The sequence below is a fragment of the Bos indicus x Bos taurus genome, chromosome 2 (genome assembly GCF_003369695.1).
Source record: "Bos indicus x Bos taurus breed Angus x Brahman F1 hybrid chromosome 2, Bos_hybrid_MaternalHap_v2.0, whole genome shotgun sequence".
NCBI lineage: Eukaryota > Metazoa > Chordata > Mammalia > Artiodactyla > Bovidae > Bos > Bos indicus x Bos taurus.
Genome location: NC_040077.1, coordinates 42,978,239 through 43,122,417, shown reverse-complemented (window position 1 = coordinate 43,122,417; position 144,179 = coordinate 42,978,239).

Sequence of the window (144,179 nt, the reverse complement as noted above, 5' to 3'; positions counted from 1 at the left end):
GTGAAGCACTTTTAACAGCATTGTCTTTTGAAATAGCTCAGCTGGAATTCCATCACCTTTACTAGCTTTGTTGGAGTGTGGGCTCTAGAATGTGGACTTCAGTAGTTACAGCTTGCATGCTTAGCTTCCCTGGGACATGTGGGATCTCAGTTTCTGGACCAGAGATCATACCAAAGTCCCCTGCAATGGCAGGAGGATTCTTAACTACTGGGCCCCCAGGAAAGTCCCTGCAATAGGGTTTTTGTAAGTATCATTTTAAAATTGGATTTAAGGAGTTCCTATTTATTCTTGGTTTGCCAAGAGTTTTTTTAAAACCAAAATGGGTGTTGAATTTTATAAAAATATTTTTTTGCATGTATTTATATAATGTTTCTCCTTTACTTAGTTAAGGTGGTGAATATACTGATTAAATTTAGTTTGTTAAACCAACTTTGTATTTCTTGAATAAATCTTAACTGGTTATGATTTTTTTATGTCACTGGATTTGACTTACTAATAAATGTTTTTTAAACTTTATTTTGTATTTAAGTATAGCTGATTAACAAACAATGTTGTGATAATTGCAGGTAAACAGCAAAAGGAGTTAACCATACATGGACTTACTAATATTTTGTCTAGGATTTTTATGTCTATGTTCATGAAAGAAATTGACATAAACATTTCCTTCTTGAATTGCATTTGTCAGGTTTTGGTATAAATATGCTGGCTTTAAAAAATGAGTTGAGAAGTGTTTCCTGTTTTTCTATTCACTGGTAGGTTTCATATAAGATTGATTTTATATCTTAGCATGTGGAGGAATTCACTGGTAAAACTCTCTGGATCTGGAGATTGTTGGGTTTTGATTACAGATACTATTTATTTTCTAGTATGCGTGTACATGCTAAGTTGCTTCAGTCACGTCCGATTCTTGGTGACCCTGTGGAGTATGGCCTGTCAGTTTCCTCTGTTCATGGGATCCTCCAGGCAAGACTACTGGAGTGGGTTACCATTTTCTACTCCAGGGGATCTACCTGACCCAGGGATTGAACCAAATCTGTTATGTCTCCTGCATTGGAAGGTGGGTTCTTTATCGCTAGTGCCACCTGAGAAGTCCTACTTTTCTAGGATAGTAGTATTCTATTTTTCAATTTCTTCTTATGTTATTTTTTATCTTGTACTTATCTAAGAATTTATTTTATATGCATTTTTAAAATTTATCAGCAAACAGTTATTTTGATAACTTCTAATTTTTCTTTTAATGTTCAGAGTGCCTGTGGTAATGTCTCCTTTTGTATCCTAAATATTGGTCATCTGTACCTTACCTCTCTTTTCTTGGTTTCTCTTGATAGGAGTTCATAATTTTATTTTATTTTAATAATCAAATATTGTCTTTGTTGATTTTCTATACTGTGTATATGTTCTACATCATTTATTTTTACTGTTTATAATTTTTTTCCTTCTACTTTCATTTGAATTTAATTTGTTGTTATTTTTCTGATTCCCCAAGATAGATATTTTCAGCATTCTAGTTTTGATTTACATTTCTCTAATAATTAGTGATGTTGAGCATCTTTTCATATGCCTGTTGGCCATCTGTATGTCTTCTTTGGAGAAATGTCTATTTAAGTCTTCTGCACATTTTTTGATTGTTGTTGTTGCTTTTGATATTAAGCTGTATGAGCTGGTTGTATATTTTGGAAACTAATCCCTTGTCAGAAGTGTCTTTCCTCCCATGATCTCTTTTTGTTTTGTTTATGATTTACACCTTTATCTTTAAAGGTCATTTTTTTTCTGGACATATAATTTTATATTGAATTAAAAAACCTTTCAGCAGTTATCCTATTATTTTCTGGCTTCCATCATTTCTGTTCAAACTTAGCTGTTAATTTGGTAGCTCCTTTAAAGCTAATGTGTTTTGTTCTTTTGGCTCATTTTTAAGACCTTTCCCTTTATCGTGAGTTTTGTTCAGGAATTTTGGTAAAAATGTTTTGTGTGTGTGTGTGTGTAGTTTCTTAGAGCTTTATGAATGTGCAGATTGATATTTTTTACAAATCTTAATACTGTCTCACACATATTCCTTCAAATGTTACTTCAGTTTGATTCTTTTACCCTTCCATCTTGGGTCTCCAATAATATGACTGTTAAATTTTTCTTCATGTCTTTGATATTTTTTTGCATTGTTTTTCTTCCTGTTTTTGAACATGTATATTTTATAATAACCTATTTTTTGATCATGAATTTCTCTACTTCAATTAAATTTGCTGAAACAATAATTGCATTTTAATGTCAATTATTTTACTTTTCAGTTCTGTAATTTATATTTGGTTGTTTTTGTAGATTTTTATTTCTCAAGTGAAGTTCTTTATCTTATCTGTTTTTTAAAAGTCATTTATATGAACTTTAAAATTTGTGTAGATGCCAGAATGGCTGCTATCCAAAAGTCTACAAGCAATAAATGCTGGAGAGGGTGTGGAGAAAAGGGAACCCTCTTACATTGTTTGTGGGAATGCAAACTAGTACAGCCACTATGGAGAACAGTGTGGAGATTCCTTCAAAAACTGGAAATAGAACTGCCTTATGACCCAGCAATCCCACTGCTGGGCATACACACTGAGGAAACCAGAAGGGAAAGAGACACGTGTACCCCAATGTTCATCACAGCACTGTTTATAATAGCCAGGACATGGAAGCAACCTAGATGTCCATCAGCAGATGAATGGATAAGAAAGCAGTGGTACATATACACAATGGAGTATTACTCAGCCATTAAAAAGAATACATTTGAATCAGTTCTAATGAGGTGGATGAAACTGGGGCCTAGTATACAGAGTGAAGTAAGCCAGAAAGAACAACACCAATACAGTATACTAACGCATATATGTGGAATTTAGAAAGATGGTAACAATAACCATGTATGCGGGACAGCAAAAGAGACACAGATGTATAGAACAGTCTTTTGGACTCTGTGGGAGAGGGAGAGGGTGGAATGATTTGGGAGAATGGCATGGAAACATACATAATATCATATATGAAATGAATTGCCAGTCCAGGTTCAATGCATGATACAGGATGCTTGGGGCTGGTGCATTGGGGTGACCCAGAGGGATGGTATGGGGAGGGAGGTGGGAGGGGGGTTCAGGATGGGGAACATGTGTATACCCATGGCGGATTCATGTTGATGTATGGCAAAACCAATATAATATTGTAAAGTAATTAGACTCCAATTAAAATAAATAAATTTATATTAAAAAATAATATCCCATTGAAGGAAAAAAATAAAATTTGTGTAGAATATCTGGGTCTCCTTTGTGGATCTGTTTCTTTTTGTATTTTTATTTTATATTGGAATGTAGTTGATTTACAATGTTGCGTTAGTTTCAAGTGTACAGCAAGATGATTCAGTTTTACATGCACATACATCTATTCTTTTTCAGATTCTTTTCTGTGAGTCTCTTTTTATTGTTTGCTTGTCACCTGGCCCTGTTTCTTAGTATGTCTAATAATATTTTAATGGAATGATGGCATTGTATCTATACCTACATCTGTATCTATAAAGTGGAGGGGCTTTGGATGTATCTACAAAGGAAGGGGCTCTCTTCCTCCAGAGGTGATTTGCCCTACATTCCATCATGTAGTAGAATAGGGGCAGAAGCCCTTAATCTAATCAGAGATTAAAATGATCCTAGGCTACATTTTTGACCCTTTTAAGCCTAGATCTCATGTTTGCCCATCTCAGAAGATAGAATTCACAAATTCCTAAGTGAAAGCCTAGGGTATTTAATGCAAGGCTGTTCTACTTGGGAGATCCTGAACTCTAATTTTTATTTCACCTGTACTGTGAGACTGTGGAAAGCTCCACTGAGGTTTCCTGTAGACTTTTGCTCAGCTTATTACCTACTTTTCCCTGTGTAATTTAAGAATTAGGAAATGATATGAGGGGAAAACTTATGTGAGTTTGGACTTATGCTTCACTTCTGCTGATGATCTCAGCTTCTCTGGCTGCCTTAGCAGGCCCAAAGTGCATTTTTTATCTAGTTAGTTCTGTGAGAAAAGCTGCATTGTCTTCTTTGGTTTAGAATTTTCATTCTGCAAAAAAATTTTTTTTTTTTTAATGTCTCTGCTTTTTATTTATTTTTTTTTTGAAAATTTTTAAAATTTTATTTTATTTTTAAACTTTACATAATTGTATTAGTTTTGCCAAATATCAAAATGAATCCGCAACAGGTATACATGTGTTCCCCATCCTGAACCCTCCTCCCTCCTCCCTCCCCATACCATCCCTCTGGGTCATCCCAGTGCACTAGCCCCAAGCATCCAGTATCGTGCATCAAACCTGGACTGGCAACTCGTTTCTTACATGATATTTTACATGTTTCAATGTCATTCTCCCAAATCTTCCCACCCTCTCCCTCTCCCACAGAGTCCATAAGACTGTTCTATACATCAGTGTCTTTTTTGCTGTCTCGTACACAGGGTTATTGTTACCATCTTTCTAAATTCCATATATATGCGTTAGTATACTGTATTTCTGTTTTTCCTTCTGGCTTACTTCACTCTGTATAATAGGCTCCAGTTTCATCCACCTCATTAGAACTGATTCAAATGAATTATTTTTAATGGCTGAGTAATACTCCATTGTGTATATGTACCACTGCTTTCTTATCCATTCATCTGCTGATGGACATCTAGGTTGCTTCCATGTCCTGGCTATTATAAACAGTGCTGCGATGAACATTGGGGTACACGTGTCTCTTTCCCTTTTGGTTTCCTCAGTGTGTATGCCCAGCAGTGGGATTGCTGGGTCATAAGGCAGTTCTATTTCCAGTTTTTGAAGGAATCTCCACACTGTTCTCCATAGTGGCTGTACTAGTTTGCATTCCCACCAACAGTGTAAGAGGGTTCCCTTTTCTCCACACCCTCTCCAGCATTTATTGCTTATAGACTTTTGGCTAGCAGCCATTCTGACTGGCATGAAATGGTACCTCATAGTGGTTTTGATTTGCATTTCTCTGATAATGAGTGATGTTGAGCATCTTTTCATGTGTTTGTTAGCCATCTGTATGTCTTCTTTGGAGAAATGTCTATTTAGTTCTTTGGCCCATTTTTTGATTGGGTCGTTTATTTTTCTGGAATTGAGGTGTAGGAGTTGCTTGTATATTTTTGAGATTAGTTGTTTGTCAGTTGCTTCATTTGCTATTATTTTCTCCCATTCTGAAGGCTGTCTTTTCACCTTGCTTATAGTTTCCTTTGTTGTGCAGAAACTTTTAAGTTTAATTAGGTCCCATTTGTTTATTTTTGCTTTTATTTCCAATATTCTGGGAGGTGGGTCATAGAGGATCCTGCTGTGATTTATGTCAGAGAGTGTTTTGCTTATGTTCTCCTCTAGGAGTTTTATAGTTTCTGGTCTTACGTTTAGATCTTTAATCCATTTTGAGTTTATTTTTGTGTATGATGTTAGAAAGTGTTCTAGTTTCATTCTTTTACAAGTGGTTGACCAGATTTCCCAGTACCACTTGTTAAAGAGATTGTCTTTAATCCATTGTATATTCTTGCCTCCTTTGTCAAAGATAAGGTGTCCAATATTCTGGGAGGTGGGTCATAGAGGATCCTGCTGTGATGTATGTCAGAGAGTGTTTTGCCTATGTTCTCCTCTAGCTTCTGTCTTCAGCCTCTTCTCTCTTCCTTAAGACTCAGGGTTCACCTCAAAGAATTTCTCTTCTTTTTGAGATTTTGACCCTCTGTTCTGGATGTCCCAAAGATTCTCCAATGCCAACAGATATATTTCAAAACTATTTTAGTTAGATTGTCTAGTTACTTTTAGAGGGTGTATTGGACTAAGAAAGCTATTCTGTTTTTGTTTCACATAGGGTGTCTACATTCATCTTTGATATATTGATATTTTTGAAAAGAAGTTTTTTAAAAAGATACTAAGTATATGAAGGTCTAATTAATCTATTTTTTAAAGAAAATTTATTAATTACAGTTTTTTAAAAAATGACTCAGTTCTTTTTTATAATTTATGCACTCTAATAAATACTTGGTATCTCTACCTACCAAGATGGACAAATAGAAGTTGTTTGTGGCAGGGGACCTTTATTCAGGCAGTTGAGATTTCATATTGAATATTGTTCTCTATCCATAAGTCAGATACTCAAGAGTAACACCTTCCACATTGGCAAGTGATTTGCATGAAACAGACTGCAACATTAATGATAACTGACAGCTCCAAGGACAGGAAGGAGGATGAAAGGACTTGTGCCCTTGCAGAGAGTACATCCATTTGGCAGTTACTTCAAGAATGTATTGTCTTAGCTTAAAGTGGAAGATAGGTTTGCCACCAATTAAAGGGTTTTGTATTTTGTAATTTACCATGATTTTTCTTTTTGTCATCTCAAGGAACTAACAAATAAATAGCTTAAAGATGATCCTGTCTGTCTGAAGCATAGGTAACAGATGAGCTGTTCTTTCAAGATCTCTCTCAATTCAGTTTCTGTGTTATTATTAAAAAGAAAGTTAATATGATCTTATGGAGAATTAGACAATAGTATAACAAACACCCTATTCCAACAACACAAGAGAAGACTCTATACATGGGCATCACCAGATGGTCAACACCGAAATCAGATTGATTATATTCTTTGCAGCCAAAGATGGAGAAGCTCTATACAGTCAGCAAAAACAAGACCATGAGCTGACTGTGGCTCAGACCATGAACTCCTTATTGCCAAATTCAGACTTAAATTGAAGAAAGTAGGGAAAACCACTAGACCATTCAGGTATGACCTAAATCAAATCCCTTATGATTATACAGTGGAGTGAGAAATAGATTTTTTAAAAATTTTATTTTATTTTTAAACTTTACAAATAGATTTAAGGGCCTAGATCTGATAGATAGACTGCCTGATGAACTATGGAATGAGGTTCATGACATTGTATAGGAGACAGGGATCAAGACCATTCCCATAGAAAAAAAAATGCAAAAAAGCAAAATGGCTGTCTGGGGAGGCCTTACAAATAGCTGTGAAAAGAAGAGAAACGAAAAGCAAAGGAGAAAAGGAAAGATATAAACATCTGAATGCAGAGTTCCAAAGAATAGCAAGAAGAGATAAGAAAGCCTTCCTCAGCGATCAGTGCAAAGAAATAGAGGAAAACAACAGAATGGGAAAGACTAGAGATCTTCAAGAAAATCAGAGATACCAAAGGAACATTGCATGCAAAGATAGGCTTGATAAAGGACAAATGGTATGGACCTAACAGAAGCAGAAGATATTAAGAAGAGATGGCAAGAACTACAAACAAAGCTAGTGGAGGTGATGGAATTCCAGTTGAGCTATTCCAAATCCTGAAAGATGATGCTGTGAAAGTGCTGCTCTCAATATGCCAGCAAATTTGGAAAACTCAGCAGTGGCCACAGGACTGGAAAAGGTCAGTTTTCATTCCAATCCCAAAGAAAGGCAATGCCAAAGAATGCTCAAACTACCACACAGTTGCACTCATCTCACACTCTAGTAAAGTAATGCTCAAAATTCTCCAAGCCAGGCTTCAGCAATATGTGAACCGTGAACTGCCTGATGTTCAAGCTGGTTTTAGAAAAGGCAGAGGAACCAGAGATCAAATTGCCAACATCTGCTGATCATAGAAAAAGCAAGAGAGTTCCAGAAAAACATCTATTTCTGTTTTATTGACTATGCCAAAGCCTTTGACTGTGTGGATCACAATAAACTGCAGAAAATTCTGAAAGAGATGGGAATACCAGACCACCTGATCTGCCTCTTGAGAAATTTGTATGCAGGTCAGGAAGCAACAGTTAGAACTGGACATGGAACAACAGACTGGTTCCAAATAGGAAAAGGAGTTCGTCAAGGCTGTTTATTGTCACCCTGTTTATTTAACTTATATGCAGAGTACGTCATGAGAAACGCTGGACTGGAAGAAACACAAACTGGAATCAAGATTGCCAGGAGAAAAATCAATAACCTCAGATATGCAGATGACACCACCCTTATGGCAGAAAGTGAAGAGGAACTCAAAAGCCTCTTGATGAAAGTGAAAGTGGAGAGTGAAAAAGTTGGCTTAAAGCTCAACATTCAGAAAACGAAGATCATGGCATCCGGTCCCATCACTTCATGGGAAATAGATGGGGAAACAGTGGAAACAGTGTCAGACTTTATTTTTTGGGGCTCCAAAATCACTGCAGATGGTGACTGCAGCCATGAAATTAAAAGACGCTCACTCCTTGGAAGCAGAGTTATGACCAACCTAGATAGCATGTTCAAAAGCAGAGACATTACTTTGCCAACAAAGGTCCATCTAGTCAAGGCTATGGTTTTTCCAGTGGTCATGTATGGATGTGAGAGTTGGACTGTGAAGAAAGCTGAGTGCCGAAGAATTGATGCTTTTGAACTGTGGTGGTGGAGAAGACTCTTGAGGGTCCCTTGGACTGCAAGGAGATCCAACTAGTCCATTCTGAAGGAGATCAGCCCTAGGATTTCTTTGGAAGGAATGATGCTAAAGCTGAAACTCCAGTACTTTGGCCACCTCATGCGAAGAGTTGTCTCATTGAAAAAGACTCTGATGCTGGGAGGCAATGGGGGCAGGAGGAGAAGGGGATGACAGAGGATGAGATGGCTGGATGGAATCACTGACTCGATGGACGTGCGTGTGAGTGAACTCCGGGAGTTGGTGATGGACAGGGAGGCCTGGCGTGCTGCAATTCATGGGGTCGCAAAGAGTCGGACACAACCGAGCGACTGATCTGATCTGATAGAAGATGAATATAATGAAATGCTTTTCTTGAAAATTTCCATTTCCATTTCTCTGCTCATGTCCTTTCCTGAATGTATTCTGTTTTTCTCTTTACTTTGGGAGCTGACTTGCATTTCACCACGTTTAGGAAGTCATCCTTGGTTTCCACATCTGGTCTTACTACGTCTTTAGTAATACTTGTCATGCATCAAGTACTGAATAAGTACTCTAGTGGAATTATCACATTTAATAATCATCATGAAGAGAGAGGTCACCATTTTAGAAATATGGAGAATAAGTTTCAGAGAAATTAGGACATTTGCTCAGTCATATCCTTAGTGAATAATGTTGCATTTTTTAACATTTATGTTTCCAATTTTCACTATTTTTGGCTCTAAATCCAATATTTTTTATTGCTCACTGTAAATTTTTTATACAGTCTTTATAGTTGATTACTTTACATTTACTTCATTTAGTGAAAATGAAAAGTGAAAGTGAAAGTGGCTCAGTAGTGTCTGACTCTTTGCGACCCCATGGAGTATACAGTCCGTGGAATTCTCTAGGCCAGAATGCTGGAGTGGGTAGCCATTTCCTTCTCTTGGGGATCTTCCCAACCCAGGGATCGAACCCAGGTCTCCTGCATTGCAGGTGGATTCTTTACCAGCTGAGCCACAAGGGAAGCCCAAGAAGATGTTATAGAGGCAAGTGCTTGCTAGTGTCCCCTGGATTAACTATTTGGAACATAAAGAACTGTCATTGTGCTGGAAAGATCACTGTTCTGGTTCATATACTGACAGTGAGTAGAGAGACCAAGTATGTTGTAAGAGAGGAAACACTGGAGATATGTAATTTTAAGACATGATTCAACCTTAGGTATTTGAAAGGAAATTAAAATTGAGCAAGCCCTTGAAAACATGAGAAATACTTCTGGAGAACTGTGTGGTCTCTTAAGTTCATGAATTCCATCTATTCTTTAGAATCTCTGTTTTCTCCCTTTTATCATTAAGCAGTAATAATTTTCCATTTGGAGTCAATGAAAATAATGTTATAACATTACTTCTTAAGAATTATCATTTATGTAGTGGTGAGGATGGAAAAAATAAATTTAGATATAGATGTTGAAAGGTTTGCTAGACTCCTTCACTAAAAAGCGACATATTATTATACTCTAACCAAGTGTCTGATTCAAATTTGTGTTTTACCTGATTAAAAAATTATCACAGTCTTATATCTTGAGAGTTACTTTCAAAATAGTGGAAAATGCAATGTCATTTCCTGAGAGGAAAGTGAATTTGCCTGTATGCAATAATAGTATTTTTGTGAAGGATATTAATTTATTGGTCTAAGGCCCCTTTGTTTTTGAAGAAAAAGATATATATATAAGATTAAAAAAAGTTATGTTTTGAATGCTGAATTAATACCCATAAAGAATTAAACTTAGGAAACATTTTATTCATTGTTAAACATTTCATATTACACATTTTTTTCAGAGAAAAAATTATTAAAGCATGATGTGTTTATCAATTACATTAGTCTTCCTCCTTTTTTACTTCTTTGGAAATGTTTATTCTTTTACTCTGTCTCAATTTATTAAGATTTCACTGAATTTTGGTGCAATCTATATGCCTTTAGCACATATACCCTTTATTCCATCCCAGTCATTGTTATTTTTAAATGTCAGTTGCTTGGAATACAACCAGTTCAATCATTCTTGTTAGAATTAATCTCTTCCATAACCATCCATGAAGTTCAATCTAGCCAATTGTAGATTCTGACTGGTTTTTGGGGTCTAGGGCAGAATCAGAACGATATGGCATTGTACGATCATTCAATTCTTCTCTCCATAACAAACATTGATAATGAATGATGACACTCTAACCTGCTGGGCCTGGATAAGATTTCATAGTCCTCTCAATATGCTGCTCTAGGCTATTAATACCCATCTGATAGATTTTGGCAAATCAGATGACGTCTCCATGCCAATCTGGGTCTTTTATTTTAGTCAAGGGAATGGTTTACTATATTAGATGAAATTAAAAAATATCACTAGCACCAAAATTTACTACAGCTAGTACATTTTTTAGGCATGATAAAAACTTTAAAGTCTTCACATTCTGAGGAAAAGCTGACTTGATAATCAGTAAACATCAGTCCTGGTATTAAACCTGTCTCACTGATTAATAAGAGTTTGCTTCTATGAATTCACCGTGGAAAGTCAGTCAATTGGTAATAGTCTTATGGTTTGAAAGTCAGCCCATTAGCAGTGGACTTGCTCCCCTGAACTTGAGTCAAAGGCTGACGTCAACCCACTCTTGTTTCTGTAACCAAACACAAGCATGTTTCTTTATCCAACTCAAGTGACCTTTTCAGTTCAGTTCAGTCGCTCAGTTGTGTCCGACTCTTTGCGACCCCATGAACTGCAGCATGCCAGGCCTCCCTGTCCATTACCAACACCTGGAGCTTACCCAAACTCATGTCCATTGAGTCGATGATGCCATCTAACCATCTCATCATCTGCGGTCCCCTTTTCCTCCTGCATTCAATCTTTCCCAACATTAGGGTCTTTTCAAGTGAGTCAGTTCTTTGCATCAGGTGGCCAAAATATTGGTGCTTCAGCTTCAACATCAGTCCTTCCAAAGAACACCCAGGACCAATCTCCTTTAGGATAGACTGGTTGGATCTCCTTGCAGTCCAAGGGACTCTCAAGAGTCTTCTCCAACACCAGAGTTCAAAGGCATCAATTCTTCTGCGCTCAGCTTTCTTTATAGGCCAACTCTCACATCCATACATGACCACTGGAAAAACCATAGCCTTGACTAGATGGACCTTTGTTGGCAAAGTAAGGTCTCTGCTTTTTAATATGCTATCTAGGTTGGTCATAACTTTCCTTCCAAGGAGTAAGCGTCTTTTAATTTCATGGCTGCAATCACCATCTGCAGTGATTTTGGAGCCCCCCAAAATAAAGTCTGATACTGTTTCCACTGTTTCTCCATCTATTTGCCATGAAGTGATGGGACCAGATGCCATGATCTTCGTTTTCTGAATGTTGAGCTTTAAGCCAAATTTTTCACTCTCCTCTTTCACTTTCATCAAGAGGCTCTTCAGTTTTTCTTCACTTTCTGCCATAAGGGTGGTGTCATCTGCATATCTGAAGTTATTGATATTTCTCCCGGCAATCTTGATTCCAGCTTGTGCCATATTCCATATTCTAGCATGTGAATAGTTGGGGGCTTACGGGGACAAAACTCTGAGAAATCCCTAGGAGTAAGCTAAGAGTTGATGAGTAATAGCAAGTAAGTCTATTTGGAGTTCCCCAAGATGAAACTGCTGGAGAAAGCAATGGCACCCCACTCCAGTACTCTTGCCTGGAAAATCCCATGGACGGGGGAGCCTGGTAGGCTGCAGTCCATGGGGTCGCAAAGAGTCGGACATGACTGAGCAACTTCACTTTCACTTTTTACTTTCATGCATTGGAGAAGGAAATGGCAACCCACTTCAGTGTTCTTGCTTGGAGAATCCCAGGGACAGGGGAGCCTGGTGGGCTGCCGCCTATAGGGTTGCACAAGAGTTGGACACGACTGAAGCAACTTAGCAGCAGCAGCAGCAAGATGAAACTGCACCGTGCCATTTCTGCCTCTTTTCTAGACATCTCAATCAGTCTAGAAACAGAGAAAATAGAATGGAAAAGCATGTATGTGTGGGAAAATAATTTGGAGATAAACTTGCCAGTAGGTCCAAAGGTGAGGCTTTTATGATTGTGATGGAGTTGGCAGAGAAGTGACTCAACAGAAGTCCAGGACTGAGTGGGGATTATATTGTCAGTGGAGAGATCAAGGATGGACTGGAAGAAGTATAAAAGACTTTGTTATTAAGTATCTTCTATAAGAATGAAGTGCAGATGCATTTCGAGATGGGAGGATATGGACAGAATGCTGTGATAAGAATTTCAGATATGTTGCATTCAAATCAAAGAGTTCCAAGCCTCAGTGGTATATCGCTCAGTCGCTTCAGTTATGTCTGACTCTTTGTGATCCCATGGACTGTAGCCCGCCAGGCTCCTCTGTCCATGGGATTCTCCAGGCAAGAATACTGGAGTGGGTTGCCATTCCATTCTCCAGCAATGGCATATTATGTGCTGATAATTTTGCCCAATGCTGTGGGAGCTACAAAAAATAGCAAGTTGTAACTTTTGCTCTCATGGAACTGACAGCTTATTAGGACCATAGCTTTATGACAAGGTTGTTCAAACATGTTTGTGGCTGGTTTGGGAAGAAGGCCATTAAGGCCATTGAAAAATACAGGCTGTGAGATCCATGTGCCAGATGGTCATCAATGTAAATGCTAAAGGCTGAGGATAAAGGCAAGGAATGGATCTGAAGAGACATAAAAGTACTGTACATCCCCAAGGTGTGTGGTCAGTGATGACTGCTTCTTTCTTTTGATTTCTTCCTTTTGGACTACTTAGTAAGGGAAAGAAAAGCTGATAACTCCATTGGAACCCTTAGCAGATGATATACATTTACAGAGGCATCAGACATACATTTATGAGAGGAGGTAGGTCTGACTAATTATAAAACCATTACATTATTACTTGAGATATTAAATGCTCATAAATTTTCTGAAAACACAAATACACACCTGAAAATTTGCAACCTTCTTTTTAGGAAATGTATGCATGTATTAATGTATACATCTGGGAAAGTTGTTAGCGGCTGCATGTTTCTTTTTGATCATTTTTCAGTCAAGCCATCAGCACTAAATGTCTGAAGACTAATGCAGTTTTAGTTCATGATTATTTGGTATTTACATCAATTCTTTAAAAAAATATAATTTCATAAGATTAGATGACAACATTAAAGATAAATCAATAGAATCAAACTTAGAGACCTAATCACAGACTGAATTTGGCAAAAAGTTGCAGTATTCAAGGTTTCTTGTTGTACTTAATCCTTTGTACCCAGCATCACTCGTCATCTATCCAGTGTCCTCATTTCTGTACTTTATGTCACAAACTTGTTTGAAGCACTTTTTTTGAAGCCTTCTTTCAATGTGTGATAGCTGGGTTTAATATGGTTATTAGAGAGGAGCTTATTAGTGGTAAGAGAGCAGAGATGAAAGTGAGCGTTCTCTGACGGCCTGTCTGTTCTGAACTCGGTTTGCTGGGAGGTAGCAGATATCAAAGGAAACACTGGCTGCTGCTGGCAAGTCTGAGGGGTCTGAGGGGTTTTCAGAGCACAGGCTGATGGACATGGGGTGAATAATTGCCAGTGGGTTTAACCCTGGCTTGTCGCCAACCCAGCGCCTGGGAAGCTCACAATAGGAAATGACAGGTGCTTTAAAGCGTGAGGCCAGTGTGTGACATGGTTTTGGACAGAAGCCACAGAGTGTTGGTTACCTTGGGTGTTGCTGTGTCTTTTATTTTACCCTAACACCTGTTTTTCTTCACAAAGTAACCAACTTCATGGAGCTCCAGTCCTTGATGAAAAAAAAATTTTAGGGGGCGTATTTACATCTTTCCTTTGGACTTGCATGAATCACATGTGGTGGCATCTGTTGGCTGCATTTGTGATGGGGCCAGGTGGGAGACAGTACACCCGCAGTTTTCTCATTTAATTATAAGGGAAAGAGCAGATCATCCTTGTGTCACATGCCTTGGTATCATGGCATTCCTAGCATCTGGCCCTACATGTGGTGCAGTTAGACGCATATGGATATGTGACAGGAGGAAGATGCCCAAGGCAGATAGAAATTGAAAACAAGATTGCAGTCAGGGCCAAACAAGCAGTGTGTCAGTTTTGGAAACACTGAAATATTGAACAGAGCCTTAACTTGGGCAGCAGATTAGCTGCCAATGATCTTTTCTGATGCTGGTGGTTAATGTAGCATTTTTTAAAAAAGAATAAAACATATTGAGCAAGTGCCCGGAAAGGAGGGCAAAAATTGGCCGAAAAAGGAGGTGGCATTGTTCATATATCTGTTTAATTGTATTTGGAAGCACATTTTGCTTGCTGTGGGAATACTGATACCATCATTTAAAGCTTAGATTGCCCATGCCAAATACTAGGGATGCAAAGCAATCTTTTCCTTTCATTTAGGTACCTATACAAGAAATGGTAACTATACCTAGAAGACATATAAAACCTTATGAAGAAAAATAACTTGTCATTTACAAACAGTTGTTTGTAAATGTTGTTTCTCATATATGAACAATATAGATTGCATGTTCTTGGCAAAGTACCCAATACTGTCTCAAGGGGAACATCAAACTACTCTCATAGGGGGTTGAGAAGGAAAGGATTTGAAAAAGAGAGTAGTTTTCCTTCTTTAACTGGTACTCTTCAAATACTACCTGGGAAGGAGGGGGTTTGAAAAAGAGAGTAGTTTTCCTTCTTTAACTGGTACTCTTCAAAAATTACCTGGGCCAGAAAGCAGGCACATTCCCTTTGATTTCTATTCCTGTAAAGTGTTGAAAACATGAAAGTCATTCCCCAGCAAATTAGCCTGATCCCTAATTTTCATCTGTGTCTTTCAACCAAAGAACTGTCAATAAAAACACAAATGATTTTGTATGTTCACCTTAGAATAATCTGTGGCAACAGCTCTGTTTCCTATTTTGTCCCTTTGGCATCTCTTTTTTCGTGTACCATCTAGGTAATATCAGATGTTTAGCAAGGAAGCATCATTAAGATGATTTTCTGCCTTCTTGAGAAATAGGTGGGATATGGCATATTGGCTTTTCAAGCCACAAAGGGGTAGAAGAGTAATTACTTCTTAGGATTAGGTTTTTCAGCAAACAGCAGATTTTTCATTAAATACTGACATAACACAATATAATCTATGCTCTCTGAAGTTTTTGTGAGTTTCCAGAATTAAGCTTGTGAAGCATGAAAGTGTATCTGTTCTCTTGTACCACAGTGAGGTTTTTTTTTTTTTTTTAAATTCCTGATACTTATTTTATCTTTATTCAAAGAGAAACTAAAGATGCACAGTGAATTCTTTTAGCTGTAAATGACAAATCAGACATAAAATTAACAATTAAAAAATCCCAGATGCAATAATATTTATTCCTTAAGATTTTTTTTCTCTCACACAAAATAGGTTGTTATACCGTCTAATAGACTATGTACTGTGCTCAGTTGCTTGGTCAGACTTTGTGATCCCATGAACTTTAGCCTCCCAGGCTCCTTTGTCCATGGGATTTCTATAGTTATATAATATATGGTCTAATGTACCCATTTTGGCAATCTTTTAAGTTTTACAAAAATGAGGAGGAAAGGAAAAGAGGGGATGAAAATTCACATTTGTTTGATACTATGTTAATTAAGCCTCATTCTGGTAGTTGCCACTACCAGAATTCATCATATGTATGTATGTATACATGATATATACACACAATTTGTTAATAAGGACATTAAAGAGGAGAATCTGGCTTCAGTCATGCTCTATACTATAGAAGTCTAGCTGAAATTATCAGAAATCTGAGTCTTTTACTCTCTTTTTGACTCTGCTTTCTTCTGGATCAGCTTTATTCTAAATGGGAGCTTTCAATACGGTGGTGAAGATGGTCACTGGCCTCTCTAGATAGACATAATCTTTACAGCTAGCATCTCTTTCCTTGTAGCTCTAGCCAGTCTTGCTTAATGGTCTTGATTGGCCTGACTTGGATCACGTGGCCATTCTTGATCATATTACTGTGGCTAGACTTGACTTACATGCTCATGCCTACAGCTATCAGGACCAAGGACAGCAGTGATGCTGCCCCCAAAGAAATTCTGATTCTAGTCAGAAGAAAAGCAGTGTCCACTACAAATTTCTATTACGTACCAGGCACCTTGTAACTACCTTTTAGAAACTATAAATGGAGCATAAAGCAAATTCCTTTTTTTTTTTTTTCAGTTTTACATATAGGTTGAATTATGGAGCTAATGTTTTCAAACTATAATGATTTTAGCAAATCTATACAGGGTTAATGATTTATCTTACTATTTATTTAGAAGTCTAATATCTCCCAAAAGATTAAAACTCCCAACAATTATATGAGGAAATACAGAAGGCACAAGCTATTTATGGTGCTTTTCCTGAGCTTTCCCTTAAAATAGTGTTTTGATATGCTGTTTCAAATAGACATTTGCCTGACCATCTATGAAATCAAGAACTCATAGATAGCAAATAGAAATAGCAGAAACTAGTTATCTGCCAACTATAAATAGATATTAACTCATAGAATTTAGCTGTGTAAGTGTATTCAAAATTGTGATTGGACATTATGGCAGATTTCAATCTGTGGGTTCCCTCTAAGAAACCTCTTCTATTCATCGTCAAAGCTCAAATGTATACGACTATAAATTAAAGCGTATTTGTTATTTTCCCTTCTATGCGTCATTTGTGCTTCTAATGTTGCACTTATCCAGAGCTGTAATTTGCATATGTGCTCAGTTGCTCGGTTGTGTCTGACTCTTTGCAACCCTGTGGACTATAGCCTGCCAGGCTCCTCTGTCCATGCAATTTTCCAGGGAAGAATATTGGAATGGGTTGCCATTTCCGTCTCCAGGAGATCATCCTGACTCAGGGATTGAACCCACTTATCCTGCATTGGTAGATGGATTCTTTACCACTCAGCCACCTGGGAAGACTTGGTATAATTTAGTGACTTAAATTCTTTGGGGGACAAAGTAAGAGTATATATAAAATGTTATAACATTATTATTATTTGCTTATGGATTTGTCTCAACCATTGGATTTCAGGAGAACGTATATTGGTATTTTCTCATCTTTTCTTCCCCCTGATTCTGAACAGTTGGCACATGGCAGGGAATCAACAAATGCTGGTTGAATCACTATGAAAGCCCTTTGGGAATTTGCTACTGAAAGAAACTGGAGAAATCTTTCAGTGAGTCTTTGAATAATTATTTTCTAAGTTATCTGTTTCACAAACTTGGATACTAAATAACTGGGTTCCTTTACAGATTTATAACACAAACACCCCCAGCTAAAAACCTGGTAGGGCTACCTTATTAATTGTCTGTGTGCAACGTTGGATGGATTCTAAAAAATATTCAGAAGTTACCTGTGTATGTATGAAAATGCTCATATATGATATGTATATATGAAGAAAACCTAAAATTTAGAAAATATCTTTAAAAGTGACCAAGATCAGATATTGTAATAAAAAAATTGTGTGTGCAAACTGCTTGGATGGAGGTTCCCCTCTTCTCTTTACTTATTGAAACCAAAAGAAAAAAAGAAGAATTCTTTTACTCTTTGGTGGAAAATATAGTTTCAGAAAGCAATAGCCAGGCTGCAAAGCATAATAAGCTTTTCATAAAACAGAAATAATTTGGTATAATTTAAAACAAGGATCAGATGTGTTCCATCTGGCAGGGTAAGAAACTGATATGCTTATTTCTGTAAAGAAGATTTTGGATGTCTTTAAAATAAAACCTTACCACTCAATAGAGGTGTTCTAAATAATAGTAGCTAACTTTTTAATTTCCCAACTGAGATGTATAAATACTTTCCTATGCATAAAAGATTACATAATTAACCATGCATCTTGAATAAGACATGGATATTTGGAAATACAACTCCATTCCCACTTTATGTAGTAATTCTGTAATTTCTAAAACTAAAATTTACTGTGTTTTATAGCTCATTAGAAGTTGAAATTTTGAAATGATTCTATTTCAACTTTCAATGAGCTATAAAAAAGAGTAGATTTTAATATTAAAATCATAGAATTAATATATAAAGTGAGAGTGGAGCCTTATTTCCAAATATACATACCTAATTCAAGTGGTAGTTTTAATTCTCCAAGAAGTATATGCATTCTAATAATGCATATGGAAAACCTCAAAGATATATCACAGATACCTCAGACCCAGGCTTGCAAGGCCAAATCTGCATAGCATAATGTACAATAAAAATGCCACTTTATATATTGTCCATAATAAGGAGCTGGCAAAAGTGGATGATAATATTAAGTTGTGAATAGTGTGATAGTTAAAAAAAATTCAGGAATAATATATATTTAGTTGTTGCTGCTGCTGCTGTTGCTAAGTCGCTTCAGTTGTGTCCGACTCTGTGTGACCCCATAGACAGCAGCCCATTAGGCTCCTCTGTCCCTGGGATTCTCCAGGCAAGAATACTGGAGTGGGTTGCCATTTCCTTCTCCAATGCATGAAAGTAAAAAGTGAAAGTGAAGTCGCTCAGTCGTGTCTGACTCTTAGCGACCCCATGGACTGCAGCCTACCAGGCTCCTCCGTCCATGGATTTTCCAGGCAAGAGTACTCGAGTGGGGTGCCATTGCCTTCTCCGATTTAGTTGTTACCAATCCTAAATTTTTTTTTTTAATTAAAACACAGATTCCCCAGATTTTGCCAATTCATCACTCTGCTTTGGCCTGTCTTTGAGTTTCCTGGAGGTTTATTGCAGCTTTAGCTTGGACAATAAAAGGAGGAAGGTTATTTCTTTGTGTTAATGGCTTTTAAAAAAATGTGTCTATCTTTTCCTTTTGTTTAATCTTGATTCCAACAAGTAAGAGGCCTATACCTTGCCTTCTACCTGATGATAGATTATTCTGTTTGTTTCATTTACGTATGTGGAATGCAGCTTCATCTTCATACCAAAATGTGTGGTTAGCTCAGATGGTGTGCCTTCTGTGAAGGAGGGAGCCTGACTCTTTAGCAGCCCTATGTCCTCAGATTTTCTATGTGCCAAAAGGGTTTGTGATTTTTTTTTTTAGGATTTGTGTTTTGACAGGTGTTAAGCTCCTTAACTTTGATCAGTATTCCTTTAAAAATGTTGTTGTTATAGTTTCTTTATAATAAAGAAGGAGAAACAAATTGCCATGCTTTATGATCCAGAGCTGATAAAAGGTCTTTGAAATAAAAGGCATTTCCTCTTGATTTGTCATTCTCCTAGGAAAGCTTGAAGAAAGGTACCAATTATTTCTGACTGGTGGCAAGGGAATTATGAGCAATTCTCTATTAACATGTTTTTGGTCATTTGCCAGCTTATCTGTATGGTCTGCCAAGGCTCAGCACTAATTAGCAACACTAAAGGAAGAGAAAAAAAGAATCACCTAAGTTCAGTCAAACTAACACGACACAGAAAATAGTTGAGAAAAAACTTACTTTTCTAAAAACAGATTCTTGAAAGAAAATCCTACAGATTGGAGTAGTTTGCAGAATTATGAAAGTATTTGGGTTGTTTTGCTTCCTTTTTAGGTATTCTGGCCTCTTTGATTATGCTGTAGATTGAATGGTGGGATGAATTGGAAAGGAAATGCACTTAAAGATGTTTGTTTTAGTGTTTGTTAGATACTTCACACGTTCAGCTTTTTATCATCTTATCACATAATAGTTTTTTGCCTCTTTCTCATATTTTTTTCTTTCATTAATTTTGGCCCTAGCTTCTTTAGCAGCTGGCCAAATCCCTTGTCTGAGGCCTAGCTTTGTTTCAAGTTTTGACAGAGACACCTTGACATGAGAATTCTCTCATACTCTCCATGATTATCCCTAAAGACACTTTGCAGTGTATGTGTATGTGTGTGTGTGTGTGTGTGTATGTGTGTGTGTGTGTAGAAAGAAGAAGGGAGGGAAGGAGGGAGAGAGAAAGAAAAAAAGAGAAGCATTGTTTATCCTCAAATAGTGTCTAAATAGCTGAATAAGATTTTATCAACATACAATCTCTTTGCATTCAGCACTTGGCTAAGATGTATCATGATGAAAGGGAATTTTTGTCACTATCATTACAAGTAGTGAATTTCTAGGCGATTATAATGGGTCTGTCTCCTCAATCTGAGTTATCTCATTATGGATCCAATGCTAAGAGCCTCTTCTTAGTTGGAATTTGTTCTTTATCAAAGCAAGCTGTGATGCTCTGTTTAATTGTTTCAGTTCTTGTTCAGAACAGTGATTCATTTTCAGTGCTGTGGTGTAGTGTCTGATATTTATAAAGACTAATTTAAAGATATAACAAATGATACAGATTAGTGATACAGATTAAACATTCTGCTTTCACATCTGTTGGAGGGATAAAATAAGGGTATGTAAATCAACTTAGAAACAAGTACAAACAAGTATACTTTGGTATTCACAGTTTTGGAGTTTGGCTCACAGGTGGCCAGCCTGGCTCACTAGATAAGACAGGACATAGGGATCTAGGGCCTCAATCTCAATAAATAGTGAAAACATCATTTACCCAGAAGTGTTCTTTATAAGGCCATATGCACTGGAGACGTGCAAGGGACAGTAAGGTATTGGTCAAGGATCGTGCACGGAGTTTCTGCATTTCCTGTCAGAGGCGTGGCTAACACAGGTCTCTGGGTCTAGGTAAAGCAAATATCTGATGGTAAAAGGAGAGTTTATAGATATCTAGAAGGTTTCTAATCATAGCCTCTATGTCCTGTCTACATTTTTTTTGGTGTGTTCTCTATCTGAATCCCCATATTTTGTTCAACATGTACTTGTGAACTCTGTAGAATAGCTTGTTAATGAATTTGATTTGAGGGATAGTTCCAAATAGGAAAAGGAGTTCGTCAAGGCTGTATATTGTCACCCTGTTTATTTAACTTACATGCAGAGTACATCATGAGAAACGCTGGACTGGAAGAAACACAAGCTGGAATCAAGATTGCCAGGAGAAATATCAATAACCTCAGATATGCAGATGACACCACCCTTATGGCAGAAAGTGAAGAGGAACTCAAAAGCCTCTTGATGAATATGAAAGTGGAGAGTGAAAAAGTTGGCTTAAAGCTCAACATTCAGAAAAGGAAGATCATGGCATCCGGTCCCACCACTTCATGGGAAATTGATGGGAAAACAGTGGAAACAGTGTCAGACTTTATTTTTCTGGGCTCCAAAATCACTGCAGATGGTGATTGCAGCCATGAAATTAAAAGACACTTACTCCTTGGAAGGAAAGTTATGACCAACCTAGATAGCATATTCAAAAGCAGAGACATTACTTTGCCAACAAAGGTCTGTCTAGTCAAGGCTATGGTTTACCCTGTGGTCATGTATGGATGTGAGAGTTGGATTATAAAGAAGGCTGAGCGCGGAAGAATTGATGCTTTTGAACTGTGATGTTGGAGAAGACTCTTGAGAGTCCCGTGGACTGCAAGGAGATCCAACCAGTCCATTCTGAAGGAGATCAGCCCTGGGATTTCTTTGGAAGGAATGATGCTAAAGTTGAAACTCCAATACTTTGGCCACCTCATGCGAAGAGTTGACTCATTGGAAAAGACTCTGATGCTGGGAGGGATTGGGGGCAGGAGGAGAAGGGGACGAAGGGGATGAGATGGCTGGATAGCATCACTGACTCGATGGACGTGTGTCTGAGTGAACTCCGGGAGTTGGTGATGGACAGGGAGGCCTGGCGTGCTGCGATTCATGGGGTCGCAAAGAGTCGGACACGACTGAGTGACTGATCTGATCTGATGAGAGTTGTGTTGCAAGACTTTTTACTGTGCTTCTTGTAACAACGTTGAGGACATTGTTTTTTATCCACGATCTCTAGGAGTACTTGGGGTTCTTCTGAGGATCTGCTATAATATCTTTATATGTTTACTGTGAATCGTGTACCAAGTTGTACTTTCCTCTTTGAACTGACTCCTGTAAATCTGAATTTGTGGCCAATCTACAAAAAGATGGAACCTTATGGGTTGTGTTTTATCTTTTTTCCTTATTTATATTTATTCTTTGTCCTAAAATGCCCTCTATTTATTTTAGTTTAATAATGTTAATTTGAATGATTTTTGAAAAAGGGTGTTTATAAAAAAAAGTCAAATTTTAGAGGATATTTTACTCTATAGTATTCATTGGTAACTTCCCCATTTCCTAAAGTTCTATTTGTTAAGAAAATAACACAGAGAAGCTCTAGTTACAGGCTCAACTATGTGAGTAGATGAGAAGCAGGAGAAAAATTTGGCCAGGGGTGTGTGTGTGTGTGTGTGTGTGTATGTGTTAGTTGCTCAGTCATGTCTGACTCTTTGTGACCCTAAGAACTGTGGCCTGCCAGGCTGCTCTGTCCATGAAATTCTCCAGGCAAGAGTACTGGAGTGGGTTGCCATTGAAATGTCTAATTTCTCTTTGCGCTCTTGTAAATGTCCCAGGAAAGACAGCTGCATTCATTCCTATGGAAAGATAAAGGTTCTGAGGGTGGGAGAAGGGAAGAAAGAGAGAATACTGGAGGGGGAGGAAGAGTGATAATTAAAAAGGAGAACCAGAAAGCCGTGTGTGAGGAGGAGAGAGGACTGAGACTGCTGGTATGCTTGGTACTACCACAGATGTCCAGAACCGCTCTGATGGCTGCATTAGGCATGACTGAAGAGTAGTCAATGGGTAATGGATTAATATGCCCCAAATGCCTCTATTTTCTTCACTATTCACATAAGTGCTGAAATCAAATTGAAATAAGCCAATAAGAAAACTTTATTAAACCCCAATTTGTTGCTTAATGATATTGTTTTCTTTATTCAAAGTTTTAAAACATTCAAATGTTTCAGAAAATTCAAATCTTAATTTCCAGAGGAAGACGTATTTTTGATTTTCAGAATAATTTGTGATTATAGCCTTCCAAGCTGTATTGGTAATTCCACTGTTATCACCCCATGTAATAGTTGCCAGAGCTGGAGTAGGGGAGGTGTATGAGGCATGCCTTTCTTCATGCTGATTATAATACACAATAATTTTTTCATTTTTGACTTCCATAATCACTATGAGGTATTGTTGTCTTTCATGCTTATGCCCAAGTGGGACATGTATGAGGGGTATCAAAGTTAACTTCCATACATTCTTAAATTGTTTCTACAAGAACATACGTATGAAAATAACAAAATTTGTGAAGATGAGCTACTACTCATGTTGATATATAACATTAAGATAAATTTGCAGCCAGATTTACAAAAGTAATAAACATCTGAGCTTGGGAGGGAATTATAATTTTAAGTTTTTAAGCCAACATTTAATTTAATTCTAATAGGATGCCCTTCTTGCATCATAGTTGTTTAAAACAACTCCTCCACCACAGTTCTGCCTTTGTATAACCACTGCAAACAGTTTGTCAAATTCTCCTTGGCCTGAGCTATCTGAAGCTGTGCATATCGGAACTTACCATGAAACTAGTGACTTCATGCCCAAACCTATGGCCTGAAATTGTTTTCCAGTGCTCTGATTTCTGCTCAAGAAGTATTTCTCCTTGTTCAAGCCCTCAAACTTCTCTCATGTGCACCAGCAAGAAAATTCCTGCCATATCTAGCAGAATTTAAGCTGAGTTAACGATTTCAAGAAAACACAACCAACCACTGTGTTCTTACTTAGTGGCAGTAGCAGGAGCAGAGTAGGGACATGGGCTCTGAGCCTAGTGGCTATGTTCAAATACCAACTTTGCCTCTTATAAGCTATTTTATTTTATTATTTTTTTAATTTATTATTTTAATTGGAGGCTAATTACTTTACAATATGGTAGTGGGTTTTGCCAATATTGACATGAATCAGCCATGGGTGTACATGTGTTCCTCATCCTGTCCCTTCCTCCCACCTCCCTCCCCATCCCATCCCTCAGGGTCATCCCAGTACACCAGCCCTAAGCACTCTGTCTCATGCATCAAACCTGGACTGGCGATATGTTTTATATATGATAATCTACATGTTTCAATGCTATTCTCTCAAATCATCCCACCCTAGCCATCTCCCACAGAGTCCAAAAGACTGTTCCATACATTTGTGTCTCTTTTGCTGTCTCACATACAGGGTCATCATTACCATCTTTCTAAATTCCATATATATGCGTTGCTGCTGCTGCTAAGTTGCTTCAGTCGTGTCTGACTTTGTGCGACCCCATAGATGGCAGCCCACCAGGCTGCCCCATCCCTGGGATTCTCCAGGCAAGAATACTGGAGTGGGTTGCCATTTCCCTTGCCAATGCATGAAAGTGAAAAGTGAAAATGAAGTCACTTAGTTGTGTCCAACTCTTTGCGACCCCATGGACTGCAGCCTACCAGGCTCCTTCGTCCATGGGATTTTCCAGGCAAGAGTACTGGCGTGGGGTGCCATTGCCTTCTCCATATATGCATTAGTATACTGTATTGCTGATTTTCTTTTTGACTTACTTCACTCTGTATAATAGGCTCCAGTTTCATCCACCTCATTAGAACTGATTCAAATGTATTCTTTTTAATGGCTGAGTAATATTCCATTGTGTATATGTACCACAGCTTTCTTATCATTTCATCTGCCGATGGACATCTAGGTTGCTTCCATGTCCTGGCTATTATAAACAGTGCTGTGATGAACATTGGGGTACACATGTCTCTTTCAATTCTGGTTTCCTTAGTGTGTATGCCCAGCAGTGGGATTGCTGGGTCATATGGAAGTTCTATTTCCAGTTTTTTAAGGAATCTCAACACTGTTCTCCATAATGGCTGTACTAGTTTGCATTTCCACCAACAGTATAAGAGGGTTCCCTTTTCTCCACACCCTCTCCAGCATTTATTGCTTATAGACTTTTGGATCGCAGCCATTCTAAGAGGGGTACCTCATTGTGGTTTTGATTTGCATTTCTGTGATAATGAGTGAAGTTTAGCATTTTTTCATGTGTTTGTTAGCCATTTGTATATCTTCTTTGGAGAAATGTCTGTTTAGTTCTTTGGCCCATTTTTTGACTGGCTCACCTATTTTTCTGGGATTATGCTGCATGAACTCTGTATATTTTTGAGATTAGTTGTTTGTCAGTTGCTTCATTTGCTATTATTTTCTCCCATTCTGAAGGCCGTCTTTTCACTTTGCTTATAGTTTCCTTGGTTGTGTAGAAGCTTTTAAGTTTAATTAGGTCCCATTTGCTTATTTTTGCTTTTATTTCCAATATTCTGGGAGGTGGGTCATAGAGGATCCTGTTGTGATTTATGTCAGAGAGTGTTTTTCCTATGTTTTTCTCTAGGAGTTTTATAGTTTCTGGTTTTACGTTTAGATCTTTAATCCATTTTGAGTTTATTTTTGTGTATGGTGTTAAAAAGTGTTCTAGTTTCTCTCTTTCACAAGTGGTTGACAAGTTTTCCCAGCTGCTGCTGCTAAGTTGCTTCATTGAGTCTGACTCTGTGCGACCCCATAGATGGCAGCCCACCAGGCTCCCCCATCCCTGGGATTCTCTAGGCACGAATACTGGAGTGGGTTGCCATTTCCTTCTCCAATGCATGCAAGTGAAAAGTCAAAGTGAAGTCGCTCAGTCACGTCTGACTCTTAGTGACCTCATGGACTACAGCCTACCAGGTCCTTCGTCCATGGGATTTTCCAGGCAAGAGTACTGGAGTGTACTCTCCAAATACTGTAGAGTACAAGTTTTCCCAGCACCACTTGTTAAAGAGCTTGTCTTTTCTCCATTGCATATTCTTGCCTGCTTTGTCAAAGATAAGGTGTCCATAGGTGCGTGGATTTATCTCTGGGCTTTCTATTTTGTTCCATTGATCTATGTTTCTGTTTTTGTGCCAGTACCATACTGTCTTGATGACTGTTGCTTTGTAGTATAGCCTAAAGTCAGGCAGGTTGATTCCTCCAGTTCCATTCGTCTTTCTCAAGATGGCTTTGGCTATTCGAGGTTTTTTGTATTTCCATACAAATTGTGAAATTGTTGTTCTAGTTCTCTGAAGAATACCATTAGTAGCTTGATAGGGATTGCATTGAATCAGTAGATTGCTTTGGGTAGTATATTCATTTTCACTATATTGTTTCTTCCCATCCATGAACATGGTATATTTCTCCATCTATTTGTGTCATTTTTTATTTCTTTCATCAGTGTTTTATAGTTTTCTATATATAGGTCTTTTGTTTCTTTAGGTAGATTTATTTCTAAGTATTTTATTCTTTTCGTTGCAAAGGTGAGTGGATATGTTTCCTTAATTTGTCTTTCTGTTTTCTCGTTGTTAGTGTATAGGAATGCAAGGGATTTCTGTGTGTTAATTTTATATCCTGCATCTTTGCTATATTCATTGATTAGCTCTAGTAATTTTCTGGGGGAGTCTTTAGGGTTTTCTATATAGAGGATCATGTCATCTGCAAACAGTGAGAGTTTTACGTCTTCGTTTCCAATCTGGATTCCTTTTATTTCTTTTTCTTCTCTGATTGCTGTGGCTAAAACTTCCAAAACTATGTTGAATAGTAGTGGCGATTGTGGGCATCCTTGTCTTGTTCCTGATTTTAGGGGAAATGCTTTCAATTTTTCACCATTGTAGATAATGTTTGCTGGGGGTTTATCATATATGGCTTTTATTATGTTGAGGTATGTTCCTTCTATGCCTGCTTTCTGGAGGATTTTTATCATCAATGGATGTTGAATTTTGTCAAAGGCTTTCTTTACATCTATTCAGATAATCATATGGTTTTTATCTTTCAATTTGTTAATGTGGTGTATCACATTGATTGATTTGTGAATATTGAAGAATCCTTGCATCCCTGGGATAAAGCCCACTTGGTCATGGTGTATGATCTTTTTAATCTGTTGTTGGATTCTGTTTGCTAGGCTTTTGTTTAGGATTTTTGCATCTATGTTCATCAGTGATATTGGCCTGTAGTTTTCTTTTTTTGTGGTATCTTTGTCAGGTTTTGGTATTAGGGTGATGGTGGCCTCATAGAATGAGTTTGGAAGTCTACCTTCCTCTGAAATTTTCTGGAAGAGTTTGAGTATGATAGGTGTTAGCTCTTCTTTAAGTTTTTGGTAGAATTCAGCTGTGAAGCTGTCTGGTCCTGGGATTTTTTTTGTGTGTGTGTGTGGAAGATTTCTCATTATAGTTTCGATTTCTGTGCTTGTGATGGGTCTGCTAAGATTTTCTATTTCTTCCTGGTTCAGTTTTGGAAAGTTATAGTTTTCTAAGAATTTGTCCATTTCTTTCAAGTTGTCCATTTTATTCACATATAGTTGCTGATAGTAGTCTCTTATGATCCTTTGTATTTCTGTGTTGTCTGTTGTGATTTCTCCATTTTCATTTCTAATTTTGTTGATTTGATTCTTCTCCTTTTTTTTCTTGATGAGTCTGGCTAATGGTTTGTCCATTTTATTTATCTTCTCAAAGAACCAGTTTTTAGCTTTGCTGATTTTTGCTATGGTCTCTTTTGTTTCTTTTGCATTTATTTCTGCCCTAATTTTTATGAATTCTTTCCTTCTACTACCTGGGGTTATTCATTTCTTCCTTTTCTAGTTGCTTTAGGTGTAGAGTTAGGTTATTTATTTGACTTTTTTCCTTATTTCTGAAGGTAAGCCTGTATTGCTATGAACCTTCTCCTTAGCACTGCTTTTACAGTGTCCCATAGGTTTTGGGTTGTTGTGTTTTCATTTTCATTTGTTTCTATGCAAATTTTGATTTCTTTTTTGATTTCTTCTGTTATTTGTTGGATATTCAGAAGCGTGTTGTTTAGCCTCCATATGTTGGCATTTTTAATAGTTTTTTTCCTGTAATAGACATCTAATCTTATTGCATTGTGATCAGAAAAGATGCTTGGAATGATTTCAGGTTTTTTGAATTTACCAAGGCTAGATTTATGGCCCAGGATGTGATCTATCCTGGAGAATGTTCCATTGTGCACTTGAGAAAAAGGTGAAATTCATTGTTTTGGGGTAAAATGTCCTATAGATATCAATAGGTCTAACTGGTCCATTGTATCATTTAAAGTTTGTGTCTCCTTGCTAACGTTCTGTTTAGTTGATCTATCCATAAGTGTGAGTGGGGTATTAAAGTCTCCCACTATTATTGTGTTATTGTTAATTTCCCCTTTCATACTTGTTAGCATTTGCCTTACATAGTGTGGTGGTCCTATGTTGGGTGCATATATATTTATAATTGTTATATCTTCTTCTTCGATTTATCCTTTGATCATTATGTAGTGTCCTTCTTTGTCTCTTTTCACAGCCTTTATTTAAAAGTCTGTTTTATCTGATATCAGTATTGCTACTCCTGTTTTCTTTTGGTCTCCATTTGTGTGAAATATCTTTTTCCAGCCCTCCACTTTCAGTCTGTATGTGTCCCTTGTTTTGAAGTAGGTCTCTTGTAGACAACACATATAGGGGTCTTATTTTTGTATCCATTCAGCCAGTCTTTGTCTTTTGGTTGGGGCATTCGACCCATTTACATTTAAGGTAATTATTGATAAGTATGATCTCATTGCCATTTACTTTGTTGTTTTGGGTTCAAGTTTATACACCTTTTCTGTGTTTCCTGTCTAGATAAGATTCTTTAGCATTAGTTGAAGAGCTGGTTTGGTGGTGTTGAATTCTCTCAGCTTTTGCTTGTCTGTAAAGCTTTTGATTTCTCCTTCATATTTGAATGAGATCCTTGCTGGGTATAGTAATATCAGTTGTAGGTTATTTTCTTTCATCACTTTAAGTATGTCCTGCCATTCCCTTCTGGCCTGAAGAGTTTCTATTGAAAGATCATCTGTTATCCTTATGGGAATCCCCTTGTGTGTTATTTGTTGTTTTTCCCTTGCTGCTTTTAATATTTGTTCTTTGTGTTTGATCTTTGTTAATTTGATTAATATGTGTCTTGGGGTGTTTTGTCTTGGGTTTATCCTGTTTGGGACTCTCTGGGTTTCTTGGACTTGGATGACTATTTCCTTCCCCATTTTCGGGAAGTTCTCAACTATTATCTCCTCAAGTATTTTCTCATGGCTTTTTTCTTTATCTTCTTCTCTGGGACTCCTATTATTTGAATGTTGGGGCATTTGACATTGTTCCAGAGGTCTCTGAGATTGCCCTCCTTTCTTTTAATTCTTTTTTCCTCTCTGCTTCATTTATTTCCAGCATTCACTTATCCTATCTTCTGCCTCAGTTATTCTACTGTTGATTCCCTCCAGACTGTTTTTTTATCTCATTTATTGCATTATTCATTGACTCTTTTTTATTTCTTCTAGGTCCTTGTTAAATGTTTCTTGCATCTTCTCAATCCTTGTCTCCAGTCTATTTATCTGTAACTCCATTTTGTTTTCAAGATTTTGGATCACTTTTAGTATCATTATTCTGAATTTTTTTTCCAGTTAGACTCCCTATATCCTCCTCTTTTGTTTGGTTTGGTGGGCATTTTTCATGTTCCTTTATCTGCTGAATATATCTCTGCCTTTTCATCTTGTTTAGATTGCTGTGTTTGGGGTGGCTTTTCTGTATTCTGGAAGTTTGTGGTCCCTCTTTATTGTGGAGGTTCCTCCCTGTGGGTGGGGTTGGACGAGTGGCTTGTCAAGGTTTCCTGGTTAGGGAAGCTTATGTCAGTGTTCTGGTGGGTGGAGCTGGATTTCTTCTCTCTAGAGTGCAATGACGTGTCCAGTAGTGAGTTTTAAGATGTATATGGGTTTGGTGTGACATTGGGCAGCCTGTATATTAAAGCTCAGGGCTATGTTCCTGCATTGCTGGAGAATTTTCATGGTATGTCTTGCTTTGGAACTTGTTGGCTCTTTGGTGGAGCTTGGTTTCAGTGTAGGTATGGAGGCTTTTGGATGAGCTCTTATCGATTAATGTTCCCTGGAGTCAGGAGTTCTCTGGTGTTCTCAGGTTTTGGACTTAAGCCTCCTGCCTCTGGTTTTCAGTCTCATTCTTACAGTAGCCTCAAGACTTCTCCATCCATACAGCATCAATGATAAAACATCTAGGTTAATGGAGAAAAGATTCTCCACAATGAGGGACACCCAGAAAGGTTCACTGAGTTACATGGAGAAGAGGGAGGTGGGAGATAGAGGTGACCAGAAGGAGAAGAGGGGGAATCAAAAGGGGAGAGAGCAATCTAGCTAGTAATCAAATCCCTATGTGCTCTTCACAGCCTGGAACACTGAGAGAGGTTCATGGAGTTACACAGAGAAGAGAAGAGGGAGGAAGGAGATAGAGGTGACCAGGAGAAGTGGGGGGTTCAAAAGGAGAGAGAGAGATCTAGCCAGTAATCAGTTCCCTAAGTGCTCTCCACAACCCAGAATACCCAAAGAGATTTACAGAGTTTGGTAGAGAAGAGAAGGGGGAGGGAGGAGATAGAGGTGACCTAGGGGAGAAAAAGGAGAGCCAAAAGGGGGAGAGGGAAATCAAGCCAGTTATCACACTCCTAAGTAAAAATGGGTACTGAAGATTGGATTCTTAAAGGTACAAAATTTATAACAAATACAAAAAAGCAAAGACTAAAAATCTAAAGTAGAGGATAGACCCTCAAAAATACAATATTAAAAAAACAAAACAAAATCACAAGAATTATAAAAAATATATATGAAGTTTGCTTTAAAAATAGGGTCTTTTCACATGTACCCCAATGTTCATTGCAGAACTGTTTATAATAGCCAGGACATGGAAGCAACCTAGATGCCCCTCAGCAGATGAATGGATAAGAAAGCTGTGGTACATATACACAATGGAGTATTACTCAGCCATTAAAAAGAATACATTTGAATCAGTTCTAATGAGGTGAATGAAACTGGAGCCTATTATACAGAGTGAAGTAAGCCAGAAAGAAAAACACCAATACAGTATACTAACACACATATATATGGAATTTAGAAAGATGGTAATGGTAACCCTGTATACGAGACAGCAAAAGAGACACTGATGTATAGAACAGTCTTTTGGACTCTGTGGGAGAGGGAGGGGGTGGGATGATTTGGGAGAATGGCATTGAAACATGTATGATATCATGTATGAAACGAGTCGCCAGTCCAGGTTCGATGCACGATACTGGATACTTGGGGCTGGTGCACTGGGACGACCCAGAGGGAGGGTATGGGGAGGGAGGAGGGAGGAGGGTTCAGGATGGGGAACACAGGTATACCTGTGGTGGATTCATCTCGATATTTGGCAAAACTAATACAATATTTCAAAGTTTAAAAATAAAATAAAATTAAAAAAATAAAAATAAAAATAGGGTCTTTTTTTTTTTTTTTGAAAGGTAATCAGTTCAGTTCAGTCACTCAGTCATGTCCGACTCTTTGCGATTCCATGAACTGCAGCACGCCAGGCCTCCCTGTCCATCACCAACTCCTGGAGTTCACTGAGACTCACGTCCATCGAGTCAGTGAAGCCATCCAGCCATCTCATCCTCTGTTGTCCCCTTCTCCTCCTGCCCCCGATCCCTCCCAGCATTAGTCTTTTTCAGTGAGTCAACTTTTCGCATAAGGTGGCCAAAGTACTGGAGTTTCAGCTTTAGCATCATTCCTTCCAAAGAAATCCCAGGACTGATCTTCTTTAGAATGGACTGGTTGGATCTCCTTGCAGTCCAAGGGAATCTCAAGAGTCTTCTCCAACACCACAGTTCAAAAGCATCAATTCTTTGACACTCAGCCTTCTTCACAGTCCAACTCTCACATCCATACATGACCACAGGAAAAACCATAGGCTTGACTAGACGGACCTTTGTTGGCAAAGTAATGTCTCTGCTTTTGAATATGCTGTCTAGGTTGGTCATAACTTTCCTTCCAAGGAGTAAGCATCTTTTAATTTCATGGCTGCAGTCACCATCTGCAGTGATTTTGGAGCCCAGAAAAATAAAGTCTGATACTGTTTCCACTGTTTTCTCATCTATTTCCCATGAAGTGATGGGACCGGATGCCATGATCTTTGTTTTCTGAACGTTGAGCTTTAAGCCAACTTTTTCACTCTCCACTTTCACTTTCATCAAGAGGCTTTCTAGTTCCTCTTCACTTTCTGCCATAAGGGTGGTGTCATCTGCATGTCTGAGGTTATTGATATTTCTCCTGGCAATCTTGATTCCAGCTTGTGTTTCTTCCAGTCCAGCGTTTCTCATGATATATTCTGCATATAAGTTAAATAAGCAGGGTGACAATATACAGCCTTGACATACTCCTTTTCCTATTTGAAACCAGTCTGTTGTTGCATGTCCAGTTCTAACTGTTGCTTCCTGACCTGCATATAGTTTCTCAAGAGGCAGGTCAGGTGGTCTGGTATTCCCATCTCTTTCAGAATTTTCCACAGTTTATTGTGATCCACACAGTCAAAGGCTTTGGCATAGTCAATAAAGCAGAAATAGATGCTTTTCTGGAACTCTCTTGCTTTTTCCACGATCCAGCAGATGTTGGCAATTTGATCTCCGGTTCCTCTGCCTTTTCTAAAACCAGCTGGAATATCAGGAATTTCACGGTTCATGTATTGCTGAAGCCTGGCTTGGAGAATTTTGAGCATTCCTTTACTAACATGTGAGATGAGTGCAATTGTGCGGTAGTTTGAGCATTCTTTGGCATTGCCTTTCTTTGGGATTGGAATGAAAACTCACCTTTTCCAGTCCTGTGGCCACTGCTGAGTTTTCCAGATTTGTTGGCATATTGAGTGCAGCACTTTCACAGCATCATCTTTCAGGATTTGGAATAGCTCAACTGGAATTCCATCACCTCCACTAGCTTTGTTCGTAGTGATGCTTTCTAAGGCCCACTTGACTTCACATTCCAGGATATGCAGCTCTAGATGAGTGATCACAGCATCGTGAAAGGTAATAGTAGGTTATAAAAGTGAAAATTAAAGCAGTAATAGAGGACTTAAAAATAAAAAAATTTAAAAAATAATAATAGTAAAAATATATCTAGGAATTTCTCTGGAGCTATTGTGGGCAGTGTAGGGTCAGTCCAGTTTCAGATAGTTCCTTGTTCCAGCTTATACTTCTCAAGATCTATAGCCCACTTCCAATGTAGTCAGTGCTAACTACAGGGTTTTAATCTGTTGAAACTGTCACTTCCAAAGTGTTTCCCTGTGTTTATCTTGGCTTCTTCTGTTTACAAGTCTCTTCAGTGTCTAATTTCTGCCCTCATACAAGGGGGCGATCACTTATTTAGGCTTACTTGTTCAGTTGTGCTGTGGAGAGGGAGGAACACTGCAAACAAATATCACTGGCGTCTGTGAGGAGTGCTCACAGTGTCTCAGTCACACTGGGTTTGCCCCTGCTCACAGCGTGTGTGCATTCGCCATCTACACTGCTCAGGCTCTAGGCTGCTCTGCCAGGGAACTGTCTAAAGTGGGCCCTGGGTTGCGTGCACTTCCCAGGTCTAAGCCGCTCAGGTTCAGGTTTTTGGGTACTCCATAAAGGCGCAGACTCGGTTGGGCCTGCATTTTGTGCCCTTCCCAGGTCCAAGCAGCTCAGGTGACCAGGTGCTTGGGCAGTGCAGTCTTCTAGGTGTGGTGCATCTTATTGCCTCCCCCTTCCCAGCTGCTCGGTTTCCTGGGTACGCAGCAGGAGCGCCGACTCAGGTCCTCTGTGTGTCTCTTCTGGGGAGCTGATCTCTGGCTGTGACTCTCCGGGTGGATGTCAACTGTCCAAGATCCCAGGAAGACTTGATTAGCAACTGGGAGCCTGCTCACAGTTTGGTAGAGGATGCCGTCTCTGGGGCGGAGATTGCCCCTTTCTGGCTCTGGCTGCCGCAGGCCTGCCTCTCTGCCTCCAGCGGGGGATGGGCCAGTCTGCTGCTGGCTAGCTCTCCTCTGGTATTCGCTCCTCAGTCCTTTGTTCTGTGAGCAGCCTGGCAAGGCCTCAGGTTAGGGCTTTTCATGGGAAAGTTCTCTCTCTCTTTTTTTCTCTCTCTCTGGCTATCCCACAGTTTGGGTTGCTATCTCACATTAGCTCCCTCAGATTGCCCTCATGGCATTCAGGCCTGGCTCCTACCCTAAGCAATGCAGCCCACACCTCCCTGTCCAGCCCTCACTTGCTGGTGGTTGATGCAAGTGTCTGGGCTACTTCTCTGCTAGGAGTTGCTGTTAGGCATGTAATCTGTGGGTTTTATTTATTTATTTTATTATTTTTTAAACTAATTTTTTCATTTGGAAACCTTATGAAGAACTGAAGTGAAATTCAGTCAGTTGAGTCCAAGTCTTTGCAACCCCATGGACTGTAGTCCATGGAATTCTCTAGGCCAGAATACTGGAATGGGTAGACTTTCCCTTCTCCAGGGGATCTTCCCAATCCAGGGATCGAACCCAGGTTTCCTGCATTGCAGGTGGCTTCTTTACCAGCTGAGCCACAAGGCAAGCCCAAGAACACTTGAGTGGGTAGCCTATCCCTTCTCCAGGGGCTCTTCCTGACCCAGGAATTGAACCAGGGTCTCGTGCATTGCAGGCAGATTCCTTACCAACTGAGCTATCAGGGAAGTCATGAAAACCTTATAACTGAATTTAATTACATCATGTATAATGAAATTAAAATTTCTATAAATTTAAATTCTATGAGATTATATTTAGGTTATTGTTTGTGTTTAAAAGCTAAGCTACCATTGGGTCTTAAGATATGCATATACACACATTCATATTACAAAAAAAATGACTTTGTCTGGTGACTTTACTATGCACTTTTAGGAAACCAAAAACTACATTGTGGGTTTTTCAGCTTTAATAGGTATAACTGACAAATAAAACTCTAAGATATTTAAAGAGTACAGTGTGATGATTTGATATATGGACACATTGTGAAAGGATTCCCATCATCTAGTTAATTATCACATTGATCACCTCACATTTATTATACATATATTTTTATATGAATTAGGAGAGGTTATTTAGGTGCTGCTTATCTATCCTTTTTCATCTTAAAGTTCTGAAGCTGTTTTTTATTCTGAAATCCTTGCCACAGTCTTTTAAGAAATTACTAGAGAATCACTTCTTAAAATCTCCCACCTTCAAATGAAGTGTTTTATGATTTTTCTGTTTCCATAGTGAAATCTTAGAAATAAAAACTTTGACTGCAATCTAATATTTATTTCAGGATCCTAATAGTCCTCATAATTTAAAGCAGGGATTGGTAAATAATGGCCTGTGGGCCAAACCTAGCCACTACCTGTTTTATAGATAAAATTCTATTGGAATCCAGCCAAGTTCATTCACTTACATATTACCTGGAGCAGAGTTGAATTGTTGTGACAGAGACTGTATCTTTTGCAAAGCCTACCATATTAACTGTCTGGCTCTTTACAGAAAAAGTTTGCTGACTTCTGATTTAGAGTGTTAGGATTCTAGTCTTTTCCAAACTAACTCTTTATGAACACTTCGTGACTTTTGCTACATCTGCTTATCACTTGTTATTTACTTAATATTTTTTAAAAGAGACCCATGAATACCAGGGACAGAGGAGCCTGGTAGGCTGCCGTCTATGAGGTCGCACAGAGTCAGACACGACTGAAGTGACTTAGCAGCAACAGCAGCAGCATCATTTTTTAGTTAAAGTTATTTTATGGGAAATCTTTATATTATTTAAATAAAAACATTAGTAAAACAAAAAGACATATTTATAAAAGCAAATATGCTTAAAAATTAATTTATTAAATTCTCACAAAAACTATTCCCTGACAGTCTGTGACCTGCTCTCTTAGGTAAACAGTAGATATTCAGTTGTTGGAGAGATAATAAAGACATCTTGCCACTAAAATAGAAACTTTAATCTTGTTTTAGTCAGAAGAATTAAGTGAGAGTTAAAAGATAATGGTATGATTTTCTCATTGTAAGTGATTCTTTTCATTCAATTACACTTCTGAGTCCCTGCTACAATAACTACGCTTGCGTGTGTGTGCATGCTAAGTCGCTTCAGTCTGTCCAACTCTTTGAGACCTCTGGACTGTAGCTTACCAGGCTCCTCTATCCATAGAATTCTCCAGGCAAGAATTCTGGAGTGGGTTGCCATGCCCTCCTCCAGGAGATCTTCCCGACCTAGGGACTGAACCCACATCTCTTATATCCCCTGCCCCACAGTAACCATATCACTCCTAATCTTGTATAGGGTTTCCCAGGTGGCGCCAGTGGTAAAGAACCCCACTGCCAATGCAGGAGAAGTAAGAGATGTATGTTTAATCTCTGGGTCAGGAAGATCCCCTAGAGGAGGGCATGGCAACCCACTCCAGTAGTCTTGCCTGGAGAATTCCATGGACAGAGAAGCTTGGTGGGCTACAGTCCATGAGGTTGCAAAAATTCAGACATAACTGAACACATGGGAGCAGTACTTAATCTTATTTATCTGCAGCAATACACATTGTACACTTTCAAAAACCCTGGGTAAACAATGACAATGAGGAAGCTAATGGTAGCTAAGGCATATTTAGAGCTTACTCTTCTTCACATGAAGAGCTCTGCATGTAGAAATTTATTTTGTTCTCACAAGAACCTCTGAAATAGGCTCTATTTCCTTTTTCATTGTACAGATGTGACAGCTAAAGCAGAGAGAGGTGGGTAACTTGCTCATAGTCCATTAGATTAAAAATGACAAAGTTGGCAATGAGGCAGTGATGAAGGGTTAGGGATGGAGGCTTGACCACTAGTTTTACTTCTAGAAAACTTGAGATCAACTGTGAATTTTCCCTTTTTTCTTTGTGTTATAAATATTTTAGTAAAATTTTTAAAGAAGTTTTAAAAGCTGCTGTCTTATTAAGGAAACAGTTCATTATTGTTTGTATTTTTCTGAAATTGTATCTCTTTTTTTAACTTGAGGTTGCTGAGAATGGATATGAATGAACAAAACAATGATAATAAGATGCCCTTTTCCATGTTGTATTAGTAAAATATTTTTCAAGTTGTAAAATATCTAATTCTATAAAGATGCAATAAGATTTTTGAGATTATATATTATAGTTATGGGCTTCCTCAATGGCTCAGCAGATAAAGAACCCACCTGCAATGCAGGAGACACAGGAGATGCTGATTTGATCCCTGGATCAGGAAGGTCCCCTGGAGAAGGAAATGGCAACCCATTCCAGGATTCTTGCCTGAAAAATCCCATGAACAGAGGAGCCTGGTGGGCTACAATTCAAAGCGTCACAAAGAATCAGACAGACATGACTGAGCAACTAAGCCTATTATATTTATAAATTTGTGATGACAATCTAATTTGGTAGAGCTGTTTTTGGAAACAAGCTTAAAATATGTGTTGACCATAATAAAGCAGAGAGAGGTAGGTAACTTGTTCATAGTCCATTGGATTAAAAATGACAAAGTTGGCAATGAGGCAGTGATGAATAGTTAGGGATGGAGGCTTGACCACCAATTTTGCTTCTAGAAAACTTGAGATCGGTTTTGAATTCTCCCTTTCCTCTTTGTATTATAAATATAAATTTATTTCCATAAATTCAAAGTTTAACTTAGCTAAATCTATTGTGAAAAAGTAATATGAATAATATTAACACTAAAGATAATTTGGAAACAACCAAAAAACAATACAACCTTTGGAATCAAATAGATTCCAGAGTGTGAGTCTATTGCCTGATCTATAGTGAAATGATTAAGGTGTTTAGGAATGCTACCCCATGGTACCAAATGTGATTAAAAACTGCCCATGCACAGCAGGAAGAGCTAGGCTACATTTGAGTTTGGGCTCTGCCTCTGCATGTTTTTAGGTTGTGTAACCTCTCAAAGTTAGTTCCTAATCATTAAGCAGAGATAAAAATGTCTATCCCATAAAAAGTACTAAATGAGACAATGTTTATAAATGGTCTCAGAAATATGGTTCTTTCAAGAAATCTTGGCTATTTTTCTTCTCCTGTTTGGTTTTCTTTAACATGTAGTAGAATAAAAAGACCAAACCAGTTGGGACTAAATATCACATGTGGGGAATATTTGTTTAGCCTCAGATGTGAAAATTCTCTTTGTGACATGGAAGCAGTATTTTTGATTTTTTTTTGCCACCGAAAATTAACTTCCATTCAGATTTCAAGGTCAAATTCTCTTTAGTCATATGGAAACATAAACTTACTTAGAAACTGAGGACCCAAACTACCAGGAGTTGAAAGCAACCTCTGACATTTACTAGCCCTGTGATTTTAAGTAGGTTCAACTTTCCACACCTCTGTTTCCTTATCTGTAAAATAAAAACAATGAGAGCATGTCACTCAGAAGGCTAGGAAAATTTAGATGTTAATTTTGTAGGTTTACAACACTGCCCCATACTTATGAAAACTCTATGGTGTATGTGCTCAGTTGTGTCTGACTCTTTACAGCCCTATGAATTGTAGCCCACCGGGCTCCACTGTCCATGGGATTTTTCAGGCAAGAATACTGGAGCAGGTTGACATTTCCTACTCCAGAGGATCTTCCCAGCCCAGGGATTGAATCAGCATCTCTTACATCTCCTGCATTGGCAGGAGGGTTCTTTACCACTAGCGGCACCTGTAAGCACTCTATATGTATTGTTAAATAGAATACTTTGACATTTCTGAAAAATGTCATTGAAACAACAATTATAACTCTTCTTGAGGTTATTGGTAAGCATTATTTTATCATTGTGCCACAAATCCTCCATCTATGAGCTCTTAAATAATGAGAAGGGCTGGATTCTATACTGTTGTCTTTAGTTCTTGCTCTTCATGAAGTACATAATATGTTACCTTGTTGTCAAGGCAACAGGATTCAGGAAGGTTTTGTAAAATGAGAATGGGAGTCATTAAAGAAAATAGCACCAGGAAATACTTTAGAAAGGGAGATGGCTTAATAACAGACTTTTACTGAAGCAAAAGTGTCTAGATCTCATTGAAGGCAGAGAATCGATTGCTCTGTAGTTCAGCTGCCTTATTGAAAATGGCCTGTATTTTCAAACAAGAGCTTGGCATTTAATATCACCACAATAATGGGGCAGAACTTTTGAGAGTGAGAATAAAAGGAGTTAATAAAGATTTTTTTCCCTTGAGAAAAAGACATAAAATAACAGTAGATGTCACTGACTTATGATTGGGGGAAAATGATATATGAAGAGATTTAACAGAATGAGTCTCAGCATTATGAAGTGTATATCAATATAGCCATTTCACTTGGCTTCTCTATTCAAGTCCTGGAACCAACTCACTTTTGTGCTAAGCCAAAGGTTAATAATGGTAAGACAAATCTAATGATAAAACAAAAAATATAATTTGGGAACACATAACCTCATTTACATATCACCTAAAATTGTTCAAAAGAAAGATGTGTTATTCAACACAAATTCCTGTGCCCAATGCACAGTGAGGCCAAAAAAAACTGAAATGTTGCAGTGTGAGCAGAGAAAGGATTATTGCAGGGTTGAACAGGGAGAACAGATGGCTTGTGCTCAAAAACTGAACTCTCTGATGGTTTGGGGGAGAAGCTTTTTATTTTTAATTAATTTTTATTGGAATATATCTGATTTACAATGTATTAATTTCTACTGTACAGCAAAGTGAATCAGTTATATGTATACATATATCCTCTTTCTTTTTGGATTTCCTTCTCATTTAGATCACTATAGAGCACTGAGTAGAGTTCCCTGTGTTATACAGTAGGTTCTTATTAGTTATCTATTTTATGCATGCATGCACACTTGCTAAGTCATTTCACTCGTGTCCAACTCTTTGTGACCCTATGGACTGTAGCCCCACCAGGCTCCTCTGTCCATGGGATTCTCCAGGCAAGAATATTGACGTGGGTTGCCACGCCCTCCTCCAGGGGATCTTCCCTATCTGAGGATCAAGCCCACATCTCTTGCATTGTCTACTGCGTTGCAGTAGACATTACTGCTGAGCCAGCAGGGAAACCCTTATCTGTCTTATACATGGTATCAATAGAGTATAGGGCTTCCCTGGTGTCCCAGTGGTAAGAATTCGCCTGCTAATGCAGGAGACAAGGGTTTGATCACTGGATTGGGAAGATTCCCCTGGAGAAGGAAATGGTGACCTACTCCAGTATTCTTACCTGGGAAATCCCATGGACAGAGGAGCCTGGCAGGTCTGTCCAATCCATGGGGTTGCAAAGAGTTGGACACGACTTAGTGACTAAACAACAACAACAATCAATCAATAGTGTATATATGACAATCCCAATCTCCTAATTCATCCCATCCATCCTCCCATTTCCTAGGAGAGAAGTTTTTATAGGAGAAATTTGGGGTGAGGGCTGGAGGATATATGACTTTCTTCTGATTGTTTGGTGGTGAGGTAACAGGGTGACGTTCTCAGAATCCTGCACTCAGCCAGAAGTCACCATCCTTTACCTGGGTGGAGCCTTCAGTCCCTGTAGAAAAACTCAAAGATATTCCTTCAGAGGAACCAGGAATCTGCCCCATCACCCCACAATTATTTCTTGACTGCTCCTCCCTTGTTTCTGCATTCCCTGTCTTCTCTGATTAGCAACTGTTAATCTGTTCTTGGGTATTCAGGGAGGTTCGGGGAGGCTAAAGCCTTTTCTTATGAAAGAGAAATGGGAACATGGAAAGGATTTGTACCCCAGAGGGCCCCACAGAGTCCTACTTGGTTTTAGGTTTTTGCTATTTTCGCTTTTTACCATTAACCTACTTTTTAAAAACAAAACAACATTTATTCTTTTTTATTTTTTTGCAAAGTCAAGAAAAGAGGAGTGTATGAGAAAAAAGACCAAGGTATATGAGATGTTTAACAACTTCATTGCTTGTATTGTTTTATCTTAATGCATACTATCTCATCTGATAACAACATATTAAAAACTAAGAAAAAATATTGAGAATCTCAATTGAGGGTCTTGATTATGAGTGATAGAAACTGACTAGTTTTTCTAACAGTAAAAGATGCATCCTTGCTTGAGATTCCATGGCGATGGCTGATGCTACCACAGATAATTCTAGCCAGTTCCTTTTCTTTGTATTATTGCTCCAAAGCCCTTGGCACAGAACCACTTGGCTGAGACTAGGCCACGTGTTTGTGCCCTGGCTGTAGGGGTGGGGAGCTGAGCCATCTGCTTCCCTTTAGATGCCATAGTGGGTGGGCAAAAATTTGCTTCACATCAAGTCTCACACAGTGGGGTCTCCCCTTAGTTAGGAAAGAAGTTGAGATACAACAAATAACAGCAAATACAAACACCCTAGAGTATAATTTTTAAAAGACTGAAAAAAAGAAGAGATAGAATCGAGCCCTTTTATATATGTGCTATGTATTGCATATAGTAAGCTATACTTGTATGAGAACTCAAGAACTTGCCTGGTAATTAATGTCATCTTATATGAAAGCACTCTCCTGGATGTCTCAGAAGTGCAGCTCCATCCCACTGAAGATGTTTTAAAGGCTCCTGGAAGGCAAATAAATAATCTCTTTCCTGACCCATGGAAATAAAAGTAAGCAGAAATAGTCTATCTTCTTGAATGCTAGACTCATAAAATTAATGTCTTCCCTCTCCTAGTTTGGCTTTTCTTTGACCAGGTGCTGATAGTACAGTTGGTCCAGCTAAAGAGTCCTCTCAAAGAATTCCATAGGGAGGTGTCTTATACCAACTACTGGTGGTTATTAGAACTTAACGTAGATGTACATCTTTGGCCATCTGATGTGAGAAGCTGACTCACTGGAAAAGACCTTGATGCTGGGAAAGATTGAGGGCAGAAGGAGAAGGGAGCACAGAGGACAAGATGGTTGGATGGCATCATCGATTCAATGGACATGATTTTGAGCAAACTCCGGGAGATGGTGAAGGACAGGGAAGCCTGGCATGCTGCAGTCAATTAGGTCGCAAAGAGTCGGACACGACTTAGTGACTGACCAACAACAGCAGCATCTTTTATTTTCAGCTTGGTCTTGGGTCTTAGTCCAATTTGGACTAAGTTTTTCATAGAAAAACTCCCATTGCTATCTAGTAACTGACAGTTGGTGTTCCTGAAGATGACAGAATAAATGATTCAGATAAATATTCAAAGACAGAATAGAAAAATATCTTGAAATAAAGAAATCTGTGGGTAGGAGGGCACAGTATATGCAAGGGAAAAGATGGTAGAGCAGGACCAATATCAATCTATATTCTAGAGAAGTTACTGAATTTCAAGGATCTAGAAACCATTCTTAAGGCAAAAGAAAAAAATTATCATGTTTAGACTACATCACAGTGACTTTCAATGACAGAGTATCATGGAGCAACATCAGATATCTAAAAGGAAAAAGTATGATTCAATGATTTTTTTTTTAAAGATCAAAGATCCATGTTGTCAACTGTGCAAAAAAGAATATAGCACAAATTAGGCCTTGGAAAAAGATTACCTGATGAATTTTTTCAAGGTGGTTGAAAATCAGACATTAGAGAAGTGAGTCATGATGAGGATCTTGGAAATTGGGAAACTGGTATTAGAAGGCTGGGAATGAAAACTAACATGTCTCTATTAGAATCAGGGCTAAACAATTATGAGAATTATGGTTATAGGGAAGTATCTAAGTGTTAAAAGTGTAGGCAATGTAAAAATAATAATCTACAAAGCAAAATAATGAAAGATGAGGAGAAAAAGTGTGATAGAAAGAAATGTAAGTGCACTTTTTTGGCAGAAAGTCAGAAAACATATTCTAATGTAGCTAGTTCAAGAAATATGCTTTAATATACCATTTAAACTTTTCTTAAAAAAATGAAAGAGATTAGAGACTCACAGATCTAGAGAACGAACTTATGGTTGCTGTGGGAGGGGAGGAGAAAGGGAAGGGATAGTTAGGAAGTTTGGGAATGACACGTACACACTGCTGTATTTAAAATGGATAACCTACTGTGTAGTACAGGAACTCTGCTCAATGTTATGCGGCAGCATGGATGGGAGGGGAGTTTGAGGGAGAATGGATACATGTATATGTATGGCTGAGTCTCTGCTGTCCACCTGAAACTACCGCAATGCTGTTAATCAGCTACTTTCCAAAACAAAATGAAAAGTTTAAGGAAAAAAAAAAAGAGATCAGAGACAACTTCATAAACAACAGAAAAAAGAAAATACAAATATCAGAAAATATAAATAAAATATTAGGAATAAGAACAAAGCATATCTGTTTTTTAAAAAACAAAGATAACTGAGATAAATTACCTATAACAAGAGAAATAGTCTCAAATTAGTTTCATGAGAATAGGGATTCTGCCTGTTTTATTTGCTGTTGTCTTTAAGTTTTTAGAACAGAGATAAAATCAAACTGACTTGAAAATGAAGAAAGTATTTGGCTTATGTGTTAAAAAAACAAAATTCAACTGAGTAAATTTTAGAGATCTTACTGGCTTTTCTCAATGATTCAGGAATTGGGCAGTATCCTGTCTAGCAGATAGAAATGAGCTCAGAGGAGCTCTGTACAAAATGAATCACTTAGCAGCAGAAGGGAGCAGGAACAAGGAAGTTACACTAGGTCGGAAAAGTAGATTGGATGTGGGAAGGTTGATGTCCTTCTGGGCAAGGCAGGGGTCTCTTAAATAAATTATCTAACCAGTGCTGACCAGGGGATTCCTGATTGACTGGTTTAAGATTCCATTTCCGGGAGAGCTGAAGGTGTAATTAAGTTTCAGTTTGGTGATGTGGGACTTAGCCTGTAGTGATTCTATTTTGAACCTGTTATCTTATTTTTAACATTTGTAACCAAAGGTCTAGTGGAATAGTGGGTGCCCTGAGGGTCTCTGTCTTTGGTTTTCTGTGAAGGTCTTTGGTGTGTACTGAAAAGGAAAGGCAGATAGGATTACCTCCTGGTGGATTTAGACCAGACTTCTCAAAGTGTGGGGCTTCCCTGGTGGCTCAGCGGTTAAAGCATCTGCCTGCAATGTGGGAGACCCAGGTTCAATCCCTGGGTTGGGAAGATCCCCTAGAGAAGGGAATGGCAACCCACTCCAGTATTCTTGCCTGGAGAATCCCATGGACAGAGGAGTCTGGTAGGCTACAGTCCACGGGGTTGCAAAGAATCGGACACGACTGAGCGACTTCACTTTCACTTTCTCAAAGTGTGAACCCTAGATCTCTAGGACTTCTCAAATCTCTTCCAAGACATCTGCAAGGTTAAAAGTATTATACTAATACTAACAGAATTGCTGATACCTCAGTGTGAGTCAAGGCCATAGCTCCAAAATGCAATAGTGATGCTTGTATTCTTTTCTGTCAGTCCCTCGCAGCCAAAATTGCCAGTTTCACTTGCGAATGTCATTGATAAAGCAGTAAAAGCTATTAATTTTATTAAATCTCAACTCCTGCATGCATGTCTTTTTAATATTTTGTCCAATGAAATGAGAAGTAACCAAAAAGCACTTATGCAATATCTTAAAGTACAGTGGATGTTTCTGATTGTCTCAAGGAAAGCATTTTGAGATTGTCTGAGATACAACTGAACTAGCTGCTTTTTTTCATGTAACACCATTTTATTTCAAAGAACCACTGACAAATTACTGTTATTCAGATGTTATTCAGATGTGAGTATTTGACAGACATTTTCTTGAAAACAAATGAAGTGAATCTGTCATTTCAAGAAACCCACTGGTAGTATTTATTATTATTACTTTTTTTTTTAACCAAAGATAAAATTCAAGCTTTCAGGCAAAAACTTGAATTTTGGAAACTTATGTCTGCCACCATGAACTGAATAGCTTCCCCATATTAAAAGGCTTATCTGGTCATAATGATGATGATATTACCAAATGTAATTTTTTGGTATTCATTTCAGTTCAGTTCAGTCGCTCAGTCGTGTCCGACTCTTTGCCACCCCATGAATTGCAGCATGCCAGGCTTCCCTGTTCATCACCAACTCCCTGAGTTTACTCAAACTCACATCCATTGAGCTGGTGATGCCATCCAGCCATCTCATCCTCTGTCGTCCCCTTCTCCTCCTGCCCCCAATCCCTCCCAGCATCAGAGTCTTTTCTAATGAGTCAACTCTTGCATGAAGTGGCCAAAGTACTGGAGTTTCAGCTTTAGCATCATTCCTTCCAAAGAAATCCCAGGACTGATCTCCTTTAGAATGGACTGGTTGGATCTCCTTGCAGTCCAAGGGACTCTCAAGAGTCTTCTCCAACACCACAGTTCAAAAGTATCAATTCTTCAGCGCTCAGCTTTCTTCACAGTCCAACTCTCACTTCCATACATGACTTTTTTGGTATTATATAATGAACTATGTCAGCACTGAGATGATTCATATAATTTAGCTCATATTTCCCAGATGACCCATGTATATTATTGCAAAATCATGCTTAATAAAAGATCTATTTATACTACAAAATAGACCAATAAATTTTAAAAAATTAATTAAGTAATTAATTATTGGATGCAATGGGTCTTCATTGCTTTGTGTGGACTTTCTCTAGTTGTGTTGAGCTGGGAGGCCACTCTTTGAGTGGGGGCCACTCTTTGTTATAGTGCAAGCTTCTCACTGCGGTGGCCTCTCTTCTTACAGAGCACAGGTTCTAGACACATGAGCTTCAGTAGTTGTAGAATGTGGGCTCAGTAGTTGTGGAGCATGGGCTTAATTGCTCTGCAGCCTGTGGAATCTTTACAGACCAGGGATCGAACCTGTGTGCCCTGCACTGGTAGGTGGGTTCTCATCCAGTGAGCCACCAGGAAAGTCCCCAAGCTAATAGATTTTAATGTAAAAAAAAGTTCAAGATACAAAATGTTTGTTTGTTTGGTTTCAGATTCAGATATTGTAATTAACATTTAAGATACCAGGTATGACTAAAAAGGCATACCTAAGTAGATCCTAAATTCACCTCCTCCCACAAGCACACCAAAATTGCAGCTATTTACAGAGCAACTAAATACACCTCCTATAACATATTCCATCAGTACAGAAGGGCAAAATGTAAAGAAATACTTCTGTTCCTATCCTTACTCTTTTTCTCAGTCCTCAGAGGAAGCTTTAACATTTTTTTTTTTTAGCTCTGGATATAATTATATGATACCTGAAGAAGGATTTCTTCTAAAGTGATAATATATGACTGTTAAAATATAAATATGCAAAGAGAGAAGAGAAAGAAAAATATTTTTAAGGAAACTGGATATTTCACATTTATCACAAAAGCTTAAAGCTTATTTAATTGAGGAAAGTGCCTTTATACTTTTATGTGCCCCTGTCTTCTTTGGCTCACTTTTGTGTTTTAACTTGGGTATTTCCAAATGCTGACCACTTTCTTTTACTTTTTGCCAGAAATGGAGTCACCTGAAACAGGACTGTGTACGAGGAATCTGAGGCTGTATTTCCTGAAGGCCCTGTCATGGTGTCATGAGAAGGGTTGCGTGTTGGAAGTCCAAATGGGCTTCGTGTCCTCAGTTCTGAGGCTTTGCAGGGCTTGATAGTGCCTCTCTCCCCGTGACCCCTAAGTATGTCCTTTGGTTCTTACATAGTATGATTCAGTGGGATGTATATTCATCAAAAGTATATTCTACTTTTAAACAAACGAATGTATACCAGTAGTCTTTCCACTCTTCATCCTTTAAATCTTTTTCAGAAGTACTAGATCGTATTGTCCAACCTGATTAGAAATACCAGTCCCACAAAATGAACCATGAAAAAAGGTACTGTGGGTAAAAACATTTTGGAACATGTTGCATACCATATCTCTGCTTTGGATAGTCCCTGTGTATTAACATATTGAAGGGTGGACTTAGCACTTCTTTAAAAACCTGGACTTAAGACTCTCTTATCCCCCAAATTCCCATTAGCATCTAAGAAGGCTCTCATTTATCAAATTCCACAGGAAGCAGACTATAAGCAGGAAAGGAAGCTAATTCTTTCATGGAATATTTTATGGAAAACTTGGGCTGGTGAAACAGTATTTCATAGCAGGAATTCCATAGCAGTTTCTGCAACCAAACAGATCTGGGTTTGAATTTCAACCTTTTCCTTATGTATTTAATAACCATAATCTGGATAAAATTTTCAATACTTCATAGCTCTTATTTTGAAAAGGGATAGTAGGGAGAATGAAGAAATGAGGTATCTAAAATAGGTGCTCAAACAGTGTTTACTTTCTATTCTCTTTAAGATAAGTTTTCAACTTATGCTTTCTTTCCTCATATGTCTATCTTATTACCTTTAAGACAACCATTCTGTCTCTCCAAAAAAACCTGGAAACTTTCCTCTCTTTTTACTTCCTCTGAAACATTTTATTCTTATCTTGGCCCTTAGTGTTTCCTGTTTGGTATGATTAACCAAGACAAACCAAATAGATACAGAAAGTACTTTATATGGCACCCTGGATGGGAAGGGAGTTTGGGGGAGAATGGATATGTATATATGTGTGGCTGAGTCATTTTGCTGTATACCTGAAATTATCACAGCATTTATCATCAGCCATACTCTTTTATAAAATAAAAGGTTAAAAAAAGATTAAAAAAAGAAGAAAATTTAAACAGGACTTTAAGGGTAAAGAAAATAATGTGATTTAGCATTTAGCTACATAAAAATATTTAGCCTTAAAAAAGTTTTTATTTCTTCCTTTCCAATAGTCATAATGGCTTCCCAGGTGGCTCTAGTGATAGAGTCTACTTGCCAATGTAGGAGACGCGGGAAATGTAGGTTCCATCCCTGAGTCGGGAAGATCCCCTGGAGTAGGAAATGGCACCCCACCCCAGTATTCTTACCTGAGAAATCCCATGGACAGAGGAGCCTGGAGGGTTACAGTCCATGGGGTTGCAAAGAGTTGGACACAGCTGAGCATCAGCATGAGCATTCCAATAGTCATAATAGTCCTAATAGCTCATTAAGATACAGAATCAGCTTGGGGGACTTGATGTGGCCTTCTTCTTATTTGCATTTCATATTTATCCCAGTCATTGTGCTAAACTATCTCTAGTTAGAGTAGCTTCTGAGTTGATCTTCCTGCCTCTAGAATCTCTTAGTGTCCCAGTTATCACCAACACACCTGTCAGTCCATCTTCCTAGAAATTCCATTTTATCTTACTCTCCTAGTCATTCATTTTAGTAACTTACCTTGCACATAGGATTGTGTCTAAGGAGCCTTTCACTGTTAAATTCTTCCAGCCTAGCTGTGTAGTGTCTTTTACATGTAACCCCCTATTTCACCAAAACCAGATTTTTTTCTGTTTTATGTATGTACTAGGCTCACACTAGTGCTTTCAGTTTGCTTTCCTCCAAACCTCTGTACTCCTCCCCTTCTTCTCTGATTATTGTAAATTTTAAGGAGCAATGAAGTGTTTTCTTCTACCTGAAACCTTCCCTTCCTACTTCAGACAGTGAATACGATTTCTTTTTTGAATAATTGATCGTATCTGGCTAAGTGTGAACCACTTACTGTAGTATATAATCAAATGCTTACCTAAAAAAGTAAGACTTTATCTTTTATCACCCCATAGGGAATTTCTAGAAAAAAGACATTATCTTTTTTTCACCTCTAGAAAACAAGAATTGATTTTTAAACTTCTCTTGTATTGTTTATGAGGTCTAGCATAGTGCATTGGTTGATTAACTGACTGAATCAGGTATGATTTTGATTCATCTAAACTTTTGCTTTTATCATCTAAATACTGCCATCTTCCTTGTCTTGTGACTTTGTCCCATGGTTTATCTTGATTGTTTTAAAACAGTGTTTGAAGTTCTATCTAGGGGAATCTAACTGGTCTTCCCAGGCAGTGCAGTGGTAACAAATCTGCCTGTCAACAGAGAGGACACGTGAGCCTCAGGTTTGATTCCTGCAGAAGATTCCCTGGAAAAGGAAATGGCAACCCACTCCAATATTCTTGACTGGAAAATTCTGTGGACAGAAGAGCCTGGTGGGCTGCAGTCCATGGGGTCACAAAGACTTAGACACGATTGAGCATCATGCAAAGCAAGGCAAAAGAGTGTAGAGTTAAGACTAGGGAACCCTGGAAATGTTTATATGTTCTTGCAACTATGTGCCATTGTAATCAGAAGAAAGTTCTTTTGATCAAGCAATTTAAATAATGAATTGCAAAATAAGGGCATAAGGATTGAGAAAAGACAGTGAAGTACAAGAGGTTTGGGATGAAATGGAGCACAAAATTTCTATGGAAATTAATGAATAACCTTATGTTCTGTTCAGGAGTTTTCTGATAAAATCAGTTTTAGGAAGCCATCCATTTTCTTCCAAATTTTTTATTTCCTTGAGAGAAAGCAAGGCATGAATAGTAGAATTTTGAAGAGACAGTTCAGGGAAGAAACATGCAATCTGCTGTTGTATTACTTTAAAAGGGAAAATGATCATAGGAAATGCCTGAACATTTTATTTTGTCCTGACAATAGCATTTAGTTTAGAAACTCCTGCCTATTTATTAATATTTGTCTATACCTCCATTATCCAATCCATGTTAAGGTTCTGTTGGTTTCTACTTCACACTGCATGACAAATTTACACTTTTATTTCTACTTCCATTCATAACTGTACGTCAAATTTCATCAGTCCTAGACTGGAACATTGTAAATGTCTTCTAATTCTTCTTACTCTCATGAGTCTCTTTTCCCCTTAATCCACCCACCATGCTGCATCCTGAATCATATTCTTTAAGCACTCTTACATCATTCACATTTCTGCTCACAGAAATGCCTGTCGACTTAAAAGAAAATGCACAATGTGAGAGTTATGAGTTAAGTTTTATTTGGGGCAATATGAGGACTGCAGTCCGGGAGACAGAACCTCAGATAGTTCTGAGAGACTGTTCCAAAGATGTATGGGGGAAGGAGAGTGTATATGTGATTTTGGAGAAGGGAGAGTACATGTAATCAAGCAAATTTATATTTTAGAAAGTTTCTGCTGGTCTCACGAAGCTTTTGCTGGTCATGAGAAACAGTTGTCACCATGAAGGATTTTAGCACTTTTTAGGAGGAGATACAAGAATTGGGCTCATAAAATCAACTCCTGAGACTAACAATCTGAAGATCTGTCCTGCCAGTTTTCTAGGAGCACAGAGTGCTTCATTTCTGCTTTCCACCCTGCATCCTTCAGTGGGTGTTGGAGGTCAGCAGAACATGATTGAATCCTTGTGGAGGTAGATGTCAACCAATTTTTGGTTGACGTATCAAATAAAGTTCAAATATTCATGTCCTATTTGGGCCTGACCTACTCCTTCTCTAAAATGACTTTTCAATGCACAACCTGTAGTCTAGCCACGCATAACTTCTTGCTCTTTTTGGACACAATCTATACTTTCTTGCTTTTGTTTTTATGATCATCCTGTTATCCCTACTTGGAATGTCCTCTTTCATTTCTACCTGTTGAAATAGTTTCCATCCTCCAAGAAACAGCACTAACTATTAACTATTAACTAATTTTTAAAAAACCACCATTGACTTTCTGAATACTTATGAATCACTCTTGTTTCTATGCATTGGTTTTCAACAAACATGTTTTTGGTCATAATTCTATTCTCCTAAATCAGCAGCAGAAACTTGTTTTATTCATTTTTATTCATCACATAGCATCTAGGACAGAGTGCTTTTGTTTATTTCTATTATTTTCATAAGGATTAACAACAAGAATGACAAGGGCTACTTTGGATTATTGTCCAACTCTTTTGCCTCAGTTTTAAAAAATCATTAATTATTTAATCTATTGTGAATAGGACTCTCTAGGCAATGATGATCAATGGGAAATACATTTATTAGATGAGAAGCTTATGGAAAGCTTTACAATGTATAGTTAAGGCTAACAGTACCTGAATCTTATAAATAATCTAAATATCACAAAAAGAGACATAATTGGATTTTGTTGCTTCCTGCTATGATGCTGTGGGGTTCCCTGGTCACTCAGTGGTAAAGAATTCGCCTGCCAATGCAAGAGATACAGATTTAATCACTGGGTTGGAATGATCCCCTGGAGAAGGAAATGACAATCCACTCCAGTATTCTTGCCTGGGAAATCCCATGGACAGAGGAGCCTGGCAGGCTACAGTCCATGGGATCACAAAAGAATCGGACATGACTTAGCTACTAAACAACAACATGATGCTATAGATCGTATATAACACAACCTATGAAGCTTTGTATTTTAAGAATTCAATTTTAATCTGATCAAGCCTCTAGTTCTAACTAAAAGTTTATAAGAATATAGGGGACAGAGAAACAGGTTAGATTATTATATAATGGTACAACAAGCAAAACCCAGAAGCTGTGAAAATGTATTGGTCAAATGATCTGATGGCTTCAAAGGTAAATTGCAAAGAAACTTAAAAAGCATATCAGCTGAATGCATTATAGAGAGTTTATTTGAACAAAGCAACCATAAAAGTAAGTCAAACACCAACCATAGCAATAGAAACCCAAAATAATGTGTGGGGGTATTTGCCTATCGTGTGGATATTTGATAGCATTAGTTAGTTAGTTAGTTCAATCGCTCAGTCATGTCCCACTCTTTGTGACCCCATGAACCGCAGCACATCAGGCCTCCCTGTCCATCACCAACTGCCAGAGTCTACCCAAACCTATGTCCATTGAGTCAGTGATACCATCCAACCATCTCATCCTCTGTCATCCCCTTCTCCTGCCCTCAATCTTTCCCAGCATCAGGGTCTTTCCAAATGAGTCAGCTCTTAGCATGAGGTGGCCAAAGTATTGGAGTTTCAGCTTTAGCATCAGTCCTTCCAATGAACACCCAGGACTGGTCTCCTTTAGGATGGACTAGTTGGATCTCCTTGCAGTCCAGTGGACTCTCAAGAGTCTTCTCCAACACCACAGTTCAAAAGCATCAATTCCTTGGCACTCAGCTTTCTTTATAGTCCAACTCTCACATCCATACATGACTACTGGAAAAACCATAGCCTTGACTAGATGGACCTTTGTTGATAAAGTAATGTCTCTGCTTTGGAATATGCTATCTAGGTTGGTCATAACTTTCCTTCCAAGGAGTAAGTGTCTTTTAATTTCATGGCTGCAATCACCATCTGCAGTGATTTTGCAGCCCCCAAAAATAAAGTCAGCCACTGTTTCCACTATTTCTCATCTATTTGGCATGAAGTGATGGGACTGGATGCCATGATCTTAGTTTTCTGAATTTTGAGCTTTAAGCCAACTTTTTCACTCTCCTCTTTCACTTTGTCTTTTAAGGTATTCTTAAATATTGCTATTTTTATATGTGGTAATGTTATTGTTGATATATTATTAAAGAAAGACCTTATACTTTAGAGATGCAAGCTTAAATTACAGAAGAAATGATCTGATGTGTGGGATTTGTTTCAAAATAAACAAATTTTTGTGGATGATTTGGGTGGATGGGTATGTGGGAAAGCCTACAATGTGGCCTTTAAAAATGTACGGTTTATAAAGACAAATATTGGGTCATGAATGGAAGCTGTGGTGATTGGTAAGATACCAGACTTGAGGTAGAACTCAGCAACGATATGTCTACAGAAAAGATTATTTTACACCAGAGGTCATTTTAAGCAGAAGCTGACCCTTTAAAATTCTCTTCTCCACCTGGAAGTTTCCCTCTTTTGCTTTCTATGTCTGTGCACTGCCCCACCTTCAGGTTTTGCTCTTTATTCCCTACTTTTCCTTTCTTTTTCCTCTTCTACCTACATTCTCTTTTTTCACTTTTCAACTATCCTCCATTTGCTAGGCATATTATTCAATAAAATTTTATATATTTTAAAAGAATTTGTGTTTTCCCTTTTTTTATTGCAGTAGTAGATTATTTTATATATAGGTGATCATCTCCCTAGGTTTGGGAGGAACAATCATGATTTATGACTTTTATCCAAGAGAAGTTATTAATAGCATCTTGTCCATCTCAAAAGTATCCTGGATTATATGATAAATATGCTTATATTTTTCTGAAATTTGCAATAGTTAGCTGTCATTCATATGCTTTAGTAGTTCCTTAATGGTATCATGTGTCTGAATCTATTTCAAGGCTTGGTTTTCCCCTGTACTTTACTCTGGTAAGACTAGCTCATGTGGGCCAATGGTTCTCAATAGAAATAAAGTTTCCACTCTTAAGATATTTTTCTAAGTAGACATTTGTTCTAATGAAAACACTTTACTTTGAGAGATAGAACATAAAGTATTGGCAGCCATATACTCCTTTCAGTAGATTTATTTGGCACAATTGGAACATTTAGAAGCAGAGAGCAGGATCCCCAGGGAGCAGAGGACAGACATACTTTGACAGGGAAGGAAAGTGCCAAGAACAGGCACTTGTAGGGAGGTAAAGCCAGATATGGAGGTTGGAATGTGATCTAAAAGCTGAAATGCATCAGTGAGAGTTGACGGAGTCAGACAAAAGATCAGGAACAGTCCAAGACTAAGGTAACAACAGTTTTGTTTATAAAGAAGATAATGTTGTCTCTATTGTAAATAACAAAAACACCAAGACAAAACAAGAACAACAATAATAGAGTGAAATATGGATTAGCAAGAAATGCCCCTCCCCCCATCCCCCATAACTTCCCTTGAATATAACTTAAAAACTAGATTTTACTCAATTTATTGTTCTCTCAAACCAGTTCCTTACCTTCCTCAGACTTTTGTTTCAGAGCATAATTAGATTCCAAGATAGTGTGGGATGGTTGTGAACCTGATTCACATCTTCTGATCACAGGGGCATCCTCTTAGGATACATGTTCTTGATTATTTCTTGGTTCTAAAGTTTTCTCAGGACCTGCTCTCATATCTATATTCAAAATCCTCCAACTATTGACCACAGAAGTTGTCAGCTGCCCTCTTGATGCTGGGAGTTGTGGGGAAAGCTCTGTGAGCCTGTCTCAGAAAGGCTGCCTAGATGACTAAGGTAGCCTTCTCCACCCTTCTGTGTCTATGTCAGGCACCATGCTCAGAAGCTTTTCCAGATTTGGTACTTTTTTCTGGCATTACCGGGAAAGAGAAGCACAGTTGATCTCTGCTCCTGGACCCCCAAATTCATCTGGAGTTTTTTGTCCGTCTTGGGCATGATTGCCCTCAGATCCTTGCTTATTTTGCTTTGATCTGTATGGTACATTTTTTACAAGTGATTGTATTTTTCATTTGGTTGTGGGTCACACTTTTTTGCTTCTTCACATTCCAGTGTTTTTTTTTTTTTTTGATGCTGAACAATATAAATATTATATGATTGAGGATCTGGATTATGCTTTCTCTTTTTAAAAGTTATTACTTTTGATTTAATAGACACTCAAGAAACTTAATGATCAGCTTGGTTCTTTTAAAGTTTGCTTTTAAGTTTTAATAGTTCATGGCTGGAGTAGTTTTAATCTAGGTAAGTTTAGTTCTGATATTAAAGGGTGAGCCTCTGAAGTCTTTACTCCTTGTTCATCAAGGTCTTTCTACTTTGGCTAGTTATATTTCAAACCCTTTCCATCCCTATCTACTCTGGGAATTTTTCAGCTTACAGCTCCTTAGTTGTTCTTTACCTAGCTTAATAGAGCCTTTATGCTATGAGTGTGGCCCTAGTAAAATTTAGAAACAGACTCAAGGGGGCTCCCTTATAGATTTTTGGAGTCCTTTTAATCTTTCCTCTCTAGTCTCTGCCTAGCACATTTCATCTGTCATAGCTTCCCTGAACTCGATCTCTATTTCCTTAATTTAGTGCTACCCTTATTCTTCATTTGGGTTTTTCCTCTTTGTACTGTAATCCTTAATGTATATCTGGTCAGAATATGGGATGGTCATAGGGCCCACTTTATTTGCATCCTTTCCCATAGGAACCATGGTCCTCCTTTACCTCCGGCTCAGGCCTGAAAAGAATTACTGCATCTGTTTTGTCAAGCCTTCTACTTACTTCTGGAAGACAAAACTGCTACCAGTTTACTCCATCAAGGTTAGAAATGGAAATCTATGATTGTTCCTTTTAAGTTGTACTTGCCTGTACCTTTTAAGCTGTACTTTTAAGTATAAATTCCTCTGACAGATAGGTAATGTATTCTAGTGTGCATTGTGTTCCTACCAACCACTTAGGCTTATTGAAAACTACTACCACTCTACAGGTGGTGGCAAAAACTTGATCACTTACTGTTTTTTGAATCTACCTTCTTTTACCACTTCTTTATTTCTGTATCTGTTTTTTTCCCTACTATTGGGGATACTCAGAAGATGACACACTTTTTGTCTTCAAACAGCTGATGAACTAAACCTTACAAAGTACTGCAATACAAGGTCAAACAAGGAAAATATGGAGAGAAGCATAGAGCTGAACGTGTTTTAAATGGGTCTGAAAAGCAAAGTAGAATTATCAGGTTTGGTTGTTGGTAGCCAAAAACACTTATTTATTATGTGTCCCAGTTACATGCTGCACACTGTTTCAGGGATAAAGCCTGTAGTTAAAAGTGGTCTATTAAAAACAAATCTTCTTAATGAGGTACTTGTTTTTTTTTTTTTTTAATAATATAAACAAAAGTTTGGCAAATTATAGCCTATGGGCCAAATTTGCTTTTATTCAGCCTGAAAGCTAAGATAGCTTTTACTTTTACAATGGTTATGTACTAAGTGATTCACTTTTTCATTTTTCTATATACAAGTACCTTTATAATATTCTAAATTTTGTCTCTTGGCCTATAAAGTCTAAAATATTTACTATCCCTGCCTCTTTAAGAAAAAGTTTGACAGTGTTGGTTTTAAACAATTTCTCCATCCATTCCTCCATGCCATCCATTTAACAAGTATTTATTAAATGTCTTTCATTGTGCAAGGTACTTCACTAAGATTAAAAACTTGAATTATGCAGAGAACCTTCTTTAAAGGAGTTCATAATTTATCAAGAAAGGTGGGACATGAACAACAGCTTACAAACAGAGTTGAGTAAAAGAGGAATCATGGGAGAGAGGTAACAGGTTAAGGACTGTCATATTTCAGAAAAGAATAGCTAACACAGACCTGGGGAAATTCAAGGTTTCTCAATTCGGGGAGGAGATGAGATTGGATCTGGGTTAGGAAAGATGGATACCATTCTAGGAGGTCAACTTGATTAAAACTCAGCCATAGTTACAATTCACAGAAGGATCTACCAGTTCATCCTTTGAATCTGAATCCCACCCTCAGAAGGGCAATTAACTGGTGTTCTGGGTTTTGGAGAAAAACATTCTTTCCCTTTGACACACATTTTCTTCTTTACATTCTACCCCTTTCCTTTCCTCTGGTCGATAATCAGCCTGAGTTTCCTTATTAAAATTCTGAGAGATTAAGTAATGGACTTAGAGAGGTGGTTTCCTAGCTGATTTTTCAGATTTGGGATTCCAGTATGTTTAGGAGGAGGCTAGTATTCTTTACTCTCATCCCAGGTTAGAAAAGTTTTAGCCAAGTGACTCCACATATCATTCTCCATGTATGTCAGTGTTTAGCAGGGACAGCTCTGCCAAGATTTCCTTCCATAACTGCCCTCTTTCTCTTTATGGAGATCCATGACCAGCAGTGGCATTTCTCTCTCTGTACCTCCACCAGCCTAGTATTTCTGCTGAGGGTGGGGAAGGGAGGAAAGTCAGATTCGGTGTTTAGAAATTACTTTGTGTTGTGTAAATAAGCCTCTTAGTGGTAGAACCAAAGAAACTGATCTGAGCAAAAAGAGAATCTTGACTCCTCTGTTTAAAAGACATCTGAATACAGAATGAGGAACTGAAATAAATACTGTCATTCATCCTAAGTGAAATAAACACAACCTGAAAATAATTTTCTTTTAAAGTAGAGTTGGAATATAAAAAGATTATTCAAAGAACTGAAATTCATGAGCTTTCCTATAAAAATAATCTTTTCATATAATTTGGGATGATGGCATTGTTCCTGACTGATGAGTTAAAGGTGAAAAAATACATTTTGCAGGGCGTAAGAATACAATCATTTCAGAAAAGGAGCTTTTAAATAATAATACTGTTATTCTTAGAGGTAAAAGTATTTTTTTTGTTATTAAAGACTAGTCATCCTTGAACTTGAACTCTAATTCACACAAGTGCCTAAAATCAAATTCTATTCATGGACATACACAGCAGTACTTATTACTCAAAATCACCAAATAATTTTCAAAAATGAGTTTAATGTTTTTGCATTTGGCAGTCAAAATAATGTTCCTCCTGGGGCTTCTGGTGGCTCAGACAGTAAAGAATCTGCCTGCAATGCAGGAGACCCAGATTCGATCCTTGAGTTGGGAAGATCCCCTGGAGAAGGAAATGGCAGCCCACTCCAGTGTTCTTGCCTGGAGAATCCCATGGACAGAGGAGCCTGGAGGGCTATAGTTCATGGAGTTGCAAAGAGTTGGACACGACTGAGCAACATGTGTGTAACATCCACACACATGTTACAAGTACACTGCTTTCATAATACCTTTTCATTTCTTCCATGGACTCTGCAGTGAACTGTGGATAATTGTTTATTTAATTTAAATTTTAATACTAGTCATATTAGTTTATCCAACATAAGGACAGTGAGAATTGAGTTGAAAGTTGCATTAAAGAATGATGGAGTCACTAGACTCAGATCAAATGGAATATTTTGAGGAAAGTTCTTACATTTGTTTGGCAACAATAAAAATGCCTTATATTTGTGTACCACCTTAACATTTTATCATTGCTTTACCATAATCTCTTAGTCTACCTTTGGCTGCAAATGGCAGAAATTTAACTCAAAAAAGTTTAATTAAAAAAAGAGAATGTATTGCTTCATTTTGCTGAAAAGTTTAGAGGCATCAGTTTTTAGGAATAACATGTTATGTATTTTCAACTATATGCTTAGATTTTGTCTTTGTCCATACTCTGGCTCTGATTTCCTCTGTGTTAACTTAATTCTTAGGGTCTGTTTATACAATGTAACCATTGATAACTCTAGGCTTGTCTGGTCCTTATAGCTTAATATACAAAAGGGACAAGGAACATCTTTACCCACAGATCCAACAGTTTTCCCAGAGTGGACTCTGGCGTGGGTCATGCATCTTGAATATGGTTAGGGAATACAATACTGACTGAACCAGGCTGCCCAGTTTGCACACATCTGAGGCAAGGTACATTAATGTACTCTGGGAGCAGGAGCTTCTAGATCAATTCATTAAAAGTCAATTAGCCAAGGAGAAATTTATTGAATTCATTTTCTTGTAAGGATTTATTTATTTGCTTCTATTTTACATTCACATGAATCAGCCATGGGTGTACATGTGTTCCCCATACTGACCCTCCCCCCAACTTCCCTCCCCATCCCATCCCTCAGGGTCATTCCAGTGCACCAGCCCTGAGCACCCTGTCTCATGCATTGAATCTGGACTGGTGATCTATTTCACATATGATAATATACATGTTTCAATGCTATTCTCTCAAATCCCACCCTCGCCTTCTCCCACAGAGTCCAAAAGTCTGTTCTTTACATCTGTGTCTCTGTTGCTGTCTCGCATATAGGGTCATCCTTATCATCTTTCTAAATTCCATATATATGCATTAATATACTGTATTGGTGTTTTTCTTTTTGACTTACTTCGCTGTGTATAATAGGCTCCAGTTTCATCCACCTCACTAGAACTGATTCAAATGCATTCTTTTCAATAGCTGAGTAATATTCCATTGTGTATATGTACCACAGCTTTCTTATCCATTCATCTGCTGATGGACATCTAGGTTGCTTCCATGTCCTGGCTATTGTAAACAGTGCTGCGATGAACACTGAGGTATACGTGTCTCTTTCAATTCTGGTTTCCTCGGTGTATATGCCCAGCAGTGGGATTGCTGGGCTGTATGGCAGTTCTATTTCCAGTTTTTTAAGGAAACTCCACACTGTTCTCCATAGTGGCTGTACTAGTTTGCATTCCCACCAACAGTGTAAGAGGGTTCCCTTTTTTCCACACTCTCCAGCATTTATTGTGTGTAGACTTTTGGCTAGCAGCCATTCTGACTGGTGTGAAATGGTACCTCATTGTGGTTTTGATTTGTATTTCTCTGATAATAAGTGATGTTGGGCATCTTTTCATGTGTTTGTTAGCCATTTGTATGTCTTCTTTGGAGAAATGTCTGTTTAGTTCTTTGGCCCATTTTTTGATTGGGTCATTTATTTTTCTGGGATTGAGCTGTAGGAGTTGCTTGTATATTTTTGGGATTAATTCTTTGTCAGTTGCTTCATTTGCTATTATTTTCTCCCATTCTGAAGGCCACCTTTTCACCTTGTTTATAGTTTCCTTCATTGTGCAAAAGCTTTTAAGTTTAATTAGGTCCCATTTGTTTATTTTTGCTTTTATTTCCATTATTCTGGGAGGTGGGTCATAGAGGATGCTGCTATGATTTACATCAGAGAATGTTTTGCCTATGTTCTCCTCTAGGAGTTTTATAGTTTCTGGTCTTACGTTTAGATCTTTAATCCATTTTGAGTTTATTTTTGTGTATGGTGTTAGAAAGTGCTCTAGTTTCATTCTTTTACAAGTGGTTGACCAGTTTTCCCAGCACTACTTGTTAAAGAGATTGTCTTTTCTCCATTGTATATTCTTGCCTGCTTTGTCAAAGATAAGGTGTCCATAGGTGTGTGGATTTGTCTCTGGGCTTTCTATTTTGTTTCATTGATCTATGTTTCTGTCTTTGTGCCAGTATCATACTGTCTTGATGACTGTTGCTTTGTAGTATTGCCTGAAATCAGGTAGGTTGATTCCTCCAGTTCTATTCTTCTTTCTCAAGATTGCTTTGGCTATTCAAGGTTTTTTGTATTTCCATACAAATTGTGAAATTATTTGTTCTAGCTCTGTGAAAAATACCATTGGTAGCTTGATAGGGATTGCATTGAATCTATAGATTGCTTTGGGTAGTATACTCATTTTCACTATATTGCTTCTTCTAATCCATGAACACGGTATATGTCTCCATCTATTTGTGTCCTCTTTGATTTCTTTCATCAGTGTTTTATAGTTTTCCATATATAGGTCTTTTGTTTCTTTAGGCAGATTTATTCCTAAGTATTTTATTCTTTTCATTGCAATGGTGAATGGAATTGTTTCCTTAATTTCTCTGTTTTCTCATTGCTAGTGTATAGGAACACAAGGGATTTCTGTGTGTTGATTTTATATCCTGCAACTTTACTATATTCATTGATTAGCTCTAGTAATTTTCAGGTGGAGTCTTTAGCATTTTCTAAGTAGAGGATCATGTCATCTGCAAACAGTGAGAGTTTTACATCTCTGTTTCCAATCTGGATTACTTTTATTTCTTTTCTTCTCTGATTGCTGTGGTTAAAACTTCCAAATCTACATTGAATAGTAGCAGTGAGAGTGGGCACCCTTGTCTTGTTCCTGACTTTAGGGGAAATGCTTTCAGTTTTTCACCATTGAGGATAATGTTTGCTGTGGGTTTGTCATTTACAGTTTTTATTATGTTGAGATATGTTCCTTCTATGCCTGCTTTCTGGAGGGTTTTTATCATCAATGGATGTTGAATTTTGTCAAAGGCTTTCTTTACATCTATTCAGATAATCATATGGTTTTTATCTTTCAATTTGTTAATGTGGTGTATCACATTGATTGATTTGCGAATATTGAAGAATCCTTGCATCCCTGGGATAAAGCCCACTTGGTCGTGATATATGATCTTTTTGGTATGTTGTTGGATTTTGTTTGCTAGGATTTTGTTAAGGATTTTTGCATCTATTTTCATCAGTGATATTGGCATGTAGTTTTCTTTTTTTGTGGTATCTTTGTCTGCTTTTGGTATTAGGGTGATAGTGGCCTCATAGAATGAGTTTGGAAGTTTACCTTCCTCTGCAATTTTCTGGAAGAGTTTGAGTAGGATAGGTGTTAGCTCTTCTCTAAATTTTTGGTAGAATTCAGCTGTGAAACCATCTGGTTCTGGGCTTTTGTTTGTTGGAAGATTCTTGATTACAGTTTCAGTTTCTGTGCTTGTGATGGGTCTGTTAAGATTTTCTATTTCTTCCTGGTTCAGTTTTGGAAAGTTATAGTTTTCTAAGAATTTGTCCATTTCTTCCAAGTTGTCCATTTTATTCGCATATAGTTGCTGATAGTAGTCTCCTATGATCCTTCATATTTCTGTGTTGTCTGTTGTGATTTCTCCATTTTCATTTCTAGTTTTGTTGATTTGATTCTTCTCCCTTTTTTTCTTGATGAGTCTGGCTAACGGTTTTTCCATTTTATTTATCTTCTCAAAGAACCAGCTTTTAGCTTTGTTGAGTTTGGCTGTGGTCTCCTTTGTTTCTTTATTTCTGCCCTAATTTTTATGAATTCTTTCCTTGTACTAATCCTGGTGTGCTTTATTTCTTCTTTTCCTAGTTGCTTTGTGTGTAGAGTTAGGTTATTTATTTCCTATTTCTCCTGTTTCTTGAGGTAGGCTAGTATGGCTATGAACATTCCCCTTAGTACTTCTTCTACTGAATCCCTTAGGTTTTGGGTTGTTGTGTTTTCATTTTAATTCATTTCTATGCATATTTTGATTTTGTTTTTGATTTCTTCTGTGATTTTTTGGTTGTTCAGAAGTGTGTTGTTTAACCTCCATCTGTTTGTATTTGTAGTAGTTTTTTCCCCTGTAATTGACATCTAATCTTACTGCATTGTGATCAGAAAAGATGCTTGAGATGATTTCAATTTTTTTTTTAATTTACCAAGGCTATATTTATGGCCCAGGATGTGATCTATCCTGCAGAATGTTCCATCGGCACTTGAGAAAAAGTTGAAATTGATTGTTTTGGGGTGAAATGTCCTATAGATATCAATTAGGTCTAACTGGTCCATTGTATCATTTAAAGTTTGTGTTTCCTTGCTAATTTTCTGTTAGTTGATCTACCCATAGGTGTGAGTGGGGTATTACAGTCTCCCACTATTATTGTGTTACAGTTAATTTCCCCTTTCATACTTGTTAGCATTTGCCTTACATATTGTGGTGCTCCTATGTTGGGTGCATATGTATTTATAATCTTTTAAGGATTTATTTTAAAACCAGATTTCATTTTGCATTCATGACAAGACTTTAAGGGATGGTCACTTCACTTCCCTACTTTCTGAAGCTAGAGATAGAGGCCAGAAAGGTGGGGAATCAGGAGCAGAGGGAGGAAAGACACCTGGCTCTACTCTATCTTTGCTTTATTGGGGGCGGGGGGGGTGGGTAATAACTTCATCAGGGCTACTGTCAGATATAAGATCTACCATTAAAATGACTTTCTTTGTGTTAGCATTGAAGAGTTCTTTGTAAGTGAAGGGCTTCCCAGGTGGCGGTAGTGATAAAGAAGCTGCCTGCAAATGGAGGAGATGAAAGAGACACAGATTTGATCCCTGGGTCGGGATTATTCCCTGGTGGGCATGGCAACCCACTCCAGTTTTCTTGCCTAGAGAATCCCATGGACAGAGGAGCCTGGAGGACTTCCACTTACATAGGACTGCAAAGAGTCGGACACGGCTGAAGCGACTTAGCGCACACACACGCATGCATGTAAGTGAAACTGGATTCATCAGTGGACAGATTCCATTGACAGCTTTTTTTGGAACTGAATCACCCAGTCCAAGGACCACGAAGTACTGACAAAGGAGAAGTTGGGTCTTGGCCACCAACGTGGTATGAATGTATTGTTCACCTGTCATACATTATTTAAGACACAGACTTTTGTGATATGCCATTAAACAATTTATATAAAATGAGAACAAATTATTTCATCAAGCATTTTCAAAGCTCAAAAAAGAAATTGCAATAATTCCCTGTATCCTCAGCCATGAGCTCATGCAAGACTCTGCAAGGGTTTCAGATTTTGAGAACAGAGAGAAAGGCATAGTTTTGAGAGAGGAGGATAACATTTTAGGATGCTTTGTACTTACAGTAAAGAGTTGCTAGGGTGTTTGCCGACAAAGCTCTGTCTAGTCAAAGCTATGTTTTTTCCAGCAATCATGTATGGATGTGAGAGCTGGATAATAAAGAAAGTTGAGTGACAAAGAATTGATGTGTTTAAACTGGGGTGTTGGAGAAGACTCTTGGACTGCAAGGAGATAAAACCAGTCCATCCTAAAGGAAATCAGTCCTGAATATTCATTGGAAGGACTGATGCTGAAGCTCCAATACTTTGGCCACCTGATGAGAAGAACCGACACATTGGAAAAGACCCTGATGCTGGGAAAGATTGAAGGTAGGAAGAGAAGAGGACGACAGAGGATGAAATGGTTGGATGGTATCACCAATTCGATGGATATGAGTTTGAGCAAGCTTTGGGAGTTGGTGATGGACAGGGAAGCCTGGCGTGCTGCAGTCCATGGGGTCGCAAAGAGTTGGACATGAATGAACGACTGAACTGAACTGAATTGAACTGGGGGTGTAATGTAAAGAACATCTAATTAGGGCTCAATATCAGGATTTAAATCCCATTTTTGCCTTGTTCTAGCCTTTCAACATTAGTTAAATTTAACCTTCTAAGCTTTGAGTCCCCCAGTAATAGAGCAGATTGATAAAGATCTTTTTAAAGTGGATATCCATAATAGCATTCTGAGTGTTGAAATGGCAGAATAAGATTAGATGAAGCAATTGATTTACTATTCAGAAGAAATGAGTACAATTTTCTCTATATTTCCAGTGTTCTTGTCAAGTGCTTGGAATAAAAGGACTTGCTTTTTACTCCTTTACAAGGACATTTCAAATAAAATACACTTTAGAAGGATAGGCGAATATCTCTTTGTCATTGGTTCTTTAATAGTGGTAGTGGAATGTGTAGCTGTTTCCAGAAGCTATTCCTTTATATTGTAGAGTACTTTAAGCTTGCATTATACCAAATAGCCATGACTGTCTGTTGCAGAAATGGCAGTGCAGTACATAGTCACAATTTGAAATATCAGTGGCTATCAGTCTAAACACCTGGGATGTCTTGCAACATTATTGCTGTGTGGGGGTAAAAACCCATTTTGATCAGGAAATTACACCTTGAGGAACTGGTTTTTATTATAGACATTTCTTAAAACCAAATTACGCTTTATGGTGGAGGCTGAGTTAAAAAATTCTAACTATCAATATGATTCTAATATGTGATGCTCTAGGATTTATCTTTCCTGAGTTTTCAAAATTATATTTCTATGTTTGGCATCCATTCTTTACTCTGTGCTCTGAGGCATCACATGTCTGTGTGTTTCACAGATATTCTTTGTGGAAATGCAGTGATTAATGAGAACAATAATCAATTAAGAACTCATTTATTACACTCCATTAAACCAGTGATCCATTGACACTCACAAGACATGAACATAAAGTACAATTTAATGATTAAAATAGTACAGTGAATTAAATTTATCATGGAATGTTAGCTCATTGGAAGAGTTGACAAAGATGATTATTTTTGTGCAATATGAGAGGGCTGTCTTTATATGAACTTCAGCTAAGGAAAAATGTGAATTAAAAACAGTGGAATGACAAGAACTTAATAAAGGAAGCCACGTTATAGAATCAGTACCTGCTAGGCAAAACTGAAAAACAGGAGAGAAAGAAAACCTATTACAGGGAAGGTTGATAGATAACAGTAACATTGTTCATTCAATTACTATTTGTGACACATTTTCTATGTGCACTGTACTAAATGCTGAAGATCCAAGATGGTCAAATCCCTGAAGAGATTAAAAAAAAAAAATCTTTGTTTTCTCTCTTGATTACTGAAGAGTATTCTGCTTTATTTTTATATTATTATAAAACACATTTGTTTAGCTAAGTTGGACCCAATGCTGTTAGCACAAACACTACCTTCCCTCCTTTTTAAAAAGCATCTATTTAATACCATTGCTAATTCTGGTAGTTTTGTTTTGTAAACATTTGAGGAGGGAATTTGGGTTTGAGTTTGATGGAGACAGCCCAGTGATGAGGAAATGGTGTTTTTGATTAGTCATTTCCGAAGTATGTGATACCACCCTTGATGGAGTGTTTAGAAATTTATGAGGCATTCTTATATTCTTACAGTGATGGAGGAGGGGGAATACCACTGGTGGCTATCACAATGCTAGATTGTCTTCACAGATGAGACATTCCCAGAGAATGAAGACTTACCATGTGACTCATAAATATTGAATGTTCAACCAGACATTAATGTGTATATTTAAAAATCCTATTTATAATTATCTGAGTATAAATGTAAAAAACATACATTCAATCATATTTTTTTCATACAATCATGTTTTTACATACAATCATATTTTTTTGCAAGTTGTTATATAAACTGAATTTTCCCAGAATGAAATCACTAAATAAATCATCAGAAAATTTGGCTTTTTCACCTTACCAAAAATTTCTTGTTATTCTGAAAAATCACATCATCAAAGGAAGTGTTACTGCAAAGTACCAGTATCAGACTTCATTGGAGTTTCACTGTGATTGTAGACAAACAGATAAGTATCAGATTTCTTCATCAAACTTTTTTAGTGTAATTTTCTGAAAGCATTTCACACTGAAATACATAATTTTTTATTATAAATTTATTTCCATTAATTCTTCTTTTAAAATATAAAGTTTTTATATATTATAATTTGAATTTAAGATATATAATTTGAAATTCTATATTTAGGTAGCTTACCTATGAATTTAATTTCATACATAAGAAGGCATTGAGAACCACAGATGGCAATGGTATGGCATCTGTCCCTCTTTAGAAAAACCTTTGAACTTTTATTCATAAAGAAATAAAGGACAGAATTTATCGAACCATTTTGATGAGGACTCCGTGACATTCTGTGCTGGCAAGAAAGACCCAAGAAAGACTACAAAAGATTGAGAAACAAGCAGATTTGACTCAGTATCCAAATGTCAAAGTTTGACACTAAAGTCAGGGAGGAGGACATTCTTCTTACGTCTCTACTGATCCCAGAATTGGCCAAATTTGGAATAATCTGGAGATAAGACACTTAACACGCCTATGATGTAGTATATAGTGATAAAATTTTACAAAGTGACCTAGAGGGGTGTTGGCCTGGGCACAAGAATGGAAGAGCAAGAAAGAAAAACTGGGTGGTCTTTGTGAGATAACAGCAGCAAAGTCTTTGGCTTATTGTTTGGCTTGTAGGGATTGTTTTGGTGACTTCCATAAGTAGTAATGGGACACACAATGAGGGCATCAAATTTCCATCAGTCATACTGATCGGGGCTATCAAAATTTGGTGATTGAAACTAAATATAGATATTCATTTGGAAGTTGGATTTTTTCTCATACCATGTACTAAAATACATATTAGATTAAGCATTTAAATGTTTAAAAAGCCTATAAAATATTAGGAAATCCAGGAGGCTATTTGTATTATTCTGCTATGAGGAAGGTCTTCAACCCCATTAATAAAATATACAATTTTAAAACAGTTATTAAATACAAAATTTTCACAAACCTGATTGTCAAAATTTAAAGATTGATAACATGAATTTTGGTGATAAGATGGGGGAAAATCACTTTTAGATACTGGTAATGTACAGGTCTTTGGAGGGGTAATTTGGCAATATTTTTAAACATTAGAAATACATTAATTTACATTTATAAATCCTTCTTTTAGGAGTTAAATCCAGAAACCACAATCCAAATGAATAAACAAGTATATATATATACACACAAATAAATACATATAAGTGTCTAGCAGTGAGGAATGGTTAAATAAATTAGGGTACAAGAAAATACTACTTATCCATAAAAGTGAAAATTAATGCTTCCTTTATATATATACATATATAATAAATGTGCATATATATGTATTCTTTTATATGAATCTAGATATATTTTTGGAAGATAGGCATGATCTATTAAATGATAAAAACAAATTTCAGAATAGTGTGTTTATTGTCAACCAATATTAGTAAAAAAAAAAAAAAAGTGTTTACTGTGAGATTGGACTGGATTGTAATGGTATCTGGTAGAATTGTGTCTATGGAGTCAGAAATTCCCTAATCAGAAATTCCCTAATTCCCTCTAATCATGCTCTACTCTATCAATCAACTGTCTTCCCAGGGCTGCCATATTGCACACCTCAACAAGGCAGCATAAACATTTGAATTCTTCATTGCATGATACAACCTTCCTTCCATGAAGCCCCGGAAGGTGCTGAATGTTAAAGGAACAATTGCAGAAATGGCCAAGTAATCAATAACCTTTAATAAAGATTTCTTATAAATCTGGGTTGACTTCTAAATCTTAGACCAGAAGTCCAAGTGATATTTTTATCTCCTTTAAAATTTTATAATAAATCCAAACCTTAGAGTTTTGTCATCCCCTGGCTGGCAGCATGGAAGAATAAAGTCTAGGATTACTAATGGGGAAGAGGTTAAAGAGTGAGACAGAAAGAAAGTGAATGAGAACCAGACAGAAGGAAATTAGAAGAAGGAAATGATTTAGAAGTTGACCTACTTTAGAGGCCTGGTTGTACTTAGTTGGATGGAAAAAATGATGTGGAGTGGAGGATAGAATGTTCATGGACACGTACAAGCCTTTAAAATACAGTAGCCCAGCCCGCTAGTAAAAGTGGCTCATTCAGTATCTGAAGACCTTCTCAATCATATTCACATTCATTGTCTTTAGAAGGAGCAGGATGGGGATTTGTGGAGAGGTAAATAGATAAAATCTGGAAAGATATTCAACATTTATTAACTCTGATTACCTCTGAGGAAGATGGTGGATGATGGAAATGGAATTGGGGAGAGAAAAAAGTGAGAGATTTTGTTTCCTAGGGGATAAAAGTAATTGTAATGTATTTTGTGGTTATATTTGGCAAAGTTTGTTGTGCAACTGGCTAGATGCTCACCCATTCTAGTTCCTTTTTCAGGACATATACTAATATTTCCCAACTTTCCTTGTAGTTATGCTTTGGCCAATCAACTAATTCCAAAAGTGACATTTCTAGGCCTGCACCTAAAATCTCCAGTGAGATTCTTGATTCACTTTCTGTCTCTAATCTGGGCAACTGAAAGTGATACTCTGCTGAGCAAATACATGCCACAAGACTGAAGTAATCTGGGTTCCTGAATCACTGGTCAGAGAACAGTCTAGGAGAACTGTCCAATTGCAGAAATTAAAAGATGCTTGCTCCTTGGAAGAAAAGCCATGACAAACCTAAACAGCATATTGAAAAGCAGAGACATTACTTTGCCGACAGAGGTCCATATAGTCAAAGCTATGATTTTTCCAGTAGTCATGTATGGATGTGAGAAGTTTTCTTTTGGACTGTAAAGAAGACTGAGTGATGAAGAATTGATGCTTTTGAACTGTAGAAGACTCTTGAGTCTGTTGGACAGCAAGGAGATCCAACCAGTCCATCCCAAAGGAGATCAGTCCTGAATACTCATTGGAAGGACTGATGCTGAAGCTGAAACTCCAATACTTTGGCCACCTGGTGCGAAGAACTGACTCATTTGAAAAGACCCTGATTCTGGGAAAGATTGAAGGCAGGAGGAGAAGGGTATGACAGAGGATGAGATGGTTGGATGGCATCACTGACTCAATGGACTCAGTGGAGTTTGAGCAAACTCCAGGAGACAGTAATGGACAGAGAAGTCTGCCATGCTGCTGTCTGTGGGGTCACAAAGAATCAGACACAACTTAGAAACTGAACAACAATGAAGATTGGAGAGGCACAAACTTCGGTTCTGTTAAGCTGCTGAGATTTCAGTGTTTATTTGATACCAAAGCATAAATTGGCATATTGTGTGTGCATGCTAAGTCTGACTTTTTGCAACCCCATGGACTGCAGCCCACTAGGCTCCTCTGTCCATGAGACTCTCCAGGCAAGAATATTGTAGTGGGATGTCATGCCCTCTTCCAGGGGATCTTCCTGATGCAGGGATCGATCCCTTGTCTCCTGCAGCTTCTGCTGCAGATTCTTTACCACTGAACCACCAGCGAAGCCCATGGCATATCCTGACAACTAAAAAAATTTTTCTAGAATTGGGGTACTGTGCTGTGACAAAAGTATAAAACATATAGTTAAAAAATTTTTTTTTTGATGTGGACCATTTTAAAAGTCTCTATTGCATTTTTACAATATTGCTTCAGGTTTTTATGTTTTGATTTTTTGACCACAAGGCATGTGAGATCTTAGCTCCCCAACCAGGGATCAAACCTACACCTCCTGCATTGGAACACAAAGTCTTAACCACTGGACCACCAGGGAAGTCCCTGAAACATGTGATTTTGACTTAGAATTTGGTCTGTGAATGACAAAGAAAGATACAGCAAGCTGGGCAAAATGATTGTGTGCTGACGAAATGTTTGTGTGCTGATAAAATGCTTAATCAAGCTGTTATCAACTTGGAAGGCATACCATATGCTGACTGAGCAGGCAGCTACTGGGACAAGGTGGACAATCTAAATTCGAGGAGTTTGTATTGGTTACTGATATCTATTTTTAAGAAATTTTATAAGGCAATATTCTAAAAAAGGCCTTCCCCTGTGGCTCCGTGGTAAAGAATCCACTTGCAGTGCAGGAGACACAGGAAATGGGAATTTGATTCCAGGGTCAGGATGATCCCCTGGAGAAGGGAATGGCTACCCACTCCAGTATTCTTGTGGGTAGCCATTCCCTTCTCCAGGGGATGGATCATCCTGACCCAGGGATCAAATTCCATAGACAGAGGAGCCTGGCAGGCTACAGTCCATGGGGTAACAAAGAGTTGGACGTGACTGAGTGACTAACACTACTATACTATTTTGGATCAGGAAGATCCCCTGGAGAAGGGATAGGCTACCCACTCTGGTATTCTTGCCTGGAGAATCCCCATGGACAGAGGAGCCTGGTGGGCTATAGTCCATAGGGTTGCAAAGAGTCAGATACAATGAAGTGACTGAGCACACATGCGCATGCACATTGTAAGAAAGGATCTGGAAACAATTGGCCATTTCAAACAGAAGTGAAAGAATATAGAATTCAGATATCTGAGGCCTAGAAAGGTTGAAAAAAATAACTACAGCTTCTATACTTAAACTGTGATAGTTCACATGAAAAAAATAATGAAAGTTTTGTTAAAGGTGCTAAAAATTCACAGATGAATAAAGAAGGTCAGGAAAAAATTTCATTTAGAGGGAAACTTCTCACCTGCTGTTCCAGAGAGCCTCAACATAGCCAGTATTAAATTGAAAATGTGAGGCATTGGGGCAAAGAGGCAAAGGACAAAAGACAGGTTTGAGATTTGTGTCCAAAAATAACTTTGGATAGGGCACATAGAATGAACTACTGGAAGGAAAAATACTACTGGAAGCAAAAATACTAAGTGCTTGCTATGTTTCTGTGGAGAAGGCAATGGCACCCCACTCCAGTACTCTTGCCTGGAAAATCCTATGGATGGAGGAGCCTGGTAGGCTGCAGTCCATGGGGTCGCTGAGGGTTGGGCACGACTGAGTGACTTCACTTTCACTTTTCACTTTCATGCATTGGAGAAGGAAATGGCAACCCACTCCAGTGTTCTTGCCTGGAGAATCGCAGGGACAGTGGACCCTGGTGGGCTGCTGTCTCTGGGGTCGCACAGAGTTGGACACGACTGAAGCGACGTAGCAGCAGCAGCAGCTGCTGCTATGTTTCTAAGGAGACTATATGGCCAAGAAGCCACACACCCAGGATAAAATCACTTTGATTATTTGAGATGTAGAATATTCTTGTCTCTTAACTGCAGGAGGCAGCTTAGAGAGCTTGATATAGATTTCAAGAAGAATCTACTCCCTAACACTCACTTCAGGTGTGGCCAAAGTTGATTAATGAACAGGAGGAAATTCACTAAAGACGGGAATATTTATTTGAGAAAGCAAAAATCTATGGAGATTTTCTCAAAGAGCAGAATCAGGCTCTACTTAAGGACCTACACCTAGATGGCGGGGCTCCTGAAATGTCTGTCTAATAGGATTTCAGGATTGCTATTAGACCTATGTCTGCTGTGTCCCTCCATTTGCCCCTCTTTCCAAATGGGAAGTGTTCACTGGGTAGTCACTGTGAAACCATAGTGTCCTTGTTCAACCACTGAATATGAGATGTAGAGAAACAGGTATCTTTTTAGTGTAATAGGATGCTGGGCCATAAGGAACCATATTTAGATCTGATGGAGAAGACTACATCTCACCTAGCGATCCTGGACTTGAATTGCAAGAAGTGGCTGAATAAAACTTGGAGCTGCCACTCCCTGATGGAGAGCAGGTGTGTTCTACATTGTGAGAAAGAGTGAAATAGATTTAATGACAAGAATGGAGAAGATCCAGCTATGGAAGAGAATGGCTAGCTGCTCACTAATACTGTTTTCTCTTCTTGAGCCAAGTCTACATCTACAGCCTCCTTGCTGGGAAGGAGTTAGTTTAGACCATATAAATATGGTCCTGCATCTGGAACACTCTAATATAAAACCATATTCACAGTCAGTGATGAAGTGACTTAGAATAAACAAACCAGAGAATATGGGAAAAGATTACAGAAGTATATTTTCACTAAGGAGTGTTGATAGGGCATGCCTATCATAAAAATAAGCTAACTGATAATAATAATTAGCCATTTAAATCACACAAATGATCACAATGAGATCGGGAAAGGATCTGTTGGTCATGCTACTGCTGCTGCTAAATCGCTTCAGTCGTGTCCGACTCTGTGCGACCCCATAGATGGCAGCCCACCAGGCTCCCCCATCCCTGGGATTCTCCAGGCAAGAACACTGGAGTGGGTTGCCATTTCCTTCTCCAATGCATCAAAGTGAAAAGTGAAAGGGAAGTCACTCAGCTGTGCCGGACTCTTAGCGACCCCACGGACTGCAGCCTACCAGGCTCCTTCGCCCATGGGATTTTCCAGGCAAGAGTACTGGAGTGGGGTGCCATTGCCTGCTCCTCTGTTGGTCGTAGGAGGTAGTAAACAGAGCATAAGTAGTGGTATAAGCTGCCAGTAAAAGGAAAGCAGAAATAAGTATGCAATTAGAAAAAAACAGCTAGATTTTTCTGGTGTGTGTTATTGCCAGAATACTTTTGAAAAAGCATTCAATCTACTTGTACAAAGTAAGGAATATGAAGAAATTGAAGATAGTGAAATTATTTTTACCACTTTCAGTAAAGGAAGGATAATTATTTATTTTGTTCTTTTTTGGACTCCTTTCCTTACATGAACTGTTTGCAACAAGTGGTATTTTTGTCGATTCTTTCTCTCTTTAAAGCTGATTCTTTTCTAGTCCTATGACACCACTGGCTTCTAAACCCTGTTGTATGTGGATCTCAGGTGCTGAATATTGAATTAATCATATTCTCTGTTCAGAGAATATTTTAATCGTTTGGTCCTTTTTCTGTTTATGATTTATTCTTTCTTTACCATACTCATTCACTTTTCCCCACCCAACACCGATTCACCTTGTCTACTGTATTTAATATTCAGCCTCCTAATATACAAACCGTATGTTTACTTAGGTATGCATCTGACTTAGAAATATACATTGTTCTTTTGCTTTGTGTTTTTGATTTACATAAATTATATGGCCATGTCATTCTCATCTTACTTTTTTTTGAGAACTACTGTATTCTTTTGTATGTACCCATGTTGTTACATGTATATCTGGCTCACTATTTATGACTACTCCATGCCATCATTTGTGTATGCCATATTGTACTTATCCTTTCTTCTACTGATGGATGTCTAGGATCCCTCCAAATACTTGCTACCAAAAGTCATGCTATGATGAACATTCTGTTTCTCTAAGGTTAGTAGTCAACAAACCATGTATTCAGTTCAGTTCAGTTCAGTTGCTCAGTCGTGTCTGACTCTGCGACCCCATGAATCGCAGCACGCCAGGCCTCCCTGCCCATCACCAACTCCCGGAGTTCACCCAGACTCACATCCATCAAGTCAGTGATGCCATCCAGCCATCTCATCCTCTGTCGTCCCCTTCTCCTCCTGCCCCCATCCCTCCCAGTATCAGGGTCTTTTCCCATGAGTCAACTCTTCGCATGAGGTGGCCAAAGTACTGGAGTTTCAGCTTTAGCATCATTCCTTCCAAAGAAATCCCGGGGCTGATCTCCTTCAGAATAGACTGGTTGGATCTCCTTGCAGTCCAAGGGACTCTCAAGAGTAATAGTACACAATTTCATGCTTTCCAGAATGTCTGCCCCAGTTTACATTCATAATACTAACAATGGATGTTAACATTTTCTTATATCTTTGCTAACATTTGATATTGCTCATGCTCCAATTTTTACCATTCTGATGACCATATGATACTATTTCAAGTTAGTTTTATTTGCTCTCACTGATCCTTAGGGAGGTTGAACATCTTTCCATATTATTATTAATATTTTGGGTTTCCCATTAGTGAATTTCCCATTCATACTCTGCCATTTTTTTCTATTGTGTTTTCTAATTTTTGTTTAAAAATATGATTTATAGTGTGTGTGAGCTAAGTTGCTTCAGTCATGTCCAACTCTTTGTGACCCTATGGACTGTAGCCCACCAGCCTCCTCTGTCCATGAGATTCTCCAGATAAGAATACAGGAGAGAGTTGCCATTGCCTCCTCCAGGGGATCTTCCCAACCCAAGGACCGAACCCACATCTTTTACATCTCCTGCATTGGCAGTCAGGTTCTTTATTGCTAATGCCACCTGGGAATCCCATGATTTATAGTACTTCATTGAATACCATATAAATCCTTTGTCCAATTTAGATATTTCAAATATTTTCTTCTAAGCTGGAACTGTTCTGCTAACTTTGTGGTGTCTTTTGCTGAAAGACATCAAGTGTATTTTTCTCCATAGACTCAGTGGGAAATGGACTAATAATTTAGTAGATAGTATTGAGAAAAATACATTTGGATACTTCCTATACCATACATGTAGATGGACTCCAGTTTGATAAAAGATCTAAATATGAAAGCAGATGTAGAGAGCTAAGTAGAAGATGGAGATGAAGGTCTCCTTTATATAAATCATAAGAAAAAAAAATGGTGTTTCTGGGCTTTCTGTTATATTTTGCTAGTCTCATCTGTTTGTACAGCAGTATCAAGCTGATTTCATGGATTTAAAGTATGTCTTAACAAGCGTGCCCACTTTCACCATTACTATTCAACATAGTTTTGGAAGTTTTGGCCACAGCAATCAGAGCACACAAAAAAAATTAAAGGAGTCCAAATTGGAAAAGAAGAAGTAAAACTCTCACTGTTTGCAGATGACATGATCCTCTACATAGAAAACCCTAAAGACTCCACCAGAAAATTACTAGAACTAATCAATGAATATAGTAAAGTTGCAGAATATAAAATCAATACACAGAAATCCCTTGCATTCCTATACACTAATAATGAGAAAATAGATAAATTAAGGAAACAATTCCATTCACCATTGCAACGAAAAGAATAAAATACTTAGGAATGTATCTACCTGAAGAAACTAAAGACCTATATATAGAAAACTATAAAACACTGGTGAAAGAAATCAAAGAGGACACAAATAGATGGAGAAATATACCATGTTCATGGATTGGAAGAATCAATATAGTGAAAATGAATATACTACCCAAAGCAATTTATAGATTCAATGCAATCCCTATCAAGCTACCAACAGTATTCTTCACAGAGCTAGAACAAATAATTTCACAATTTGTATGGAAATACAAAAAACTTCAAATAGCCAAAGCAATCTTGAGAAAGAAGAATAGAACTGGAGAAATCAACCTGTCTGTCTTCAGGCTCTACTACAAAGCCACAGTCATCAAGACAGTATGGCACTGCCACAAAGACAGAAATATAGATCAATGGAACAAAATAGAAAGCCCAGAGATAAATCCACACACCTATGGACACCTTATCTTTGACAAAGGAGGCAAGAATATACAATGGATTAAAGACAATTTCTTTAACAAGTGGTGCTGGTAAAACTGGTCAACCACTTGTAAAAGAATGAAACTAGAACACTTTCTAACATCATACACAAAAATAAACTCAAAATGGATTAAAGATCTAAACGTAAGACCAGAAACTATGAAACTCCTAGAGGAGAACATAGGCAAAACACTCTCCGACATACATCACAGCAGGATCCTCTATAACCCACCTCCCAGAATAATGGAAATAAAAGCAAAAATAAACAAATGGTACCTAATTAAACTTAAAAGCTTCTGCACAACAAAGGAAACTATAAGGAAGATGAAAAGACAGTCTTCAGAATGGGAGAAAATAATAGCAAATGAAGCAACTGACAAAGAATTAATCTCAAAAATATACAAGCAACTCCTACAGCTCACTCCCAGAAAAATAAATGACCCAATAAAAAAATGGGCCTAAGAACTAAACAGACACTTCTCCAAAGAAGACATACAGATGGCTAACAAACACATGAAAAGATGCTCAACATCACTTATTATCAGAGAAATACAAATCAAAACCACTATGAGGTACCATTTCACGCCAGTCAGAATGGCTGCTATCCAAAAGTCTACAAGCAATAAATGCTGGAGAGGGTGTGGAGAACAGGGAACCCTCTTACACTGTTGGTGGGAATGCAAACTAGTACAGCCACTATGGAGAACAGTGTGGAGATTCCTTAAAAAAACTGGAAATAGAACTGCCATATGACCCAGCAATCCCACTGCTGGGCATACACACTGAGGAAACCAGAAGGGAAAGAGACACGTGTACCCCAATGTGCATCACAGCACTGTTTATAATAGCCAGGACATGGAAGCAACCTAGATGTCCATCAGCAGATGAATGGATAAGAAAGCTGTGGTACATATACACAATGGAGTATTCAGATCAGATCAGATCAGTCGCTCAGTCATGTCTGACTCTTTGCGACCCCATGAATCGCAGCACGCCAGGCCTCCCTGTCCATCACCAACTCCTGGAGTTCACTCAGACGAACGTCCATCCAGTCAGTGATGCCATCCAGCCATCTCATCCTCTGTCGTCCCCTTCTCCTCCTGCCCCCAATCTCTCCCAGCATCAGAGTCTTTTCCAATGAGTCAACTCTTTGCATGAGGTGGCCAAAGTACTGGAGTTTCAGCTTTAGCATCATTCCTTCCAAAGAAATCCCAGGGCTGTTCTCCTTCAGAATGGACTGGTTGGATCTCCTTGCAGTCCAAGGGACTCTCAAGAGTCATCTCCACCACCACAGTTCAAAAGCGTCAATTCTTCGGCGCTCAGCCTTCTTCACAGTCCAACTCTCACATCCATACATGACCACAGGAAAAACCATAGCCTTGACTAGACGAACCTTTGTTGGCAAAGTAATGTCTCTGCTTTTCAATATGCTATCTAGGTTGGTCATAACTTTCCTTCCAAGGAGGAAGCGTCTTTTAATTTCATGGCTGCAGTCACCATCTGTAGTGATTAGTATTACTCAGCCATTAAAAAGAATACATTAGAATCAGTTCTAATGAGGTGGATGAAACTGGAGCCTATTATACAGAGTGAAGTAAGCCAGAAAGAAAAACACCAATACAGTATACTAACGCATATATATGGAATTTAGAAAGATGGTAACAATAACCCTGTGTACAAGACAGCAAAAGAGACACTGATGTATAGAACAGTCTTTTGGACTTTGTGGGAGAGGTAGAGGGTGGGATGATTTGGGAGAATGACATTGAAACATCATATATGAAATAAGTCGCCAGTCCAGGTTTGATGCACAATACTGGATGCTTGGGGCTGGTGCACTGGGACGACCCAGAGGGATGGTACGGGGAGGGAGGAGGGAGGATGGTTCAGGATGGGGAACACGAGTATACCTGTGGTGGATTCATGTTGATATATGGCAAAACCAATACAATATTGTAAAGTTAAAAAAACATAAAGTTATTTGATACATTAAAAAATAAATAAAGTGTGTCTTAAGATCTGGAAAGGTAAATACTCTAGATTTGTTCTTTAAAAAATTTCATAGCTATTCACAGATCTTTATTCTTTGATGTAAATTTAAGAATGACTGCCATATTCTAAAATTATTCTTTCTAAGATTTTAATATGACTTTTATTGAATATGTAGACTGATTTGGGGAAAATTGGCATCTTTAAAATGTTCATCATCTTATCCTCAAGCATGTTATTTTAATCCATTCTTCAGGTCTTTTTCTAGTGGTCTTATAATATGTTGTTAAAATTTTCTCTCAGAACATTTCATGAATATTTTGCTGAATAATCCCTATATATCCTACAGTGTTTCTTGAGTTTTATAGATTCTTATTTCTGTAACATATTCTATTGAGTTACTGCTGCTTTAAAGGAACAATATTGTTTTAAAGTTGGATTTTAAATGCAGTAAACTTACTTTACTTTCTTACCTATTTAATAGTTTGTTGATTTTCTTTGTTGTTATCTGCTAAGACAAACATATCCTTTCTTTTAAATTCTTACATGTATTTTCTTTTAATAAATTAATTTATTTATTGACAAGGAAGTTCTGTACTATATTGAATAAGAGCTGTAATAGTGGGTGTCCCTGCCTTGTTTCAGAATATGAGCAGCATACATCTAAAATTTTCTCCAGTATGTGTAATGCATGTTTATTTTATCATGCTTGGGAAGTTTTATTTTGTTCTTGATACTTGATAGTATGTTTTAAAATAATAAATTGCTATTGGAGTTTATCAAGGCATTTTGGCATTAGTGACAGTATCTCTGGAGCACCTTTCTAGGCTTTTGGGTATAAATTGTGTGGGATTCTATAGTAAAGCAACAAAGGCAGTGTTTGTTTATGAGTTTGGTCACTTAATTAAGGTTAATAGAGACTGTTGATCTAATTTTCTACCCACTTTTGTTCTCAAGCATGTTTGTTTAGACTCTAATTTTTGATATGGTTGTGTATCTGTGTCATTGTGAATCAAATGAGGCTAACATGAAAATTTAACTGACTCTTTGCAACCCCATGGACTGCAGCATGCCAGGCTTCCCTGTTCTTCACTATCTTCTGGAGTTTGCTCAAACTCATGTCCATTGAGTCAGTGATGCCATCCAATCATTTCGTACTCTTTCATCCCCTTCTCCTCCTGCCTTCAATCTTTCCAAGCCTCAGGGTCTTCTCTAATGAGTTGGCTCTTTGCATCAGGTGGCCAAGTATTGGAGGTTCAGTTTCAGCATCAGTCCTTCCAGTGAATATTCAGGGTTGATTTCCTTTAAGATTGACTTGTTTGATGTCCTTGAAGTCCAAGGGACTCTCAAGAGTCTTCACTACCAACTTCTTTGTTATAGTTTGACAGAAAAAAGTGACACTTTCAGGTTGGATTTATACTCATAAATAAAAAACTGAGTATCAAGAATATAAAGTGTACACAAGATTGAGTGACAGAAAGACAAACTCATCTTTAAATTACAGTATCCCATTGCGGTTTTAGTTTGATTTGCTTTGATTTTATAATTACAAATGTTTCATCAGTTGTAATTATTGCTTAAGAAGATGTTGTGTGTTAATAGAATCATGGAGAATTTTTCAAATTTTTACTTGAAGAAGAAACAAAAGAATTCCGTGTATAATTTCATTTATAATCTAGAGTCAATTAATGATTTTGTGAATGACAATAAAACTATACATCGTAAGACAAAAGACTTAAAACTTTGAAACATGTAGAGTACTATAGTCTTTGAAATAACAACTAAGAGTGGGCACTATGTATATCTCAGAAAAAGAGAATCTATTTTTTCCTTTTCTTTTCTTTTCACTCTGGGTCATTGGCTGTCTGATACCTGAAGCATGAAAAACAGAAATCTTTTGTAAAACTCTGATGGCATTTTTTTTTTTAACCTACAAAAATCAAATATGTAACTCTGGACCCAACTATAAATAACTTCCTTGGGGAATTCAATGTTACTTGTGGGGAATTTTTTGTTCAATTGCCTTTTCCTTATTTTTTTCTGTTAAGTGCAGCTACACTTAAAAAAATCCTTAGAAATATCTGGTTTTCTTTTCTGTTTGGCATTATTAAACTCAAGAGTGGTTTGGATGTTAAAAATTGGGAATATTTAGTGAGTTCAAAACAGGACCAATGCACTCCTTTTTCTTTTTTGATATTGGTATGGCTCAGTTGTCTGGTACTCCACAAAATTAAGGAGTATTGTATTCCTACTCTCCATTATCTGCTTCTCCTAATAATGCTCCACCATGATAAACATCTATGTCATGTATGAAAGATTACGCAGGGATTAGAAGGCCATAAATATTACAATAACTTCTCAAATTTCTTGCTTAACTTTGTATTTCCCACTGGGTTTAAATTGGCATTTTAGTCAGAAAAGTAATGGTATATTAAAAAAAAAAATTATAAAGGTACTTTGGAAATCCTGTAAGCAAGGTAAGTGTTTAAAGAGAAAATAACCGTGAGGCTGCAATAAGGTTTCAAAAATTTTGCAATGTGTCTGCTTTAAAATGAAGTAAAAGCAAAGATCATTTCCTTTCTTTGGTCATTCAGGCTACTTCAAGTGACACAGTGTTGTTATTCTGTAATAAGAATAGAGGCTCAGTATTAAGATATGCAATTTGGTAAAGGAAGGCCTGGTGCAGAAAGGAACTGGTAAGTCGTTCTCAGCAAGTGACATGTAGAGTTTTGCTCTAGTGCTCCCCAGTGATATCACTCAACCTTTCTCTGTCACTACTGCTCTTTCAACCAAAACCTGCTGCTTTTACAGTGGTCCTTCTTAATATTCTCTCCCCACTCCTGTTTTCTTCTTCATAACTTGATCTGGCCCATCATGTCCTCTCCTTCACTCCATGGCTTCCATTTGAGCCATCTTTTACTTTAATTTCCAACTGCGGGCACCAATTCTCACTGTATTTCCCAGCTTCCAAAGTGAGATTTTAATGAACTCAGTTAAGCTTTTCACAGTAAGCCAACTTACAGGCCACCAGGCAGCTGAAAGGTGGCCTCACCTTTGGTCAGATACCCCCCATTTTCCAATCAGTTGTGGCCCTAGGGAAATAGAGGAGGTGGGTTATGTGATTCATAATATGGCCTTCCCTGCAGTTGCAGAAATGGTGGCTAATTTCTTCAGCAGGAACTGTGGAAAGGCTGTTTCTTTGTAAGGGGTGGTAGGCATAATGATTGATGTGTCTGGCATGGTAGCAAACCACAGACTCTCATGGTTTGTAGGGAGGAGCTGAACCATTACTCTGAATGTTACTGGAGGCAGTAGTCTCAGGAGAATCTCACACAGAAATAGAAACATCCCCAGAGCTCTGCTGCCAAATGTGATACCCAAAGAAGACAAAAGCTTTCAAGCAACCTGTAGCTGTTAGCAATTAGTGGAGGTTCTTGGGTAGTGATGCACACAGAAGGACTGGCTTCACTGTAGCACGAGTTTATCTATTTTGGGAGACTATGTGAGAATACTGATTAGTTTTTACCACATAAGCAAAGGAATAGAGGATGCCTTGTAACTTTTCCTGTGCTCCTTGGTTACCATCTCCTGTGTGATTTTCTTTCTCATCAGCAGGCATTTGAAGGCTGATCTATGATAATTAAATGGAGATTAAAATGTGATGAGATTTAATATAAACCTCTATGCTTCCAAGGAAACTACAATTAGTGAAGTTTAGATTCCAGACTCTTTTAAAAATGCTATAAACTGTCATTTTTCTCATCAATTAGCTCTCAGCTTTGGATTTCTTCATGGTCTAAGAAATAAAGAGGATTTTTCTGAGTCCAGGGGAATATTGTCATGTTCGTGTGTAGAATAAATAATAAAAATTGTGAAAGAAAATATGTTATAATCAAAATTGTACTTTTACAAAATGTGAAAGTATTAAATAATTTATTTCCTTTCACACAGTTGACTTAGAGTTTTGTAAAATATGGAAATCACTAGATGAGTCAGCAGGCTTACTTCCATTTGGGATTTTAAAAATATTTGAAAGAGTAACATGAAAACTTACATTACCATATGTAAAATAGATTGCCAATGGGATTGCTGTATGGCTCCGGAAACTCAAACAGGGGATCTGTATCAACCTAGAGGGGTGGGATGGGGAGGGAGATTGGAAGGAGTTTCAAAAGGGAGGGGATATATGTATACCTATGGCTGATTCATGCTGAGGTTTGGCAGAAAACAGCAAATTCTGTAAAGCAATTATCATTCAATAAAAAATAGATTAATTAAAAATATTTGAAAGACTTAGGAAATTATTTATGAAAGGTAGGGGATAATCAAATTAAATATGGGATTGCTGGGTCATAGGGTGGTTTTATTCCTAGTTTTTTAAGGCATCTCCATACCATCTTCCATAGTGGGTGTATCAATTTACAGTCCTACCAACAATGCAAGAACATTCCCTTTTCTCTACACCCTCTCCAGCATTTATTGTTTGTAGACTTTTTGATGATGGCCATTCTGACTGATGTGAGGTGATATCTCACTGTCATTTTGATTTGAACTTCTCTAATAATGAGCAATGTTGAGCATCTTTTCATGTGTTAGTCATCTGTATGTGTTCTTTGGAGAAATGCTTGTTTGGGTCTTTTTCCCACTTTTTGATTGGGTTGTTTGTTTTTCTGGTATTGAGTTGTACAAGCTGCTTGTATATTTTGGAAGTTAATCCTTTGTCAGTTGTTTCATTTGCTATTATTTTCTCCTATTCTAAGGGTTGTCTTTTCACCTTGATTATAGTTTCCTTTGCTGTGCAAAAGGTTTTAGGTTTAATCAGGTCCCACTTGTTTACTTCTATTTTAATTTCCATTACTCGAAGAGGTGGATCATAGAGGATCTTGCTTTGATTTATGTCATCGAATGTTCTGCCTATGTTTTCCTCTAAGAGTTTTATAGGGTCTGGTCTTACATTTAGGTCTTTAATCCATTTTGAGTTTATCTTTGTGCATGGTGTTAGGAAGTGTTCTAATTTCATTCTTTTACCTGTAGCTGTCCAGTTTTCCCTGCACCATTTACTGAAGAGTCTGTCTTTGCCTCATTGTATATTCTTGCCTCCTTTGTCAAAAATAAGGTACCCATAGGTGCATGGGTTTATTTCTGGGCTTTCCATCTTGTTCTGTTGGTCTATATTTCTGTTTTTGTGCCAGTACCATACTGTCTTGATGACTGTAGCTTTGTAGTATAATCTGAAGTCAGGAAGGTTGATTCCCCCAGCTCCATTCTTCTTTCTCAAGATTGCTTTGGCTATTTGGGGTCTTTTGTGTTTCCATATGAATTGTGAAATTTTTTGTTCTAGTTCTGTAAAAAGTGCTGTTGGTAATTTGATAGGGATTGCATTGAATCTGTAGATTGCATTTGGTAGTGTAGTCATTTTCACAATATTGATTCTTCTCAGAAACATGGAATATCTCTCCATTTATTTATGTCAAATATTTATTTCTTTCATCAGTGTCTTATTTTTTCTGTGTACAATTCTCTTGTCTCCTTAGGTAAGTTTATTCCTAGATATTTAATTCTTTTTGTTGCAGTGGTGAATGGAATTGATTCCTTAATTTCTCTTTCTGATTTTCATTGCTAGTATATAGAAATGCAAGTGATTTCTGTGTATTGATTTTGTATCCTGCAACTTTGCTAAATTCACTGATTAGCTCTAGTAATCTTCTGACACTATTTTAGGGTTTTCTATGTACAGTATCAAAAGTAAAAGTGAAAGTGAAGTCACTCAGTTGTGTCCACCTCTTTGTGACCCCATTGACTGTAGCCTACAGTCTCCTCCCTCCATGGGATTCTCCAGGCAAGAGTACTGGAGTGGGTTGCCATTTTCCTTCTCCAGGGGATCTTCCCAACCCAGGGATCGAATCTGGGTCTCCCACATTCCAGGCAGATGCTTTAACTTATGAGCCACCATGGAAGCCCATGTACAGTATCATAACATCTGCAAAAAGTGAGAGCTTTACTTCTTCTTTTCCGATCTGGATTCCTTTTATTTATTTTTCTTCATTGATTGCTGTAGCTAGGACTTCCAGAACTATGTTGAATAATAGTTAAAGTGGACACCCTTGTCTTGTTCCTGATCATAGGGGAAATGCTTTCAGTTTTGCAACATTGAGAATGTTGTTTGCTGTAGGCTTATCATGTATGGCCTTTACTATGTTGAGGTAGGTTCCTTCTATGCCCATTTTTTTGAAGAGTTTTAATCATAACTGGGTGCTAAATTTTGTCAAAGGCTTTTTCTGCATCTATTGAGATTATCATATGGTATTTATCTTTCAATTTGTTAATATGGCATATCACATTGATTGACTTGTGTTTATTGAAGAATCCTTGCATCCCTGGAATAAAACCAACTTGATCATGGTATATGAGCTTTTTGATGTGTTGCTGAATTCTGTTAGCTAAAGTTTTGTTGAGGATTTTTGCATCTATGTTCATCAGTGATATTGCCCTGTAGTTTTCTTTTTTTGTGTTGTCTTTGTCTGGTTTTGGTATCAGGGTGATTGTGGCCTTGTAGAATGAGTTTGGAAGTATTCCTTCCCATGCAGTTTTTTGAAAGAGTTTCAGAAGGATAGGCATTAGCTCTTCTCTAAATGTTTGATAGAATTCTCCTCCTGTGAAGCTATATTGTCCTGTGCTTTTGTTTTTTGGATATTTTTGATCACAGCTTCAATTTCAGTGCTTGTAATTGGGTTGTTCATAATTTCTATTTCTTCCTGGTTCAGTCTTGGAGGATTGTACTTTTCTAAAAATCTGTTCATTTCTTCCAGGTTATCCATTTTATTGCCATATGGTTGTTCATAATAGTCTTTTATGATCCTTTGTATTTTTGCATTTTCTGTTGTAACCTCTCCTTTTTCATTTCTAATTTTGTTGATTTGATTTCTCTCTCTTTTTTTCTTGATGAGTCTGGCTAAAGATTTGCCAATTTTGTTTATGTTCTCAAAGAACCAGCTTTTAGTTTTTATTAATCTTCTCTATTGTTTCTTTCATTTCTTTTTCATTTATTTCTTCTTGGATCTTTATGATTTATTTCCTTATACTATACTCTACTTATATTGTATAGTATATAAGTATATATAGTATAGTATATATAAGTATATATAGTATAGTATATAACTATACTTATAGTATACTATACTATACTTTTGTGTTTTTTTTGTTGTTGTTCTTCTTCTTTTTCCAGTTGTTTTATGTGTAAAGTTAGGTTGTCTATTCAATATTTTTCTTGTTTCTTGAGGTAGGATTGTATTGCTATAATCTTCTGTTTTAGAACTGCTTCTGCTGCATCCCATAGTTTTTGAGTTGTTATGTTTTCTTTCTCATTTTTATACCACTAGACTATAAATTTTTTGGGTGCTTAGGTCCTTAAACACGTGTGATTATTCCAAGAGAACAGGTAGATTTCTCAGTTCTTTCATCCTCCCCACCAGCAGATGGGGTCACAAGGCTCTTCTCTCTTGAATGTACCTGTAAAGAGCCCCCTTTTTGCTGATACTAGAGACCACTTTCAGCAATCTTAGGTCCCAGCCTGTAAGTTTTCATATAACAGTCACTGGATTTCCATGGGTTAACAGAGAGGAGAAGTCAATGTGAAACTATATGATGGAGCTAGTGGTTCAATTGTCAGAATAGGGGCAGCACAATGGGCCTACTTCCTCCACAAGCAATGTACCAGATGGCACCAATAAAAGGATGAAAACCCAAGCAAACTTGTTTGTTCTCCATGCTCGCCTATCTCCCTGGGGCAGCCCACAGGTGATGGCTCCCAGTTTCAGGACCAGCCCACCAACCTCTCCTCTGAGTCTAGAATGAGGAAAGGAGTCCTGCAGGCCAATAATGGTGGGTCATGAGGTTCAGCAGTGAAACTGATACAAAGCTATCTCTGTCCTATACCCAGTGCTGCCCATGTTACTCCACTCCGGAGGGCCTTGACCTGGAGCCACTGATACTACTACTGCCATGGCTGCCAAGTGGCACTTCTTTGTTACATCCACTTCTGGATTCCTGTTTTCTTTTTAAATAAAATTTTTTTGCACTTCATGAAATAGAAATAAGACAAAAATCAGCAATATGTCAGTAATGAATCTAAAACCCTATTTGCCTGTATGTGTGCTAAGTCACTTCAGTTGTGCCCTACTCTTTTGCCACCCCATGAACTGTGTCCTCCTCTGTCCATAGGATTTTCCTGGCAAGAATACTAGAGTGGGTTGCCGTACCTTTCTCCAGGGGATCTTCCTAAACCAGGGATCAAACTCATGTCTCCTGTGTCTCCTACTTGCATGCAGATTTTTTACCACTGAACCACCGGGGAAGCCCAAAACGCTGTTTACTCTCCATGAAACAGAAGTTACTTTTACACAAAATAAATCAGTTATAAAATGGAAAGCTAGTTTTCTAGCTTGCCTATCAGCAATATCATCATAAGTTTGCATATAGATTATGCCATTTAATGTTTAAAGTTTGTAAAGTGTAACTTGACAATGGTGTATTTTATCTTCTCTAACTTGCTTTTTTCACTCAATATTAATTTTTCAAGATAAATCTAAATGATACAGGTAGAACTAATTCATTTATTTTTACTATTATCTGGTTTATAAAAAATCCCATGATTTATCTGATTTTAGATTGCTTTCAGTCTTTTGCTTCTATAAACATTTTTGTCCATGTTTTCTTGGGCATACATAAGAGATTTTCTCTAGGAATTTCCCTGGAATTCATTAGTTCCTTGTATATTCTTGGGAGGGGAATTTCTGGATAGTGGGCTAAGCACATTTTAAAGTCTTCTGCATGCATGAGTGCTAAGTTGCTTCTGTCATGTCTGAAACTGTGTGACCCCATGGACTGCAGTCCACCAGGCTCTTCTGTCCATGGGATTCTCCAGACAATAATACTGGAGTGGTTGCCATGCCCTCCTCCAGGTTAAAGTCTTCTTCTGCTGCTAGATACTGGTAAATTTCACTCCAAAGGGATTGTGCCAATTTGTACCCCTGCAGGTACTATAATGAAAATTCCTATTTTCTCATGTTTATGAAAAACCTGATCTTACTTTAAGATTTTTATATGTGATAGATATTAAAGGACAGTTTCTTCCAATTTTTATTTCCTTGATTACTGGTTAAAACAAAGAGCCTTTCATATAATCATTTGGAAATCTTAGTCTATTAATTGTTCATATCCTTTGCCATTTAAATATTTAATGGTTTTTTCATTTTTAATTGACCTATAAGAATTCTTTCTGGGTTTGAATAGAATCTTTTATGTGTATACATACAAATGTTACAAATTACAGATAATATAATTGTATTTCATAGAACATTAACACTAAATATTACTTATGTAATATAATATTTACTTATGTAATACAATATCATAATTTAATAGAATCATTCTGGATAATAGAGATGTATAATTTTGTTCTAAATATAAATATTTCATATATAGATAAAAATACACACATATATACATGAAATGTCTTCTCACAGACTGATTTGTTTTATTACTTAGAAAACAAGTCTTTTATTTGACAGTGTATTTAATTTTAAATTAGTCAAGGGTAACCATTTTTAAAATAGTTTGTGCTTATGCATCTTGTTTAGAAAATTGTCCCTCACACTGAATTCATTAAAAAGATCTCCTATATTTATTTTGAAAAGTTTAAAGTTTGCTTTTCACATTTAGGTCTCTAGTCTACTTGGAAAAAAGTTTTAATGTGGTATAAGTAAGGATATAATTTTGTTTTTATTCATATGAAGAACATATTTCCCCAGTATCATTTAGTAAATATTCTATTATTTACCTACTGACCTGAAATGTTGTCTCTATTATATATTTTAGGCCTCAAAGTACACAAGGGCCTGTTTTGAGTTCTCTATTCTGTGCATTGGCCTATTTGTACCACACAATTTCAATTATTCTAGCTTTACAATACCCAGATATTTTGTAGAACCAAGAACTCATCTAGATCCTCAAAAACATTTTGGCTACTTTTGGCCCTTTGTTTTTCCTTTTAACTTTTATTGTTCACTTGTAAGGGTCCATGAAAACTTGTGTTGGTTTTGGAATATGACATATCTGCCCATTTATTTAGGTCTATTTTATTTCTTCCTCAAAGTTTTTTATTTTTATTTTTTGGCTGCATTGTGCAGCTTATGAGATCTTAGTTCCCCAACCAGGGACCAGGGATTGAATCCCAGTGAACCCTAACCACTAGATCACCAGAGAATTCCCTATTTCTTTCACAACATTTTAAAATTAACTTTGTGGGTCTTGAACATATTTTGTTGTTTATTACAAGGCCCTTTAAAATTTTTATAGCCAGTAAAAATGGCAACTTTTGAAAATCACACTTTCTAATAATTTATTGCTGGTATGGAAACATTGATTTTCATATATTGATCTTATTTTTAACAAGTTTCTAAACCCTCTTATTGCCAATAGTTTGTAGATTTTCTAGATGAGTAATTATAAAATAATTTTGTTTTTCTTCTTTTTGTTGTTATACTTTTTTTTTTCTTATTCTGGGTAAGTTTATGGTACAATGTTGACTATATAATAATTCTGTTAACCTTGCCTTTAGAAACTATAGCCTAGATTGTTTTCTTAAACATTACCACCATACTGAAGTTATAGTGTGAAGTGAAAGTCACTCAGTTGTGTCTGACTGTTTGTGACCCCATGGACTACACAGTCCATGGAATTCTAGAGGCCAGAATACTGGAATGGGTAGCCTTTCCCTTCTCCAGGGTATCTTCCCAACCCAGGGATCGAACCGAGGTCTCCTGCACTGCAGGCAGCTTCTTTACCAGCTAAGCCACAAGGGACGCCCAAGAATACTGGAGTGGGTAGCCTATACTTTCTCCAGTGGATCTTCCCAACCCAGGAATTGAACCAGGGTCTACTGCATTGCAGGTGGATTCTTTACCAACTGAGCTATCACGGAAGCCCCTGTGAAGTTGTAAGACCTGTCCAAAGAATCAGGTAAAAGTGGGAGAAAATATTGATGTCTTCTTCTCCATCTCTTACTCAAAGCAGTCTCAATCTTAGTAAAATGCATGATGAGCACTAGATATAAGAGACTAGCAAAAATGTTACAACTTCAGTTTATAAATGCTATCAAGAAAACAAACCCTGATTTTTTTCTTGTTCAGGAGCAAAATCAAACAATGCTGAATCTAGAGAGGATGTGACTATTTGAATCAGCTTACAGTAGAATTTCCATGCAAGTGAGAGAAACAAGCATGCCCAAGATCCAAGAAGAGATATTATTATTATTTTTATTGTCTTTATATTTCAGTGTTTATTTAGATTTACCAAAATATTTTAAAGTAACTTTTTCTAGTTAGTATAGTTTGCTAGTTGTCGCTTCATGCACTTTTTTCTTCTGTGGTTAATTTCTTCCTTCCTGACACATGTTCTTTAATATGTTTTTTCAACAGGAATCACTGAACACTAAACTATCTCATTCTTTGCTCTTCTGAAAATGTATTTATTTATTTTTTAATATAAATTTATTTATTTTAATTGGAGGCTAATTACTTTACAATATTGTACTGGTTTTGCCATACATTGACATGAATCCGCCACGGGTATACATGTGTTCCCCATCCTGAACCCCCCTTCCACCTCCCTCCCCATCCCATCCCTCTGGGTCATCCCAGTGCACCAGCCCCGAGCACCCTGTCTCATGCATCGAAACTGGACTGGCGATCCAGTCCAGTTTCACATATGATAATATACATGTTTCAATGCTATTCTCCCAAATCATCCCACCCTCGCCCTCTCCCACAGAGTCCAAAAGACTGTTCTATACATCTGTGTCTGTTTTGCTGTCTCACATACAGGGTTATCATTACCATTTATCTAAATTCCATATATATGCGTTAGTATACTATATTGGTGTTTTTCTTTCTGGCTTACTTCACTCTGTATAATAAGCTCCAGTTTCATCCACCTCATTAGAACTGATTCAAATGTATTCTTTTTAATGGCTGAGTAATATTCCACTGTATATATGTACCACAGCTTTCTTATCCATTCATCTGCTGATGGACATCTACATTGCTTCCATATCCTGACTATTATAAACAGTGTTGCGATGAACATTGGGGTATATGTGTCTCTTTCAACTGGTTTCCTTGGTGTGTATGCCCAGCAGTGGGATTGCTGGGTCATATGGCAGTTCTATTTCCAATTTTTTAAGGAATCTCCACACTGTTCTCCATAGTGGCTGTACTAGTTTGCATTCCCACCAACAGTGTAAGAGGGTTCCCTTTTCTGTGCACCCTCTGTAGCATTTATTGCTTGTAGACTTTTGGATCACAGCCATTCTGACTGGTGTGAAATGGTACCTCATAGTGGTTTTGATTTGCATTTCTCTGATAATGAGTAATGTTGGACATCTTTTCATGTGTTTGTTAGACATCTGTATGTCTTCTTTGGAGGAACGTCTGTTTAGTTCTTAGGCCCATTTTTTTATTGGGTCATTTATTTTTCTGGGAGTGAGCTGCAGGAGTTGCTTGTATATTTTTGAGATTAATTCTTTGTTAGTTGCTTCATTTGATATTATTTTCTCCCATTCTGAAGGCTGTCTTTTCACCTTGCTTATAGTTTCCTTTGTTGTGCAAAAGCTTTTAAGTTTAATTAGGTCCCATTTGTTTATTTTTGCTTTTATTTCTAATATTCTGAGAGGTGGGTCACAAAGGATTTTTCTGTGATGTATGTCGGAGAGTGTTTTGCCTATGTTTTATAGTTTCTGGTCTTACATTGCAGATGACATGATCCTCTACATAGAGAACCCTAAAGTCTCCACCAGAAAATTACTAGAGCTAATCAATGAATATAGTAAAGTTGCAGGATATAAAATCAACACACAGAAATCCCTTGTATTCCTATCACTAACAATGAGAAAACAGAAAGAGAAATTAAGGAAACAATTCCATTCACCATTGCAATTAAAAGAATAAAATACTTGGGAATATATCTACCTAAATAAACAATAGACCTATATATAGAAAACTATAAAACACTGGTGAAAGAAATCAAAGAGGACACAAATAGATGGAGAAATATACCATGTTCATGGATCGGAAGAATCAATATAGTGAAAATGAGTATACTACCCAAAGCAATGTATAGATTCAATGCAATTCCTATCAAGCTACCAATGGTATTTTTCACAGAACTAGAACAAATAATTTCACAATTTGTATGGAAATACAAAAAACCTCAAATAGCCAAAGCAATCTTGAGAAAGAAGAATAGAACTGGAGAAATCAACCTGCCTGACTTCAGGCTCTACTACAAAGCCACAGTCATCAAGACAGTATGGTACTGGCATAAAGACAGAAATATAGATCAATGGAACAAAATAGAAAGTCCAGAGATAAATCCAAGCACCTATGGACACGTTATCTTTGAGAAAGGAGGCAAGAATATACAATGGAGAAAAGACAATCTCTTTAACAAGTGGTGCTGGGAAAACTGGTCAACACTTGTAAAAGAATGAAACTAGAACACTTTATAACACCATACACAAAAATAAACTCAAAATGGATTAAAGATCTAAATGAAAATGTATTCATTTTTACTTTCCTCTTGAATGCTCTTTTAGCTAGGTTTCTAATTTTTATTGACTATTTTCTCCAGCACTTTCAAGTGAATGATTCTGCTGCTGCTGCTAAGTCGCTTCAGTCATGTCTGACTCTGTGCGACCCCAGAGATGGCAGCCCACCAGGCTCCCCCGTCCCTGGGATTCTCCAGGCAAGAACACTGGAGTGGGCTGCCATTTCCTTCTCCAATGCATGAAAGTGAAACGTGAAAGTGAAGTCGCTCAGTCGTGTCCGACTCTTCGCGACCCAGTGGACTGCAGCCTACCAGGCTCCTCCATCCATGGGATTTTCCAGGCAAGAGTACTGGAGTGGGTGAATGATTCTATTTGGCCTCTATTATTGTTTATGGAAAGTCTATTGTTTGTCTAATTGTTATTTCTTTGAGAATTGTTAATCTTTGTTTGTTTTAAATATTATTCTCTTTGTCATAGATAATTTTAAATATTACTTTGATGTGTTTAGGTGTCAATTTATTATTATTTGCCTCTGTAAGTCCTCTGCTTTTTTTCAATTAAAGAGCTATCTTTAATCATTGACTCTTAACTCTTCTCAATTTTCTTTATTCTGTCTTTAGTAGTAGTAACGTTAGTCACTCAGCTGTATCTGACTCTTTGTGACCCCATGGACTGTAGCTGCATTCCCATTATCAGTTTAAGAGGTTTCCTTTTTCTCCTCACCCAGATGAAGGCTCATTTTAAAAACAAAGTGACAATTTAATTATTATCCAAAAAATTAACAATTCTTTAATATCATCAATTGTCCAGTTAATGATTGAGTTTTTCTAGTTGTACACAATGTATTTCAAAGTTAGTTTGCTTCAGGATCTGAGTAAGATCAATACAGTGTAGTTAGCTTCAGTTCAGTTCAGTTGCTCAGTCGTGTCCAACTCTTTGCGACCCCATGAATTGAAGCACGCCAGGCCTCCCTGTCCATCACCAGCTCCTGGAGTTCACCCAAACTCATGTGCATAGAGTCGGTGATGCCATCCAGCCATCTCATCCTCTCTTGTCCCCTTTTCCTCCTGCCCACAATCCCTGCAAGCATCAGGGTCTTTTCCAATGAGTCAACTCTTCGCATCAGGTGGCCAAAGTATTGGAGTCTCAGCCTCAGCATCAGTCCTTTCAATGAACACCCAGGACTGGTCTCCTTTAGGATGGACTGGTTGGATCTCCTTGCAGTCCAAGGGACTCTCAAGAGTCTTCTCCAGCACTGCAGTTCAAAAGCATCAATTCTTCAGTGCTCAGCTTTCTTCACAGTCCAACTCTCACATCCATACGTGACCCCTGGAAAAACCATAGCCTTGACTAGATGGACATTTGCACATTGCTTATTGCTGTTGTTGTTTAGTCATTAAGTCATGTCTGACTCTTTTGTGACCCCAAGGACAGTAGCATGCCAGACTCCTCTGTCCATGGAATTCTTCAGGCAAGAATACAGGAATGGGTAGCCAATGTATGTTGAGTTTTCACATTCTTAACTCCCTATCCCCTATCTCTTAACAACTCTTCTGTGGTTCCTTTTTATTAGTGCTACATTCTGTGTAACTTCCTTGGATCCCTTCTCCAGTTTGCCAATTTTCCCTACATCTTAACCAGTTTTTCATCTTCTTCCTATTTAACCACTTGCTTAGTCTATTGAATTTTTACTGTCAAATGTTATATTTAAATTTTTCTTTTTATTTTTTTTTAAATAAGAGCACCCAGTACTCATTAAGTTTTTCATTTCTTCTTTTAAAGCTTAAAATTTTATCTTTGGATTGATTTAGTGACTCAAGTTTCTTAGATTTCTAATTCTCTTTTTAGTTCTGTCTAATTAGTATTTGGGCTTCCCTGTGGCTCAGTGGTAAAGAGGCCCCCTGCCAATGCAAGAGATGTGGGTTTGATCCCTGGGTTGGGAAAACCCCCTGGAGTAGGAAATGGCAACCCACTCCAGTATTCTTGCCTGGGAAATCCCACGTTTAGATTTAGTGACTAAACAACAATAATTATGATTTGTCATGGTGTATTAATTCTTTTTATGCTTAAAATTTTTTTCTTATAAGCTCATTTTCAATGAGTATTCTTTCTGTGAGAATTCCCTGTACACTCAATATAGACAGTGTTTCTACAAAAGATTTTTGAGTTTGTTTCTGCCAAAGTTTTAGGATTTCACTAATTTTTATGTTAAATTCTAGGCTTTAGATTTCAGCACCATGTGAGTAGTATAAATCTAGACTCCTTACTGAGGCACAGATGTAACCTTAGTGTTTCAAATTTAATGAGATTCTTTTAATTTCCACTGAATTCTAGGCACACAGTGTTTCCTTGCTTCTTTCTGAATTGCTTGGTGAATCCATTCCATTCTCATTTTTATGGAGTTGTGTCAGTTCAAAGCATTCTACTTTGCAAGAAACTTGACTCCAGCCCTTTGCCTTATATAGGCTCAAGGCATATCTGATATTGCTTGGTATTTGAAGCCCCAGCTCTAAGTCCTCAGGGCTTATATTCAGGAATTACATCATTAGGCACCTGATACGTTGGCTTTTGTGTGTAACAGTTCATTTTTATGTATGAAAAGTGAGTTATACTTTATCAATCCTTTCCCTGTTTTTATAGTGAGACTGGTTTATATCAGTTCAGTCTCTATATTATTGGAAAGGTATTATTTTCCCCTGAATTTTCTAGATATTAAACTGGAGAAAAGCACAACTTTGCTTATGCAGTGTTAATCAGGCTAAGGGTGGCTATTCTGTTCATCAGTACTGTACTTGGGAAAAAGTAACCAAATTCCTAATATTTTTCAAATATTTAAGTTTCTTTTAAAAATTGTGTGTGTGTGTGTGTGTGTGTGTGTTAGGTTGCTTCAGTCCTGACCAACTGTTTGTGACCCTGTGAGCTGTAGTCTGCTAGGCTCCTCTGTCCATGGGATTCTCCAGGCAAGAATACTGGAGTGGGTTGCCATGCTCTCCTTCAGGGGATCTTCCCAGCCCAGGGATTGAACCCTTGTCTTCTCTGGCTCTTGCACTGCAGGCAGATTCTTTACCTCTGAGCCACTGGGGAAGCCCCCAAAGTAGAATATTACAGCTGATCTTGGGGAAGTAAAGAAGGAAAGAAAAGGATTGCCAGAAATGGGAGTGGAGAGAATACTTAAAAAAAAGACATATGTTATGTCAATTAAACTTTAAATGGGCTTCTTGAAAGGTGAGTTAATTGAATATTTTGACACAGATTGCTATTTTTAAAGGAATTTATCTTCTAAGAGAGATGTAGTTTTATGAGGAGCAAAATAACTTTAAGAAGTAATGAAATCACATTGAATATATCTATATGCCACGTCATGCGAAGAGTTGACTCATTGGAAAGGACCCTGATGCTGGAAGGGATTGGGGGCAGGAGGAGAAGGGGACGACAGAGGATGAGATGGCTGGATAGCATCACCAACTCGATGGACATGAGTTTGGGTAAACTCCAGGAGTTGGTGATGGACAGGGAGGCCTGGCGTGCTGCGATTCATGGGGTTGCAAAGAGTCGGATACGACTGAGCAACTGAACTGAACTGAACTGAACTGATATCTGTTTATAAAGCATGTATATGTCTATATTTGGAGTTTTAGTTGAGGGAAACCATTCTAAATGTATTTTCTATTGGCACTATCCTCTTTTTCCCACTGACTTATAACTAGGAAACCAGCATAAAAATGAAAATCTTTGCCTATCTTACTTGGGTTCCCCTAAAAAGCAGAACCCAAGTTGAAAACTTTTGTATAAGTACTTTGCATGCATGCTCAGTCACTAAAAAATGTCCAGTTCTTTGTGACCCCATGGACTGTAGCTCACCAGGCTTCTCGGTCCATGGGATTTCCCAGGCAAGAATACTGGAATGGATTTCCATTTTCTTCTCCAGTGAATCTTCCAGACTCAGGGATTAAACCCATGTCTCTTGCATCTCCTGAATTTGCAGGAAGATTCTTCACCATTGAGCCACTTGGGAAGCCTATATAAGTATTTTATTGGGTAACAGACCTAGAGATTAGGAAAGGGGAAAAAAATGAAACAAGAAAATGAGTTGATTACTACAAAGGGGGCCTGAGTACTTTATCTGAGAAGCCATGTAAAATGTATCTCAGGACCCTCTGTGAGTGGGAGGAAGAAAGGAGAAGCATTGATTCACTGGATTCTGTTCCCCATTGGCCAACTTTTCCCCATGGAGAATTACCTTTAAGGTTATATAGGTGTTGGTATATCTATACTGAAGCTTGGGACTGGAGCAAAGAGGCACATGGAGTGGGGTGGAGGTACTGTGTGAAGCTAGTCAGACTCTATAATGAACTTGCTGCAGTGGTGACTGGATATAAGAAAGGTGAAACAAAGAGGATCAGTAAGAATGCCTAAGAAGACCAAGTAAGTACAAAAACAAAAACTATTTGTGTGTGTGTAAAGTAAGTAAATTTTCTTAATAAACAATATCATCATTTGATAATCAAATAATTACTTTTTCTTTGAATACTTCAGACAAGGTTCTGAATGAAAAATACAGACCGTGGATCATTTGACACTGGAAAACATGATGAAGACAAATCATTTAAAAGTGTGTGATAGAATGAGAATACCAGGCCAGGTAAACATATTGTATTTGGAGAACCACATCCTTTTATTCCAGAATCATATTAGAAAAGGCAGAGTTGGAGATAAGCATAGGAACTGGATTCTGCTATTAAACTATGGAGGAGCTCCAAATGCTTATCAATCATGCATGAACTTGTAATACAGGACAAATATTCCACTTATAAGAGGGATTGCTGGTCCAGGTTCTATGCATGAGACAGGGTGCTCAGGGCTGGTGCACTGGGATGACCCTGGGGGATGGGATGGAGGGGGTGGGAGGGGGGCTCTGGATGGGGAACACATGTGTGCCCCTGTATGATTTGCATCAATGTTTGGCAAAAGCCACTACAATATTGTAAAGTAATTAGCCTCCAATTAAAATAAATAAAAAATTTTTAAAAAGAGCATAACTCAAAAGCTGGTAGAATGGCCACTTCTTCCTCCATTCTATCCATAAATCCTTTCCTCCAAAAATTCAGTCTTCTAGGAAGTACAGATTGTGATTATTGATTTTGTAATTTATATCCCACCTATTATTTTCTCCTACCTGAATAAGGTGTTGAGGAGGCCCCCTAGAAGTTTGAATGCTTTCCTCTGCTCTAATGATATGCATGCCATTTCTAATGGGATATAAATACATGCCAACAACATCTACAGATTATAGATTTGTGAATATCACTGGCCTGTCAAATATCAACAAGTTAAATGTTCAGAGGTCGCAAATGAAGCAAGTATTCGAGGATTCTTGAGCAGTACACTTTAAGTTTCCATCAATGTTTATGCTGTGATTTGGGGTTTATAGATGGTTGGATATTGAAAGGAGAAAGGGTAGTGCAGGCCAACAGTTAGAATTCATAGTTTTGCATAGTGTCTACCTCGGTGGAATAGCTCTTTGATTTTAGGTATCTAAAATGTCTTGTGTTTAGCCAAATCTCTCAGGCTTTGGATGGAGGTTTTGACAATAATGTCTCTTGTGCATAGTGTTGCAGTCAAATGATCTACTGCTAAGCTCTAGCCCCATGCCACATGCATAGTTTGGAGAAGGTAATTTAGAGGACATGACCACTGTTTGACCTGTGAGCTGTTTGACTCCAGAGCCACTGGAGGCTCCTCACTTGCCTCCCCTTTGTTTGGAATGTACATGGTTCCCATGTGGGAGGCATTTTGAAGAATGTTGCCTTGAGAGAACAATGTGTTGTTGAGATCATCTGAATGGTATATGTGCCTGAACATGTTTTTAAATTCTGTTGGGTGAGTATGGAGATTGATTAGTCTTTCAACAGCCCAAGACAAGTTGTGTAAATCCCCTTGCTTATTAAACCTACCACCTATCAATCTGGAGTGATCTGCCTCTTTCTTTAATCTCTCTTTGCCCTCTGTTTATGGGGACCAGTTTGTAAATCAACACTTACTGGGTCTTAATATTTTTGGATCGAACAAAAGAAAATAATTTATTTGAATGAAATCAACTGGTGCATTGCTTATTGAAGAGATAAATAAAGGATTTATAAAACTTCTTACTCTGCAGGCATTCAAACTGAGACAGACTATTTATTAATCTTAGGTGATTTAGTGGTAGGACTCAACTGAAGGCAGGCAATGATTCAATGAATGTCCATAGTCCCTTCTGGTCCATGCTTCTGAACACCATCTAGACTGCAATATTCAATTATAGTTCAGGACTAACTTAGTTTCACTTGAATATTTTTCCTAAGGAAATCCAACACTTTTCATTTTATTGTCCTCCCTAAATTTAATAAATGAGCGATGTGATTGCTTTTTTAAAAGAAAAATTCTTTTTATACTAGTGGATTGTTCAACCTGCTCCCACAATGACATTTCTGGGATATTTTCCAATCTTTTTTTTTTTTTTTCTCTTAAAATAGACTAAGACCTTATGTTCCATCTTGGAAAGCATATCATTTATGTCCTATTTGGTATCTGAAATATGTATTTTCAGTGCTTCTGAAAGGCAATCCTCTGAAATACATATAGTTGTTTTCCAAGTTTTATCTGGCTTGAATTTACATAAACTTGCAAGTTTGTGTTTCTAATGTTGTTTGTTACTATGTGTAAAGAATATGACTTCTTTAGGAGCAGTTGAATGGATTAAACAAGATGTAGTTAGTAAATATCCTTGAGGGAAACTCCTAAGAAAATGTTAGGAAATCTTTCTTTTTGCATGGAAAGATCCTAAAGGTAGGAGAGTTTTGGTAATTTTGGGGGCTTTAAGATAAATATTTTCATTGACAAAGGAAAATTTAAAAATATTACTCTTATATTAGCAAATGATAATTTAAACAGCTGTCAAAGCCTTTTTATATATGAAACAAATATATGAATCATATGGGACCTTTATCATGAAAAATATTGTAGAACTAACATTTCAAACTCTTCCAAGGAGTAAGCATCTTTTATTTTCATGGCTGCAGTCACCATCTGCAGTGATTTTGGAGCCCAGAAAAATAAAGTCTGACACTGTTTCCACTGTTTCCCCATCTATTTCCCATGAAGTGATGGGACCAGATGCCATGATCTTTGTTTTCTGAATGTTGAGCTTTAAGCCAACTTTTTCACTCTCCACTTTCACTTTCATCAAGAGGCTTTTGAGTTCCTCTTCACTTTCTGCCATAAGGGTGGTGTCACCTGCATATCTAAGGTTATTGATATTTCTCCTAGCAATCTTGATTCCAGCTTGTGTTTCTTCCAGCCCAGTGTTTCTCATGATGTACTCTGCATATAAAGTAGTGACCAACCTAGATAGCATATTGAAAAGCAGAGACATTACTTTGCCAACAAAGGTCTGTCTAGTCAAGGCTATGGTGTTTCCAGTGGTCATGTATGGATGTGAGAGTTGGACTGTGAAGAAGGCTGTGCACTGAAGAATTGATGCTTTTGAACTGTGGTGTTGGAGAAGACTCTTGAGAGTCCCTTGGACTGCAAGGAGATCCAACCAGTCCATTCTGAAGGAGATCAGCCCTGGGATTTCTTTGGAAGGAATGATGCTAAAGCTGAAACTCCAGTACTTTGGCCACCTCATGCGAAGAGTTGACTCATTGGAAAAGACTCTGATGCTGGGAGGGATTGGGGGCAGGAGGAGAAGGGAACGACAGAGGATAAGATGGCTGGATAGCATCACTGACTCGATGGACGTGAGTCTGAGTGAACTCTGGGTGATGGACAGGGAGGCCTGGCATGCTGTGATTCATGGGGTTGCAAAGACTTGGACACGACTGAGTGACTGAACTGAACTGAACATTTCAAACTCAGTGTCTAATGTATTCATAAAGTTGTTCTTGTTTAGTTTCTAAGTCATGTCTGATTCTTTGCAACTCCATGAACTGCAGCACTCTAGGCTTCCTTGTCCTTCATTATTTCTGGAAGTTTGCTCAAGGTCATGTCTATTGAGCCAGTGATGCCATCCAACCATCTCATCCTATGTCACCCCCTTCTCCTCTTGCCCTCAGTCTTTCCTAACATCAGGGTCTTTTCCAATGCGTTCGCTCTTCACATCAGGTAGCAAAAGTATTAGAGGTTCAGCTTTAGCATCTGTCCTTCCAATGAATATTCAGGGCTGATTTCCTTTAGGAATGACCGGTTTGATCTCCTTGCTAGTCAAGGGACTCTCAAGAGTCTTTGCCAGCATCAGAATTCATAATGTATAACACTCAAAATGAACAAAAATTCAAATTAAATGAGGACTTTTTCTTTTGTTCCAGAAGTGAATTGAGTGTGATATATATATATGAAAGTAAATATGTATTTCTTTAGATTTTCCACATGATGAAAACAATTTTTCCAATGCAAATGTGCATTTGGCCTAGGTTCTAAGTGTTCCTCAAAATGGGCATTGAAGACCATCTGAAGTATTACCTGAGATGTTAGTAAAAAATGCATATTCCTTGGCATCACTTAAACCTGAAGAATCAGATATTCTGGGGCTAAGATCTTAGAACTTTAATTATTAAAGTGCATTCAAGCTGATTCTGATGTACATGAAAGTATTAGAACTTGGTGCAAGATGGTGGAATTTTAAATAACCCAGAAAACAAATAAATACAAAACCCCACTTGAAATCTAAAGCCCCTTTTTTCTGTTGTTGTTTATTTCAAATAAAAATATTCTTGCAAAATTGCATTTTCATGAGTAGTTTACCAATGGCATATTAAAAACATAAGAATAATATGTAGATATGGATTTTAAAAAAATATATTTTAGTGATGTATAGTTGACTTACGATGTTTCAGGTGCACAGCAAGGTTATACAAATACACATATATTATATCCAGTATGTGAGTATTCTTGATTTATCTTTAGCATAGTGAGGAGCAATTTATGTAATCACAAGAGACAGTGTTTTAGGTACAGTATTCCATTTCTGTTCTGTTTCATGGTCCTAGTATCTTTTTTCCTTTTGAATATATATTTTATTTTTTTGTTGTTTAAATATACATATTTTACTGAAGTATGACTATACTTACAGTGTTTCAGGTGCATAGCAAGGTGATTCAGTTATACAAATACACATATATTATTTTTGAGATTATTTTCCATCACAGGTTATTACAAGAAACTAACTGTAGTTCCCTGTGCTATACAGTAAACCTTTGTTGCTTGTTGCATATCTATTTTTTTAATTAGAAATATAGCATTCTATTCATACTAAGTCAAACAAGTAGAATCAAAATGTCATAATTTTTTTTAGTTAGGCCAAAACTTATATGTTTTCTAAAATAGTTATGACCAACCTAGATAGCATATTCAAAAGCAGAGACATTACTTTGCCAACAAAGGTTCATCTAGTCAAGGCTATGGTTTTCCCAGTGGTCATGTATGGATGTGAGAGTTGGACTGTGAAGAAGGCTGAGCGCCAAAGAATTAATGCTTTTGAACTGCGGTGTTGGAGAAGACTCTTGAGAGTCCCTTGGACTGCAAGGAGATCCAACCAGTCCATTCTAAAGGAGATCAGCCCTGGGTGTTCTTTGGAAGGAATGATGCTAAAGCTGAAACTCCAGTACTTTGGCCACCTCATGCGAAGAGTTGACTCATTGGAAAAGACTCTGATGCTGGGAGGGATTGGGGGCAGGAGGAGAAGGGGACAACAGAGGATGAGATGGGTGGATGGCATCACTGACTCGATGCACGTGAGTCTGAGTGAACTCCAGGAGTTGGTGATGGACAGGGAGGCCTGGTGTGCTGCGATTCATGGGGTCGCAAAGAATTGGATACGACTGAGCAACTGATCTGATCTGATGCAAAAGTTTTTCTACTACAGTTGGTAAAGGCTTGAGAAAGAACATCAAACAAAAAATGAAGAGACAGAGAAACTGGAGAACAGAAACTAAATGGCGTGGGAGCACTGACTATGAAATAGAAAAAGTAAAACAAACTAGATAAAAGTAAAAAGATCATCATATAGTCCAATTATTTTTAAACCTTACACTTATTAGAAACATATCTGGAGCTCTGAAGAAAAAAACAATACCTGAGCATTTGTATTTTTCCAAAAATTTGAAGACAATTCTGATATGCATCTGGATTTTAAAAAGTGATTACAGGTTTTTCTATTAGATCCTAGTTTTGGGGATATAGAGTTCTTTTATTTTTCTGTTGACCTATAATGATACAATGGTGTTACATGAGTAATAGTTACATAATCACATTAGTAAAAAATGTTCATCAGTTTTCATAATCAATAGCTATACCAAAAAAAAAAAAATTACAATTGTAAGCCACAATGGGAGCATGATTAATTTAATATAAAATAATTGCATACAATTTGGGGAGGTCAAGCACAGTGATGTGGTAAGTGGAAGTGCATACATTCACATGTTTTCATCCACCCAGCCAATCTGTGTCTTTGGTTGGCAGGTTTAATCCATTAACATTTAAGGTAATTATAGATATATATGATCCTATTACTGTTTTCTTAATTGTTTTGGGTGTATTTTCTGTAGGTATTTGCCTTCTCTTGTATTTCTTGCCTAGAGAAGTTCCTTTAGCATTTGTTATAAAGCTGGTTTTGTGGTGCTCAATTCTCTTAACTTTTGCTTGTCTGGAAAGCTTTTGGTTTCTCCATCGAATCTGAAAGAGAGTGTTGCTGGGTCGAGTATTCTTGGTTGTAGGTTCTTTATTTTCATCTCTTAAAATATATCATGCCGTTCCCTCTAGCTTGTAGAGTTTCTGTTGAGAAATCAGCTGATAGCCTGATGGGAGTTACCTTGCATGTTGTCATTTTTCCCTTGTTGCTTTTAATATTTTATCTCTCTCTTTAATTTTTGTCAGTTTGATTACTGTGTGTTTCAGTGTGTTTCTCCTTGGGTTTATCCTTCCTGGGACTCTCTGTGCTTCCTGGACTTGGTTGACTATTTCCTTTCCCACGCTTGGAAAGTTTTCAGCTATTATCTCTTTAAATATTTTCCTCAAGTCCTTTCTCTCTCTCTTTTCCTTCTGGGACTCCTATAATGCATAGGTTGGTGTGTTTAATGTTGTCTCTGAGGTCTCTTAGTCTGTCTTCATTTCTTTTCATTCTTTTTTCTATATTCTGTTCTGTGGCAGTGATTTCCACAATTTGTCTTCCAGGTCATTTATCCATTCTTCTGCCTCAGTTATTCTGCTATGGATTCCTTCTAGTGTATTCATCTATTTGTTTGTTCATTAGTTCTTGTAGGTCTTTGGTAAACATTTCTTGAATTTTCCCAATCTTTGCCTCCATTCTTTTCCTGAGATTCTGGACCATCTTCACTATCATTATTCTAAATTATTTTTCTGGAAAGTTGCCTATCTCCACTTCATTTAGTTGTTTTTCTGGAATTTTATCTTGTCCCTTCATCTGGGACATAACTTTCTGTTTTTTCATCGTGATTAATTTTCTGTAATATGCTTTTTGTTTTAACCACTGTGAGATTGTGCTTCTTCTTGCTTCTTCTGTTGACTCTGATGGCTGTGCCTATGAGGCTTGTGTAAGCTTCTTGATGGGGCTGGCAATGGGAAAAACTGGGTCTTGTTCTAGTGGGCAGGGCCTTGCTCAGTAAAGCTTTAATTCAATTATCTGCTGATGGGTGGGGTTGCACTCCCTCCCTGGTAGTTTGGCCTGAGGTGATCTAGCCCTGTGGTCTAAGGGCTTTATGGTAGGGTTAATGGTGAACTCCAAGAGTGTTTAGTCCAGGGGGACCTTCCAGTGCCTGTGTCCCTGTGTTGAGCCCCTGCCAACCCACACTTCCACAGGAGGCCCTCCAAACTAGCAGATAGTTTTGGTTCAGTCTCCTGTGGGGTCACTGCTCCTCTCCTCTAGGTCTTGGTGTGTGCAAAATTTTGTTTGTGTCCTCCAAAACTGGAGTTTCTATTTTCCCCAGGCCTCTGGAAGGCCTATAATCAAACCCTGCTGGCCCTCAAGGCTAGATTCCCTGGGGATCCCAGTCCCTTTGTCAGATCCCCTGGCTGGGAATCCTGACGTGGAGCTTAGAATCTTCACAATAGTACAAGATCTTCTTTGGTATTTTTATTCTCCAGTCTGTGGGTCATCCACCTGGCAGGTATGGAATTTGATTTTATTGTGATTGTGCCCTTCCTACCATCTCGCTGTGGCTTCTTCTTTGTCTCTGGACGTGGGGTATCTTTTTTTGGTGTGCTCTCATGTCTTCTTGTCCATGGCTGTTCAACAACTAGTTGCAATTATGGTGCTCTTACAGGAGGAGATGACTCTCTCCTTCTACTCTGCCATCTTGAACTGGAAGCCAGATAGGAATATTTTAAATGACATTTTTTTGTTATACTGGAAAGACTGTCTTCTAGGTAGAAATAAATCTCAATGAAATTGGTTTGATACCTTATAATTTTAGAGGTCCTAAGACCAACTTGAATACTTGAATAAAAAGTATAATCTGGGTGTTGTGGTTAGTTACTGATGCAAGAATTGTATATACCCTGAACAGTTTTCAATGTTCAAAGTGCCTAAAGGAATTTAGGAAGTAGTTGTCCAAATGTTAACATTTTCCTCCTAATTCCTTTTATTTCCTCTCAGTTTTACTGGAATATAGTTGACATATAGCACTGTATAAGTTTAGGATGTACAGCATGATGGCTTGTCTTATACTTATTGTGAAATGATTACTGCAGTAACTTTAATTATCATTCATCATCTCACAGATATACAAAAAATATTTTTCCCTTGTGATGAGAGTTTTTAGAATTTACTCTCTTGGCAACTTTCAAATAATCCATATAGTAGTGTTAACTACAGTTATCATGTTGCACTTCACATCCCCAGGATTTACCTATCTTATAAATCTTATCTTTGTACCTTCTGACAATCTTCATCCAGTTGCACCACCTCCATGCCCTGCTTCTCATCTGAACCACAGATGTGATCCCTTTTTCTATGAGTTGGATTTTTTAAGATTTCACGTAAGTGAGAACACACAGTATTTGTCTTTCTCTAACTTATTTCACAAGGTCCACCCACATTGTCCCAAATAGAAGACTTCCTTCTTTTTAAAATAACTGAATGGTATTTCATTGATATCTATTTACCACATTTTCTTTATCCATTCATCTGTTGATGAACACTTAGGTTGTTTACATGTTTTAGTGATTGTAAATAGTGCTGCTGTGAACATGGGGGTGCAGATAGCTCTTTCACTTACTGATTTCATTTCTTTTCATACCCAGAAGTGAAGTTGCTAGATCATATAGTAATTCTACTTTTAATTTTTTGAAGCACCTCCATACTGTTTTCCATAGTGGTTGCACAAAGTTATAATCCCACCACCAGTGCATGAGAGTTCCTTTTTCTCCAAATCCTCACTAGCCTTTATCTCTCATCTTTATGATGATAGTCACTCTAACAGGAATGAGGTGATATCTCATGGTGATTTTGATCTGCATTTCTCTAATGATTAGTGATGTTGAGCACTTTTTAATGTACCTGTTGGCCATTTGCATATAATTTTTAGATAAATGTCCTTTGCCCTTTAGGTCCTTTATCCATTTTAAAATTGGATTATTTGTTAATTTGTTATTGAGTTGTATGAGTTCTTTATATATGTTGATGAGATATATGCTTTGCAAATATTTTCTCCTATTTGATAGGTTGCCTTTTCTTTTTGTCAGTCATTTCTTTTATTGTGTAGAAGCTTTTTAGTTTGATGTAGTCCCACTTCTTATCTTTGATTTTATTCCTTGTGCTTTTGTTGTCATGTACAAAAAATTATTGCTCAGGGAAACATAGCCATTGTTTTGTAACAATTTTAAGTGAAGTATAATCTATAAAAATATTAAATCACTATGTTGTACACTTGAAAGTAATGAAATAGTATAAATCAACTATGAAAGTGAAGTGAAAGTTGCTCAGTCATGTCTGACTCTTTGTGACCCCATGGACTATATAGCTTGCCAGGCTCCTCTGACCATGGAATTCTCCTGGCCAGAATACTGGAGTATGTTGCCATTCCCTTCTCCATAGTCTCCTTCTCCAGCCATATATCCCAACTCAGGAATCTAACCCAGGTCTCCCAAATTGCAGGCTGATTCTTTACTTTCTGAGCTATCAGAGAAGCCCAAGAACACTGGAGTGGCTACCCTATCCCTTCTCCAGTGGATCTTCCTGACCCAGGAATCAAACTGGGGTCTCCTGCATTACAGGTGGATTCTTTATCAACTGAGCTACCAGGGAAGACCTAAGTCAACTACACTTCAATAAAAAAAATATTGCCAAGACTCATGTCAAGGAGACTTTTTTCTTATTTTCTTCTAGGAATTTTATGGTTTCAGGTCTTACATTTAAGTCTTTAATCCATTTCAAGTTAATTTTTGTAAGTGGTATGAGATAGAGATTTAGTTTCATTCTTTAACTTGTGAATATCCAATTTTCCCAGCACCGTTTACTAAAGAGACCCATCTTTCCTCTATTGAAGATTCTTGGTTCTCTTGTCAAACATTGTTTAACCATATTTGCATGGATTTATTTATGGGCTCTCAAAGACTATACAAGAGCTTTATAATATACAAGAGCTTCATAATATAATATGAAATCAGGAAGTAAAATACCTCCAACTTTACTCTTCTTTCTCAAGATTACTTTTGCTATTTGGAGGTCTTTTGTGGTTTCATATGAATTTTAGAATTTTTTTTCTGTTTCTATAGAATGCCATTGGAATCTTGATAGGGATTTCAACAAATTCATGAGTTTCCCTGATGACTCAGTGGTAAAGAATCTACCTGCAATCAATGCAGGAGGTGCACGTTCAATCCCTGGGTTGTAAAGATCCACTGGAGAAGGAAATGGCAACCCACTCCAACATTCCTGCCTGAGAAATCCCACGGACAGAGAAACCTGCAGGTTATAGCCTATGGAATTGCAAAAAAAAAAAAAAAAAAAAATTGACATGATTTAGTGCCTAAACAACAATAACAGATAGATTTGGGTAATATAGACCTTTAAAAAATATTAATTCTTCCAGCCCATGAAAATGGGATACTTTTACATTAATTTATGTCTTCTTTGATTTTTTTAGCAATGTAGTTTTCAGTGTAAAGATCTTTCATCTACTTGGTTAAATTTATTCCAGAGTATTTTATTGTTTTTGATGCTTTTGTAAGTGGGATCCTTTTTAAATCTTCTTTTTCATGTAATTTATTGTTAGTGTATAAAAATACTACTGATTTTTGTATGTTGATTTTGTATTCCACCTAATGTTATCACTTTACCCAGGAAAAAACTCTCAGATTAGTATTGACCTGAAAATAAAAGCTCCTACAGCTTAGTAAAGCTTAAGAATTCTTAAAGCTATGAGAGCAGAAAAGAAACAAATATTTTTAAAAGGATTAAATGTGTATAAAGAGCTTTACTTATGTAATCTCATTTAATCCTTTCTGCAGCCTTATATTATTGGGTTTACTATCCCTATTTTACCATCAGAGGAACTCCGGTTCAGAGGCGTAAGGGTATTGTAAAACATATACAGCTAATAAATGCCAGATCAGATCAGATCGGTCGCTCAGTCGTGTCCGACTCTTTGCAACCCCATGAAGCACAGCACACCAGGCCTCCCTGTCCATCACCAACTCCCGGAGTTCACTCAGACTCACATCCATCGAGTCAGTGATGCCATCCAGCCATCTCATCCTCTGTCGTCCCCTTCTCCTCCTGCCCCCAATCCCTCCCAGCATCAGAGTCTTTTCCAATGAGTCAACTCTTCGCATGAGGTGGCCAAAGTACTGGAGTTTCAGCTTCAGCATCATTCCTTCCAAAGAAATCCCAGGGCTGATCTCCTTCAGAATGGACTGGTTGGATCTCCTTGCAGTCCAAGGGACTCTCAAGAGTCTTCTCCAACACCACAGTTCAAAAGCATCAATTCTTTGGCGCTCAGCCTTCTTCACAGTCCAACTCTCATATCCATACATGACCACTGGAAAAACCATAGCCTTGACTAGACGAACCTTTGTTGGCAAAGTAATCTCTCTGCTTTTGAATAAATGGCAGAAGCAAGGCTCAAAATAGAACTTTTCTTTCTTCAATATATTCTTAATGCTTTCCAGCAACCTATATTATACTGCAGTGTCATACTGATATTTGTCATAAGAATAGTTTCATATCATCTCCTTTTAAAATTCTCACCAAAGAAGTTTCCTTATATTTTTGTGATCCAGTTGTGACAAGGTTTTTCTCAGTCAGCCTTTTTTTGACTGCATCATCTGTTGTTTTCTCCCTCCAGTCCGGGTAACCCATATCCCCTAGGCTAAAGTAATCCTCTAGGGTGAACTAATGCTAGTCACCCCCCTAAATGCTTCCTTTATCCTGTTTCAGTTCAGTTCAGTTCAGTCGCTCAGTTGTGTCCGACTCTTTGCGACCCCATGGACTGCAGCACGCCAGGCCGCCCTGTCCATCACCAACTCCAGGAGTTTACCAAAGTGTCAGGGAATGTTTAACAGTAGGATTCCTGTATGCTGTTTCCTGTCTCTCATGAACCCTCTGTTCCTTATCAGTTCCTGGTAACAGAAGTGAGTGGAGCAGCACACTGCTCCCAGGACTGAGGTCATGAGACAGAATGCATTCTGGATTTCCTTCATTAGCTTTTCCTTATGGTGAAAGTGATTATTTACGATCCTCTTTCTTTTGATATGGATTGTATTCTGGTTTTATGACCTCTATTACTCCGTGTTTCCTTGGTAACTTGTAAAATCTGGTTTTTTGACCTTTATCTGAAGAAGCTATCTTGTAAAACAGTATATATACTCACACAGAGTTGAATAAAGCACCCTTTTTCCATCAGAAACTGGGTCCCTGTGTCCCCCTTTCTTTCTTTCTCTCTCTCTCTCTTTCTCTCTCTCTCCCTCTGGCTAATTCTCTGGAGTGTGGAAACCTGCCGAGCTCACTTTTCTGCCTGGGCTTTCAAGACCTCCTCAAGAGGATGCACTGTGCCTTCATGAGCGGTACAGGCCTGTTCTAGGCCTTTATTGGTTCTCTGAGTAAATCGGAATATTAGCCTCTTTCCTTCTTTCACTTTCTTATCGTTGACTCCAGACCACGAGGTTCTGGTCCATTCAGTTCAGTTCAGTTCTGTCGCTCAGTCGTGTCTGACTCTTTGTGACCCCATGAATCACAGCATGCGAGGCCTCTCTGTCCATCACCAACTCCCGGAGTTCACTCAGACTCACGTCTATCGAGTCAGTAATGCCATCCAGCCATCTCATCCTCTGTTGTCCCCTTCTCCTCCTGCCCCCAATCCCTCCCAGCATCAGAGTCTTTTCCCATGAGTCAACTCTTCACATGAGGTGGCCAAAGTACTGGAGTTTCAGCTTTAGCATCATTCCTTCCAAAGAAATCCCAGGGCTGATCCCCTTTAGAATGGACTGGTTGGATCTTCCGGCAGTCCAAGGGACTCTCAAGAGTCTTATCCAACACCACTGGTCCATTAAAGGACCACAATACCCAAGCTCATGTCCATTGAGTCGGTGATGCCATCCAACCATCTCATCCTCTGTTGTCCCCTTCTCCTCCTGCCTTCAATTTTTCCCAGCATCAGAGTCTTTTCAATGTGTCAGTTCTTCACATCAGGTGGCCAAAGTATTGGAGTTTCAGCTTCAACATCAGTCCTTCCAATGAGCACTCAGTACTGCTATCAATTCTTCGGTGCTCAGCTTTCTTCATGGTCCAACTCGCACATCCATACATGAATACTGGAAAAACCATAGCTTTGACTAGATGGACTTTTGTTAGCAAAGTAATGTCTCTGGTTTTTAATATAAGGTCTAAGTTGATCATAACTTTCCTTCCAAGGAGTAAGCGTCTTTTAATTTCATGGCTGCAGTCACCATCTGCAGTGACTTTGGAGCCCCCAAAAATAAAGTCTGACACTGTTTCTATTGTTTCCCCATCTTTTTCCCACGAAGTGATGGGACCGGATGCCATGAATGTTGAGCTTTAAGCCAACTTTTTCACTCTCCTCTTTCACTTTCATCAAGAGGCTCTTTAGTTCTTCACTTTCTGACATAAGGGTGGTGTCATCTGCATATCTGAGGTTACTGATATTTCTCCTGGCAATCTTGATTCCAGCTTGTGCTTCATCCAGCCCAACATTTCTCATGATGTACTCTGCATATAAGTTAAATAAGCAGGGTGACAATATACAGCCTTGACATACTCTTTTTCCTATTTGGAACCAGTCTGTTGTTCCATGTCCAGTTGTAACTGTTGCTTCCTGACCTGCATACAGATTTCTCAAGAGGCAGATAAGTGGTCTGGTATTCCCATCTCTTTCAGAATTTTCCACAGTTTATTGTAATCCACACAGTCAAAGGCTTTGGCATAGTCAATAAAGCAGAAATAGATGTTTTTTTTCTGGAACTCTCTTGCTTTTTCCATGATCCAGCAGATGTTGGCAATTTGAACTCTGGTTCCTCTGCCTTTTCTAAAACCAGCTTGAACATCTGGAATTTCACGGTTCATGTATTGCTGAAGCCTGGCTTGGAGAATTTTGAGCATTACTTTACTAGCGTGTGAGATGAGTGAAACTGTGCAGTAGTTTGAGCATTCTTTGGCATTGCCTTTCTTTGGGATTGGAATGAAAACTGACCTTTTCCAGTCCTGTAGCCACTGCTGAGTTTTCCAAATTTTCTGGCATATAGAGTGTAGCACTTTCATAGCATCATCTTTTAAGATTTATCCCCTGTTTACTCCCAATCAAACATGCACTGGAAGAATCTCAGAAAAGTCATATCATGTTTGTTGCTGTTCAGTCGCTCAGTCATGTCCGACTCTTAGTGACCCCATAAACTGCAGAGTGCCAGGCTTCCATGTCCTTCACTGTCTCCTGGAGTTTGCTCAAATTCATGCCCATTGAATCAGTGATCCATCCAACCATCTCATCCTACGTTGCTCCCTTCTCCTCCTTCCGTCCTCAATCTTTCCTAGCATCAGAGTCTTTTCTAATGTGTCAGCTCTTTGTAGCAGGTGGCCAAATATTGGAGCTTCAACTTTAGCATCCGTCCTTCCAATGAATATTCTGGTTTAATTTCTTTTAGGATCAACTGATTTGATTTCCTTGTTGTCCAGGGGACTCTAAAGAGTCTTCTTTAGTACCACTATTTGAAAGCATCAGTTTTTTGGTGCTCACTCTTCTTTATGGTCCAACTCTCACACTTGTACATGACTACTGGAAAAACCACAGCTTTGACTCAATGGACCTTTGTCAACAAAGTTATGTCTCTACTTTTTAATACACTAAGTTTGTCATAGCTTTTCTTTCAAGGAGCAATCATCTTGTAATTTTGTGGCTGCAGTCACTGTCTGCAGTGATTTTGGGGCCCAAGAAAATAAAGTCTGTCACTGTTTATGTTTTTCCCCATCTATTTGCAGTGAAGTGATGGGACCAAATGTGATGATCTTAGTTTTTTGAATGTTGAATTTTAAAATTTAAATATAATTATATAATAAATTTGATCAAATTTAAAATTAAATTTCAAAAGTTATTTTGATTTTTTCTATCTTTGCTTCCACCACACATACCACTAAAGGAGATTTCTCTTCACCTGATGGGAATAGGGTGCCTACAAATATTCTTCTCTTTATATACCTCTTCTTCTCTATAATGGAGAAATTCCCCTCTTATCAAAGAGCAGAGCTCCCATCTATATTCTGGATTCCATCCTTTCATACCATCGTGGTGTCCTTAATTTACCATCTCTCTTTGTCTTGCAGTTTAGATTTTTTTTTAAAACTGAAGCTGCCTCACCAATTTGTAAATATTATCTAGTGCCCCCTTATTATAATCCTGTAATTATATATTTATTTCTTTGTTGTATTACTCTTTTCTTATAGACTATAAGCTGCATATGGAAAATGAGTATTTGTATTTTATTTTCCAAGGTACCAAGCACAGAACTAGATACATAGTAGGTTTTCAATAAATATTTGTTATTTGAATAGTAGTCCCTAAATCCTATGTTGAAGAGTAATGGGGATAATGTAATTGTGATGTGTACCATTTGTTGACTCTTGGTGATCATCTGTTTCATTGATTTTACTTAAACAAATTATAGAATTCACCTTTAGAGTACTTTTTAGCTTCACAGCAAATTGGGCAGAAAGTACAAAGAGTTCCTATACTACCCCTCTCGACACATGCAAATTCTTTTCTATGATTAACATCCCATACCACTGCACCAGTGTGGCACATTTGGTATAATGAATGAAACACCAATGACAAATCACTATTGAGGAAAGTCCATGGTTAACATTACAGTTTACTTTTTGTGTCATATTTTCTATGAGTTTTGACAAATGTGTGATGACAAATGTATCATAATGACCTTTATAGTACATAACAGAATAGTCTCACTGCCCTAAATATTCTCTGTGCTCCACTTATTTCTCCCTCTCTCCCCACAAACCCTTGGCAACCAGTAGTCTTTTTACTGTCTTTGTAATTTTGTTTCTTCATGTGCTTGAATTTATATAGTATTTAGCTTCTTGAAACTGGCTTCTTTGACCTAGCAATATGCATTTATTGTTCCTCTATGTTTTTTGTGGCTTGGTAGTTTATTTCGTTTTAGCACTGAATAATATTTCATTGTCTGGGTGTATCACAGTTATTTATCCATTTACCTATTGAAGGACATTTTGGTTGCTTCCAAATTCTGGCAGTTATGAAGAAAGCTGCCAGAAACATTCCTGTGCAGATTTTTGCATGTACATAAGTTTTCAATCTGTTGGGAGTGACGGTCAGGGAGTGCATTTGATGGTTTGTAGAAGGCAATGGCACCCCACTCCATACTCTTGCCTGGAAAATCCCATGGATGAAGGAGCCTGGTGGGCTGCAGTCCATGGGGTTGCTAAGAGTCAGACACGACTGAGCGACTTCACTTTCACTTTTCAGTTTCATGTACTGGAGAAGGAAATGGCAACCTACTCCGGTGTTCTTGCCTGGAGAATCCCAGGGACTGGGAGGCCTGGTGGGCTGCTGTCTATGGGGTCGCACAGAGTTGGACACGACTGAAGCGACTTAGCAGCAGCAGCATGCTTAATTTTGTAAGAAACTGCCAAACTGTCTTCCAAAGTGGCTGTAGCATTTTTATTTCCACCACCTGTGAATGAAAACTCCTGTTGCTCCACTTCCTTGCCAGCATTTGGGTGTTGCCAGTGTTTTGAAATTTGGTTATCTTAATAGATGTATAATGATATCTCATTTTAATTTGCAAGTCCCTAATGACATATGATGGACCTCCCGGGTGGCGCTAGTGGTAAAGAACCTGCCTGCCAATGCAGGAGACATAGGAGATGTGTGTTTGATACCTGGGTTGGGAAGATCCCCCAGAGGAGGGCATGGCAACCCACTCCAGTATTTTTACCTGGAAAATTACATGAGCAGAAGAGCCTGGTGGGCTGCAGTCCATAGGGTCACAAAGAGTTGGACATGACTGAAGCGACTTAACACACAGCAATGACATATGACATTGACTGTCTTTGCATTTGCTTATTTGAGGTCTATATATCTTCTTTGGTGAGGTGTTTGTTCCAGTCTTTTGTCCATATTTTAATCAGGTGGTTTGCTTTTTTTAACCATTAAATTGTAAGATTTCTTTGTATATTTTGGATAATAGTCCTTTATCAGATATGTCTTTTGGAAATAGTTTCCTTCAGTGCCCTTTCTTCTGATTCTCTTAATCCTTTTACTTTTTAACCTTCTTTTTGAAACTTTTTGGCACCTACTTTTTTCCTGTCATGGAGAAAAATTGTCTCAGTAATTCACACTAAGATGTAAGTGCCTCAATGTTATTTATTTCTCTAAGAGAACTGGAGAGAAATGGCAAGGCTTAAAATTAGGAAATAAACCTCTGGTGATGGAATTTAAGGGCTTGTGATAGTGAAATGAGGTATTTTGGGGAAGAGGTTTTATTTATTTATTTTTTCATTATCATTCTCCCCAATTGTTTTTACCTATATAGATACAACCATGGATGTGTTTATTCACAGAATTCCATATACTACCACTACTGAACACTTGAGATGCTTTAAAGCCAAATAAAAAGATATATAACTTCTCATAACTGGTAGTAATCTTGAAGAACTCATCTTTATTCTTTTTTAAACTTTTAATTTTGTATTGGAATAAAGCTTAGCTCAAATGGTAAAGAATCTGCCTGTGATGTAGGAGACCAGGGTTCGATCCCTGGGTTGGGAAGATCCTGTGGGGAAGGGAATGGCAATCCACTCCACTATTCTTGTCTGGAGAATTCCATAGACAGAGAATCCTGGCGGGCTAAGGTCCGTGGCATCACAAAGAGGCAGACACAACTGAACAACTGAAACACACACGCAAAGCTGATTAACAATGTTGTGATAGTTTCAGGTGGATAGCAAAGAAATCAGCCATATGTATACATACATCCCTTCTCCCCCAAACTCTCTCCCATCCAGGATTTCACATAACACTGAGCTGAGTTCCCAGTGCTATTTGAGTGTGTGCTAACTTGCTTTACTGGTGTCTGATTCTTTGTGACTCTATGGACTGTAGCCTGGCCAGGCTCCTCTATCTATGGGATTCTCCAGGCAAGAACACCAGAGTGGGTTGCCATGCCCTCCTCCAGGGGATCTTCCTTATGCAGGGATCGAACCTGTGTCTCCTGTGGCTCCTGCACTGCAGATAGATTGTTCACCCTGAGCCACCAGGGAAGCCCTTCCTGTGCTATACAATAGGTCTTTGTTGGTTGTCTATTTAAAATATAGTAGTGTGTACATGTCCATCCCAAACTCTGTAATTATCCCTTCCCCTCCCCTTCCCCCCAGCAATCGTAAGTTTGTTCTCCAAGTCTGTGTGTCTGTTTCTGTTTTGTGTTCTTGCCTGGAGAATCCCAGGGACAGGGGAGCGTGGTGGGCTGCCATCTATGGGATTGCACAGAGTCGGATATGACTGAACTGACTTAGCAGCAGCTGTTGGTATCATGTCTTTTTAGATTCCCCGTGAGGTATGTCACATGATGTTTCTGCTTCTCTGTTTGACTTACTTCACTCAGTATGACAATCTCTGGGTCCATCTGTGTTGCTGCAAATTACATTATTTCATTCTTTTAATTGGCTAATACTCCATTGTATATATGTACCACATCTATTATATCCATTCCTCTGTCTATGGCCATTTAGGTTGCTTCTATGTCTTGGCTGTTGTAAATAGTGCTGCAATGAACAGGGTACGTGTATCCTTTTTGGCCATGCTTTTCTCCAGATATATGCCCAGGACTGGGATTGCAGGGTCATATGATAGCTCTATTTTTAGTGTTTCAAGGAGCCTCCATATTATTCTCCATAGGGACTGTACCAATTTACATTCTCACCAAGAGTATAGGAGAGTTTCCTTCTCTCCACACTCTCTCCAGCATTTGTTGTTTGTGGATTTTTTGATGGAAGTCATTTTGACTACAATGAGGGGGTACCTCATTGTAGTTTTGATTTGTATTTCTCTAATGATTAGTGATTTTGAACATCTTTTCATGTGCCTCTTAGCCATCTGTATGTCTCCTTGAGAGAAATGCCTATTTAGGTCTGTGCGTTTTTGGATTGAGTTGTTTGTTTTGTTGATGTTGAGCTTCATGAGCTGTTTGTAGATTTTGGAGACTAATCCCTTGCTGGTCACATCATTTCCAAATATTTTCTCCCAATCTGTGGGTTGTCTTTTCATTTTGTTTATTGTTTCCTTTGCTGTGCAAAAGCTTTAAGTAGGTCACATTTGTTTATTTTTGTTTTTATTTCCATTTTCTGGGAGATGGCTTGAAAAAGTTATTGCTGTGATTTATGTCAGAGAGTCTTCTGCCTATGTTTTCCTCTAGGAGTTTTATCATGTCTGGTTTCACATTTAGGTCTTTAATACACTTCAAACTTATTTTTCTGTAGAAGAGCTCATCTTTAAATCTTAGATTCTGAAATGTAACTATATTCCAGAGGAAATTAAGTAACTCCATGGTTGAGAGAATTGTATCTGTCAATTTTTTTTTTTTCTTGCAAGTGAAACTCAAATCAAATTGGCTTAGGAAAAAAGGAAGTTTGTTGGCTCATGTGACTGTAAAGGACAAAGTAAGAGTTGGCTCTACATGATGCCACTTTATCACTCACCTCTGCTTCTTCTGTTTATTGATTTTATTATTAGATAAGATCTCCCCAAATGGTGGGAAATACAGCTACTGCAAACCCAAGCTTATATCCTTACAGATCACAGTCCACAGGAGAGACTCCAAAGCTCTTTCTTACTGTATATATAGTAAACATCACTGAAAAGTATGATTAGAATTCTTGGCTAATGTCCCCAGTTGCTGTGCCAAGAACTTTGTTCAGTTAGGAGTCCTATGCCCACCTCTATGGTCTGGGGTGTATCAAGTTCAACTCTGCCTGAATGACAAGAAATGGATTCTCCCAAATAGTAGGGGTTTTGTTACTAGAAAAAATGTAAGGTGCTTCAGACAGCAAAAACAACAGATGTTCAATTTATATGTTCCTTATCTTGACTGTACATTACTCAATTCATTTCTTATCTCCATGGTGATAATCAGAAACAGGTGAGCAATAGAACAGAACAGATTGGATGACTCACTGGTCTGATGCTATAAGGTATTTTTCTCCCTGAAACTAAATATATATTTATCACTTTTATACCTAGAAGGTTCAAAAACAACAAAGAATGAAGAAAGCATTAGTTTACCTGTTAAACTAATGGTTAACATGTATAAATGGTATAACCATTCTATAATTCAGTATTTAAGAGTAGAACAGGGAGATAAGAAATAGTAATTGTTTTTAATATAGTTGTGATAATTCTTATGAGATTAGTTCTTTCTGCCTCATGGTAGCCAGGCAACAGGATTTGCCACAGAATGAACTGTGAAGACTAAATTTTCATTAAATCTTTAAGTTTTACTTTTCCGTAATTAATATTTTTATCTCATCCAAATGATTTTTAATCTAATTCCTCAAACTTGAACTAAATTTCAAGAAAAAACGATGAAATATATTTTATTAAATTTTATTTCATTATTTATAAATTTTCAGACAAATTTCGCCTATTCTATTTTTGCACTATTTTTTTTTTTGAAAATTTGGGGAAATAATTTCATATATACTGATTCAATATAGCACTAAGACTGTGGATTTTGGAGCCAAGAATTTTGGTTTTCGATATTATTTTGTCAATTCCTAGTTTTGTGACCTTGGGTAGATTAACCTCTGTAATTCCCAGTTTTACTTAAAATGGAAATAATGAATACCAACCTAAAAGACTATTGGAAGGATTCAGTGCTATAATGCCTGTGAACTGCATGGCAACAATCTTGGTACACAATGAGTGTTTAGTCAGTGTTAATTTTTATTAGCTATGTTAAGAGATGCAGAAAATTCTGACTTCTATAATTAATGTTACCTCCCTGCATAAAGGGATATAGCCTGGAGTCTAGAGTTGTCCTTTAGGGATTCAGATTCCAAGGTGAAGGTGAATATTTAACATTCAACTCTTCTTCAGGAATGCAAAGTGTGGGATCAGTGAATAATATTACTTAGATGTTCCAAAAGTCATTCATGGATATAATTCAGAATCATTTTACACTAAGGTTGGGTAAATGTATGCTTTAGAATAAAATTATGTGAAATTTTGATATGTTGCTGTGGAATCCATTACAGAGTTATCTTTTTTCAATAGTTTTAACTTATTCTATTTCCTTTTTTCTATGTGAATTAGTTTATATTTTATACCATCTGATCATGGAAAGAATATATCAGTTCTTGTTTTAGTCTATAACTTTGATTGTTCAATGGAGAGTTTCTGCCCATTAATTTGTTGATGCATATACAATTCAAAGTGGATCAGAAACACATAAATTTAGAAATTTTTGTAATCCATTTTAAGTTTTATTGACCCTTAACTTTGTATCACAGTCCAAGCCAATCAATAGTGTAAATAGTATTGTAACATGTATACTTATTTTGAATAAGAGAGTATATTGTTTTTAGGAACAATTCAACGATGATGAGGCTGTGAGGGACCAAACTTCTGTTTTAAAGAAGATGATTTTCCCAAGGTCTACCTTGAAACTAAACTTTTAAGCAGTCTTCCCACCATATGATATCTTTTGTCTGGGATTTATTCTCCAATTGAGCTTTGCTGGAAACAAACTGAATTTAAAATCTAATAAATGCAAGAACATTGATATTTTATATTTTGAATTTCTTTCAAATTTGAATACATTATAAATTTACTCTCCTAATTTTTAGCTGGTTTGGACCAGTCTTCTGCATGATTAGTCTGAATTTGTAAAATTTTATGATACAGATTAAGTTTTTTCAGGTAGCTTTGTGGAAAGTAATTATATATCTTCTCTTTGAAAATATGAGCTGTAATATCAAGACATGAATCTGACATTTACCAATAACTGCTTCTGACATAGTTTTCATCATTGGTTTTCTTTCTTGTCTTCCACTTGCTCTAGTTGTACTTTCTTCATTACAGAGGCACAGAAGATAAATATTCTGCTTATCTCTTATAACACGTTATGAACAATGGTACTGCCAAAAATGAGCATAGAATGTAGGTAAAAGTATGCTTAAGTTGATAACCAATTCTTGATTTGAAATTAGATATCCTACCTTAAATAAAAGGGTTGAGACTTTGTTCTGATGTTATAGAGGGTAATTCTCTATTTTTCCTGGGAAAATTTAGCTAATTAACTTTTATGGAGATATAATTGACAGATAACTTTGTGAAAGTTTAAGGTGCACAGTGTGGTGATTTAATATATTTATATACTGCAATATGATTAACACAGTAGCATTAGCTAATACCTCTATCATGTTACATAATTTCTTTCTCCAGTACTCTTGCCTGGAGAATCCCATGGACGGAGGAGCCTGGTAGGCTGCAGTCCATGGGGTCGCTGAGGGTCGGACACGACTGAAGCGACTTCACTTTCACTTTTCACTTTCATGCATTGGAGAAGGAAATGGCAACCCACTCCAGTGTTCTTGCCTGGAGAATCCCAGGGACGGGGGATCCTGGTGGGCTGCCGTCTATGGGGTCGCACAGAGTCGGACACGACTGAAGTGACGCAGCAGCAGCAGGGTTGTGCACAATTGTTCTGAATGCATATACCATAATTTATTAATTAATTGTCAGTTTCCTGCCATTGACTGTCTCCAAGTTTTCCAGTGACTGGTAGAGAATGTACACCTTAAGTTTGGATAGTTATTACCTGAGAGGATTTTTTTTTTTAATCAATTTAGAGTTTTCTCTGACACTGTAGGGAATTCCCATGTTTTATGTTTTTGCTAATACTTGCATATTGTCAATATTTTTCACATTTGCCTATCTGAGGATCTCCTTGTTATTCTAGTCTGAATTTCTTAATAAAGAGTGAAATTTAGCATCTTTCCAAATGTTGGCTGGCCATTTGAATTTCTTTTTCTCATTTTAGCTTTTTGGTAATAGTCCCTTTTCAATTTCCACTGCAATTACCATAATCTAGGCTAGGCCTTTAAAACCATTTATTTCTTCTTTTCTTCTTCTTTTAAAGCCATAGCATTTCTTCTTTTCTCAAATCCTTCCAACCTTTCCAAAGGTAAATATCTTACATTACTCTGTTCAGAACTTATCTGTTTATGATTCAGTCCTGATCTAACTCAACATCTTTCCTCTGTTAGAGGCTTTATTGAAAGGCTAACATTGGCTGATTTTTTATTTATACTCTATCCTGCAGTACTCTCAGTATGGTGTCTTGAACATAATAGTGCTCAAAATTATTTCAAAGAGGTCCAATAATGGAATTATTATTTCAAACTACTAACTAGTTATTTGGACTATCTGATAACCATAAGAGGATATCCAGGAATATATTTGACTTTTTTTTTTTACTTTTTTACAAAAATTTATTTATTTTAATTAGGGGCTAATTACTTTACAATATTGTATTGGTTTTGCCATACATCAACATGAATCTGCCACGGGTGTACACGTGTTCCCAATCCTGAAGCCCCGTCCCACCTCCCTCCCCATACCATCCCTCTTTATACCACAAGACAAAGGAAAATATCCTGTGGGCATGGGGATAGTAGAATCTTTATACAAATTTGACAGCCATATGTCTAAGTACTAAATGATTGCCACTGTGTGAAATTTCTAGGATAGCTGTAAGACTATTGTTATTATAGAATTTTATTTCTGTCAAAAGTTTTGAAAGAAGATAGAGTTTGTTTTAAGCAATTGCCTATGTTTTTAATGTATGTGTCTACAGAGTTTATAAAAGACGAATCCGGTTCTGTGATTCTATAGGGATCAATTTCATAGATTAATGCTAAACTGGCAGTGTATACTTTAGTGCTATTGGGGATTTTCAATGAGCAACATTCAGTTCTTTGTGTTTTGAAGTTTGTGTAAGAATTCATTTTCTTCAGACTTGCTTTCTTAGTGAATCTCTATTCATTTGTGTTAGCAAAAATTCATTTGCTATGCAATGTCTCTCCTAGTTATAATTTGCAGTAAGCAATTACCTGTTTGGATTTTGTTATTCTCACCATTTAGAAGGATGTATGCCTTCTTGAGGGAAATTAAGATGTTTTTCATTAACAGTGGAAACACTTCTGCATACAGAATGGTAGTTATGTGCTCAGAGTGAAGGTTTAAAGTTTTTACACAAATTCTCAAATCCCTCTAGAACTAAGAGGGACATACACAGCAGGGGTGTATGTGCAGGGGAATATCTGCTGCATCTCTGGTAAGATTGCCGGATTATAAAGGCCCATAGTATGTCTTGTGAGTGGTTGTTTTCTAGAAATATATTAAACAGTTTAATCCTCTTCTAGTGGAAAGAGAGCAGATATTAGCCCTGGGAAGAGGAGGTTCACCTTCCAACTCTGGATTGTCTAGGTGATCCTTTATAATTATATCTACTTCACCACAAAATTCTTTTAAGTATAGTATTATGGTATTAACCAAAATTTGAAATATGATGCTGTGCTATTTGGAGAAGGCAATGGCACCCCACTCCAGTACACTTGCCTGGAAAATCCCATGGATGGAGGAGCCTGGTGGGCTTCAGTCCATGGGGTCGCTAAGAGTCAGACAGGACTGAGCAACTTCACTTTCACTTTTCACTTTGATGCATTGGAGAAGGAAATGGCAACCCACTCCAGTGTTCTTGTCTGAAGAATCCCAGGGACGGGGGAGCCTGGTAGGCTCCCATCTATGGAGTTGCACAGAGTCTGACATGACTGAAGCAACTTAGCAGCAGCAGCAGCTGAGCTATTATTATGGAAATATAGACTTTTTGCACTGATTTAAGCTTTCTCCCCTTTAAAATACTCTTTTAAAAAAAAGTAACCTCAATCTTTCAACATCTTGCTAACTATCACCTAAGTATCAAAGTTAAAAAAAGAGATACACATTAATTACTCATTGATAGTTGAGCCCCTTGGGCTACCTGATTCTTTTTTCTTTGAGGAAATCTTCAATTTTACTTTAAAAAGTTTTAAAGTATATTACAAAATTTCTGCCACAAACCCGGAAAGTTTAAATAAGTTTGTCTTTCTGCAATGAAATAAAGATATCTAGGGAAGCTGAAACATTCCCTTTATTCAGTCAATATATGTTAGAATGGCCCAGAGAAACAGTTGCTTCAGCCCTCTTCTCTCTCAGAGTCTGGGAAACTCTCTCCTTCATGTAGCCAAACTGAAAAACATCACAGGTTATTAACCTGGGCACAGGGGCTGGGTGCAGGGCGTGTTGCCAGTTATGGATGATCACCCACCATCACTTCTTTCTGCTTAGTTTTTGGGCTTGTTATAGAATTAGATTTGCCATCACTTCATGGCAAATAGGGAAAAAAATGGAAGTACTAACAGATTTTATTTTCTTGGGCTCCAAAATCACTGCAGATGGTGACCACAGCCATGAAATTAAAAGACACTTGCTCTTTGGAAGGAAACCTACGACAAGCCTAGACAGCATATTATAAAGCAAGGACACCACTTTGCCGACAAAGGTCCATATAGTCAAAGCTATGGTTTTTTCAGTAGTCATTTATGGATGTCAGAGTTGGACCCTAAAGAAGGCTGAACACTGAAGAATTGATGCCTTCAAACTGTGGTGCTGGAGAAGAGTCTTGAAAGCCCCTTGGACTGCAAGATCAAATCAGTCAATCCTAAAGGAAATCAATCCTGAATATTCATTGGAAGAACTGCTGCTAAAGATGAAGCTCCAGTACTTTGGTCACCTGATGCAAAGAGCTGGCTCATTGGAAAATACCCTGGAGATGGAAAGAGTGAGGGCAGGAGGAGAAGTGGGTAACAGAGGATGAGATGGTTACATGGCATCACCAACTCTATGGACATGAGTTTGAGTAAGCTCTGGGAGATGGTGAAGGATAGGGAAGCCTGGCGTGCTGCAGTCCACGGGGTCACAAAGAGTCAGACATGACTTGACAGGACAACAACAGCAAGAAGAATTAGATAATTTGTTTTTTTCTACACCTGGATTTAGGCTGTCCTATGGCTAAAAATACTTCTTGTTCTCAGGAGCTTTCTCTGAAGGAGATCATGAGGCTTCACTAACTCTGGAGGGAAGATTGTGCAATGAGTTGAGTCCAGACTAGTGGTATTTCATCTAGAATAGTATTTAAGCGTGAACAATCTACACTTTGATAAAGTACTATATATATGTGTGTGTGTGTATATATATATATATGCTTTGAGAGGGAAATACTATGCTATGCTTTGAGAAAGAAAACATTGTCCTGGCTCCTCTGGAGCTTGGAGTTCAGGCCACACCTTAAGGATAGAGGTTTGTACTTTCTTTAAATAATTGCTGTGTCTATCAGGTAGAACTCATCTGGAGTGAGTAGAGACCTTTTCTTTTTTCTGGGGTGAAAAGAGAATTAGGGCTTGAGGTGTGGGAATAAGTGAGTATTGTGAATTGTGTGGGTTATCACTCACCTCCAACAGAAGGAATCCTGAATTACACTGATTCAGTTCAGTTCAGTCACTCAGTCGTGTCCAACTCTTTGTGACCCCATGGACTGTAGCATGCCAGGCCTCCCTGTCCATCACCAACTCCTGGAGTCCACCCAAACCCATGTCCACTGAGTCGGTGATGCCATCCAATCATCTCATCCTCTGCTGTCCCCTTCTCCCCCCTGCCCTCAATCTTTCCCAGCATAAGGGTCTTTTCAAATGAGTCAGCTCTTCGCATCAGGTGGCCAAAGTATTGGAGTTTCAGCTTCAACATCAGTCTTTCCAATGAACACCCAGGACTGATCTCCTTTAGGCTGGACTGGTTGTATCTCCTTGCAGTCCAAGAGACTCTCAAGAGTTTTCTCCAACACCACAGTTCAAAAGCATCAATTCTTTGGCATTCAGCTTTCTTTATAGTCCAACTTGCACATCCATACATGACTACTGGAAAAACAATAGCCTTGACTAGACAGACCTTTATTAGCAAAGTAATGTCTCTGCTTTTTAATATGCTGTCTAGGTTGGTCATAACTTTTCTTTCAAGGAGTACGTGTCTTTTAATTTCATGGCTGCAGTCACCATCTGCAGTGATTTTGGAGCCCCCCAAAATAAACTCTGCCACTGTTTCCATTGTTTCCCCATCTATTTGCCATGAAGTGATGGGACCAGATGCCATGATCTTGTTTTGTGAATGTTGACCTTATACTGATTAGTCATCCAAAAAATATATACCAGGCATTGTGCTAGGTATAAATGAAATGTAGAGTCAGAAGAAATAGAAGTAGAAGCAGAAGGAAAAGGAGAAGATGAGGAATGGAGGGGAGGAGGAGGAGGACAATGACAACAGAGGAAAAGGAAGACAAAATAAATACCAGTACTCTTTATTAATCAAGTCATATGATTAAAATATAACTTTGCAACTGTGGTAAAGTACTGTAATGGAAAGATATTAATATATGATGCTATTAGAAAGTATAATATGGGTAATTTACCAAACTCAGTAGCTTCCAGGAGCCTTCTCTGAGAAAATGAAAAACTAAGAACTAAAGCTTGAGTAAGAATTAACTAGATGAAACAGCGGGGCAAGAACACTGTATTGTTCAGTCGCTCAGTTGTGTCTGACTCTTTGTGACCCCATTGACTGAAGCATGCCAGGCTTCCCTGTCCTTCACCATCTCCCAGAGTTTGAGCAAACTCATGTCCATTGAGTTGGTGATGCCATCCAACCATTTTGTCCTCTGTTGTCCCCTTCTCCTCCTGCCTTCAATCTTTCCCAGCATCAGGGTCTTTTCAAATGAGTTGGCTCTTCACATCAGGAGACCAAAGTATTGAAGCTTCATCTTTGGCAGCAGTCCTTCCAAAGAATATTCAGGACTGATTTCCTTTAGGATTGACTGGTTGGATCTCCTTGCAGTTCAAGAGACTCTCAAGAGTCTTCTCCAACACCACAGTTCAAAAGCATCAATTCTTCATCACTCCATCTTCTTTATGGTCCAACTCTCACATCAATACATGACTACTGGAAAAACTATAGCCTTGATTATATCAGATCTTTGTTGGCAAAGTAATGTCTCTGCTTTTTAATACACTGTCTAGGTTGGTCATAGCTTTTCTTCCAAGGAGAAAGCATCTTGGTTTCATGGCTGAAGTCACCATCCGCAGTGATTTTGGAGCCCAAGAAAATAAAGTCTGTCACTGTTTCCATTGTTTCCCCATCTGTTTGCCATGAAGTGATGGGACTGGATGCCATGATCTTCATTTTTCAAATGTTGAGTTTAAGCCAGTTTTTTCACTCTCCTTTTTCATTTTCATCCAGAGGCTCTAGTTCCTTTTCATTTTATTCCATAAGGGTGGTGTCATCTGCATATTGGAGGTTATTGATATTTCTCCCAGTAATCTTGATTCCAGCTTGTGCTTCATCTAGCCTGACATTTCGCATGATGTACTCTGCATATAAGTTAAATAAGCAGGGTGACAGTATATAGCCTTGATGTACTCCTTTCCCAATTTTGAATCAGTTCATTGTTCCATGTCTGGTTCTAACTATTACTTCTTGACCTGAATACAGGTTTCTGAGGAGGCAGGTAAGGTGGTCTGGTATTCCCATCTCTTGAAGAATTTCCCACAGTTTGTTGTGATCCACACAGTCAAAGCCTTTAGAGTAGTCAAGAAAGCAGAAGTAGATATTTTTCTGGAATTCTCTTGCTTTTTCTATGATCCAGCACATGTTGGCAATTTGATCTCTGGTTCCTCTGCCTTTTCTAAAACCAGCTTATACATCTGGAATTTCTCAGTTCACATACTGTTAAAGCCTAGCTTGAAGGATTTTGAATATTATCTAGCATGTGAAATGAGTGCAACTGTGTTGTAGTTTGAACATTTTTTGGCATTGCCCTTCTTTGGGATTGGAAGGAAAACTGACCTTTTTCAGTCCTGTGGCTACTGCTGAGTTTTCCATATTTGCTGGCATATTGACTACAGCACTTTCACAGCATCATCTTTTAGAATTTGAAATAGCTCAGCTGGAAGTCTATCACCTCCACTAGCTTTGTTGTTAGAAATGCTTCCTAAGGCCCATTTGACTTCACACTCCAGGATGTCTGGCTCTATGTAATCCACGATGATCACACCATCATGGTTATTCAGGTCATTAAGGTTTTTTTTTTATAGTTCTTTTGTGTATTTTTGCCACCTCTTTTTAATATCTTCTGCTTCTGTTAGGTCCATACCATTTCTGTCCCTTGTTTTACCCATGTTTACATGAAATGTTCCCTTGGTATCTCTAATTTGCTTGAAGAGATCTGTAGTCTTTCCCATTCTATTGTTATACTCTATTTCTTTGCATTGTTCACTAAGGAAGGCTTTCTTATCTCTCCTTGCTATTCTTTGGAACTCTGCAATCAAATGGGTATATCTTTCCTTTTCTCCTTTGCCTTTTGCTTTTCTCATATTTGCAAGGCCTCCTCAGACAACCATTTTGTCTTTTTGCATTTCTTTTTCTTGGGATGGTTTTGATCACCACCTCCTATACAGTGTTACGAACCTCCATCCATAGTTCTTCAGGCACTCTGTCTATCAGATCTAATCCCTCAAATCTATTTGTCACCTCCACTGTATAATGATAAGGGGTTTGATTTAGGTCATACCTGAATGGCCTCATGGCTTTCCCTACTTGTTTAATTTAAGTCTGAATTTTACAATAAGGAGTTCATGATCTAAGCCACAGTCAGCTCCTGGTCTTATTTTTGCTGACAGTATAGAGCTTCTCCATCTTTGGAGAACTTTATAGGAAGAGAATGAAATAGTAAGTGAAAAGTGCCGCTGGAAGGCACATAGTAGGTATACCATGCAAAACTTTAAGAGCTTATAGGCTTCTTTTTTTTTTTAAGCTTTTATTTTGTGTTGGGGTATAGCCAATTAACAAACAATGATGTGAGAGTTTCAGGTGAACAGCGAAGGGACCCAGTCATAATACACATGTATCCATTATCCTCCATACTTCCCTCCCATCCAGGCTGCCACCCAACATAGAACACAGTTCCACTTGCTATACAGTAGTTCCTTGTTGGCTATCCATCTTAAACATACTAGTACATACATATCCGACCCAAACTCCCCCCAACTATCCCTTCCCCTACCCACTGGCAACCATAAGTTTGTTGTCCAAATCTGAGTCTCTTTCTCTTTTGTAAGTAAGTTCATTTGTATCATTTCTTTTTAGATTCCAGATTTAAGGGATGTCATGTGGTATTCTCCTTCTCTTTCTGACTTCATTCAGTATGACCATTTCTAGGTCCACCCATGTTGGGGCAAATGGCGTTATTTCTTTCATTTAATGGTTGAGTAATATTCCATTGTGTATATGTACCACATCTTTATTCATTCCTCTGCTGATGGACCTTTAGGTTGCTTCCACTTCTTGGCTATTGTAAACAGTCCTGCAATGAACATTTGGGTGCATATATCCTTTAGTCTCATGTTTTTCTACAGATAGGTGCCCAGAATTGGGATTGTAACATCACATGGTAAAAGCTTACAGACTTTTTAATAGGTTTATGCCTGTGCTTAGAGTAATGGCAAGTCATAAGTTTTAAGAGAGATGAAGATGATCAGGTTTGGGTTTTGAAAAAATTATTCTGCAGATTTATATAGATTTTGCACTTGAGCCAATTGTATTAGGAGAGAGGTGGAGCCTCCATATCAATTATATTGTAGGATAGACCCACTTTTAGCACTCAGACCAGCAGTTGATTTGTGGAGGAAGTAAGGGTTTGTTTAAGAGACCTAGACCTTCCTGAATGAGGACTCTGATAGAAGCAGGGACATCTGCAGAATAAAAGTTTACATAAATTATCATATGGCTGTTAAAAGCAGTGTGACTTTATTTAGCAATCACAGGCAGGTAAACTGGTGAATTATCGGTATAAATATGTACCTATATATAAAAAACTTGATTATACTGAATGACAATGAAATAGTAAGTAAATCACTCCCATTTATTAATTAATAATTAATAAACTTTTCAACTTCATTAAACATTTCTGTACATTTTTACTTGTTTTATTTTATACAATTCCATGGATTTAGTATAATTTATGGCTTGCCAGTGGGTATTTGTATTATTTCTAAGTTTTTATTGTTATTAAAAACTTTAAAATATCATTATGTTGTACTCGAATACAGTTGTATTGTTGCATACATGCTGGAGATGTCCTTGAAATCAATGATTCTGGCAATGGGAGAGGGGGAATCCTGAGAATATGTGTTTTCTATATAATGGCATGTGTTCACCTTGTTTTTCTTACCAATTTGATCTCTCATCTGTATTGTAAGAGGTCTTGCCAACAGTCAATAATAGTATTCTTTTCTTTTTTGCCTATTGGATAAGTGCAATTTGGATCTCATTTTAATTAGCATGCCATGAAATAAAAAAAAGTTAAATCTGGAAGAAACCCTAGAGAGTGTCTAATTTAACCAACTCATTTGACAAAGCTCACAGAGGCTATATGTTGGCTTGTGCCTAAGACCTCACAGCTAGTGAGTTGCAGAACAGGCTTTATGATTTTGTCCTCCTGGACCTCAACCCAGGGCTCTTTCCACTAAAACAAGCTCAGCAGGGGTCCTTGTCACAGTGCTCTTTCTGGAGGCATCGATGTGTAAAACTGTGGGAAGAGAGTTGGTTTTTGTCCAGTGAAAAACTATTAGCAGCTGATTGTAACCTACAGAAGCAATTAGTAGGACCAGATTCCTAGGGATGCTTCTGCCCAAGGGAGATAATGTGAGGAGGCCGTAACCTCCAGGAGGTCTGGTTTTCCTTGCACCAGAACCTTTTCAGGAGAAGACACTGAGCTAAGGAAAACTTAACTTGGATGAAATTGTGCTCTGGTCAACCTCAGCATGAATCTTACTGGGGTTAGCCTTTCTTGCCTATGGGTCTTCAAGTGTAGACAGAAGATTCTTTAACCTTTTTCTGGGAAGAAGGATTAACAGTGGCTAATCAGGGTATTGACAGGAGGGCATTCTAAAAGTACAGGAAGAAATTTGAGTTATAGCCAAAGACACCAAGTTGTAGTCTGACCTCAAGTTTTAGTTTTTGAGGAATGCTGCTGGGAGAAACTACTTGTCTTCAGTTTCCTCTTGCCCCTTTCAGTCTCTTTTGCACATTGTCAGCAGGGTCCTTGTCTTAAAGTCCTGTTTATATCTCATGCCCCATTGGCCTTACAGCGAGTTCAAAACCAAGTCTTTTTCTATATAATAGAATAGTGGAAGGAGTTATGGGGGAAAAAGGACATTTAATAAAAAGGCTATCTTTGAAATAAGTGAAACTGAAGACTCAAAACAGCATGTATTTTGAATTTCATTCATTTATTTATTTAACAGATATTTATTGAAGACCTACCTTATAGCAGACATGGGTTTTATGTTAGGTACAGAGTATATGGTGTGAAAGAAGTGAGCATAGTCCCTGCCCTCAAGTAGCTTCTAGTCTAGCACAGACAACAAGTGTTAGAAAAAGGTGGGAATTATGACAGGAGATGAGGACAGAAATAAGAAATCATACAGGAGTAAACTTCAGTCTAGTCTGAAGGCCAGGCCAGCACTCCTCAGTGGTTCTCATTTGAGACATGAAGGACAACTAGACTTAGACAGAATAGACAGTACGGAGAGTGTTCCAAGACGAGGAATCAACATCCATGAAGGAGCAGAGAGTAGGAAAGATATGGCATGAAAGGCACAGATAAGGATTTCGGGATGCCTGAAATATTAAAATTCAAAAAATTGGATTGCACAGATTGAAGCTTGGAAGATGGACACCAGAACTGGAAAGGCCCGTAAGAAAGGTGAAAGTCTGGGTAGTATGTGAATGGTGAAGGAAAGATTCGACAGGTTTTCAGAGCTAAAATGACACTGACAAATTTATGGCTTTCCTGGTGGCTCAGTGGTAAAGAATCTTTTTTTTTTTTAATTTATTTATTTTAATTGGAGGCGAATTACTTTACAATATTGTATTGCTTTTGTCATACATCAACATGAATCTGCCACGGGTGTACATGTGTTTCCAATCCTGAACCCCCCTCCCACCTCCCTCCCCATACCATCCCTCTGGGTCATCCCAGTGCACCAGCCCCAAGCATCCTGTATCCTGCAATCTGACTGCAATGCAGGAGACCCGGATTCAATCCCTGGGTCAGGAAGATCCCCTGGAGAAGGAAATGGCAACCCATTCCAGTATTCTTGCCTGGAGAATTCCATGGACAGAGAAGCCTGGCAGGCTACAGTCCATGTGGTCATAGAGTCAGACATGACTGAACAGCTGACATACACAACAAATTTATGACTCAAAAGCATTACTTTGGCTACAAGGTGGAGAATGGATTGCAGGAGAACAAGTATGAAGTAGAGGAATGAGCTAGAAGGCTGTTGTAATAACCAGGTATTAGATGAGGTAGTGGAAGGTGGGCAAATTTTGGTGTCATTGCTCCAACCTTATGAGAATATGATATTGGGAGGGGCAGAGCACAAAGAGAAGGACTAGCCTGAGACAATTTTTGTTTTTAAACAGGCATGCATCAGAATCACCTGGAGGGCTAGCTAAACTACAGATCATTAGACCCAGAATTTTTAGTTCTGTAGACTTGAATTTGCATTTCCAATAGGTTTCCTGATGTTGCTCGCTTGGAAACTAAACTTTGAAAACCACTTCTGTAAAACATGGGTACTAAAGGTGCATCATTCTATTTAGCTTTTCTTATTTTCACGAAGTTGGAAGAGAGGTCATCTGTTCAAGAGCAAATGGAGAGGCAACAAAGCAACCTGTCTGCAGACAGTGTATGTTTCGTGCTAAGCAAGGCAGAGGCTTGATTAAGAGAGCATAGTGGTATTTTGGGATAATGCTGAACTTCAGATGAGATCAATGATCTTAAATTTATATGACAGAAATCTACCAGTTTTTTTGACTTTATACTGAATAGCTCAATTTCCCATGTGCATCTGCAGAGAAGGTAGATATTTGAAAATCCAAAGTTGGTGTTTACCTGGGCTAGAATTTCAGGATGGTGAATTAAGGTGAATGATGAGCCATTGAAATGTTGAGCCTTGAATATAAAGAGTGGAAGGAAAGAGAAGAGAGAAAGATCCTGGCAAATAAAAAGTTGAGAATCAGAGATTCTAAAGAATTGATAAAACTGGTGTACTGGGGCTAAATGAACCAGAAAACAAGAAAAGCAAGATATTTTAGTAGAGAACAAAAGCTCTAAAATTATGATGTCAAGGATAGAACAATTCTGGGTCATAATGCCAAGGTTACCATGGGAGTAGATAGTTGAAGTGAATGAAGGAGAAGGTCATGGGAGATGATGAGTTAGAGTACCGATATTTCAGAGAATTGTTCTCTCCATGGATGTGGTAGAAAACTAGGATGGGGAAAGAAGTTAACATGATGTGTCAAAGTCTTCAATAGATGAGGGAGACTAACCAGGCCCTGCTTGTCCCCACTGATAAACAGGAGTGTAGGATAATACAGCCAATGACACAAGTGAGCCTCAAAGGGAGGCTTGCAGAAGAGAATCAGGAGTTGCATGGTGCTGGAGCAGCAGTGAGGAGATGGGGGTGCCCTGATTTAGACCATATAATAAATGGGGTGTAGGAAAATGAACAGCCTTCCCTTGAAAGACCTACAGGCAGAGTGAGGTCCTCAGTAGGGGAGCTGGTTTTCTCTTAGGGAAACAAAGCAACATGTAGCAAACAGTTGAGGTTGTAGGGAAGTTTGTTAATAATTAGATATGAGCTTTAGAGGACACAGTGAAAACATTTTAATTTATGGAATAGAAGCAGCATATTAGAGAAAGTTGTTGGCAAGGAATCAATAAGCGTGTCATAGCCTCACTTCTTAATTTATAGTTTGCTGAAGATTAGTGAAATTGATTTGTACATTTGCTGAGATTGTCAATTAGCTGCAGAAAGTCATTCATATGCTCCTTGAATTCCAGCAGGCTTGGTCATGTTAATGGCACAGAGGAAAGTCAGAAAATATATGTGTAATTAGAATATTGATAGTATAAAAGCGGGAACTGAGTTTGTACTATCTTATGCACTTTAAGAATTACATTTATAGACCATATAAAAATAAATCCAGACATCTGGAGACCAAAGTCACCTACATAAGACTGCCTAAAAGGTTAATATGATTAAAATTTATGATGTTCATTGTTCCTGCTGCCATTTAATACCAAGTGGTATATGGTTTTTATTCAAAAGGAAGTAATTATACTGAATTTATTATATTGCTAGATAAGGTATTTTAAACTACATTTTAGAACAGTTTAGGTCTGAGTCTTGTAGGATGAAATAACCTTATATATGTGTAGGAAAAGATTTAAAATCCTGTTCACCTTTCCTAAATTATATTCTGGTATAGATGAGATTTGCAACTCCAGGTCTTCCAGCAAACAGTCTTCTGAGATTATATGTAATGATTCCTCATGGAAGGGACTGAATGCAAATTTTGTTTCATATGCACATAGCTCAACCATTGACTGGAAGTGGAGTGGTTTCTCTGTCTGAAGAGAAGGGGGAGGTCATGCTATGCTGGTTTTTAAAATTTATTTCTTCTTTCTTGTCCTTTTTCCCCCAGCTTGGCGCTCTCTCTTCATTTGACAGGGAAGACACTCAACCCTCCCAGGACCCTCTGCCCATGCTTTTTCTGGGCTTCCATCCTGGGGTAAGAATTGGCAGGAGATTGGAGCCCTGGAGGAAGGGAGATACTTGAGTACTTCCCTCCCTCTTTCTTTTCCTTAGTCACATTTCTGGCATTGCTTGTTTCTTCTAGGACTCCATAACTCCTGGGCAGCCTCACCATGAGTCCAGCTTCTGCCAGGATGGCTCAGACCATAGGCTTCACTAATCCACGAACATGTGCATGCTCAGCCACTCAGTAGTGTCTGACTCTTTTTGACCCCATGGACTATAGCCTGCCAGGCTCATCTGTTTGTGGAATTTTCAGGCAAGAATAGTGGAGGGGGTTGCTATTTTCTCCTCCAGGGGATCTTCCTGACCCAGGGTTTGAACCCTCATCTCTTGAGTCTCTTGCATTGGCAGGTGGATTCTTTACCTCTAGCGCCACATGGGAAGCCCTTCAGTAATCCATAACTCTCCCTATGTCCTCTAGCTCTTGGGTGGTCACAGTTCCTGCTATTTGTGGTTACAACTTCTGGCTACCTCTCTGATTACTCTTGCCATCTTCATTCCAGTATCAAATTACCTTTGTTTTAAATTCTTAGAAAGGTTTCTGTTTTCCTGATTGGACCTTGACTGACATAAATATCTGATAAAGTTGCAGTAAGACTCTATAAGTATAAATCAAGAAAATAGGGCAGTGACTGATGTGTTCTTAAATTTTTGAGTGGGAAAAGCAACCTTACAAAGCAGTTATGCATCATCTTTCTAAATGGTGCAAAAAGTTACAGGCCTTTCATAAACAATGTGTAGTCACATTAAATAATTGCAATCACTTTCTCAATGACTAATACGTCATGTTGTCAGGAAGGAGTTTTAAAAAAAAAATGGAGTCAAAGATATGGTGATTTGAGTCATTTTGATACTAGTTTGAGGAAAATAACAGTCATCAGAATAATTCCCACCTCTGCAACAGTTATAAGGAGCTCAAGTACTAGGCATTTGCATTTTTATGCAAAGGATGCTTTTTTGAAGGCCAGCTATAATTCAAAATGCATATGACTCAAGACTAAACTTTCCATAAGCCTGAATAAGTCTACAACTTGTTTTATTAGTACACAGTGTCATGGGAATTGATTGTCCTCCTTCATGGTCATTTATCACATCCTCCAGTTATTGATTTTGGCTTATTCCTAAACTGTCAGTAGCCCTACTGCTTGATCAATAATATACAGCCTACTTTACATATGAGAAAAAATTAAAGTATGATAATAGTCAATGAAAAATTTCTTGTGCAATTTTGATGAAGTAAACAAAATAAGACTGTGCTACAGAAGAAAGATTGGTTGGGTATTTATAGTTCATATGAGAGGCTCATCTATTTGGCAATAGCCTATACACAATGTGCAATGAAGTTGGCTTGCCAGCTCAGAAGTCATAAAATTCTTGGTGAGCTTATACAAATTGGAAGATTAAATGATTCTTTTTTTCAAATTTTATACCTGAAGTGAGAATTTAGTACGGTATTATTTTGCATCATATCAAATTTGCATAGTTTAACATAAAATGAAAACCCAAGTCACAGCAAAAAGTTTCAAAACAACTAATCTGAAGTTAAGGGGCATATGTGTACTCAGAGGTTTTTTTTTTTTTTTTAATTATGTAATTTTCAAAGAAAGTTTAAAAGAATTCTATTCAAGCTTTGAATAAATATAGGATTTGATAAAACAGCATTTGGTAACTGTGATACTAGGGTGAGAGTATCATACAAATACACACACACATCTTTGCATTTTGCATTAACTTATTATCCTTTTAAGTTTAATAATTAGAAATAGTGTTGAAGTATTAATTAAAGTGTTATTCAAGTCTGCAGTCTGAACCTGTTTCCTATTAAAGCTTAAACAGAAGACTCAGGTATCCATTGCCTGAGGGAAAGAGGAATAGAAAAATCAGTCAATTTTTGGCTTTAACTTTTTTTCTTTAAAGAAGTTATTTTTAATTGGAGAATAATTGCTTTACAATGTTGTGTTGGTTTGTGCTGTACAACAATGTGAATCAGCTATAAGTATACAAATATCCCCTCCATCTTGAGACTCCCTCCACTCCCCTAGCCCACCTGTCTAGATCAACACAGAGCAACAGGCTGAGCTCACTGTTTTACATTGCAACTTCCCATTAGTTATCTACTTTACACACGATAATGTATATGTTTCAATGCTACGCTCTCAATTTGCATCACTCTCTCCTTCCCTCTCTGTGTTCATAAGTCTCTTCTTTACATCTGTGTCTTTATTCCTGCCCTATTTATAAGCCATCAATAGGCTTATAAATGCAAGGGAGAAACAACAGTTTTGAGACAAAAAAATGCGTTTGAGTTTGAAGACTCTGAACATTTGCATTGGCTTGAAAAAACAGAATTTTGAAGTACTTGGGAACACAGTTACGCCATGAACAACAGATATGAAAAGTACTGCCAAAGACAGTTTTCCATCTTCCTGACTACATAAAATCTCAGGAACTAAGAGGAGAGCCTAAAGGAAGGAAATGAGTTTTAAGTATGTCTCCCTGATCAGTAGGTGTGTACTCTGATCCCTGAGGTTGGGACCAGAGAGGGAGTAGAAATTAAATCCCCGAGACAGTTTTTTGGTATTCAAGGTCAGTGGCTATTGAAGCCTACTTCAGGGATGAAGCCCAGGGAGACAGCCAGCTATGAAGAGAAGCATTTTTGATTTCCTAAGAACTCAGGCCATGTGGAATAGAGATATCCAGGTGGCACATCTAAGGCAGAGAGGACTTTAGACACCTTGGCAAGTTCTCTGCTGTTCTCAAGCGGCATGGTGGGGGGAGTGACCATATCTTTTTGTGCATCCCACAATTAGGCCTGGAGTAAATGAAAAACATCTGGCACTACAGAGACCTTGAGGGTAGTTTAAGGAAGATGTGGGCCATGTTTTAACCTCATGTCAAGAGATGCAGTAGTCACCTTGATATCTTATGTGTTTTTCAAAAATTTTGACCCATGAGCTGCAATAGGAAAGACATTTTACATTGTGTTCCAGGACCAGAAAATATTCATAAAACAATATTTTTATTTATGATGTTGGTTTGTGTTTTCTTTCCTATTCTATTTTTTTTATTGTAAGATCGTCTGGTGTGATCTACTAAATTGATGTCATAGATTAAAACCCACAGTTTGAAAACATTCTGTGGTGCATGCCAGTGGATGATCTGCCTGGTAGTCTCTAACTTCTCCCCACCCATGAGATGTAAAAAAAGAGGAGGGAGTCCTCCAAATTGACTGAAATTGGGGCTAAATGAGATTAGGTAAAGTTATAAAAAATAATCATATTTCATATACTCGGGTACAGTGAAGAAAAATTTGCATTCATTACAGTACTCAGTGGTTATACTTAATAAAGAAGTACATTTGAAAAAAATGAATTTTAAAATTTATTTATTTATTTTTATTTTTAAAATAATTTATTTATATTTTATTGAAGGATAATTGCATTACAGAATTTTGCTATTTTCTGTCAAACCTCAACATGAATCAGCCATAGGTATACATATATCCCCTCCCTTTTGAACCTCCCTCCCATCTCCCTCCCCATCCCACCCCTCTAGGTTGATACAGAGCCCCTGTTTGAGTTTCCTGAGCCATACAGCAAATTCCCGTTGGCTATCTATTTTACATATGGTAATGTAGGTTTCCATGTTACTCTTTCCATACATCTCACCCTCTCCTCCCCTCTCCCCATGTCCATATGTCTATTTTCTATGTCTGTTTCTCCACTGTTGCCCTGTAAGTAAATTCTTCAGTACCATTTTTCCAGATTCCATATTTATGCATTAGAATCCGGAATTTATCTTTCTTTTTCTGACTCACTTCACTCTGTATAATAGGTTCTAGGTTCATCCACCTCATTATAACTGACTCAAATGTCTTCCTGTTTATTGCTGAGTAATATTCCATTGTGTATATGTACCAAAACTTCTTTATCCATTCATCTGTTGATGGACATCTAGGTTGCTTATGTATTCTAGCTATTGTAAATAGTACTGCAATGAACAATGGAATACATGTGTCTCTTTCAATTTTGGTTTCCTCAGGGTATATGCCTAGGAGTTGGATTGCTGGATCATATGGTGGTTTTATTCCTAGTTTTTTAAAAGAATCTCCATACAGTCATCCATAGTGGCTGTATCAATTTACCTTCCCACCAACAGTGTAAGAGTGTTCCTTTTCTCCACATCCTTTCCAGCATTTATTGTTTGTAGACTTTTTGATGATGGCCATTCTGACTGATGGCCACTCTGATGATGTTGTAGGTGATATTTCATTGTCGTTTTGATTTGCATTTCTAAAATAATGAGTGATGTTGAGCATCTTTTCATGTGTTTCTTAGCCATCTGTATCTCTTTTTTGGAGAAATGTCTTTTTAGGTGTTTTTCTAACTTTTTGATTGGGTTGTTTGTTTTTCTGGTATTGAGTTGGACAAGCTGCTTGTATATTTTAGAAATTAATCCTTTGTAAGTTGTTTCATTTGCTATTATTTTATCCCATTCTTACGATTGTCTTTTCACCTTTGTTACAGTTTCCTTTGCTGTGCAAAAGCTTTTAAGTTTAACCAGGTCCCACTTATTTACTTTTGTTTTTATTTCCATTACTCAAGGAGGTAGATCATAGAGGATGTTGCTTTGATTTATGTCATTGAGTGTTCTGCCTATGTTTTCCTCTAAGAGTTTTATATTTTCTGGTCTTTCATTTAGGTCTTTAATCCATGTGAGTTTATCTTTGTGTATGGTGTTAAGAAGTGTTCTAATTTCATTCTTTTACATGTAGCTGTCCACTTTTCCCAGCACCATTTATTGAAGGCCCGGTACTGTTATTAAAGGCTATCTTTGCCCCATTGTATATTCTTGCCTCCTTTGTTGAAATAAGGTACCCATAGGTGCATGGGTTTATTTCTGGGTTTTCTATCTTGTTCCATTGGTCTATATTTCTGTTTTTGTGCCAGTACCATACTTTCTTTCTGACTGTGGCTTTGTGGTATAATCTGAAGACAGGAAGTTTGATTCCTCTTGTTCCATTCTTCTTTCTCAAGATTGCTTTGGCTATTCAGGGTCTTTTGTGTTTCTGTATTAATTGTGAAATTTGTTCTAGTTCTGTGAAAAATGCCTTTGGTAATTTGATAGAGATTGCATTAAATCTGTAGACTGCATTTGGTAGTATAGTCATTTTTACAATATTGATTCTTCCTACCCAGGAACATGGAATATCTCTCCATCTGTTTATGTCATCTTTGATTTCTTTCATCAGTGTCTTATAATTTTCTGTGAACAGTTCTTTTGTCTCCTTAGGTAAGTTTATACCTAGATATTTAGTTCTTTTTGTGCAATGGTATAGGGGGTTGATTCCTTAATTTCTATTTCTGATTTTCATTGTTAGTATATAGAAATGCAAGTGATTTCTGTGTATAGATTTTGTATCCTGCTGCTGCTTCTAAGTCACTTCAGTCATGTCTGACTCTGTGTGACCCTATAGACGGCAGCACACCAGGCTCTTCCATCCCTGGGATTCTCCAGGCAAGAATACTGGAGTGGGTTGCCATTTCCTTCTCCAATGCATGCATGCATGCTAAGTCGCTTCAGTTGTGTCTGACTCCTTGCTAAATTCACTGATTAGCTCTGGTATCTTCTGATACTATCTTTCAGTTCAGTTCAGTTCAGTTCAGTCGCTCAGTCATGTCCGACTCTTTGTGACCCCATGAATTGCAGCACGCCAGGCCTCCCTGTCCATCACCAACTCCAGAGTTCACCCAGACTCACGTCCATCGAGTCAGTGATGCCATCCAGCCATCTCATCCTCTGTCGTCCCCTTCTCCTCCTGCCCCCAATCTCTCCCAGCATCAGAGTCTTTTCCAATGAGTCAACTCTTCACATGAGGTGGCCAAAGTACTGGAGTTTCAGCTTTAGTATTATTCCTGCCAAAGAAATCCCAGGGCTGATCTCCTTCAGAATGGACTGGTTGGATCTCCTTGCAGTCCAAGGGACTCTCAAGAGTCTTCTCCAACACCACAGTTCAAAAGCATCAATTCTTCAGCGCTCAGCCTTCTTCACAGTCCAACTCTCACATCCATACATGACCACAGGAAAAACCATAGCCTGGACTAGATGAACCTTTGTTGGCGAAGTAATGTCTCTTCTTTTCAATGTGCTATCTAGGTTGGTCATAACTGTCCTTCCAAGGAGTAAGCGTCTTTTAATTTCATGGCTGCAGTCACCATCTGCAGTGATTTTGGAGCCCCCAAAAATAAAGTCTGACACTGTTTCCACTGTTTCCCCATCTTTTTCCCATGAAGTGATGGGACCAGATGCCATGATCTTCGTTTTCTGAATGTTGAGCTTTAAGCCAACTTTTTCACTCTCCACTTTCACTTTCATCAAGAGGCTTTTGAGTTCCTCTTCACTTTCTGCCATAAGGGTGGTGTCATCTGCATATCTGAGGTTATTGATATTTCTCCGGGCAATCTTGATTCCAGCTTGTGTTTCTTCCAGTCCAGCGTTTCTCATGATGTACTCTGCATATAAGTTAAATAAGCAGGGTGACAATATACAGCCTTGACTGTACTCCTTTTCGTATTTGGAACCAGTCTGTTGTTCCATGTCCAGTTCTAACTGTTGCTTCCTGACCTGCATACAAATTTCTCAAGAGGCAGATCAGGTGTTCTGGTATTCCCATCTCTTTCAGAATTTTCCACAGTTTATTGTGATCCACACAGTCAAAGACTTTGACATAGTCAATAAAGCAGAAATAGATGTTTTTTTCTGGAGCTCTCTTGCTTTTTCCATGATCCAGCGGATGTTGGCAATTTGATCTCTGGTTCCTCTGCCTTTTCTAAAACCAGCTTGAACATCAGGAAGTTCACAGTTCACATATTGCTGAAGCCTGGCTTGGAGAATTTTGAGCATTACTTTACTAGCATGTGAGCTGAGTGCAATTGTGCAGTAGTTTGAGCAATCTTTAGGGTTTCCTATGTACTGTATAGTCAAGGCTATGGTTTTTCCAGTGGTCATGTATGGATGTGAGAGTTGGACTGCGAAGAAAGCTGAGCACTGAAGAATTGATCCTTTTGAACTGTGGTGTTGGGGAAGATTCTTGAGGGTCCCTTGGACTGCAAGGAGATCCAACCAGTCCATCCTAAAGGAGATCAGTTCTGGGTGTTCATTGGAAGGACTGATGCTGAAGCTGAAACTCCAATACTTTGGCCACTTCATGTGAAGAATTGACTCATTGGAAAAGACCCTGATGCTGGGAGGGATTGGGGGCAGGAGGAGAAGGGGACGACAGAGGATGAGATGATTGAATGGCATCACTGACTTGATGGACATGAGTTTGGGTAAACTCCGGAAGTTGGTGATGGACAGGGAGGCCTGGCATGCTACAATTCATGGGGTCGCAAAGAGTCAGACACGACTGAGCGACTGAACTGAACTGAACTGAACTGATGTATGGTATCATGTCATCTGCAAACAGTGAGAGCTTTACTTCTTCCTTTCTGATCTGGATTCCTTGTATTTCTTTTTCTTCTCTGCTTTGTATAGATAGGACTTCCAGAACTATGTTGAATGATAGTGGTGAAAGTGAACACCCTTGTCTTGTTCCTGACCTTAGGGGGAGTGCTTTCAGTTTTTCACCATTGAGAATAAGGTTTGCTGTAGGCTTATCATGCATGGCCTTTACTATGTTGAGGTGGTTCTTTCTGTGCCTATTTTTTGAAGAGTTTTAGTCATAAATGGGTACTGAATTTTCTCAAGTCTTTTTCTGCATCTATTGAGATTATCATATGGTGTTTATCTTTCAATTTGTTAATATGGTGTATCACACTGATTGATTTGCATATATTGAAGAATCCTTGCATCCCTGGAATAAACCCAATTTGATCATGGTATATGAGCTTTGATGTGTTGCTGAATTCTGTTAGCTAAAATTTTGTTGAGGATTTTTGCATCTATGTTAATCAGTCACAACAGCCTGTAGTTTTCTTTTTTGTGTTGTCTTTGTCTGGTTTTGGTATCAGGGTGATGGTGGCCTCATAGAATGAGTTTGGAAGTGTTCCTTCCTCTGCAATTTTTTGAAAGAGTTTCAGAAGGATAGGTATTACCTCTTCTCTAAATGTTTGACAGAATTCTCCTGTGAAGCCATCTGGTCCTGGGCTTTTGTTTTTTGGGAGATTTTTTGATCACAGTTTCAATTTCAGTAATTGAATTGGGTGGTTCGTAATTTCTATTTCTTCCTGGTTCAGTCTTGGAAGATTGAACTTTTCTAAGAATCTGTCCATTTCTTCCAGGTCATCCATTTTATTACCATATAGTTGTTCATAATAGCATCTTATAATCATTTGTATTTCTGCATTGTCTGTTGTAATCTCTCCTTTTTCATTTCTAATTTTGTTAATTTGATTCTTCTCTCTTTTTTTCTTGATGATTCTGGCTAAAGGCTTGTCAATTTTATCTTCTCAAAGAACCAGCTTTTAGTTTTATTAATCTTTACTATTGTTTCTTTCATTTCTTTTTCATTTATTTCTGTTTGGATCTTTATGATTTCTTTCTTTCTCCTAATTTTGGGGGATTTTTTTTTTCTTTTCCCAGTTGTTTTAGGTGTAAAGTTAGGTTGTCTATTCTTGTTTCTTGAGGTAGGATTGTACTGCTATAAGCTTCCCTCTTAAAACTGCTTTTGCTGCATCCCATAGGTTTTGAGTTGTCATGTTTTCATTGTCATTTGTTGCTAGAAATTTTTTGATTTCCCTTTTGATTTCTTCAGTAACCTGTTGGTTATTTAGAAACGTGTTGTTTAAGCTCCATGTGTTTGTGTTTCTTACAGTTTTTTTCTTGTAATTGAAATCTAGTCTCATAGCATTGTGATTGGAGAAAATGCTTGATACAATTTCAATTTTCTTAAATTTAGTGAGGTTTGATTTGTGACCCAAGATGTGGTCTATCCTGGAGAATGTTCCATGTGCACTTGAGAAGAAGGTGTATTCTTCTGCGTTTGGATGGAATGTCCTGAAAATATCAATGAGATCCATCTCATCTAATGTATCCTTTAAGACTTGTGTTTCCTTATTAGTGTTCTGTTTTGATGATCTGTCCATTGGTGTGAGTGGGGTGTTAAGGTCTCCTACTGTTATTGTGTTACTGTCAATGTCTCCTTTTATGTCTGTTAGTGTTTGTCTTATGTATTGAGGTGCTCCTATGTTGGGTGCATAGATATTTACAATTGTTATGTCTTCCTCTTGGATTGATCCCTTGATCATTATGTAGTGTCCTTCCTTGTCTCTTATAATCTTCTTTATTTTAAGGTCTATTTTGTCTGATATGAGGATTGCTATTCCAGCTTACTTTTGCTTCCCATTTGCATGAAATATATTTTTCCATCCTCTCACTTTCAGTCTATATGTGTCTTGAGGTCTGAAGTGGGTTTCTTGTAGACAGCATATATGGGTCTTGTTTTTGTATCCATTCAGCCAGTCTGTGCCTTTTGGTTGGAGCATTTAATCTATTTACATTTAAAGTAATTATTGATATATATGTTCCTATTGCCATTTTCTTAATTGTTTTTGGCTGATTTTGTACATCTTTTTCTTCTTTTCTATTTCTTGACTATGTAAATTCCTTTAACATTTGTTGTAAACCTGGTTTGGTGGTAATGAATTTTGTTAACTTTTGCTTGTCTGAAAAGCTTTTTATTTCTCCATCAATTTTGAATGAGATCTTTGCTGGGTACAGTAATCTTGGTTTAGATTTTTCCATTTCAGTACTCTAAATATATCCTGTCATTCCCTTCTGGCCTGCAGAGTTTCCACTGAAAAATAAGCTGTTAAGCATGTGGGGTTTCCCTTGTGTGTTACTTGTTGCTTCTCGCTTGCTGCTTTTCATATTCTTTCTTTTTGTTGAGTCTTTGTCATTTTGATTAGTTTGTGTCTTGGCATGTTTCTCCTTGGCTTTATCCTGTATGGGATTCTTTGTGCCTCTTGGACTTCATTGACTATTCTCTTTTCAATGTTGGGAAAATTTCAACTATAATCTCTTCAAAAATTTTCTCATACCCTTTCTTTTTCTCCTCTTCTTCTGGGACCCCCTATAATTTGAATGTTGGTACATTTGATATGGTCCCAAAGGTCTCTGATGCTGTCCTCAACTCTTTTCATTCTTTTTACTTTATTCTACTCTTCAGAAGTTGTTTCCACCATTTTATGTTGCAGCTCACTGATTTGTTCTTCGCTTCAGATATTCTGCTATTAATTCCTTCTATTGTATTTTTAATTTCAGTAATTGTATTGTTTGTCTCTGTATGTTTATTCATTAATTCTTCTTGTTTTGCTTTGTTAATTGTTAATTGCTTCTTTCATTGTCTCCATTTTGTTTTCAAGATTTTTGATCATTTTTACTCCCATTATTCTGAATTCTTTTTCAGGGAACTTACCTCTTTCCTCTTGATTTATTTGTATTTCTGTGTTTCTAGTTTGTTCCTTCATTTGTGCAGTTTTCCCTGCCTTTTCATTATTTATTTATTTTTTTAAAGTTATTGGTTTGAGGTTTCCTTTCTCAGGCTTTAAGGAAAGTTGAATTCTTTCCTTGATGAAGGTTGAATTTTTTCTTCCTTTTGGTTTCTTTCCTCCTAAGATTGATACAGTGGTTTGTGTGAGATTTGTGCTGAGTTTTTGTTTGTTTGTTTTTCCTCTGATGGGCATGGCTGAGAGAGGTGGTAATCATGTGTGCAGATTATTGGGTTTGTATTTTTGTTTTGTTTGTCGTTTAGATAAGGCATCCTGCACAGGGTGCTATTTGTGGTTGGGTGATGCAGGACCTTGTATTCAAGTAGTATCCTTTGTGTGAGTTCTCACTATTTTCTCTAGAGTTAGTTCTCTGGTAGTCTAGGGTTTTAAAGTCAGTGCTCCTACTCCAAAGGCTCAGGGCTTGATCTCTGGTCAGGATCAAAGGTTCCACAAGTAGTTTGTTATGGCATTAAGTGAGATTAACATAAATATCCAAAAACAAGAAACCAAAGATGAACCCCAGACAAATGGCAGTTACAAAATCAGGCAAATAATACTTAAAATAATGGAATATACACTTATACATATACACCCATGAGCAAAGTGAAAACAGTCCAACAAAAATAAGGTATAGTAGATTGACCTGGCAAACAAAGGAAATAAAAATTATATTTGCCAGTTAAGAACAAAACTAACTTAAGCACAAACTGGAAAACAAAACTAAAGCAAGGTGCCAAGTGAGGGATAAAACAATGAAAACAAAACTAAGAAATATGGTGAGAGGAAAGGAAAGAAAGAAAAGAAAGAATAGATATGCAAAGTTAAATATAGGTAGATAAAGAAGATTTACATATGTTAAAGATTAACTGCAAGGGGAAAAGAACAGTAGGAAAGGCAAACAAAGGAGTAAATGTAGAAAAAATAATAATACATTTTAAAAATTAAAATTAAAAAAAGAAAAAAGAATAAAAAGAGGAAAACTCCATAGAACTGCAAAAGCCCAAGGTAGAGGCAGAGGTTTATGACAACAATAAAAAATGTGACTGAGGGAAAAAAAAAGCTGAAAAGCTTAATTGGATTTCTTAATGCCAATAAAATCAACAACTACAACAGAGTGGGGAAAAAGAAAAAGCAAAAAAACCCCAAAGAATCTACAGAACAAGTCAAAATGTAAGAATAATAAATGTTTTTCTTGAGTCACTGCTGTCAGAGTCCTTTCCATCACTGGGAGTCACTGTTCACCTCACCTCCCGAGGATGCCCTCCAACACTGTGCTGATCTTTGGACCTGCGGTGGGGGCAGCTCAGATTCTAATCTGGTCCTACTCCTGTGTGTTCTTGCCTCCAATGTCCGCAGCTATCAGCGCTAGTCAGTTTTATTTTGTGGGAGCTATCAATGGACTTTTATATTTCCATTGACACAGAGTCCACTTAATTGCATGGATTTAATCTGTAACTTGTATAGCTGGTGGGAATGTTTTGGGTCTAATTCCTTAGCCACACTGCCCCTGGGCTTCAATTGTGGTTTTTATTTCCACCTCTCTGGAAATGACCTCTACACATGGGTCATCCACTGGGGTTTAGCTCCTGAGGCTGCCCTAGAGGGCTTGGGTTTGCCCCTGTGGGGGCCAGGTGTAGAGGTGGTGCAGCTGCTTGGGTTGCAGGGGTTCTGGCAGGACCAGGTACTCAGGAGAGTTGGCAGCTAGGGCAGCAGGAAATATAATGTAGAAGGGTATGGTAATCAGTATTGGCCAATACACTTCAATATTCTTGCCTGGAGAATCCCCTCTCTGACAGAGAAGCTTGGTAGTCCACAGTCTACAGGGTTGCAAAGAGTTGGACACAACCAAAGAGACCCTGCGTGCATAGATGCAAGACTTTTCTTTTGCCTGTGGCAGCTCTGCCCCAGTGAGAGTTGAGCATGAAGGTGGCTCAGCTGCTTGGCTTGCGGGGACCCTGGTGGCACCAAGTGTGCAGGGACATGGACTGCCTCCAGTGAAGGAGTTATGGCCCTATCAGAATCTTTTTTCAAGCCTCTTGTAGCTGGAGATCAGAAGGCCTCTTTGGTCAGTCTTTCTCCAAAGCTCCCCCGTTTAGGCACTTAGAGTGCTCCCTTGCCTAGGGTCCTTTTCTGGCACATCGAAGGGCCCCCCTGGCTGGGATCCTACTCTGTAGATCGGTGGGTCAGTCACTGAAAGGAGCAACCTGGGTGTGGTTCTACTTTGTAGTCCAGTGCATCAGGCATTTGATTGGCCAGCCTCTCTATTGTTCAGCTGCTGATGCTGGCCTGTGGGAGAGAGAGGCTATGGTGATGGCTCCACCCCTATGCATGACTCATCAGTGGCTGCCTGGTTTTCCTCCACTGGCATTTCCCACCACGATCTCCTGCCTCATGTCCCTTCCATCCGTCTCTCCACAGTCAACAGCAGCCCTCGCCCTGGAATTGCTCTGCAATCCCTAAACTCCAGCTCCCAGCCACTGCCCCTTCCAGGAGACCAGTGTTCCTGTCCGGGATATGTATGGCTGTGGCAAGGACTGTCTGATTCTCATTCCATTTAGGCTACCACAGATCAGCTGTTTCACTCTTAGTCTTAAATTGACTCAGACAGTCACCCCACTGACGGGATTGGACCCCTGCTTCAGTTCCCCCCTCACAGGGCAGGTCCAGTCCTGGTAACAGTTCTGTTTTCCCCCTAGTTCCTCCACCCTACCGAATTTTGCACGGTTCTATTCTTTCCCACTGGTCAGGTCCTTCTGTCC